The sequence below is a fragment of the Zonotrichia leucophrys genome, chromosome 7 (assembly GCF_028769735.1).
Source record: "Zonotrichia leucophrys gambelii isolate GWCS_2022_RI chromosome 7, RI_Zleu_2.0, whole genome shotgun sequence".
Classification (NCBI taxonomy): Eukaryota; Metazoa; Chordata; class Aves; order Passeriformes; family Passerellidae; genus Zonotrichia; species Zonotrichia leucophrys.
Window position 1 is genome coordinate 33,024,440 of NC_088177.1, and position 143,590 is coordinate 33,168,029.

The window sequence follows — 143,590 nt, forward strand, 5'->3', positions numbered from 1 at the left end:
GTTCTACATCTCTTTGTAGTTATTTTGCCATCATTAATTTTCCTCATAGTGAATACTCCGGGGCCTTTTGATGTGTGCTGGTAGCAGTGTTGATAATTTAGGGATGTTTCCATTCTTGCTGAGCAGCCCTTGCACAGAGTCAAGGCCTTCTGTGCTCCTCATCCCACCCCTCCAGTGAGGAGGCTGGGGGTACACAAGAAGGTGGGAGATGACACGGCTGGGACAGCTGATGCCAGCTGACCACAGGGACATCCCATCCCATATGGCATTGTACTCAGCACCTAGAGCTGAGGGAAGGAGGGCAGGGAGATGTCGAGAGTGATGGAATTTTTATTCTCAAGTCATCATTACATGTGATGAGCCTGGCTATCCTGGGAATGGCTGAACATGTCCCTCTCCATGGGAAGTGGTGTATGAATTCCTTGGTTTGGTGTCTTCGTGTGCAGGGCTTTTGCTTTGCCTGTTAAGCTGCCTTTACTTTGACCCTGGAGTTTCCTCACTTTTATTCTTCCAATTCTGTCCCCCACCCCACTATGGTGCTTAATTGCTGACAGGGGTTAAACCATGACAAATACCTGCACTTTTCTCCCTTCTTCTTTCTGTCTTTTTGTCTGTCTACCTATTAATACATTGACAGGATTAATGTAATGCTTGATTGACTGCTTGTTGACAATCAAGCCTCTCTGCCTTAACAACCAAACAGTCATTTAGGCAGCAAATTCTCTCATAAATAGGAGGTGTAATGGAGGAAGGCTCAATTTAGCCTCCCAAGATTTATCCTTATAAAAGAGAGGACAAAAATGCTGTTTCTGATTTCATCTTTGTGTTTTGGGGTTTTTTTTTTTAATCTAGAATATGCCTGCTAGCCATTTGTGATGTGCAGAATGTAGTAACTGATGCTCCCCACCTCTCCAACAGGCTTAGTGGTACTCCTCCTTTCCCAGTTAGGGAGATTGAATTTCTTCCCTGTTTTCACCACTCTCATCCTCTCGGCAGCCCAGTAAGCCGTGCAGCTGCAGCAGGGAGGGGGCGGGCGGTTCCCTCCTGCCGCTGCCGCTCCGCCGGAGGCTGCGGCCGCATCCGTGTGCGCCGTGTGCCACCGCGCGGTGCGGCTGCGGCACTGCCATCCTGGGCACTGCCACCTACAGTACTGCCAGTTACAGCACTGCCACCCACACACTGCCACCTCCAGCACTGCCACCGCGGCACTGCCACCTACAGTACTGCCAGTTACAGCACTGCCACCCACACACTGCCACCTACAGTACTGCCACCGCGGCACTGCCACCAGGGCACTGCCACCCGGGCACTGCCACCAGGGCACTGCCATCCCCAGCACTGTCACCTGCAGCACTGCCACCCGCACGCTGCGACCTACAGCACAGCCACCTACAGCACTGCCACCGCGGCACTGCCACCCGCGCACTGCCACCAGGGCACTGCCACCAGGGCACTACCATCCCTGGCACTGCCGCCCGCAGCACTGCCACCTGCAGCACTGCCACCCACAGCACAGCCACCCACAGCACAGCCACCTACTGCACTGCCACCTGTGCACTGCCATCGCTCACTGCCACCCAGGCACTGCCACCTGCACACTGCGAGCGCCCAGAGCCAGCCCCGCTACACACACAGCCCCCATCACTGCTGCCCCCCAGCCTGCCCTCGGCCCTGGGGATGGCTGCTGCTCCAAGGCTTCCCACAGACCATCCAAAGCTCCCACACAGAAATTAGTGAGTGGCCAAGGAAGAGGATGGTGGGATCTGCCTAGAGGATTAGTGCCTGTCCTGACTCCCAAAAGAAACGAAATGGGGATTCATTCTTTTTCTATAGATCTGTCTTCGCTTGCTTTGGGAAGTTGTATTGGTTTTAAAGCTTTCTTTACTATCAAGAATGCTTACTAATCAAGCATTCTTGACTATCAACTGATCAGCCCTTGTCAGGTCCACTGACAACATCAGGGATGTAGGGCACAGCTGTCTCCTGTACTCTGTCTTGGTTGGCTTGTGCTAAATTCTGAACAACTTTTGCTAGTGCTTCTTGCTATGTAAGTAATGGCAACATTAGTGAGGTTAGAGACTGTAGAAAACACATGTCTAATGGCATTCTAACATATTTTCTAAATTGCATTATATTTTCCAGTAGGTTCTGACAGGGAATAATCTGTCTCATTATCCTGATTTTCTGTAACAGCAAAGTTTGCAGGACTGCAAGTATCTCTACCATTCTTTCCTTCAGTTTGAATTTGTTTGACACAGTGGTAGTTTCAAAGACCTGAAATTCCCATACATTTTGCAAAAATAGGAAAAGATCAGAGAGACTCTAGTAGAGCTTTTACCCAGAATAAAGAGTGGAGCATAAACTGACCCTTGATTAGACATCAAAGTATGCACTTGAGAGAGCAGCTGGAAGACATAAGTCCATAGAATCACCGTCTCCTTTTGATATGTTACTTGAAAAATGACATGTTATTCTCCCCTATGCGTGCAGAGACAAAGCAACATAAAGTGAACATCACAAGTGGTTCTCACACTGCTGCAATTTCCTAACGAGTCATTTTATAAGGTCATGGCAATAGTCTGAAATTGTTAAAATGGCATCTGCGCTGCCTTTTGATCTAGAGGATTCCATTATCATTCATTTTTTACAGTTTATTGTAGCAAGAAAGCACAGACCCTGAAAATCTATAATCCAATATTTGCTTCTCAGGAATATTTATATCCTTATAAATATACAAAGAAAGAATTCTTCCAGATAAATAATTTGTACTATAAAATTATTTCATGTAAGGCCAAATACAGATATCCATGTTTCTAACGAAATACAGTCTGCTGAATGAGTTGTCACAATAAAGCAAACAAAACAATTTTAGAATAAAAATTCCTATTGCCTATAGATTGTAGGAAAATCCTTAAATCAATTCAGAAGAAAGTGTTCCAAAAAAGGGCATAGACAAAACCACACACCAGAAAGAGGTGACATATTACTAGAAGATGGAAAAGGAACCAACTGTATCAAATAATTCTGCACTGCTTTGATTACCCTTTTTTTTATATATTCATAGGTTTGAGCCCCATGGTACAACAGGAAACATGTGCCCATGCTATATGCAAGCCAAACTAAGTTACACCTTTACAGCCATACCTGTTCTCCTTGGCCCCTTTAAACTCTTCCTTCCTGCACTAATTGTCTTCATGAAGTTTTTCTTAGAGTCCCTGTTCTCTCTTCACTTTTTCCAAGTGATGAGAGGCTAAGGAGTCCATGACAAAAAGCAATTCAGTCAGCTCTATCTTAACTACTTTTCACTTTTAGCTTTATTTCATCTTCTCAATTTCATCTGCCTTTGACTCCTTGAAACAATTCAGTTTAGCTTGAAGATTTTTTTCTTATTATTAATACAATGGCTCATTAGATTAATCTCTGCTTAAAATTCATGTCCTTCTCTCTCACCTCTGAGAGACAACCACTGAAAAGCTGATGTGTATTTACTGGCTGCTGAAGGTCACTTTGTGAAAAACCTATTTCCTTCCCCAAAAGTCTACAGATTCAGGATGAATGGATGATAATCCATATCCTGCCCTCTTCCTTTATAGCTTGTTGTTTTAGATTTGAGGGTTTGGGGTTTTTTTCAATCAAAGGAGATTTAGAAATGCTTGCAGGAATTCAGTATTTATTATTCAAATTGTCTGTGCCACTGTCTTGACAAAGCAGCTGTGCTCTGAAAATGATGACATTTCTACCCCTCTGGGCTAGAAAAGGAAACTTCTGCCCAGGCTACACAGATCTCTAGTGACATTAGAAGAGATTTTCATGAAGTGGAAGGCAAACACCATTAAAAGCTGTAATTTTTGCTCTTAAGAAATTGTGCATATTTAACCAGATGTCTTTGAACTCATGCCACCTACGTAAAAAAAAAAACAAACAGCTTTTTTGAGAATTTGAGGATTATTTTACATGAGAATTTAATTTGTTTTAAAGGAAATGAATATGGATGAGGATATTTGAATAGGTTTGGTGTGTTTGTCAGTCACAACTGCCAAGCGGGGACTAATCTTGGTGATTAGTACGGGTAGTGATAAAAAATATGCTTGTACCCCATGTGCCTCCTGATTGGCAGTTTATTGCTCTTAGAGGACCAGATGTCAAAAGCCATATGCTAATACTCAGCACAGAACAATCCTCTGGTTTATGCTTCAAAATGCACCATCATCATATGTCAATATTCAGCAGAGAACAGTCCTGTGGTTCATGCTGGAAAAGGCTCCGCGGCTGTCGCTGCTGAGCAGGGAGCGAGCAGCAGCCCTGGAGGACAGGAGCCCTTTCAGGCAGAAGCAGCATTTGCTGCAGCAGTTGGCACAGGGGAAGCGGGGGCTGCGGGGGCTGCTCCAGGCTCTGCTGCCGACTCCTGGCAACCTATGGAGACCATCAGGGAAGGGGGACATGAAATATTTTACCTAAACTGCACTTCGTACTTATTTAAACCAGGAATTATTTTCTCTTTACACAGCATCTGGCATAGTGTGGTTCTGCCTCATTACTGGAGGTGCAGCAATGGAGTTACTAAATCAGAATTTAAAAGTGTTACATGAGAAGTGCATTAAAAAGAAAAAAACCCAAAACTTTGGATATCAATGACTTAAAATGTCTTGTGTTTATATAGGATTTGAGTTCATGATCTTCTTGAGCAGAGGAAGTTTATATTTTTACTGGAATGATGAGTTTTGAATACAGAATTAGCAATTAAACAAAAAAAACTCTATTAACAGGTTTCTTTAAAAATAGAAGTGCAAGCAAAAGGGAAGAAAAAGCATGGAGGGAGAAATACGCCCTTGAAGCATTTCACTGACATAAAAACAAAGCAGCTTCTGCCTGCAGTTAAACCTTGGAGCCCCAAAATTCAGTGATACAAAGTTTGATTAAAGGCAGGATTAGGGCAGATTTATTCTGGTACCATTTTCCATATGCCAAATATATTAACCATAACAATTCCAGGTAATGTTAGCCATAATGTCAAGGAAATAATTGCCAAAACCAATGCAAAAACAGCATTTTCTGTCCACCAATCAAACCACAGGGACAGCAATGGGCAGGTCTCTCTCAGGACAAACCAGGCTGTAGAAATGTAGAGAACCAACAAGATTTCCAGCCACTGCCAGCAATAAGCAAACCCACCACACCATTCTTAAAGGCAATGGTGTTATGCAACACACTGCTGCAATTTCCTTGGGATAATTCTGAAGTTTCAATTCCCTCTGATTTGATAGCTGCTGCAGAAAAAACTTCTATTTCAAAGATAGCTGAGGCCTTACAGCTGGTTAACCTCCTTTTACATCCTATTCTCTTGTACAGAGACTGAAATGAGCAGAGTTTTGTACCTGTGTAATTCCATCTCCAAATGCATCTACAGCCACAGCCTAAGTGGAAAGTATGTCTTTGAAACATCTCCATTTCAGGCTGTATTTTGATGCAAGATGAGAACTACAAAAACCTTACAAAAAGAAGAGCACTTGAGTTTTTTCTTTAAGGAGAATACTCAGGTTTCAGCGTGTAGGAGCCAGAATTTCAAACTCTTGTAAAGTTTGGTCGGTCTTGAAACGTACTCTGGAGTACATTTAAATTGGAGCAGATACTCAGCGATAGCCCTGAGTGCAGTTCCTGTATTACATCTGGCATGAGCTTCTCCTTAACTCTGGGCTTTGGAGAGCTCTGTCTCATTCTAAAGGAGAACTGTCAATATGCTCTGGGTGAAGGAGATATTAATCCAGTTCTTATACTATTCCACTCTATATTTTTCTCAAAGTAGAAATATTGTGAGGTCATATGCTTCTTCATAATGATAGTTTCATTTGCACTATTTAATGAAGTTCTTTTCATGAATTATGTAATCCCACACAAATTAAAGAGGGCTAATAGACCATTGTATCTCCCTTGTGTTCCTCTTGGAAGGTGTCATACACAGGGAGGACAGAACAGGAAGGAGCTCAGTGGGGGTAAATGAGCTTCTGGAGGCAAATGGTCCTGTGTACCTGTTGAAGACAGTATTTGAGACAAAGGTGTGTGTTCCACGCTCCACAGTATGTAGATTATGCTTATCTTACTGTTGTTCTCTCTTGGTTTTCAGCTTTGTCGGGAGAGGATCTTGGCAGAACATGCTGGAAAGCCCTGGGCTTCAGAGGATGCTGTTGGAGCAAGAGGTTCTGATCACTGTGACAGTGCTGTTGGGATTGTGATGGCTGAGGTAAAAAAAAAGAGACTTATAATGGCATCTTCAGAGAGTGCATGTACTCCTGCACAAGTAAGGTTTAAAAAGTTGTAGACTGTGTGGCCAGGGAATGATGCACAGATGGAGGTTTTTTACAGGGCTCTGAACCAGAGCTGGTTTGGAGCCCGCCAGCTGGGAAATGCAGGCAGAGTTGGTATGCAAACCCTGAGCCCCAAATTATTGATGTGCCCTGAAACACCTTAGTTTTAATGTATTTCTTGGGAGCTGGTTTAATATTTCACTAAAGGCTTTGACAAGGCGAAGCTTCAGTGAATTTCAGACTCATCTGCTGTCTTAGTCTGGTGAGCAGAATGTGCTTTAAGATGCTTCAATGATTTGTAAAAACTAGTCTTGGGCTCCCTGAATTTTCCCAGTGTTTTTCAGTCTGATAGTTTTATTAACTGCTTTTCTAGTACTGCATCATAAATCCATTAATTTATTTGGTTCAGGCTGTAATACTGGCTTGGTAAGTGGTGTTCTACAGTCCTGTCTTTTAAGAGTAGTAGCTTAAGAGTTTATTGAAGACTAACAAAACTACAGTAGTGTGTTTGTGGGAACCAACCTTCTATAAATGATGTAGGCTAAAAAAAAAGGGGTGTTTTAAAATAAGTAGGATCACTTGTAGTTTGTTTTTTGTTTTACAAAGAGGGAGAAAAATAATTTAGGATGAAACTTCATTATGGCTTTCCTGTCACATAAATGAGAAATGCTGAAGCCTTCTCCTATGTATTATTAGTCCCTTAACAAAATTATTTATGGTTAGGATGAGCTCTACATAGACACAGATATTTTTCTCATGTACTTTGATAAGGTGATTAAAATCAATGACTTAAAATGTCCAGAGCACTGCACCTCAAGAGAGCCCTGTCCCTGAAAGTGGCTTACAAAGTCACTTACAATCTTGCCGTGAATCATAATTGATTAGCTGTTTTAAACACCAAAATATTTATAAGAATCTAGCTGAAAATCATGAGCTGTCAAGATCTAAAGGGCTGAGGGACTTCTGAATTGTCTGCTATTAGATTGGATCAAACTTTTTTAAGAGGTAGGAATACAGGGAACCATAGCTACACACAGATAATTATCTCTAGGGATCTTAATTAATTTCTGCCTGCTAAAAATCACTTGACTTTGGACTTGACAAAGATTAAACTTCTCTTTCATTTGATACAACTCCATATATTCTGCAGCATTAGCACTAATAAAATAGACATATTTTATTTTTTCAGCATATACTCTAAGAGGTCATGTAATTTTCAAGTTTATGCTTAATCCAAACTTCATGATTCTGGGGAGAAAAATCTCTCAAGTTTGATTCACTAAGTCTTAACAAGTAATGCAGATGCTACAAGTCACAGTCTTGTAAACCCTTAATTTACAATTCTTTTGAAGCACACATTATATATCCGAGTCACCTTGCCAGTAAGTGCACTTGGTGGAGGGAGGATGCTGCTCTCAAGAGGGTTATTCAGACTCTGTTTGTTAAGCTGAATGACCCTGGTAGACTTAGAATGACCCTGGTATGGCTGAGACTTTCAACATTTATTTGAAACCCCATTCTTTATTCTGGTTCAACCCCCACTAAACCCAGAGCCCACTTGTTACTAGCTCATAACAAGGCTGAAAAGCTGATGTGTCACTGGGGAGGCCAAAGGATATGGCTTTTTCAGTGGAGCTGGGGAATCCCTCTCTCTGGAAGAGGCTCTGGGTAGGAGCCATCTCCAGGTGCTCCAGGTATGCCCTTGGCTGTGTTGGGCTGCCCAGGCCCCTGTGTGAAACACAAGCACTGTGCAGAAACAAATGACTCGGAGCAGGGAGGAAGCTCATGTTTGTTTTTTGCTTTCATAATCTGGTTTTTGATACTGAAAATAGCATTCTGATGTGTCCTGAGGGATGCCTACCCAGGGTAAAACTGAGAGTATGTCTGGATATTGCTAGACTTGCCTTCTGAATGTGTTGTTCTGACAAAAAGACTGGACAGGATGTGGTCTCACCATTTTCCTGACACCCTGGTGGATTTTCACCTGAGGGAAAATTTCCTCATCATGACATCATTCCTTGTGGGGTCTTTTGAAAAGCAGCTGTCATGTGGGCCTGTTTTGTGTCCTCTTTCTGTCTCAGGGGAGAAGCAGATGGAAGCTTTGGGCTTCTTCTCTTTTTAGACACAGTATGTTTAAGAACACAATGGCTTCTGTAACCAAGGGTGGCTCCTAGCCAGGCCAGAAGACAAAACATTTGTTTGCCCCATATGTGGCCCAAGTGCTAAGCTTTAAGGAACATCCCACAGCTCAAAGCATGGGTATATGAGAGTTTGTGCTCTGTAAGACAGGTGTGATGAGCTGTTCCAGCTTCTGCGTGTAAGAAGAAGGGGCTGCTGTAGGTGGCTCTTCAGTGCTTACTTTGCCAGGGACCCTTGGCAAACATGGCAGCATTTCAGCCCCTCTCTTCTTCTGTTTATTTAGATCCAAATGTGCCAGAAACCCAAACCCTTTCTTTTATCTTCTTTTGCTGAATTTATCATTTAACCCCATAGTCTGCATAGCCTAATTGTAATCACAAATTTTTAAAATTGGAGGAAAGAGGACACAGCTTATCAGCACATTCATTTTGATTTCCCAAGTATTACTGTAGACAATATTCTCACAATCATAACTCTTTGGAGGCTAAAGAAGTTAGAAGCATAGAAATATCACTAGAGCTCAACTGATTTACTTGTGCTAAAATAGCCCCATGCTCCTGCAAGGTGCTGTGAATCATTTCACTTGCAGCTTTAATTTAGAAGTGTAAGTACTTTTTTCATCTCTCAATCCCTGCAAAGCTGTTTCTAAGGCTATTCCTGCAACTTTTGGACAGTCCAAATTGCTCCCAGACTCAGAGCAGTCCTGAAATCCTTTACAGGTCCCCTTGACATCTGCTGTTCCCAAAACGGCTGGAGCGGCCATCTGTCAGTTTTAAGCCTACAAATGTCAAGTAGCCAAGATGAAAACAACCAGGAGAGGCCTGCAAACTCTTCCCAGCTGTGTCTGTTGACTGAGTGAAAAACAGCCTTTGCCTGTTTATATCTCATCTGTGGACTGTCACCATTGGTGTCCCTGGTCTCCCTGTTCTCCTGCCTCTTCTGCCTCCTGACTGTTCCAGGTCTGCTCACAGCAGAGCTGCCTGCTCCCAGGTTCTTCTCCCCTAGTAAGGGAACAAGGGATTACATTTCAATGTTTTCCGATGCCAGAGGCTTTCTCTACCTCCACTTAGGCTGTTTCATCCTGGCCGTGCTGGGAAGAGCTTGAACGTGAAGCACTCACACATTAGGTGGTGCTAAACTCCAATAAATGTGGGCAAAGTAATTTCTCCAGCTGTTCCCCGTCTCGCTGCCACTTGCCAAGGCTCTGCACTCATCCTCATGCTCTGAATGCTGCCCTGCACAGAAGTGATTGCCAGTTCAGAAGCTTGCCAGTTTGCTGTTAAACTTGCCATCAAATAATCTGAGATTAAAACTTTTCTGAGTATTTTTTTTCTTTCCAAAAAAATTATTCCAAATATTACCAATCTTAGAAGCCTGAATTTAATGTTTTGGAACTTTCCTGCTCCTAGCTTCATATCTGTGGCATTTGAGGAGCAACATAATATTGAATCTGCTGTTGGGTATCTGGTAGAGCTTGAGACATGCTGCAGAGTATCAAGAGAGAAGGACATCTGTGGTCTTCCCTCTACAGTGCTCAGCACAATTTTTTCATGCTCTGCACACACCTCCAGGCTGTATGAAAGCCCACGGGATGCAGCAAGTATTGGCATGGAGTACATGGAACTTGCAGACACCTATCAGAATTTGCTTGTAAAACATTTAAGATATGCAGAAAGGTTCCTTTGTGTTCTGTTGCATGGGAGAAGCTTTGCATTAGGAGATCAGGACCTTACAGGATAATTGTGGACAATATTAGGAATGAAAGCATGTAAAATAGCTGAAGAGTAATGAAACAACTGCCAAGTAATGAATAATCACGGGGAACTTAAACGAGACCCACAGTACAGCCTTTTGTTTCTTAAGGCAAGCTATGTCTCTTGGACTTCTTTTCCTCTCTGAGAACAAAAGGCAGAATCTATAAGCCAGTCAAAGAGACAACTGGAAATTACTTTGAAGTTGGTGATGAAAGAGAATTTTCCTTCCTGTTTGAATTGCAGATTCCTTCACACAAAACGTGGCAAGATCACTTCCACCTCAACAAATCCACCTGAAGAGTTTTCATTCTACCCTAGCACCCAGCCCTCCTGAGCACCACTCCACCAAATGAGCTCAACCAGCTGTAGTCTCTGCTGCAGACATTGCCTTTCAAAAGAGGAGCTGAATTTTGTTTCACCACCACAGCTCTCAGGAAGTTTGGCTGTGGCTATTTTTAAGTTGTTATATATTATAGGGCGGGGTACAGGGACGTTGTTTCTCAAACAGTCCTAAGATCTTTAACCTTTTGGTTTTTGCCTTTAGTTTGTGTTCATGGGTTGAGAAAGCTGCAAAAGTACCAAAATTATGACCAGTAAATTAAGAGTTAAGCTATATTAACATGCAAATTAGCACTTGATAGTTTCATATTGTCCAAATAGTTAATGAACTATTGGTTGGAAACTGGTTAGACAAAAACCCACATAATTCCTAAAGAAGAACAAGTCTGAGTGCTACAAATCATACCAGTCTTACTTTCACCTTTTAAACACATAACACAATGAAGATGGATCTCTTGACTTTCTAACTCAAACCTGAAGGACACCACCACTATTTCCTGGCTGATTCTGGCAGCCAGGGGATGTTTGCTCACCACTTGGCTCCTACTTTACAGACACTCAGTCTCTCCTGCAGTTTCAGAACTGCTCAAGAGCAGGGCACCAATGGGAGTAACTGGTTATGGTTATCCAGGGACTATTACATTTTAATCTTATGATGTTCTTATTCTTTACTGCCATTATGAGTTAGCAGCCATGGCAGAGGCATGGGTGGTCTTTATTGGCATGCAGTCATGCAATACAGGATTGTCCTTGACTTAAACATTAGAATAGCAACTTCTAGATAGATGAGCAATTGGCAAAGCATAATTTATGTAAGCTTTCTTAATGTAAAAATTATCCTGCTAACAGGGGATAGTCTGTAAACTAATCTTGCATCTTACTGCACACTCAGCCTTCAGTTGTTGAACTACAGCCTTTCAAACCACCAGGACCTGCTTTCTATCTGCAGAGGTTCATGCTGCACTGGTGGGTCCCAGGAGAGCTGCCTACATCCCACCTAGCAGCTCCCTGTAGGTCCTGTTGGGTCCTTCAGTTAATCTCCTTGTAAGAGGGGAAATGCAGAATGACAAAACTTGGTCCCTCATCTTACTGATGGCAAGATGTACCCAGGATGAAGAGCATTTCAGAGGTCCATGAGAAGACATCTCCACCTTCCCTCAGATTCTCCTAAACACATTTCAAAAGACTAGGTATGCCACAGACTTTAGTTGAAGCCTTTAATGTTCCTGCTACTGCCTCACTGCTCACAGAAACCCCACTCCTGCTATCCCAGTCATTTCTGAAGGTAGTTCACCCAACAGAAGTGCTTTCATACTGCAAGTGACCTTAAACACCTGGGTTCCTTCTGAGCTAAGGCAAAGCTGCAGGGAGATTTTTTCAAGTGAATGATGGGGAACAAAAGGTTAACCAGCTGACTGCAAAACCATTCCCTTTAACTGCAAGCAGGGAGGCATGCTGCATTTTTTATAGCTTGGGACAGCAAAGTGCACAGCATGGCATGGATGCAGAATAAATGTTTCATGAGTCTCTAAGAGACTCCTCCCTGAGAGGAAGGAGCTGGCACGGTGGTGGCAGCCTCGGGGCCTGCAGGAGCAAGCCATGAAATCTCTGGTAGCTGAGGCAGCTTTCTTACAGGATCTTCCCCCTTGCACTTCCACTGCATTTCTTTAAATAAAATTTGGGCCCTTTCATAGCAGAAGGGTGCTGTGCATCCAGCCCACGCTGCATTGGACACAGAGGCAGGCAGCACTGGAGATGAGTTTGATGCAGCTCTGTGAGCCTGCTGGCCCTGTACTTGTGAGCACATGAATAATTGAATGCTCTGTCAGACCATGCTCTTATTTTTAGTAGCATTGTTGCAAATACCCTTTGTGCTACAGGGATCTCTTTCTGCAGAAAGAATGTCATTTGCAATCTAATTTCAACATGGTTAGCAGAGTTTGCAAACACGATAATAGCCTTGGGAAAAATTGTTTCTGTGAGAGAAGAACCTTTGGTTTAGTCTGAGACTGTTATTATTCTATCTCTTATGGTATCTCTGTTCTATGGCAGAAAGATTGCAAGGAATTTGTTACAGCTTGTAGTGAAAACAGATGGTGCAACAAAGGAGTCAAAAAACAGGGATAAGAAAATAGATTATGTTATTAGATTAGATTATGTATATATTTTTATCTGAGACACTTTGGTCAGTTCTTTAAAAAATGTCAGGCATCAGCTTTCTGGTATCAAATACAGATGTCAGGTAGGTTTTTTCAGAGTAACTAAGTAAATTACTGCACATTCTTCTACAAAATCCCTTTGCTCCAGTTACCAGGGAACAATCTTTCCCCCCTGACTGTTGCAAGTCCCAAGGTACTTTCATAGTCCCACCACAAGAAAGTGTCAAAAAAAAAAATTTTCCCCTGGCAACGGCATAATGATCTTCACCACTCATAAACGAGGACACTCCACAAGCAAACTAAAAAATCATTCATTACTTCCCATGGTCAAGTAGGTATTCAGCCATCTCCAGTGTAACAGCAACCGAAGAAAACTGAACACCCCCTTTCCTTCTCCTCCCAGCTTTATGCTGAGCATGTGGCCATACAGGAGATCCCTGAGGCCAGCTGGTGTTCTCTGTCCCAGCAGTGTCTCTTCCCAGCTTCTTGTCCCCCTCCCCAGCCTCCTCAGTGGTGGGGTGGAGAGCAGAAAAGGCCTTGGCTCTGTGTAAGCACTGCTCAATAGTAGCAAGAGGTGTGGAAAGGTGTTTAGGAGGCATCTGGATCTGCAGCTGGGAGAACAGGTTCAGTGGTGTGGGGATTACAGTGATAGCTGGCTTCACGGTTGGAATTGATGATCTCTTCCAACCTTCATGATTCTACTGTTCTAGGAAAACATCCCTAAACTATCAACACTACTGGCAGCACAAATCAAAACCATAGCCCTATACCAGCCACTATGAAAAATATTAACTCCATCTCAGCCAAAACCAGCAGAGACACACTGAATAAACTAAAATAATAAACTATCCAAGTTGGGAGTGTGGAATAACAAGGGTTGTGACGCTCCCACTGCCTGGCACAGGGACCAGGCTGTGTCATTTATTCTGTACAGAACTTGAGCAGCACCTCAGTGTGCACATCTGGAGGCCAGGGGTGCCACTGCTACCTGTGTGAATATTTTGCTATTTGATCTGGCCACAGACAGCTCCAGTGAGCACTGAAACCCCGGCTTTGCCCTGGTCTCCGGGCATGGGGAGCTCCCTGTGCCAGGAGCCGGCTGCAAGCTGCTGTTACAGGATTCTCCACTTCGTGTCCTCACTCGCCTGCTTTTGGATCAACCAGGAAAAAAAGGGCTCTCGTTTCAGGAAGGACAGAGGCTGAAAAGCAAGAAGACCTGAGTTTACCCGCATTTTTTACGACAAGAATTAATCTGAAAAATTCAGTCCTCCCCAGGCTCTGACTGAGCACCTTGAGGTTGCAGCATCTTTCCTGATGCCTCTCGGGTTTGAATGGCTTCAGGATGGGACCCACACTGTGCAGACATTGTAACCCACATTCAGGGGCTTGTCTTGGCTCCTGCAAGTCCGTGGAGTACGTCAGACTGACCTGTAGGATCTGACACAGAGCTGAAAATCCCCGGGAATCCCCTCTGATCCAGACATGACTGCCTCATTGTGGATAAGCAAGTGTGAAGCTTTCACACCATGTCTGCTAATCGGGTACTGGACAGAAGGTGTTGGTCTCATTTTGAGTCCTGGTTCTCTAAAGCATCAGTCTGTGCTTCGTGCTGAAGGTAATTCTACCCTTGCATGTTCACTGATAACTAAACAATCCAACTGGGAAGCATCCCATAGACCTCTGAGTGTATTTCAGAATGGAGGAAAAACCTGACTGAGTTTTCACAGCTGTCTCTGTTAAGCTCTTATTACTACCTTTAAAGTTCAACCAGCTTGTTAATAAAATCTCATTCCCTGGATGTTCTCAAGGGAGAATAAGTTCTGTGCAGACCAGCTCATGTATTTCAATCACCTCACAGGACATGTGGAATTGCAGGGGAATCTCTTCATACTTCTTCTTTGCCCAATTCCTCAAACCTGAAATGGATCCCTTCATAATGGAAATTATTTTAGTAAATGTAATGAAAGAATTTATAACTAATTTTAAAACTTTAGTATGATAGCTATTGCTCAGCTTCAAGAAATGTCTTTGCAGCTTTTATGTTATGACAAGGAGTGCACAGAACAATGCACCTGCTCCAAAAGTTTTCACCAGCTTGGACAGAGGAGGATTGAACGTTGCTGAGCAGTCCATGCTTTTCCACAGTAATTCTTTCAGGAATCTTTCTCTACTTGGGAGTCTGGAGCCCTGAAAGTTTCAATTCTGTAGCTGGTAGAAGACAAAAACCTATTTTGAAACTGAAGTCTTTCATGAAGGAACAACATTGTATTTTATATTATCCTCCTTTTACCAAGTTCTCCTATTTTAAGGTCAAAACCTGGGGGTTTTATTTCAGATTTTTTTCTCCATACTAAAGCACAAATGTGAGACAATCCAGCCGTTCCAATGGGGATTTGTTCCAATGATAAAAACTATCTTGCCCTATTTCTTTTGTGAAACATTTCTAGCTTAAGTTTGCAGCAGGTTGTTCAAGTACTGCCAATCACTGCTAGGGTAAACTTCAGAGGGATAAAATCATCCTGTTAATGGTAAATATTCATGGCATCAATTCAGGAGTTGGACTTTCACCCAGTAATTCCACCAACAGTTTAGGGGCATAATAAGAGGATTACCTCCTTCAGTTGCCATTCCTCTTCCCCAAACTCAATGCTCAATGCTCTCTTAATTATTTTCTAGGGCTTCTGACTTTTGTCCAATGGGGAGCATTACCTTGACCAATTGTATCTGGCAATATTTTATGTTTATTTAAATCCAGCATAATTCTCTTTGCTACATAATTCTCAATTCCTTTCCTTTGTCCTGACAAATACCAGGACATGGGCCTTTAACCTGATCCTTTGCTTTGTGAATTGTTAGGATCCACCTTGAGGCTCTTGGGAAGTGGATGGAAGAGCTGAGTTTTTTTGCAAGATCAAGAACAAAACTGAAAAAACAGAAGCATTTATTTCTCCAAGATATAGAGCTAGAGCAACTGAAAGGTTTGGGCTGTCACTGATGTATTAGGTGTGAAATACCCACTATCTTTAACAAGGTGAATCTCTGACAGCAAAGCCTTTTATTCATGGCACCAGAGAGAACTGCATCCATGGGCCAATTTTCTGTGCAGCTGAAAATCACACTATATTTCTTTACAGAAAATGCACTTTCCTTGCAGGAACTGATTGTATTTGGGTGAGTTCTACCGAAGGAATTACTGCTATTTTAAAAATAACTGTTATTGGTTTTAGTTTGATGTGGAATACAATAAAAACTAGGCTAAATTATGCAGGGTTACTATAATTATTTTGAAAGCTCAGCATGGAAAAATTTGTAACAGCTCATGTGCTCACATCAGGGTTCATTTCAATTTTACCCTCATGAACAGTTGTTCATTCATTGCTGATTGCAACAATCTTTTAATCAAGAAAACAGTGTGGATATTTTACTCCAGCTGGTAACAGGGATTGGGGGAAATGGTGAGATTAATTTTACAAGCTGAATTTGAGAACCAAATTCTTCACAGTAGTAATACTTGCTAAATACAAAGAAGTGGCTTTAAAGCTTCTGTAAAAGGAAAGGCAGTGTCAAATTCAGCCTTTAAGCAGTGTGTTGCAAATGTTCTTGTTAGTTATTGAATGGCTTCAATGACCCAAGAAGCAGCAATGGGAAGGTCTGTGTCACAGTCAGACCACAGAGGGAGCTTTTCCCCACTGCTCTTCATGTGGCAGCAATGGGCAGCAGCTCTGGTTTGCTTCACCAGCAGCAAATTATAAATCACTAAATGAATGAGACAACACACAACAAAACAGCTGGAAGCCAGGATCTTCCCTTCCCTTCTCCTCAACACTGCAATTAGCTCATGCAGTGCTCATTTACTCTTCAGTGTCCAACCCCAGCATCCGACTGACTGCCTTAGAGCTGGTGTTACCTGACTGCAGAAAGGTGGGCAGACGCCTCTGTGCTTCCCAGAGAGGCAGATACAGGGAGGGGATAAAATAACAAGTCTTCTCTCTGTTCAAGTCCCATACTCCTTGTGTGTTATTCACCATCACAGCCCTCTGAAAAGCACCTTTCAATATTTTCCCATTGTTAATGTGAAAGAGGGAAGAGAGCCAGAGAAAGAGGAAAAGAGGGAAGAAAGACAGCCAGGGGGATCTCATAATCTCTTTAGATGTTGTTATTGTCAACTTTCGTGGATGTTTACCTCTGGAAAATGTTGAGGTTAAAAGTGCTAGAGGTATCCAGTGAAAGCAGGACAATTCTTGATGAAACCTGGTTTAAAAGTTCCCACACAAACACACTTTCTCAACAGAAAATGGTATTTCTGGAGGAAAGAACCCAAACTTTTCTCACCACTTTGATCAGCTCCAGGATGACAACAAATTCTTCAGATTATGATTATAGTCTGGTGGAGTCCTACATCATAATTTTTAAGTAGGGCCCACCCAGACATTGCACAAGGAACAGCACCTGCATTGCAGAGTTCCTTTGAAGAAGGAGACATTTGGGCATCACTTTCACCAAAACTGTTCTGCTCCAGGACTCAGTTGCCTGCTCTTACTGTGCTGGCTTGTGTCTGCTCTGTCTCTGCTGTTGAACTGTTTGGATCCATTCTTCCCAACAGGACACTGCTCTGAGAGCAGGATGCTAATCAGACTTCTCAGATGGCCCATCTGAGGAGACAACAGCAAAGGAGACTTTACCCCACAGACCTCACAACTGTTCTCAATGACCAGCTTTGGAAACATGTGAAGGAGATGCCCAAGAGATAAGAATTTACTCTCAATTCAGGCTTGAGCAAATAAGCAGATATGGAACCAGACAAATATCTGGTTTGCTGTCAGGAGATATGACTAAGTAGTCTATGGGACACACTGCTTTTATCAGTGATCTTGTATTCTCATAAGCAGAGGAAAAACTGCATCAAAGATGTACTTTTTAACAGTAAAGTCCCACTGCAAAGTTATATACAAGTTAGGAGCTTTCTGTCAGTGTAAAAGGATAAGGCCCAGGCTCTTCAGCCTTCTCAGGCACAGCTGGAGTGAGACCAGATATCAAAGGTGCAACTGATGGGCTTCACTCCCCCTGCCCTGGTTAATGCTTGGTGGCCTCACTGGGGATCTTGCTCACCTGAAGAATTCAGGTTGGGGCTAGTCATCATAACTACAACAAAAAGCAAATGACAAATCCCTGGTTAGGTGTGTTATTAGTATCTGTTTTCACAGATTGCTCTCCAGACTGATTTATTTGGTTTAGGGGGCTGTTTTTCCTACTGGCTCTTCTGGAATGCTAATAGGGACTGGGAAACTTGAACCTATTCCTATTCAGATATTTCTCACTCATTTATGTATTAAAATTATTCCATAATGAGAAAATGTTTGGATTTTTCATACAGAATCAAGCAGCTTTGATATGCCATACTTTACCCCAGCCATATCTTCTACATAGAGTGAGTAAAGATTGACCTCTGTCATGGTGATATTTTCCTTATCTTTTTAGCAGCATGAAAACTGGCAAGTAAATCTTCTATAGAAGCTCCCAGCACAAAAGTGAAAATGAAATATTTAATCCCCATGGAAACAGCTTATCATGGAGGGAGGATTTCCCCAAAAATCAGATTGTCAGCTTCCAAGAACACATCCTAAAAATGGTGATTTCACATCAAAGCTGAAAAGGCAAGTGGGAGGAGAGAGATTTGGAGGAGGAGGGGGAACCTGACTGCTGGTGTTCAGCAGGCCTGTGCAGTCTCATCCTCCAGGACCTAACTCCTCTGATTTAGTGTACATTTGAGCACTTCCTTAGATTTTAAGCACTATGGGTAGAAGTGGCATTGTTAGGTATTTAATCTGAAAGTAAAGAGGATTGTCTTTCTTCCTTTCAAATCTAAATCTCTTGTTAGCTTAATTTCTTAAGAGGGAAACACAATCAGATGGGTTCCCCCCCCCCCACCAGTGCAATTGAGAGTCAGGCTTCTTTTCTGTCCTTACTCCCTAAGAAAAGTTATAAAGGAATGCTTACTTTTATTTGCAGCTTTTTTCTGATCACTTAAGTGCATGTGATATGTCAGTCCCTTAAATCCCTTTATTCTGTGTCTGAGTCTGCACTCATCCAAGTATTTTGTTTTCAGTCTGCTGTGTCACTTCCCATTTTCCTCAGAGGTTCTCCTTTTAACTACAGCATTTTAAAACTCAGTAACCACATAATATCACACAACCACAACATCTTCTCTTAAATTTTATATTTTCTACTCTAGTTCTAGGCAATAATCAATGCACTTGATTGCTCATGCCATCTACCAGTGGTGGAAGAAAGGAAAATCTGTCATGAATGCCCACTTTTCACAATCCATGGTTGAACTAGGTCCTTCTGCCTTTGTCTCCTGGAATTTATTTTCTTTCTGCAAGTCACTGAATTGTCCTCATATACTTTTATGATGATTCCTTAAGTGTCTCAAGTCATGGCACTTGGACTCCTCCTGTCTGCTTTAGAAACAGTGCTCAGGCACTCAAGTCATTTAACTGTTCATGATCTTTGCACAGCTGAAGGAGAACAGATTGTTCCCAGCTAGTAGCCCACTTCAGAGCCTTATATTCCTAATCTCATTGATGTGGATCTTGGCTGATGTCTGAGTAAAAACTGACATTACTTGACAGCTGGTTTTGAAATGAACTGGCAGTTTCTATTTTCTAAAGGTATGCAGTTGATATGGAATACTGGAAATTTTGGTGACACATTTGTAACAGAGAAGAAGCCAAGGATGGAATTAGCATGCAATCTGAATTACTGCAGGATGATGGAACATCTCTTTAGATCAAATTAACCTCTTGTCAGTGCAAACCACCCCCATGTGTTCAAACTGTTTGGGTTATTCCTTTGGAACCTGGACCGTTGCAGAATTCAAAAGATTATATTGTCAGATATAAAGACCTGTGCAAGCAACAGCATCGTTTGGACAAAGGGACTTTGGAGTGACAATATACTGAGGGTGAGGTGGAGCCTCAGCACTGCAAGCAGCTTTGCATGTGCCCACCCAACCATATCCAAGCAGAGGCTCTTCAAGCATTGGAGGCCTTCATCATCCACTGAAAGCCTGAGATCAGCTTTGCCTCTTGCAAAGAGATACCTGTGGAAATGTCTGGCCTTCCAAAAACACCACCCAGTCCTGGTGAGTGAGGGGATGGGGGTGTGAAGTCCTTCTTCACCCAGATCATTAATTTATTTCTGAAAATAAATAGTTAATTTTTATTAAAACTTGGCAGCAAGCAGAAGTCTGAAGAGCAGCACAATCCCAGCAGCATCCCCATGAGGTGTCCATGTGGGGCATGGGTGCTGGGCAAGCAGTGTCACTTCAGGCAGAAATCCTTATTCTGCCTTTGAAGCTGTTCCAAACTCAACTCCCCTTGAGGAAGCACTGAAAAAGAGTGGACTTGTACCAACCATTATGGCAATTTTAGTGACTTTCCATTCCAACACAGTCCTTCTTTGTGTAAGGACTTGAGTAAGGAGTTTCAGTTTGTTTGCGACCTGACCTAACGCCTGCCACATTCACTGAGCTGCATGGTTGTCTCCTCAAATTTGCTTTGCTTGAAGGTTTTCCATCAATTGCCTGTAAAACAGTGGAGCAAAGAGCACTGTTTTCCCATTTCCCAGTGAGGCTTGTTTTACTGATGTTCATAAAGCACATGGTAGTTTCTGCTTGGGGATTTCAAAGATTTGCACTTCTGCCTAGTCTAAGTAGCCTGAGCAAAGTTTTGAACCAGATGAATATCTCAATCTTGTGCTAGTAACTCCTATCTAATTTTATTAAATCCTTTCCAGACCCAGATCAATATCTGAAATGCACTCTGTCCTGTAATTAATCTGATGAGCCATGCTACCCTTGTTTATAAATCCCTTCAAATTTTTTCTTTAGAGATTTTTATTTTAAAATTACACTGGCTTAGCAGAAGCATGGTCATGATCTCTGTTTCTCAGTAGCTTTCTCGTGCCCTTATTAAATCTCCTGTACTGAGTGCATTCAGTAATTCAGTGATCCTTAGAGACCCTGCACAGGGGCACATTTGGCAGTCTGATGGCTCATTGTGAAAGGAATCAATCAGAACAACCTGACAGATTTGTGGATTTGTTCCTTGGACACATTAATACGTGATGAAGTGTGTGGAACTACATGAGTTAGAGCAGTGTCAGTACTCCTGGCTCCTGCCTCATGTAGCCATGTGTCCTCACCAAGGCTTGGTCTGCTTCAGCTCTCGAGGACAGGGTCCATCTCTTTGCAAGGATGGTTTCCAGACACCCGGCTCTTTCAGAGTGAAGGGCTATTCAACAATCAGTGATAAACCACTAATCAGTGATTAGTGCTGCTAATTGATTAGGGCATGAGACCACCAGCCTTTAGCTTCATTGCCCTCCAGAAAATTATCTTAGTTTATTAATAGTATAGATGACAGTAGGACTTAGAAGTAAGCTTAGGAATAGAAGGAAAGAACGGAGCAATATCCTGACCCAATTCTGTTGCCATTGACCAACAGTCACATAGCTCACGTACACAAGAGTGCAGGAAAATAACACACCACTATTGTGTGCAGGCTCAAACCCACAGCTGCTGGTCTGCTGTGGCAGTAACCTCCAGTCTGAGCAGGAGGTTGGACTGCAGACCTCCACAAGTCCTTCCCAACAAGCCTTTCCAGGAGTCTGTGACCCTGCCCAGGAGTCCTGTCCTCTTGTACAGCACACAAATGTTCACACTCTAGTGAGAAAGAGAGGGTCTAAGGATGGGGAGAAGCTGTTGGATATACACATAGGGAATCATTACAGATCTGGAAACAATATTATGGTGTTGGTTTCTTTTCCTTCATTGATCTTTAGTATTCTTCTTTGGAAGGGACTCAGCTAATTGAAGACATCAAGGAAGTGCTGAGGAGGCTTATGGCAATGAGGGCATCAAGCAGGGCAAGGCTGAGACAAAGCACTGAGATACTCAGTGGAGAGCAAAGCTACAAATACTTCCAGGTCCCTAGAGCTTTCTATGGAAGTCTGAAGTTTTCCCCATTTAAAGAGTGGGACACACAAAGATTTTTTGCCTCAGATTTAAGATTTCTCCATGACACACAAAGAATATTGCACAGCTCAAAATGCAGTATGTGCAATCAGTGAGAAAGTGTCAGCTCTTGGACATTGCTGCTGTCCCTAAAGGAGTTCAAAGGCTCTGTGAGGAGATCCATGCCAACCCTTTTTATTATTTGAAGCTTATGTCCTCATAGAATTGTTTAGATTGAAAAATAGCTTTAAGATCATTCAGTCAAACCATTAACCCAGGACTACCAAGGCCACCACTAAACCATGTCCCCAGGTGCCACATCTACACATCTTTTAAATGCCTCCAGGGACAGTGATTCAACCACTTCCTTGGGCAGCCTGTTCCAATGCTTAACAATCCCTCCAGTGAAGAAATTTTTCCTAATATCCAATCTAAACTCTCCCTGTTGCAATTTGAGGCCATTTCCTCTGTCCTGTCACTTGTTACCTGGGAGGGGAGAAGAGAGAAATGGGCCTTTTTGTCCCTTCTGAAGAGAATTATGGCATTTAGCAACACTTCAGCTAATGATTCAAGTTTGGCACAGGTCTAGAATGTTCTTGTGCCCAATTAATGTATCTTGTAGCTGATATATATGCTAGTTTGGATTCAGAGCCCATTTAAGAACATCTTCCTTATCTCTGAGGGAATTTGCATGCCTCACTGTTCCCCTTGCACAATGAGGAAAGCCTGACCCTCCAGCTTGTGAAAATCACCCCACAGCTTGTGAAAATTACCCCACTTTTGCATCAAATTTTTTGCCTGGGTGTAGTGACCCAGCCCTGATTGGGAGAGATAACTTGACCAGCCAGAACCGAGCTGGGCTGACAGGAAATGGGCAAGCTCAGTTCTGCAAGGAGCTGCTCAGCTGGGCTGCTGCTGCTGCTGCGTGGGATGTGAGGATAAGGAATCCTTCCAGGATGAGATCTGGGACACAGATCTGTGTGTGGGCTTCCCCACCAGGGTCACATAAGACCCCTGCTCCTGCAACAGAATTTGAGAGGAGTGCTCAGCATAGTTTGAATATCCCAGCGTGGGGTGGGGGTAAGGGAGCAGCTGGGGGGCTCTTCCTCTCACCCTTCATCCTCATGGGAATTAAACATGAGAGCTAAGTGCTCCTTTTCTGAAGCTATTATTGGCAACCAATGCAAAATGTCCCTTTTCATGACAAGTAAATGACCTGCTAAGTACAAGCTATAAAAATTCAGGTCATGTTTTCTGTTTCATTAATATGCTGCCTGACAAAGCCTTTGCCTGCTGGGGCTCTCTGCTGGGGAATGGGAGTTAGAAAACCCTTAAGGATTTCTCACTGTCATTATGAGACAGAAAGGCAAACAGGCTTCTGAAGGAAAGAGGGCTCCCAAAAGACAAGGCTTTGTGTCCTGATCTCGCGAACAACCACAGGAGGAGGCAAGTAATGCCATTTATGCACACAGTCCCAGTAGTGTGGGGTTCGAATGCTTTTATGTTTCACTAATAGCTGGGCCTGACTGTCCCAGAAGTCAATAAGAAGGTTCTTTTGATTGCAACAGGCAGTGGACCAAAAATGCTATTTAGACACAGAAATGTTTGTTAAGTTGGCAAGGAGGGGGAGAAGAACAATACTAATCAGAAAGAGAATTCAAGGGAGAGTCTATCTGAAATGTTTTTCCACAAAAATCATAGAAGGGTTTACATGGGAAGAGCTCTCTAAGATCATCAAGTCCAGTCATTAACCCAACACTGCCAAGGCCACCACTAAACCATGTTCCTAAGTGCCACCTCTAAACCTCTGTTAAACACTTCCAGGGCTGATGACTCCATCACTTCGTGGGCAGTCTGACCAAGGCCTGACCACCCTAACAGTGAATAATTTTTTTCTAACAAACATCCAATCTTAACCTTCCTCAGTACATTGAGGGCATTTTCTCCCATCCTGTCCCTGGCTGCCTGGGAGAACAGACTGACCCTCCCCTGGATACAAGCTCTCTTCAGGGAGTTATACAGAGCAATAAGGTCACCCCTGAGCCTCCTTTTCTTCAGGCTAAACACCCTCAGCTCCCTCAAATGCTTCTCATAGGATTTGTGCTTCAGACCTTTCACCAGCTCCCACAGTGATTGTAGTCTTTGGGCCAGTAGCATCAAGATTTTATTTAATGTGGTTGTTCTTTCCACATAAAAATGTCTTTCAGAAATCAGAGAACTGCCTCCCTTGCAGGAGACATCCAAGGTGGATTCAGAGTGTGCATCACTTCTAGCTGTAACTACAGGGATTTCCCATAAAGGATGTAGTGAGGCTGGACCTTCATTCACATGCTTGGCTCAAGCTGGATTAATCTAAAGTTGGGTTCTGGATTTAAACCTTTTTCCAATGTAAGGAGTTTGAGCTTGAAGGACTTTGAAGACTATTAGGTTTTGCTCTTGGCAATATTGAGCAGGATGTGTCCTGCCTTCCTGAGTATGTTCTCTGGGCTTGCAGGGTGGTAACTGATGTGCCTAGGGCTGAGGTTTGGCTTTCCACCTCCAGGTCAATTCCCATCTTCTCACCTGTCTGCTCCCTCAACTACAAGCTGATAAAGTGAGTTTCATGTGAAGAGCATGGAGGCTGAGATACAGCAGGGAGATCCAAAATGTAACCTGAATGCCATTCAAAGGGTTATAAACATATAATTTATAAATAAAAATCACTGTCGTTCAGAGAGCTGTAAATATTTCCTTGAGCCACCAGGTATTTCCAGATTTGGCATACAAATGTCCTGATGAATTACTTCTTGCCAAAGGTAGGTTTTAGTGCCCTTTGTGTGGTTCAATACCATGTATTTTTTTCTCTGCTGTGCTCTTGCCCAGAATGCCAATGTTTTAGAGCAGCACTATCAGCCTCATTCCAGGGATACTCAGCCTGCAATGAATGCATTGATTCATAGCTTATTTTCAAAGCCAGCAGGAATTGCTATGCTGATCTGCTCTGACCTCGAGCATTCAGTGGGCACAGGAGTATTTATAGCTCTGTTTACAGCACTCTGCTCTGTATACAAGAGAGCAGGGACAAGAGCAGGTTCCCTGTCCCAGTGTAGGTTTGACAGCCACTACAAGTTCAACTGCTTTATTAAGGTATTGCCCTCAGTAACCGGCAGGGCAGATTAGAGAGAGCAATTCCAGAGCACGTGGGCAGGGAGTCACCCACACACAGCACTTGTGCATACAGTTATGGTCTGCCTGCAGCACAAGCAGAAATAAGCTCCAGGTGCAAGGACAGAGATCTGGGAAATCCTGGGCTTGTCTTTCTCAGTCTCCTTGCTAAGCCTGTCTTGTGTCTTCTCTTGGGGGATCCCCTGTCCTATGTTTTAACCATAGGGAAGCAGCCCAAAAGATGCATAAGATCACTGGATGACTGAAATGAGCTTAGGAATAAAAAATAACTTGTAGGGAGGTTCTAGAGAGCAGCAAGACAGAGCCACGACCAATTGCAGATGTTTCAGCTCTCCGAGTACAACATGTCTCAGACACTTATATGTGTGTTCCCTGCTTTGTACTTGGAGTCACGGGCCAGGACACAGTGTGTTCCAGAGCACACCATGCTGCTGCGTTTCAGATGTGGTGATGAACAGACCTGCCCCAAGCTCAAGCAGTCCCAGAAGGTAAACGCACTTCTATGTGTGTAACTGAGACCATTAAAGTGGAAACTGCTGAAAGTTACCTCACTTTCCACTTGCCATGCCCTGTCTTCATGCCTTGCAGCAAACAGCCAGTCTGCATGACCATTTGTCTTTCCCCTGAGCTTAACTCTGTTCCTGAGCTCCTGATGTGTGGTGAATGTCCAGCCAGAAACCTGAGCAACAACCAAATCTATTCATTAGACAGATTAGCTAGTTTTTCTTCCTGTTCAAGGTCAGATTTCTGCAGGTTAATGCCCTGGAACTGCCAGTGCAACATAGGACACCCGTATCACTTTTCTCCCAGTAAAATGGAATTAGAACATTATTTTCATAGCTCAATTTTGCTAGAGTTATGATTGACATGTGTCCAGTCAAATTCTCCTGAGAGCCTGCCTTTTTCACCAAACTGTATTTGTGAGTGAACACATAATTGTCCAACATTGTACAACCCTCGGATGAAATCCCCAAGAGGAAAAGTAATTGCTTTTTTACATGCACAAAAGTAAAATCAGCTGGAGCTAATGCTCTGATAGTTAAGAGAAGCAGTTATTAATATCTCTGCATGGAGGCAGCACAGCCACCAAGGCCTTGCTACTGTGAATCTCACAGTCTTGCTCTTGGGCAAAGTATATGCAGTCATCTCTAATCTGTTCCATCTCTCCCCAAGCAGCTCACCCAGCACCGCGAACAAATTGCCTGCAAATGTCGTCATCGGGCTTCATCTGGCACTATCTCTTCTTCTGTCTGGGTCACTGATTTCCTCATCTCCTCTGCCTTGAAACTCACATCTCACATTAATTTGTGGCTCTCTGGTACTGAAGCAGCTGCACTGTGCCTTTGCTGCTCAACACCAGCAGCTTTCAGCCTCTGAAGTGTCCTTCAGTGCTGCTCACATGAAGACCTCCTGAATGTGTCTCAAGTGGCCTCCCTGCCTGCCACATAACAACATGTGGTCTGCCAGCTTTTGTTTCATCACAAGAGAGCTTAGAGCTCTTCTGCTTTCGGAAATTGGGTAAGATTCAGTCTCCTTCCTACAATGACTCAGTGTGCTGCAGAAATTACTCCTGCCTTGTATGAGCAGCCACTGTGGATCTCTCAGAGCTGTGCCAGTCTCTGCTAGCCACCAGCTGCCTTCTGGAGAGCAGAGCAAAGACCTGGGGCTGCTCCACGCTCTGGTCTTATGATTGCTAAATATAGGCCATTGATAAATAACACAAATGCATGAAGGGCACAAAATCAACAGTTGTTGCAGGTGCTAATGCAGCCTTCTCCTCTGTTCTTTCACCCGTGTCACTGACGCCTTTCAACATCACCCTTTGCATTTTGAGTAGGTATTGTAGCTTTGCACAGCTATTTCCAAGGACCTAATCTGGCCAGCAGAAACTTTCCTTGTGTTTTATTAGGAGTAATAAAAGTCTCACCTTTCCTCAACACTTGTAAACTGAGTGCCTCTGACACGGAAGTAAGTACAAGATGTGAAGCCCTTACTCCTAAATTAATGGTGATCTTAATGGGAATGATTCTATTCAAAGGAAGTGTCAGATAAAATAAGTCTATTTCCTTAGGGAAGTGTGTTCTTTTATAAAGCTCTGCCAATCCTTGCTTTTTTGGAAACCAAATTGGCAGTCTCTTTGTTTCACAGCCAAATTCCTGATCCTAGGCCTGGAGTATGTCTGGAAAAACATTTCTAGAGAATCCCCTGTTATAAATAACCTAGAGGAGGGAAGTATCCTTTGTATCCTTCCTAGAACAAAGAGCAGCAGGCTGTAAAAGGGCATGGAGAAAGGGCTGATCTCTTGTAGTAGAGAAAAAAAATCTTGATCTTGAGGCTGATGTTTGCAGCATGTGCTCAGGATGAGTCACATGAAAGGCAAATTGAGATAAGAGCAAAGACTCCTGAAAGAAAACGGCCGATTTTAATCTCTGTATCCCAGTTTACATGGTCTTTGCTGTAGAAATAAAAGCTCTGCACCCCCCTGTAATGTCTCCTTAAAAGATGCAGCACCCCTGCAGCACCCTTGCACCAGCTCCCCTGAGCTTCCTACCTGTGCCCTCACTGTATATTCCCTAAGCCTCTCAGGAGGTTTGTTCTTTGTGACCCATTTATAGAGGGTGCTCATGGTCAGCCTGTCCCAGCCCTCCTGCAGCTGTCACAGCCACTCCATGTCCCATCTCCAGCCATGCTGACTCTGAGGAAGTCACATGAGAAATTCTATCAGTTGATGTAGTTTATGTAGTTGCATGGGAATATCACTAGATGTCCTCTACTGCTAAGCAGCTTCACCATGGTCTGTGCCAAGCACCAGGGAAATCTGGTGAAATCAATCTCAGTTGTTATGGCTTCATTGTTCCTGGTCCATAGAAGCAGAGCAATATTGTTCATCCATAGCCTGAAGGTCTGATCTGCTTTCTCTGACCAACTGGACCCACAGTGGCAGCAAAGCTACTGCATTGTCTTCATGCAGGTTTGGAGTCAACTGGCAGTGTAGGAACACTTCAACGTTTTCCTTTGCAGCTCATTTGAGATTGTGCCATCTGACAGAGCTCAGGCTGTGGTCTCTGTGCTCTTCTCCAAACTCAACACCAAGGGTCAAGCCCACAGGGCTCTGCTCTGATCCAATCTGGTGCAGGATGGTGCTTTTCCCCGCAAGGTGCAGGCAGGTACAGTTCCCTGCTCCAGTACAACCTGCCTGTCCTCCAGACAGTGATGCCAGCAGCACCTTGGGTTAGTTCTTGGGAGGGCCACTGCATCCCCTCAAACCCCATCTCCATCCCCTGACTTCCATGAAGTGACCTCTTATCCCTGGCTATATGGCACCAGCAGGAACTTGTACTGACAAAAATCTTATGCATTGCACTGTTCCTGAAAGGAAAACTTTTTTCCTTTTTTTCTTTTTATTTTTTCTTTTTTTTTTATTTATTTTGTGCAAATAGTCTCTGTCTTGCTGTGGTGCTGTGCAAAGCCTTATGTTTGCAACCTCCTGCTGCAGAGCCTGGGCAAGGGAAGTGTCCCCAGCAGCCCAAAAGGCAGCTGCCAACAAAACAAGCTAAGAGGCTCATGCTGCCCTAACCCACTCAGCTTTAATATGGGATAATTCAGCCACATTCATCTAGACCTAATAGTGAAATACTATGCTTACATACATAATGCATCCTCTGATTTAGCGAGAGCTCGCCTGAAGTATAATCTGACTTGAGGAGTTCAGAGGTTGCATGGTCACTTTAATCTAGTCACTGAAGCTGAAACAGACTGGAAATGTCATGTGCTGAAATCTGTATGGGGGAAACGTTGGCTGAAATTTTAAGGCACTCTTTTCTTTTAGCTTTCTATTTCGTTCCAAGGTTTGAAGTGTCACCCATCCTGCACTCACATCCCCCCAGGGAGGGCTGGTAAAGGGGAGGCTCTTGATGCCACTGCCTCTGCTGTCAAACTGAACATGATGCTTTGTTTGAGGGCTCCTTGGGGTGACTCAGCAGGATACAAAAATGCACTTTAAAAGGAGTTGTATTTTATAAGCGCTCAACCACAGCAGCAATTCCCCTTTAGCAATGTTGTTAACTAATACGCACTACAAGAAATTAAATGCTGCTCCAGATACTGGATGGAATTGAAAGATGACTTTTTGCTTTCCTCCATCCATAATTTTAGTATTTCTTATGATAGGAAGGCTACTGAGAGCTGAGCAACAACCTGACATACAGATACCTGACATACAGGAGCCAGGCCACAGGCTTTTCCTGTCAGGTGTTACTGACTTTAGTATGAAATGCATCAGAGATTTTCAGATTTAGGTGTCTGAATATTTGGCTTGGTTGGCAAATGCAGCTATCTCCACAGAAGTAAAAATGTGCAGCTCTGAAGGGTGATTTGTTTAAGATGCCCAAATAGAAAGCTGGATGCTCTGATTTAAAGATCTAAACCTGAAGTCTTTGGCAGTCCCAGGACTGCTGTGTCCCCAGCATTTAGTGACAGCATTTCCACACTTCTGAGGGTGTATAAATGGCCTGCTGTGTGCAGCTTTGCCAGTTCTGCCCACCCTGGTGGCAAGATGTGCTGATAGCAAAAACCAGATTCCTCGTAGCCAGTCACCTCCATCACTGCTCTGGGATGATGAGGAGACTGTTTTGTCCTAGAGGGAAAATTTGTAACTAACAGAGAAGCTGTTTCACATCAAATTCAGGTGTAAACATGTGACTCCTTTTGACGAATGCAAATCTTACAAACCCAGCTGTCAATTCATGTGAACAAAACAAATCTGTCCCATGGTTTGGCTCAGAAACCTGTGGGGTTCTCCTGATCTGCTCCCTCTCACCTCTTCCGTGCTGCTGGACCTATGCAGGTTTTGAGGCAGATACTCACATATCTTGTTTGTAAAATGGCAGTACACTTCTCTCTGCTTCTTACAGGTGTGGAAAGAGAGCAAGGAGGCTGTCTTGTTCTGTGCATGCCACAGTGCTGTGCCAGACTCCTTGGGTAGATCTTTCTGGGGACTACTGGAGTGTACAGAATGCTAATTTAGCACAGGAGGAGAGCTGGGATTGTTCACTTGGGTTTAAGAAACATTTTGAGTTCCTGTACCTCTGCTTTGCGCACCACCAGGGAGGTAAGCCCTGACCTAGCATGGTTAATCTGCAGGTGACTAAATGTACCCTCTGAGATGCTGTGGGCACTCAGTCTGTACCTGAGCACCACCCAGGGTTGTGCCCAAGGTGCTCCTGTGGTAGGACACATCCTTCCTGCCATGGATTGTTCTCACACAGCCATCCCTAGCATCCTCTGTGAGGGCAGCATGTGTCACTAAGTGTGTGTAGGAGCGGGAGCAGAGCTTTTGCTGGTGTCAGGTGCAAGGTCTGAGGTGGCAAGGGAGCCCACAGGTGGCATGGGAAGTGCTGCTTTGGTTCTGCCTCCCAGTGTCAGTCAAGGGCACAAATGAGAGGTAAGAAAAGTAACCACTGCCTATGTGTCCCCCGAGTGCTATATAGGATGAGCTCTGGTGTATTAAACACGAATTCTCTTATTGGGATTAAAGTCGATGAAGCTTCTTCGTATTAAGTATGAATATATCAACAGATATATTTATATGGGGGAGAGGGAGAAGGGGAGTTGTGTGCGCACAGTAGCTGGTTCTCAAAGGCTCGGTGTGTGCCGTGTTCATGCGGCTGAACGGCGCTTGTGGCAGTCCGTGCCCTCCGGCTGCTGCCCCGTCCGTCAGACAGAACCGGCTCTTTACTCTCCCCCTCCTCCTCCTTCGCTGGCGGCTGCACAAACCCGGCGGCCGGAGGGTCGGTCCGCTCCCCTTCAGCCACAGCCCCGTGGGGCCCGGGTGCCGGGCGGGGAGAGCGGCCCGAGCGGTTTAAGGTGCCGCCGCCGCTGCCGCCCCGCTCCGCTCCACCTTAACGCGCGGCGGCGGCGGACGGGCCCATTGCCGCGCCGGGGGTCGGCGGGCGCGGGCCCGGGCCCCCGGGAGCCGCGCCGCCGCCGCGCCCGCCGGACAGCGACCCCCACGCGCGGCCCGAGCGGCCATCGCGGCCGAGCCGCAGGTGACGGCGGGTCCCCGCTCCGCCGCGAATCCCCCTCGGCGGCGCCCGGCCCGGCCCCCGGCGGCGGGGCCGGGCTATTTATAGCAGCCGCCGCGGCGATATAAGGGATGGCGGGCGCGGGCTGCGCGGCCGCGGCCGCCTGGGCCAGAGCGCTGCCGGGCCGCCTTAGGGCGGGCGCTGAGGGCGCGGCCCCGCAGCCCGGGTGAGCGGGCGGGGAGTGGGCTCGGAGCGGCGCCGCTCCGTTCTGTGAGCGGGGCGGGGGGACACGGCCAAACAAACAATAACCCGGGTGCGTTCTGCCCGTCCTCCGCGGGACAGCGCCGCGCACTTTCGGCGCTCCACGCGTGACAAGCCCGCGGGAGGGGCGGGACCGCCGTGACACCCGGCGGTAACCGCGGCGGGGCTTCCCCCTCTGCCTCTTTCCTCTCCCCACAGCGATTCCTGCTGAAATGCGGCGCCCCATGCTGGCATGAGCCCCGCCGTCGGGAGCAGCGCGCCCCGGGCACCGCCGCTTTCCCTGGCCGCAGCTCGGTGTCGGGAGCAAAGCGCTGTCGCCGACTGTCACCGCGGAGCCGCCGCTGGCGGCAGCGCCGGACGCCGGGCGAGGGACGGACGGTACGGACGGTACGGGGGAGCTCCGTGCGGCGGGCGGGCTGCGGGGGGCTCGGAGTCCGTGCCCCCTGAGAGCCGGGGAAAGGGAATGTATGGTGCTATGATTGGAGCGCCGTGCGGTCCGTGCCTGCTCCAGGGCGAGCGCTGGGGAGAGGGCTCGCTCTGAGTTACGCGGTGTAATGGAAGATCTTTGTAAGTAAGCTTGTGTTAGGGGTTGTTCCCGCCGCCACAGATTCAGAGTCACGATATTTTTTTTACTTTCCTACCCCGGGTGTGTATGGATGTGATCTGGGTATGCCGAGGATTCTTATCTTGCATTAAAATTGCTCTTGGATCACTGAGTACTTTGAATAACCTTCCATAACTTTTAGATTGATAGAGATGCTATCTTCAATTACAGAGAAAGGAGGAGGTACGGGTTTGGATTTGGTTAGTTTTGGTTTTTTGGTTTGGTTTTTTTTTCCTGGTTTTACTTTACTTTTACTTTGCTTTTATACTTTCTGCTGTAAGAAAACAAACTGAACCACAGATAGGACAAGGATTTTTAGGACCTTGTGATTGGGATTGCTGAGGATTAGAAAGAAAACTTGTAGGTTTTTTGTTTGTTTATTTACTTTAATCAATGGCTCAAGAGCCCTAGAAACAACGTATGAAGAAGCTCTGCTTCCTAGACAGAGAGAAACTTAAGCTAAAGCCACGCTGGCTGCAAGCTGAGGAGCAAGTTAAGTGTTAGACCTTGAGTGGATCACTCTCAAGCATCCTGCGCTCCTCTGCTCCAGTGACTCTCCTTGTCGTGCAACAAATTGGGACTTCACACCAGCAGGTCCGAGTGCAGACAGGGCTTTTCTTGGAAGAGCAAAGCTCACAGGAGAGCCTTGACCCCGGCGTCAGGCTTTCTCCCAGCACAGGGAGCTGCAGCCCTTCAGCACTGTCAGCTGGCACTGATCTCCAGTAATGCCACGGAAATACAAAAATCTAAGCCACCAAGTTCTCAGGTAGCTTAAATCATCTAAATTCAGATTTTGTCAGCAGGCTTAAAAGGATGCTATTGGCTGGAAATGTTCATGTACATCTTACCTGGAAACTGTTGTTCATACAAGAGTTGATATTAAGAAATGTGAATCAACTTTATAGTTGGATCAGCTATAGATGTGCTTTCTAAGGTTTCACTCTGAAATAACCTGGTTAGCTCAGGCTCTTTTTTGCATAAGAGAGATGCATTTCAAATGCCTAAAACTGTTACTTTTCTTTATGAAAGGTACTTGTATCTTGCTCTGAATCTGTTAAAATGGATTTGCAAAAACGGGGTCTGTTAATTTAAGAAAGGCTAGGAGAAAGATAAGAGAAAGAACAAGGGGTGTGGCAAGGAAATTGCGCGAAGTAACAGCTTTAAAGAAAAACTCTCTGTAGTAGAGCCTCAGACTGCCTAAGAGAGGTAAGATTTCTTTCTGGATATTTGAGCTGAAAATACCAAGCTGACAGTATCTCCTTAAAAATAATAACGTATGTAGAAAATAGATATGAATAGCTTCATATTGTAGTTCTGCATCAATTTGTCTTTCTTTGGTTTTGCTCCTCCATTCCAGGAGATATCCAATATGATAAGAGTGTATACCCAGATTGCAGAGGGCCAAACACGCCACTAACACCACTCCTGCACCAGAGCAGCTGGGTCAGAGCTGGCCCAGCACCTCTTTTCAGAAATTATCTGAGAGGCAGTTCTATTTATTGAAGTTTTTGGTGGGTATTTTCACAAGCTCCAAATTTTTTGCAGAGAATTCTAAGAATTGCAGAAACTAAACTTGCCTTCTTTGGGGGGAACTTCTTGGTATGTGTTGCTTTGGATGTTCTTTTCTTAACCTGGGACTGAGGCTAACACTAGGGAGGAATAGCATTGTATCAGAAGGTGATTAGAGAAGACTTTCTTCCTTCTCACTACCCTTTTTTTTTTGGGGACCTGGTGGAAAAATGGCATTTGGGGAATGAGAGGAGGAGGATGAGTCCTTCACTGAGCTGGTGTTGTAATTGACAAAGGCAATGTAAGGCAGGTGGATATAGAAAAAATAAGTGTGATGATTCATTATTGTTGTCATTGTGCTGGGTTTCTTACGCTCCTCTTTAACTGCAGCGTCCTGTACCCAAGTCCTCTCTGGCCCATTAGCTGCTCCATGTGCTCCTAGTGGTGTTTCTGGGCTGACAACATTTGAGCAGATGCTCCACTCCCTTCTCTTAATTCTAGAAGACTCCTTGAGGAAAACTGTTAAGCTTTAATCAATTCTGCCCTTTCATTTTTATCTTCCTTCCTTGGGTGTGAAGTCCTTTTGGTAGCTGGATTCAAGCCAAGATCTTCTACCCAAGCTGCCAAGCCTGGCATCCCTACTGGCTCCAGGTGAGTCAGTTCATTAGGATGAATCAGTATGCCCTGTAAAAGTTTTAGGCTCCAGACTTCAGCTTGGCCACTCTTAATAATCTGGTTTTGCCTGGTTTATTTGTTTGTCACTGCTTCAGCTAAGCTGTCACTTCTGATGGCTCCTTGCTTCAGACTTGCTCAGCCTTTGGAGCCATGCAGGGCCTTCAGCCAGTGTCCCTACACTTTGTGGAGCTGCTTTTGCCTCAGCATTGTAACTCCTCCATGACCACTCATCCCTTTACCTCTCTTATGTGCACAGTTAGGGGGGATTGCACCTCAGCATAGAAATGGGCAGCTCTCAATGCAGGGAGTTCTTCGGGACTCTGGAGGTGGAGAATATTAACATGAACCCACAGGAATGAAGAGGGGTCTGTTTTTGCATGGTGGAGGTGTTTGCATAAGCTTTTACTGTCATAAATAAGTCGATTGGGATTCAGGGGACACATTCAATGTGAAAAATAGGTATTAGTTTTCCAGCTTCCAAGGTAGGGCTGAGGAAGAGAATGGTGTTGAAAGATATGGAAATGTGCCTTGAAAGTAACCTTGCAAAGATGGATGACATTATTTTTGTTGTATGAAGCACCCAAATTTAACGAGGTATAAAGCAGAAGGCTTGGGAGGATTTGGTCCAAGTGAAAACAGAATGAGTGTGGGACTGGCAGATGGGAGGAACATGAGCCCACTCCTTGGTGGAGCTGTTGCTTCTTTCTCCTGTTGTTGCTTACAGGGGTGCTTGAAAGAAGATGCTTACTGGGGAGGGAAGAATAGCCTTCCTGTTCTACTTGAATGTCACTGGCTGTATTTTGCTCTGCGGGGAAACAAAGTTCCAGTGCTCCAGTGGGTCACATCCTGAGTGTCTGTATCCAAAGTAAATCTAGAGCAACACTGTCCACTTCAAAAATATCTGCAATAAGCCAAGACTAGCTCTTTCTGAACAGAGAGGATAAATGAGCAGCTGTAACTTCAGATGCTGAATTTTTTGGCATACTTGTTTTTTTAGAGATTTATGGCTCTTTTATTCTCTGTTTGAGAATGTAGTGGAGCAATTGCTGATCTGTGTATGTGTGAGAAAATGTCAGTGGAGGAGTAATATATATGGAAATCTTGCATAGAGATAGAACAGGCAGCCAGTTTGCCATTCATTAGGAAATGAAATAATTGTACAAAAATATGTCTCCTGAAATAACAATTGAGGGAAGGGGTAGAGACAGGGTTGGGGGAGGTTAACAATATTTTTGAGTAATTTTCTCTACTTAGAGTACTCGTTACTGACCTCTCCTGCAATTTTACTGCTTCAGACACTGCTTTTCCAGTGAGTGGTGCTTTGTGCTGCACAGGCACAAAGGTTCCACCTGAGACACCAGCCCAATTCCTGGAGCTAGGTGAAGGGATGGGAAACTGCCCCCAAGTACTTTCTCTGTCACAACTTGGCCAAAGGTAGGTAGGCTAAGCTCAGCAACTCTTACAGGTACCAATGAACCTGCCTTTCACTAAGTCCAGTTTTCTTTCTAAAATGGGGAAGTAGAAGTTATTTCTTTGTGGGTGTGTTGGGAGCATAAATATAGCTGAGATACTTAGATGCCTTCTGAAGTATCTGAGACTGTCTTGGATGGGATTCCCCTTCCCCTTCCTGCTACTTCTCTTCTGGCCAGAACTGACCAGCAGAAATGTTCAGTGCTTGTACAATTTACATATTAATTTTTGGCTATATTTGTTAACCTTGGAATTTGTTTGACATTGATGGGCTCAAGAGTAAAATCTTTAAATAATTTCTTGTACTTTCTTCTACTGTAGAGCAGCTTAAAAAGTTCCTGGCACTCTTTCACCTTTTCCCAAATAACACAGTGCCTACCTTGCCTTCTCTTTGAGAAAGTCTGCCTCTGCAAAGAATGTTGTACCAAATATATTACTTTATGCAAGGTGGTAAAAATGGTTTATTCTTTCTTCATCCCAGCTCTTGACTGCATCTGCCTAGTCCTTGGTCTAGAGATAAATGTCACTGAGGACTGCCTGGGGACTATTTTGCATCTGAATGGTGACTTGTAATGATTCAGGTAATGGGCCAGACCACTGTTTTTTGTAATGACTGGTGCTAGTCCACTGAGGTCCAAACAGCTGCTCCAAGTTTCTATCATCTCCAGTGAAAACAAGTACAACAGCATCAGCTTGCAGCCAGTTTACAGTAAACCTGCTCCCTGGGCTGTGGGTTAACCTCCTTAAATATCCCTGTGGTCAGGTCTGTTACTCTTGTATGTGAAAATAAGTCTTGGTGTGCTTTCTGATTTACTGAAGTGTAAATAAACCAAGAAGGTCTTTCAGGCTCTCTCATCAGCATATATTAGTAACGCTCATCAGCTCTTGACTGGAACTTTGATGGCATAATTACTCTGAAAGGGTAACATATTCAAAACTACCTGTGTGACTTTGGGAGTTAGATTCCTCAGAGTCTTAGTCATTATTTTAAAAAGCAATTAGCTTTTTAAGCTACACACACTCCTGGAAGTTTTAAGCAAAGGCTTCTGTTTATCTTGTCTTTAAAATGACAGTTTCTAGGATGAGAGTGGTGGCTCTTCCACTCCACTTATTTCAGATATTAAATAAGAGTGTTGGAGAGACAATTAGAAAAATACTGTGGTAAATAAATTCTCATGGGTAATCTTACTAGAGAGGTCCAAGAGGTAAAAGTGTACTTTTCAGTCACCTGACAGCAGGATGGATATGGGCATGCATTTTCAGCTATGCCTTTAGGACAGCTGAGAGGATGAATGATGTCTCAGCTGTTGTTGTAGACAGAGCAAAGCATGTATTTCTCTAGCCAGGATTTGGTGCACTTAACTCAAACAGCTTGTGACTAGAGCAGTTCAAGCACTGGGGCAAACATGGTTATCAGCAGAAGCAGATAAACTAAGAAAACAGTCTTGCATACTCTAATGTTTGTGTAGGTAAGATTTTAATTTGCTATCAGTCCTAGGGTTCTTTATGAGCAGTGATGGATTAGTCTTGATACTTGTGCAAGTTTTAAAGCATTCCTGTAACACTTGTAATGCAAAATCTATTTATTTTGTAGCATACCTGTGAGATAGGGACCTGCTATTTATCTCATTTGTACAGCTAGGGAACTGAAGTATTCAGTAAAGCTAAACACAGCATGAGGGATTGATCACTCAAGAAAGTCTGCAGCAGGACAGGCAGGAGGGTGCTCAGTCTTGATTCTCATGAAAATCAACAAGCTCTGGTCCATGCTTTTCCCATCTGATTCTTCCTTGGTGCTTCTGATGCAGCTTGTGGCATTTGCTTGACTAGGCAATGTGTGTTTGGCTTTTCTAAGGAAGAAAGCTCAAGCCTGGCGATGGAGGGGGGTGGTGTGTGTCTGGGGAAGGTGAGGAGTGGGGAGCATCCCCCAGCTAGAGATGCCTCCACCACCACTTCTTCAGTGAGTGGCTTCCCCAAGACGGGCACAGGCTGCTTCTCAGCTACTGAACTGTGTTCCTCTCTGGCAAATCCCTGCTCTTCCTGTACCCAGAGCAGCTCTGCTCCTCTTAATAAAGTTGATATGAGTGGCTGGGTTGATGATGGAGCTTCCTGCCCAGCTGCACATCTGCTGCCACAGTGCTGAGTCCCTGTGCTGCCTGGGTTCCCTGATGGAGCAGAGTTTCCACTGCTCCATCTCAGCCATGTGAGGGTCACCAGTGCTTGGAGTTTGGTGGAGGAACTTGTCCAAAGCTGGCAGGAGGAATTTTTTGTTATGGTTGCATGATGAACAGTAACAATGTGAGTTTTATTGCTCAGAATGTATCCACATTTATAGGATGCTATATTTAAAAAGGAGAAAAAATGAGTCATGGGGAGCTATGCTAATGCTAAGTATTTATGTCTACCTCTTGTGAGGCTGAAGGCAGTGGGAGTTGAGCGACATTCTTGTGAAGTGTCTAGAGGATTTATGGATCAAACTAAAGCCTGCTGAAGTCAGCTGTAAGTCATGCAGTGCCTTGCCTGGGGCCCATGTCATGTACTGTGTGTGGGTTACAGTGAAATATTCCTCTTGGGAAACCCGGGAGCACTCCGTGCTGCCGGCTTCCCTGGGCTCGGGCAGGAGCTTGACTTGCTCCCAGTGGTTATTACTCTGCCACTGGGAAGTCACTCCTGGCCCACTGCCAGGGCAGGAATGTTGCTGTGCCTCCCAGGCCATGCCTGCAGCACCATAGGTATGGATACCTGTGCCCTGAGTGGGAGCAGGCAGAGCCTGGCATGTCTCAGCTTCTCCTGCACTCCCAAGGAGATGTAGTGTCAGGGTCTGCTGTGGTACAAGCTGCTGGAGCTTTCCTTTCAGAGCTGGCTAGGGTCACAGGGATGCCAGGGTTCGGATGCTTTCACTTATGGCATGCCTTGACACTAATTCAGTTGGCTTCCACTTAATCATGAAGTGCAAATGTTGGAGTTTGTTTTATTTAAAAGTTCTTTAATGAAATTGCGATGAGATTGAGAGCGCCAGTGGGTTCAGCTTTCCAGGCATCTGCTTGCCAGCATGCCTCAGCTCCTGTCACAGCTATGGGAAGGACTGGGAGCAGGATTTCAGTGGTGGGTGAGCCAGCAATGGAGTATGGAGAGGGACTCTGTGAACAAACCCTGACAGTGCCATGTGTCCAAAAAATGCAGATTTGGCAACAGCAAGAGGCTCTGCAGATCCTCTGTGTAATCCACTTATTGGAAGGAGAAGGTTTTGAAGTGAGCAAAAAATAATTATTAAAGTGAAATCTTCAGCTTTATTGGACTTTTAAATTTTGTTTTCTTGTGATTTTTTTTGTTTTCTTTCATACTTTCATATCAGTATGAAAGTGAATGTGTTTAATCTTCCTTGGATATAGTTTTGAGTGGTGCACTATTGCAACCTCTTTTGTTTTCCAGTGCAAGGCATGCTCTGGTTTATGGAAACAAATACTTGTTCATCTTGCAATTATAAGAGGGGTTGAAAGGCTTTTGAATAGGGATCTGCTCTTTGCACTGCTGGAAGCTCTAAGCCTCATGGTGAGCAACAGATGATAGGCAATAGCTGGAACAAACACCCACCCATTTCAGAATAAAAGGATGTTAATGGACATCAGTGTAGTGGGAATCACAGCCACTTTTTTCTTGAACTGGCCTTCCCACTTAAAGAGCAACTAAAACACCACTGTAGCATGCCTTCAGGTACCTGGTGACTTCAAGAAAGCATTTAAAGGATTTTTTTCCTGTAAACTTGTGATCTTGTGATACAAGTTCTTTACCAGTTGGCTGTTGAAACACTCACTCTGAAGGGGTACGAAATGACAAAAGTAACAGGATGCAGATGGAATTTAATCTCTTGGTCACATTGAGACACTATTATCGGGTCTGTCATCTGTCCTTAGCATACCCAGATAGCTCTTGAGTGGTCTGCATAGACAGCTGGCAGTTTAGTAGAGATTGTGATCTTCAGAAAATATGTAGCTGATGTCTTGTGTAATACTTGCTATGGAAGTATTGGTGTCACCAGCCTAAGTGCAGCACTTGCTGGGTGGGGAACACATGTCTATAAAGCAGGACTCTTTGGAAGATGTTATTCAATACCCAAGCACTCAATCCCAGAAAGAGACCTACGGGCATCCACAGAGCTTGTGCTGCAGGGTGATGAACTGGGAGCAGGGAGATCACTGAAGGAATCCCTTTGGCTCAGCAGTGCTTGCTGCTGACTGCAGTTGCAGACTGAGGCTGGTTTGTGGCTGCTGGTGTTTCGTAGGGACAAGAATCCCTAACTAACCTTGGAGCAGGAGGAGACATGCCCCAGTGCTCTGGAAAAACCCTCAGCTGTTGCGAACTGTTTTTGTGCAGCAGTGCAAGGTCAAACACTGCTGTTGTAGCTCTCAGAATAGTGCATGATCTCGTTGTTAAGGTACCTCCCTGCATCTGACACAGCTGCCCTTGGACAACAAGGCAGGTATTGCCTGAGCCCACTGTGTGCACTTCACCTGAAGAGACCTTGGTGGTAGCTAAGGAAGGATCATAGCTTGGAATTCGAGCATCCAGAGGCTGTGATCAGCTGGAGGACAAGGTGGACTTGAATAAGTATTTGCAGCAGTACGTCTCTAAGAAAATATTCTGTAGCTCAAGGGCAGAGTGCTTTGAGAGAGACTTGTGTTTCTTCCACATGCTGTGGATGCTTTCAGATCTAATCTGCAAACAGGGACTATGTCAGGCATGAGGAACTGTGCAGACCATTTGCTTTTCTTGAGCTCTGGGCAGGCCCAAAGAGATACTGAATGCTCTGTTGAGATGCTCTGCTGGGCATTGCTTCTTCTGTGCATCCTGCAAAACAGCTCCAGGAAGCACAAGGATGCTGACAAGCTGCTGCATCACCCTAGTCCTGTGAGCAGCAAGGGTTTTGTTACATGAGATTTACTTGTAGAGTATTAAGTCTGTTTTCAAAAGTTTTCCTTGGACCAAATGCCTGTGGAGCATGAAAAGGCTTTCATGCTAATCGGCCAAGTTAGCTAAGAGAATATGTAATTCCTTATTCTTTTTGCAATGTAGCAAGCCTGTTTAATTAGGCAACTGGGATTTGAATTATTAAATAACAGAACAGTTTCAACCTACTTTTCTGTTGGTAAAGATCTCCAGCAACCCTGTTTTTATTCCATGGATTTTTGAATTATGAGTTCCAGAAACTCTTTGAACCTCAGGAGGATGACTTACTGGATCCAGGAGGGCAGAGAAACAGGACTCTTATTTTAAGGTCTCCTGAGCACAGCAAGTTACTCTCTGTTGTTTACATACCAGCCTCACGAGAATATGGAAATAAATGCTAGGCTGTCGAAGCAAAGCAGAAAAATTGTGTTTTCGGGCATATCCTGTGTTGAAGCATCTGTTTGGTTTTGTGCAGCATAAGAATAAATCCTTCTACTGCACAAAACTCTGGGAGCACCTCTCTCTCTCTCTCTGATTTAGGGTAAAAGAGAATAGAGCAAAGTCACAGGAGCCGCAGTTCACGTAGGCTTGAGAAGACTCATGAAGATGAACTGGCATAGCTGGGAGGTGAGAAGGGACAAAGAGGAGCTGTCTCAGCCAGAGCAGTGAAGAGCTGAACTTAGGCAGTGATTGGAGGCCTGCCACCTTCAAGGCAGTGACAAAAAGGCTGAGGAAACGCCTGCTGGGGTCCATGGTTGGGGCAGACATGCCAGCAGCCCTGGGCAGGGTGTTCTCATGGGCAGCAGGAGGCAAAGGACTTGCTGACAAAGCCACTTGGACCCAAAAAACTCCTGAAATATCTCCCAGCCTCAGGCTCTCCAAGCCCTCCTGACCCCAGGCTAATGTATTCTGGCTCCTGTTTGGGACTGGTGCACTTCAAAAGCCTTGTTGAGTGGATGGGTGGGTGGAACTGGTGACCCAAAATACCATTTCCCCTTCCTAAGGCTGGGCGTATACCAAACTTGTGTCTCTGTGTGGTAAAAGAATATGAACCAAAAGTGCTGAGAGATGCAGTGGTTAAATTGAAACATGCTGTGGCAGGATGAAAGTAATCTTGTCCCTTACAAGGCCTTAATGCTTTGGGGCTTTATTTATTTTATTTTTTTCAAGTGGCTGCCATCCATGCTGTCTCTATCTGTGATTTTAATAGAGATATTTTTATATGCAGACGTGTGTCAAGATTAAATCACCTTGTGTTATATTATCACTCGCTAGGTCGATATAAAAAACCAATATCTATAGCTGTGTTTTATTTAAAATTTGAAGTCTGAATTGTCATTGAAGGTGCTGAAGTATAAGAGGATAACTCTGTGTTAGGGTCTGTGTCCCTTGCAGTGCAAAGAAGGAAGGGTCAAATCCAAATTTTTTGCTGTTTCTGTGAGTCTGGTATATAAAATATGATGCAAATCAGAGATTTATATGGATGGCCAAGACTAAGACTAATCCATAATCTCTTTGCTTGGTGTTTAAAAATAATGGCACTGTACATGCATAGCAATGGCATATAAGATCTACCCTAAGGCTAGAGCAACATAATGCTGCATCCCACTGGTTTTCAGAGGAGACCATGGTGTCTTGACTTGGTTACAACTTTGCAGCAGTACTTCAGAGCTGTGTGGTGGATGGAAATTTTAAATGGGTCTTATGGCAGAATCTAAACATTTCTTTGGAATTTCTCAGCCAAGGTCTTCAGGACATTGAACACGTTTCCTTGCTCAGATTCTTCTGTTTCAAACAGGAGAAGGAGAGCTGAGTACTTGAACCAAAGCAATGATTTGGAAGAGCTAATGAAGGACCAGGGATTCTTGTTTCAAGGTAGCTCTTGATTTACCTTACCTAGACACAGAAACTTTGTCTAGTTGCTTTGCTTTATTTGGTTCATGCGTGGCCTTAGCTGTGAAGTGACCCTTCCCACTGCTCAGGTAAAGCAAAGTTCTGTACACTGCTAGGAGCTCTGTGCCACTCAGCTACAGCTGCAGTGTCCAGTGGCAGTGTAGTACCACTCACAGTGAGGGAAAGGTGAGTGTGGTCCAGCCCCAGAAAATGACAGGCAGTGTGGTGATACCAGTGTTTAACTGATGCTTTATCCCCTTGTCCCATCCAAGATCCTTACTGGCCCTGTTGCAAAGACTCAGAGGTGTGTTCACTGCCTGTATTGCTCTGTAGCCCAGCACATCTCATTCCTCTGGGACAACATCCCCTCAGGGAATCTGACTGTGCAATTTCTGCAAATCTGTCAGTGTCAGCCTGATAATAAGACAGAAGGAGGCATCATGTTGGGCGTGGGGCACTGAATACCTTGAAAGCTGACTGCTGCAATGAGTGTAACCAAGTGTGGTATGCTTCTCCCATGTGAAAACAGTTTATAGGGCAAAAGCAGATGTTATTGTTTGGTGCGTGTGAAAGATGCTTTGTGGCAGAAGTGGGTGTGCCTCTCTTTTCCTTTAACTGGCAAGAGAATCTGCTGTTCCTTTCTTCTTTTCTTTTTTTCCTCTGTGCAATGGTAATTGAGTTTTGAGGGGGTTTATCTTTCCCTGAAGTTGTGGGTGAATTTCTGATGTGATTGCACAGTGTAGTGATGGCTGGAGCCCTGCTGTTGCCTTGTTCATCAGAGCTGCTTCATGAGAATGCAGAACACTTTTGAGGTATGATTTCCCATCACATGCTAATCCAGTGAAGTGCTGTAGATTCACTTGCTGGTGCTGTTTAAATCCATAATGCAGCACCACCTGCCAAACCACGGGGCATAATGGAAGTGTTAATGAATGTACATATATACCCTCCCACATGGCTGCAGGTTGAATGACTTATAAGTCAAGGCAGAGAATTTAGGCTGAGTGTAGAAGGAACCAGAATTAGGGTATCCTGATGCAGATCTCTGCTGAAACTGGGGGGTGATGGGTGGCCACAGGGGGTGTAAAATTGGGTCAGCTGACTTACAGGGTGCTTTCAAAGATGTGTTGATTTTCAGCTGCTGCCCTATGGATTCATCCAGTCACACCACCTGAGATGTAACTTGGGTATTCAACAACAAAGTGCAGGTACTGAGAGCACCAGCTGGGGCCCTGGTACCTCTCTTCTGAGGGGTATTCTCATGGGATGCTTCTCTCCAGTGCTGGCAGGGTGAAGACACTTGATAGGAGAGTGGACTTGAGTCATGCAAGGGTGAACTCTGTTCCTCAGGGGTGGTTTGGTGAGTTGCCCCCTGGTTTGAGTGTCAAGGTGTCCGTTTGCCACCAGGATGGTTTGTCCAGGCTGGCACAGAGCAGAAGGAGAATAGCAGTGAAAGAGCTAAACAGGGACAGCCAAGGGGTTTGCCAAAGAGAAGGGCTAGGAAGAGGCAGCAGGGCTGACCTGGCACATGGCTGGGATGCTGGCAGTACGTGCACCTGTCCTCAGGCAGGTTCAGTGGAATGCTGTGGCTTTGCAAAACCCTGCATCACCATGTGTGAGGCAAAGGAGGGGCCTGTGCATCCACCCCTCATCCCACTCCTCATCCCTGTAACCCAGCCCTGAGTTCTGCCCACCCTCCTCTTTGAGACAAGCAGCTGGATTTGCCAAGTATGGAGTCACCTCCCCAGCAGGCTGTTCGTAAATAAGAGGCTTATGCTCTTGGCAGGCACTGTAACGAGCCTGGAAAAAATTACTGTTATGGGTCCTGGCCCAGTGATGAGATCTTGGAGTCTTCCAAGTGACAGAGTAATGACATGGACCTGGGAAATGCCTGGAATAGCCTTCCACACAGTTCTGGGATTTAGCGTCATTAGATTCTAAGTAAAATAGGCCATGTGCCTATTTGGGTAAATTTGGGAGGCAGCTGTTCCTTCCTCTTAAGTCCATGCTAGTGAAGCTCTACTATATCTCCAGCATTACAGACCAGCATACTCTCTGTTATTCTGTGCTTGTGAGTATTAGATGTGTTGTGGGAAGCCAGAGGTACTGTCCTTGATCAAAGACCCTGGGAAAATTTATAGAGAGCCTTTCAAGCCTGCCCTGTGTCTTGGGGTGTAGAACTATTGAAGAAATATCAGTGCTGCCCCATAGCTCACAGATAATTTCTGGGAACCTTGTGATGCAAAGTGAACAGGCAGTGTGTCTTTTTTCCATATGTTATGTGCAATAGTCTTTTTCCCTAGGAAGGACATAGACATGAGTCAAGTTTTGGAACAGACTTGTAGGCAGAGGACAGATTTTGTAAAAAGCCTGGAGATCCCTGCTCCTCACCTTCCTTCATCTGTCTCTTGGACTAGGTAGGATTCACCCATCCCCTAGTGGAAATGCTATTACCAGGGAACTTCACAGCCTTCATCTCTTTGCAGCTGTCTAAGAGATGCAAAGTGTGTTTGCCAGGAGGGAAGGGAGTCTTTAAAAAGCCATTTACATCCTGAAAGACATCCGGTAGCAACACTGGAGATGTAAAAGCATTAAATACTGAATTGAGCCTGACTGGAAGACAAATGTGGAGCCAAATGCATTGATTGATTTGCAGAAGGGTGACTGGAATGAGGTGGCCCTGTGGCCTTTCTATCCATTAATCATCTCCAAAGCATCCATAGGTGCCATGAAGTCTGTGCCTTGGAGCAGCCATGTGTGGACAGCATGGTGCCCATGAGGCTGCAGGGCAGTGGCCCCTCAAGGAGCTGGGCAGAGGGGTGGATGCACCCCTTGTTTTGGCAGGGGCTTTGGGACTGATGTGGGAAAGGCAGGGTGGAGCAGTGAGGAGGTCCATGCTGGGCAGCCCTGGTGCTGCTTAGGATCCCCTCACAGCTCCATGATGCAGCACAGGAATTTGTTGCCTGGACCACTTCCACCTGCCCAAAGTGATGCTGGTTGAGGCCAGGAGGGCTGTGCCATGCACATCTGGCTATGCCATGCACAGCTGGTTGCATTGCCATCATCTGGGCCACATGCAGGCTGCAGAACATCTGGGCTGCAAACAGGACATTGCTAAAGCACTGGGCTATTGCTTCAGAAACCTCACTGAGCAGCAAAACCACCCAGGGCAGTGAATTTGGGGTCTTTTCTATTGGTGTGTCAGCAGGCTGGGATGTTTAGGAGGGAAGCTGCCCATTTCCAGGGATTGTGCGAGCAGGAAGGGCAGCTATTGGAATTCGAAGCCGCTTCCTCCACTAAATTTGTTCTTGCTGTGTTATCTCTGCCTGGGCAGGGCAGGGGAACATCTTGGCAATCTGCTTTTTTGCTACAGTATGTTTAGGTCAGCTTCAGTGGTTCCATGATAACATAGGAGAGGCCTTCCTGGCCTCACTAGCAAAGAATTTGCAATAGTAATGCAGGAATCTGTCATCCCCTGATGTCTCCTGAGGGTTTTGGAAATAAATGAGTAAGGAAAGAGATGGTGGATTTAAGCACACAAGTAATGGAGGTAAGAGTAGCTGAGCCAAGCCCCAGTTACTGAGTAGGATGCTCTCATTTCATACCTTGGCAAAAGGCTAGGATCAGCCTCCAGTGGACACCTCTGAACTGGCAGCAATACAGTTTTATTTGAGGTCTTAGAGATAAAGGAATGGATCTTGTGTAGCTGCTTTCTGGTCGCATAACTGGATTCTCCTACAGAACTGGTAGTGGCAGAGCTGTAACTACCAGTGATCCAAATCTGACTGAAGTATTGCTTTTAATAATAATAATTTAAAAAAAAAAAGAGAAATCTGGCATCTGCACCTGACTGTTGGTTTGTCAGTGACAGAACTCTTCTTACATATTTTGAAAAGGGCACTACGTCACTGAGGGAAACAGGCTGAAGATTAATGGAGTTGTTGTGGGAGGTGGAGGAGGAGTTGGGAGAGGGAAGCAGAGTTGGTTTTGGATGACATTTGTCAGTGTGATTGACTCATGCTGTGCTGCACTTTACATAGAGATTGGGACACTGACAAGCACGTGCTTCCCAGTAAAAGCAAGTGAGTCCCTGAATCCAGGCTGGGCAGGGAAAGCTGCTCAGTTCTGCAGCAAGGGCTCCTCCTGACATCACTTAGGGATTCGCAGGGGGGAAGGTGGGGGGCTGCCTACTACCTAAGCCACTTCCAGTGACGTGGCTTTTTATTATTATTATTTGTTCAGGCTATAATTCTGCGTTTCCTGAAATAACTACCAAGGCAGCTCCTGTCTTTAGCTGCCTTTTGTGTGAATCTCAAGTGCTTCATTACTCCCCCGGTGCGTTTTCTTTCTCTTACAGTAAATCTGAGCAGCATCTGTGTGCTGGGGGAGGTGATGCAATTTTGGGTTGAAAGGGAGAAAAGGTCTGGCTGGCACAGGAAGCCAGTGAGCAGTTCAGGGAACATAACACTTGGGGTACAGCATCTTTTTGCACAGGAGGAGAATTGATGAGGCCACTTCCAGGACCCACAGTTACCTCCCCCCACATTCAAAGCCCAGCCAATTGCAGCTCTTCATTGCTTGGTAAAGGATTTTATTTTTAAACGACAGTTGGTTCAAGGCTTTCTTTTTTTTTTTTTTTTTCTCCCTTTTAGTAGCAATCTGATATTGCTTTGATCACTACTCCAAAAGGAAATGCCTGTAATTTCCTGTGCAGGTCTTACCAGGTGCTGGGCTCCATCAGAGCCGGAAGCTGATGGGAGTTGGGAACACCTGTTAGAATCTGCCTTCTTAGAAAACCTCAGAGACTTGAAATTTCATTTGTGTTTTGAAAAACCTAATGCCAGAGCTACAAAAGTCATCAGACTCTGGCTTCCCACATGACAGATCTGTTCCATGCTGACTTCCCACAGAAGACTGGAACACAGTCCAGCTTTTGTTCAGTGTGTCCTTTCAGAGGCATTGACTGGGAAGGAAATCTGACAGACTGGAGAAAACTTGGCTAGGAGTTACTCATCTTTATTTAATAGTAATTGGCAGGTTTCTTTCATACACCTACGAGTCCTTGGGCTCTTGATGGTTTGGGACATGGTCATGCCTACTTGAGGGAGAAATTCCTGAAGTTCATTCAGTCCTGATCAGCATGACTCAGGGGAAGTAGCAGCCTCCTAAAAGGGCATGTCCTGTCTTTCAAGGATTCTTAGTAGTTCCCAGCCCAAGGGATTGCCTGCAACACATCAGGCTGAACTATTTTGGTACCTGGCTGGCGTCTCTGGGTGTGTCGTGGTGGTTGTGTGGCTGCAGCCAGCAGTCTGCAGGAGGAACAGAGAGGGAAGTGTTCAGATTTTGCAGAGTTTCAGCCCTGCAGGCACTGCGTGGAGCTGCTAATGCTTACAAAGTGGCTGGGTAAAAGGGTGTAATCGAGTGAGCTGTGGGCAGAGGAAGAGTTCTTAATTGCAACCGTAGGAGGAGTTGGCAGCCTCGGTGGCTGATAGTCTTCCTCAGGTGAGATTGGCCTCCTCAGGTATGCAGAGCTCTGTCAGGCCATGGGTGAGGAGCCATGGCCCAAAACAAGCTGATGATAGAAAAATTTCCTTGGCCATGGGCTGATGGAATCATCAGCATCCGTGCCCATGCACTAGTGTGTGCTAAATCATGGTCTGCTGCTGAAGTAGACATCAGCTCCCTAAAGTTGTCTGCTTTGGGGAGCTGCAGCAGAGGAGGAGGGAGCTTGGTAGTTCCCAAACAGGCCCTGCTGTAGCTTTTCTTGGAGGTTTCATAACAGAATTAAGCAATTTATGTTGCATGTTGCCATGGAGACTGTAAATCACTGTCATGCTGGCCTTCTCAGTGAGCGAGCTGGTGTCTTTAATTGCACTAACCTGCCCTACAAATCCAGGGCTTGGTTCTGAGCTTGGTGACCTTCTGTAAAGGCCTCACCCTGGGAGCTCAGCCTTCAGGACAGGAGAGCAGAAACCAGGGAAAGGGGTGCCAGCATCAAATATCAACTATCTGGGGTCCATTTTATTCTTTATTATTCTCTTATGTGGCCACAATTCTGCTCAGAAGCTGTGCTTGGACCCACTTGCATTCAGGGCAAGTTTTGTAATGAGGGAGGTGGGGATTAGATACACTACCTACATTTTGTGGGCCAGTCATACAAACTAAAATGAATTTGGTGTTTTTATGTTACTTGGCTGCTCCAAGGGGATAGCTCAGCCCTTCGACTCCACCTCCATGTCCAGACAGGTAAATGGGATTTTATACAGTTTATTCTGCCTCCTAAAAGAAAATACTTTTTGCTGAGGAGGCTCAGTTTCAGTGACACCCTTGGACCAATGTTTCTTTTTTCTTCCCATCCACCTACCCCAGAAGCAGCCACACTTCTGACTGTCTCAGCATTACTGGCTTGTGCTGTCAGGCCACCAGTCTTGCCAGTGTGTGTGAAGATGGTTGTATGAATGGCTGTAAAAATCAGCCTCCTTGCAGTGACTAAACCAGAGCCCTGACGGCATTTACCAGCGTAGGGTATGGATCCCTCTCTTGGCTCCCTCAAAATAAACAACTATATAAATTGTAAGATGATTATCAGCAGACCTTATTAGTGTATTACCACATGCTGCTTTGTATTCAGACAATAGATAAAAACATTAGTGCTTCACTTTTCTCAGTCAGATCTACAGCAAACATGCTTATTCTTGCTCCCATCTGAGGAGGACTGTGTCAGTACTCTTGCCAAAAACACATGAAAATTAGCCCAAGTCTTTTGCACTTGCCTGTAGCTCTGTGCACCTTTGGGAGTGTTTAGTCTTTTCCAGGAAATGATATATATTGTTTTAAAGGTTTGAATCATGAGCTGGTTAAGTTCATAATCTTGTCAAGGCATGAGTTGTCTTCGTGCTTTGGTTATCAGGGCAGATGGAGGGGCAGAGGGATAGAAGTGCCTGAGTTTCTGAAGGTTTTCTTTATGTGCATGCATGGCTGGAGCACGGGACCTGCCATCTCAGTAGAAAGAGGAGTGTTTCCATGAGCAGCAGAAACAATCCTGCAGAAACATGAAAACTTGCTGCCTTTTGGCACTCTGAAGTTTTCATCTCTTGTTCTAGCATCACCTAAAATACAGGGAATTGTGCTCAACAGACCAGCCTACGGTTCTTGAGGTTTTTTTTTTTTCCCAGTTGTTTTTTTTTTCAGTTCAGTTCTTGCTGTTTTCCCCAGGCTATGTAAGAGTCAGTCTGGTGGTTCAGACACACAGCATGACCAAACTTCTGGAAACAACGGGAAGCAAATGCCCCGATTCAGCCGATAAGCATGCTGGGCAGAGACACAGTTTGTACAATGGGCTAAACATTATCCTAGCACTTTGGGGAGCATTTCATGCAAGATAAGCTTGAGGCTTCTTAGGAGTGGGTTAAAGGGCTGGCACAAAATGTCAGTAAAAATGTAATGCTTGTTGCCAAGCAGCAGCTTGTGGTTTTGTGAGGAGGTCAAAAATCGTGCACAAACGGAGTATGTTTTTCACATCCACAGACTGTCCCCTGCCATGTCAGTAACAATCAGTCTTTCATTCTGCCTGGCTGGAGCTGCTCTGCTGTGTAAAGAAGGATGGGGTGAAATTTTGGCCATGGGCAAAGCAAAAAATTGTCATTAACACTGTTGGAAGGAGAGGCAGAGCTTTAGCCAGGGTCTGTGTCTCAAAAAGCCTGTGAGGATCATCTGACCCCAGAAGGATTACACAAAAATAAAACTTGGTATTTCAAGCAAAAATAAGACATTTAGTTGAAATTCATTGGTTTTTCAGTAGCCCAGCCTGCTGTGTATTGATGTGTGGTCTCAGAAATATGAGAAAGTGGCTTACTCAAAAATAAGGCTAAGAAACTTCCTTGGGGTTGTTGTGAGGAAATGCAGTGAGACTGTTTGAAACCTCAGCTGGTTTGGTCTTCTCCCCATCCAGCAGATGTTGCTTGCAGTGGAAATTCTTGCTATTCTCAATAATTTCCTCCAAAGGTGGTTTAGAAACAAGCAAACTTGATCATGCTTCTTGCTCTGAAAATGTGTCTGGTCTCGATTTGGACAAGAGGCCTTTGCTGTTCTTGGACTCAGAAGCCTCGTCCTCTGTTTCCTTATGGGCTTTTCTTTTTAGAGGTGGTATGGGGTCTCCAGTGTACTGAAAGAACACTTTTGATGACCAGATCAAAAATGCTTTTAAGATTCAATATTTTGGGTTAAACTGAAGTAATGATTATGGAGAAAGGGACTAGAGAAATCAGAAACTAGATTAGAGGATTATGTTTTTGTGTTTTCACAAGACCACAGTCAGCTTCTGTGGCACAGAGCACATCAGACTTGCTTGGTGGTATCTGAGAATGAAAAAGTTGTCTTTTTAATGAAAAAGAAATCCCTGGGGTTATTGGGATAGCCTCCAAAAGCTTGTGTTGCTTGGTGGGGATACAGGTTGGGAGCCAACAGTTTATGGAGGTACCCTCAGAGCAGTCTTGGTCCCACCTCAGTGCTGACCCCAGCCAGTGCCTGCAGCCCAAAGGACACCAGCAAAACCAGAATGTCTGGGAACAGGTGCCTGCAGAAAGTGTCACCACAGCTGCTGCTGCACTGAACAGTATTTTCAAGAAAACCAATACCAGGAAAATCAACTGCCTTGTCTTCAGCCTTATCATTATGATGGATATTTTTTTTCTCTTTAAGTGTGTGAAAGACCTCCCAGAAAATGCAACGGTCATTCAGATCTGGGAGATGGCCACCTGTTTCCTCTGAGATCTGAGTCAGTATCACTGCTGCCCAAGGGTGGGTGGAGGGCACTTACATGCACAGAACCTCCTGTTTGCCTTCTCCTTAAATGAGCAGTTTCTGCTGCTGAGTGTTGAAATGGGTCAGTCAGCAACGGCTGCCTCTTCTCCCTTCTCCACAAACCTGTGCTGTTGCCCAGTTTTGGCCAGGGAATTTTTTTTCATTTTTCTTTCAGGAGGTAGCTCTGAGGTGAGGGAAGCAGTGTGACCATGCTGCTGGGAAGCTGCTCTCTAGGCTGTGTCACAGCCACAGGCACCAGCCTTCCTGCCACAGCAGGGTTGAGGGTTTGAAAAAAAGGCAAAACAAAAACCACCTGTTATTCCTGGCCTGCTGCCTTCTTGGTTTTATTTCTCAAACTTGAAAGTGAGAGAGAAGAAAGCAGCTAAGTGCATTTTTGTCTGCTGGCAGAGCCAGGCTTGGACCTTTACCTCCAGTTTCACCCATCACCAGCAGCTCTGCCTGCAGATCTGGCCCTAGGATGTAACACACCATTTAATGGTTGCTATACCTTGGGTTACGCAGTGAGGAATAGCACAACTCTGACTTATCAATGGGATTTGGTCACTGGCAACAGGAAACTGTTAGGAGCTTGATAAGTGCACTGAGCCAGGGTGATTTTGTCATTGCTGTAGGAAAGGCACCAGCCCCTGTAGGAAAGGCATTCAGTAGCATAGGCGTTGCATGTGCATTTGGTGACAATTAGCAATGCTTGCAGACAAACAAGGCACAGTGGGGGAGATGTCCGCACTTGTAAGCGCTGGGTGTGAGTTGCAGTAGAGCTGTTGGGAAGGGTTGATGCTGCTGCTCCTGTCCAAAAGGATTTTGGATGTCAGAGCTGCCTCATTCTCACTTCTTAGGCAGCAGGTGAAAGCTGCCTAGTGCATATTGCCCTCTTGTTGTTGCTGAGTGATTGGAGATGATCTCTCTCTCCAGCAGGTGCAGCACACTGGCAGCATGGCTACAAGCGCCGTTCCCAGCGAAAACCTGCCCACGTACAAGCTGGTGGTTGTTGGAGATGGTGGTGTGGGCAAGAGTGCTCTCACTATTCAGTTTTTCCAGAAGATTTTTGTGCCAGACTACGACCCAACTATTGAAGACTCCTACCTGAAGCACACAGAAATAGATGGGCAATGGGCAATTCTTGATGGTAAGCAAGCCACTCTCATGATCCCCTTTCCCTTCTAGCTGAGCACAATTGCAAATAGACCTCAGTGTCTCCCACAGTGTGTTGTGTCTCTGTCCCTCCTGCTCTGCTGGGGCTGGCAGGATCTGGAGCTGCAGTGCATGGTCTGCAGCTGGTCTCCAGCAAAGTTTCTGCTTCCAGTTGCTTTGGTTCCAGTTCTGCACAGAAGTGTTTCTTGCAGGCCTGTGAAAACCTACAGATCCTCATTGACATTTGGAGTAGGCTTCTGCAGCCCTGCCAGGTGGCTGTTGCTAATGATACTTCATTGAGGCTGAACTTATGCCCTGGGAAATAACTGTGAGTGGGTAACTGAGTGAGTGGTTATAACCAGAAAGAATATTTAATCAAAACTGTTGTCCACTGACAGTGAAGAATTTTTACAACTCTTAAACTCAGTCATTCAGGATGATGTTTTCATGTTTAATTACCTGTCCCATTTCAATATGGCTAGGGTAGCAGCCTGGAGATCTGTTGTAACCAAGTTTTCAGCTCTTTGAAGAAAACTGCCTCTTTTTTTTAAACAAAACAATAACAGTGAAACACACAGGGGAAAAAAAAACCCCACCAAAAAAATGCAAAAAAACCAAGCCAAAAAAAAAGCCCCAAAAAAATCCCCAAACCAACCACCTTGATTAGCAGGTGAGGAGAAAGACCTGTATTGCCTAAAGCTGCAGCTTTTTCATTTATGCTTCATGAAGCAGACTAACTACAGCTACAAAGGGAGTCTTTGCTCTTAAATGTTACAAGTTTTGTTTTCCTTTGTAGAGTAATTAGGTAGGACATAAAATCTAACAAGTATTTTCTGCCTTAATTACCCAAGTTTATGTATGTTGGTCTGGAAACCTGAGATCTTAGTTGCACTCTTTAGGATTTATCAGATATAATTTAGTCAGTACAAATGGCCACAAAGTCCTTAAAAGAACAGCTTTTATTCATATTAAAAAAACAAAACCTGCAAACAACAAAACCAGTTAATCTTGCCAACATTTGTTCATTTGAATATGTTAACAGTTGATATGAGGCAGTATTTGTGAAATTGGTGCTGAAATGTCTCTTCTTGTCATCTGCCTTAGAGATATCTGCTCCCAGTTAATCATCTCATAATGTAGACATCTACCTTTATTATTAAAATGTCAGTCCTGTATAAAAGAAAAATCCAGTCCTGCTGTAAATTTAATTCATTATTTTGAGTCCAGAATCCAGTCCTCTAAAATGTGTGACCTTTATCTTCACTGGTATGCCCCATGTTGTGATATATATATATCAGCTGCTGTACCTGTTGATGTTAGCTGAAACAGCCTTGGTTTTGCAAATTATTGAAAAGGCATCTTTTACTGAATACTTGGAATTGTTGTTTATACAAAACAAACAAACAGAACTTCAACAAAAAACCTAACTGAACCTGATCTGAGTGGGAGTGATGAAAGAAACTGTTTTCCAAGGAGCAGAAACTTAACCCTTTGTTTTAATGAAAAAGCATTTCTTTTGCTCAGATGGGCTTAATGGCTGTACTTGGGCTGAACAGAATTCAGCTGTGACCTTGAATGGCATTTTGGGAATCCCTGACTTCCAGGGCTTGTGTGCCCACAGATGCTTCACAGCCAGAGAAGTGAAACTGCAGCTGCTTCTCTTTCCTACCACTTGAGATTTTGAACAATCACAATTTTGGAAGAAAGACAATATTCTTGTCTGAAAAAGGATGTGACCCTTCTCCATCTGCCCAAAAGAAACAGGGCACCAGGACTGACTAACACTTGTGTCATTTGCCTCAGCTCTCTGTCACAGGCTTTGGATCTGGGCCATTCTCCGAGGTCACCATATCCTGGGACAGCTGCTCTGCTGTGGCTGCATGAATCACTTATGGGATAAAATTAGGGACAAACATGATAGGTAGGGTCAGGATGCATCATGATAAATCCTAGACTTTCCAGTTGTTCTTTATGACCAAAGCCTTTACAAGCTGAGGTTTCATGCAGTGCTTGGTGGGCAGAAGCAGCTGCCCACCTCCAAAATAGGAACTAGTTTTGGAACATGAACAACCAAATAAGGATATAGCATGAGGGGCTCTATAAATTTTGAAATTGTCAGAAACAGTTATTATTTAAAAAAAAAAAAAGACTTACATAGACATCCAACAACTTTAAAAAAAAAGGGAAACAGCCCACCCTTTTCCAGGCTGTTGCCTGAGCAGTTCTGTACAAAGCATCTCAAGCATTTTGTAACTGCACCAGCATTATGTTGTAAAAAAACCCTTCTGCTAGCCAGCTTGCATAAAGCATTTGGCTTCCCTCCATGAAGACCTTCACCCACATTTATTCAAGAGCACTAACTGCCTGCATGATGAAATGTTTGACTTGCATTTTTTTCTTTAGCTGAAATCTCTCTGTGAAAGTAGACTGAAATGGAATAGGGTTCTGTTTTAAATCTTGGAGCAAAAGCTACATTCAAAATCTTCCTTTACCTGTTTGTTCTTTGGCTTGGGCATGTCTCTGTTTTTCTCACCAGGAGTTGTCTGTGATAGTTCCCTGCCTCCCAGAAGATTGTGGGGCCTGTGTTTGTTGTGTGTGTTCCACACTATACAAACCCACTTTGTTGTTGACCTTATGCCAGCTTTAGAAGACCATCAATGCAGTGTTTGGAAGTGTTGTAGAGTGGAAGAGGGCACTTAACCTGAATCAAAGATGCGCAGGCAATTTGTGGCTAGCCCATTTTTTGGTTGCTGCCACTCTAATGAGGCTTTAGGACCAACCTCCAATTTTCTCTGCATATGTCATCTTGGTTTATTCCCTGCTGGTAGTGCTGAAATCAGCACAGTGCTGTGTTCAGTGAAATGCACAGAGGTGCTGTAGAGACATGAGGTCAGAATTAAGTGGGGGCCAGGGTTAATGTGCTTTGATTAGCTCTTGCTCCAGTTGCATTGCTGTGATTAATTTTGCACACTCCTTTCTGTGTGCAGGCTAATTTAGCAAGTAGCAGAGGATTTCTTTTGGTGTGGCTGCCAAATGCCAGTCTGGAATTATTAATCTGGGCATGAAGCCAAAAGTGGAATACCTTGATATGGCAAAAAGTTCCCTATGGTTCAGAATTCCTTATGGCTCATACATCACACAGAGATAAAAAGGTGGCAAGCAAAGGGAGATGAAGACATGACCACAGGCACATGGTTTGGTCTTGTTGGGAATTAGGCTGAACTCTTAGCTGTCAGTAGGGCTGTGCCAATTGGTACAAGCCAAACACGGAATTGTGTTGGTGAAAGGAAGCTGTGGTCTCCCTTCTCTCCCTTTCCTTTCCCTGGTATGATTTTGATGAAACTCTCACAGCCTAGAAGTTGTCTCTCTGCTCCTGAGGTTGTTTCCCTTCCAGTTCTCTTCCCAAGACCTCCTCCCAGTCCTGGGGTGCCCTTGTGCTGGGTTGGACCTGCACAGCCTGGTGTGCACCCGTGTGCACTCACACCAGGCTCCATTCCTCCCCCCACACTCTGTCTGCCCTTCCCACCTGTCTATCCCTTGCATCCCTTTTTGTGGAGGGTTTTTGCTGCTGGTCATCCCTGGGCACACAGGAAGTTTTCTGTTGGAAGTCCCTGCTTTTCTTCTGGGAAACTTGAGATCAACTCAGCCACGAGGCCAGAGGGAGGTCAAAGGTCACTTCAGATTTGCAGGCAGAAGGGTTGGTTTGTGGCTTGCTTTCTTTTTTTTTTTTTTTTTGTTAATTTAGAGTAGCATCACTGAGAGCATTAAAATTCAAGTTAAATTTGTACTTCCATTATTTTATTTGTGTATCCAGTATTTGCCCTCCTTTAATTGCTGGGATTTTGCAACAATGAAAGAGGGGGTTTTGTCTTGGGTTGGATTTTTTTCCTGCCAGGAAAATTTTGATGTTGCAACATGGAAAACACAAAGCTTTGAATACTTGCCCTTTGTTAGAGAAAGGGCTCCTTTAAGGGCTTGCATCTTTTTTCTGTTTATTGATGTGGAAGCCTGTCTTCTTTTTGCTTAAAGAAAGGGCAAGAATTCAAGTACTTGGGTTTTCCATGTTATAACATCTGTGTATTTAGTTAGGGCACAGAAGAAGGGCTCATAAAAGCCCCAGTGTTTTCCTATCATGTGTTTTTTGCTGAGGAAAGCTGTCATGCCAGGGGCAGCACGGCTGTGTCTGAGAAGGAGCAGAAGCATCAGAGTGACAGAGTGAAACATCTGCCTTGCTTTGCACATGGCAAGGGCACCTCATACCTCTTCAAGGTGACTTGGGGTGTGGGGACACAGAATAGGAGCTGTGACCCCAGTACCCCATCTGTGCAGTGCCCAGAATGCCAGTTCCTCAGCTGAAGGCAGTGCCCTCTCCCATGGTGCTGCTGATGGAAGACAGAGACCATGGAGGTGGCTTTGCTCAGCCTGAGGCTTGTTAGTTTGACTTGGCAATTCAGGTTCAGTTTTCCCATGGTCTTATGTACCAAGCTGCAGGGCAGTGAAACCCAAAGGCTGAAGGACAGAAAATGGGTTCACGTGCCTGTCAGTTCATCTTTATCCCCTCTAGATGCCATGGACAGTGGAGAAGTCTCTTGAGGTGACCTATACACCCAGCTGCCTGGCAAAGTAAAGATGTAGGAGGACATTTTGCCTAGATATGAAAAGAGAAGAGCTCACTTGCACAACCAGATCTGAGCTCCTCGAAGGCTGGGAATGCTGTGTTTGATCTGAATCCAGCCTAGGCTCCAGAAAAAGCAATGCTGTTGCTGGCTTAGAGTTCACAGTGTGTCTCTGCCCTTGGTTTAGGTTCACCAAGTGCCTTTGTCTCTGGATGGCCACTTGGAGCACTGTCAGTTGCAGAGACATTGCCACATGTACACCTTGAAGCACCAAGGGCTTCTATTTTGGACCACAAATTCCTGTATATTCCTGGGCTCCTGTGCCTGCTCAGAAGTGCTCTCTAGGCAGCTGCACTCTTGCATAACCCATCAGGATTCACAGAAAAATGGTATGGAGAGCTCTAAAGGGGCAGGATTCAATTAGCAGGGAGTTCATCACAGCAGCTGGGGGTCACATCCACTGGAAACTCGAAAAGGCCATCTCTTCACTCAGCAACCTCTTACCTGCAGAGCAGGAGACCTCCCTGCTGGGCTCTCACAGCCTAATTGCTCTTAGTTTAGTCTCCAGCTGGTCTCATGATAGCTCTAAATGGCTTTGCCCTCTTTGGATGTCTGGTCCTACATCATACATCATCCTTGGCTTCTCTCTCCTTCAACTTACCCAAATGCTTTCATAATTGCTCCTCCTTGCTTCTTCGGTCAAATTTGTGAGAAATTCACAAAGTTTTCTGTTGGAAGTCCCTGACTATGTACAGCCTATGAGTCTGATTTCAGTTCCTGGAAGAATGAGGTAGGAGAAACCCACTGTGCTTTGGTCCTTGTTTCCATGCTGGCATTTATGTGCTGCCAGTGGGGCAACTGGTGGTTTAAAGTGTACCAGCTCACAGTTCTCTACTCATGGTTCTTTCTGTCTTCTGCCATCCTGTCTGTAGAAATAGCAATTTTAAAAGAAGGTGAATGCTGGCTAATATGCTAAATCTTCTCATCCCTTTGGGAAGAAAATCACCTTCTGAGCTACCCCTTCCCAAGTTTCTCCTTGCTCCTTCCCATTTCTATAGGTAGGAGTTGTCTTGAAGCTTTTATGCCACAAGACACCACAAGCAAAGCCACTTACATCTGGCCCTTTTTTGGTGCTGATGTTTTTCAGGATGGGGTCCTTCCCTACAAAGGATCCAGACCCCTCTCCTCTGTTGTTTACAATTCACAAAGCACAGAAGTGTTAGGCTGGGGGTTTGCCTTAATGAAGAGTACATTTAAAGTTAAGACAAGGACTTTGTGTGGCCATCTACACAATGCTTAACTTTGTATTAATAATCTTAACCTTCACTGCTGTGTGTCTTTTACTTACACTTTCAAATTGCCATTTTAAGTGCTGCCTGGACTTGCTCACCTTTTTATCAATGCTGTAAGTGAATTCCCTTTGAATAGCAGCTGCTGACACAGCAGCTCTGCCTGTGTTTAGTGTGATGGCCAAGATCCAGGCAAGGTAGGAGAGCCCCATGCACTGGGGTATCCCCACAGCCCCCACCAGGGCTTGCCCCCTCTCCCAGGGGTGCAGAGCTTTGGAGGGGCAGCAGCTGGGGATGGGTTGATGGGTGCAAAGGCACAGCTGGATGCTTCTTATGTGTTTCATGAGAAGTTGGCAAATGTGCCAGAGCAAGGGGAAGTCCCTAAGCAAGTTACCATGCAGGATACAGCACATCCATCTCCACCTTCCTGCCCACAGCTTGTGCTGGGGCACCTGCCCTGTCTCAGGGGGAGGGAGGGCAGGAGGGCTCAGCTCTCAGCAGGGATCTCTCCCACTCTCCCACAAGTTGGGTTTGTGTGCTGGCTGTCAGCTCTCAGCCCTGCCCTGACACCGTGTCTAGCTGCTGCAGGAGTCAGATGAGGGCAGCCCAGCCTCTCTGTACAAGTTGGGCAGGTAGGAGAGATTAATTTCCTCTTCTGTCCCAGTTCCCTGGCCTTATTCCATGGTACCAGTTCTGCCCAGGGCATAGAAATTTACCAGCACATGCAGTCTCTTTGGGTTTTCTGTTTCCTTTTTTTTTCTTTTTTTTTTTGTACAGTCCGTAAGAATAGCTGAAATGCCTTTGAGCTGAGACTCTTGTTTCCTAGATTTAGAGGGGAGGAGCAGGATAAAAGGCTATGAAGAGACTCAGGTGACTTTCCAACAATCTTGGCAAATAAGCTTAAATCTCAGGGTCTTTGCAAGAGCCTGGAAGCTCTTTTTACCTTAAGAGTTCATGAAAACAGACTTTCAACACCAGTTAAGGCAGGAGAACAAATGAGGCTGAAGGCTTTAAAGGGCCTGCCAGCACCAAGGAAGGTCTCCAGGTCTTCCAGTGTAGCTGGCTCTCTTCCAGACATGCAGTGGAGGTGTGTGGCTGGCTCCTGAGGTGTGCTGTGACATGCAGCATGTCCACCTGTGCTGATGCAGCAAAGTGGTCTTTATCATGGTCCCATCTGGAAACTGGGGCAGCCTGAGCACTTCCCCTGCAGGGAACACCTTGCTGGGTCTGTGGAGTGGTTCAGACCAGACAAACCTGTATCAAGCCCTGCTGCTCTGTCAGCAGTATGCTCCTGCCACTGTCTCCATCCACGGCTACCCTGGGCTTTCCCCATCACTTGTGGGCAGCAGATGTTTACACCATGGCTGTACAGCAGAGGCAAAACAGTTTTCCCACCCAGCCCAGTTGACTGGGATGTGAAAATTCTCCCAGTCAGCATGAAGGTCCCCTGTTTGCCTCTGGGGTGCAATGATGCATTAGGACTGGTACTTCTGAGCAGCCAATGCACTCTGAGTGCACCCCATGTTGGTACTGGCGTAGCCTAAACTGGTGAACTCCTCTGGTACCCTCCTCCTGGCTGTGCACAAAGCTGGGGCTCAGGAGCTAGCACTGATGTGTGTATGTGGTGTTTACCCAGAAGGCTGGGGTTGCTTGTTCCACAAGTGATGGGACCCCCTGCAAGACAGATCCATGGAGAACCAGTGAGTTATGATTCCATTAAGTTTAATCTAGTGGGGAACAGCATCTGAGTGGCTGTCACAACTGAGGTGTTTTAGGGGATTTGAGCATGGATTTATTCACAGAAATGTGATCACTGTATTGGATGTGCTAGGTACTTAAAGCTTTTCCATCTGTTTAAGCTACCTCCTTAGTATCAGCACACCATTTGAGACTAAATATTTAAGGGGAGTTCTCCAAGGCTCACTCTGAAGGACAAAATGGTCTAGAAACAATATCCAGGTGTTGAGAAAAGGAAAATGCTTGTAGCCTTTACTTTGGGTTGTCTCCCAGCTCTGCTTCACCATGCATTTAGTAGGTTATCCCTGACATTTAAACTGGCTTTTAGCTAACCTTCCAGTCTTGGGTTTTCTTTTCTGGGAAAGGGAAAAGTTGGAAGGGCTGTGAAATACTTTGAGCTGTATCTTGCCAGAGGAGCAACTCTCCAAATTCAGTGATCTGTATTTGGTACTGGAAAAGGAAAATGAAATCCACGGTGTCCTCTTCCCCTGCTCCCAACTTAGGCATACAAGGATGAGTGAGGTCTGGGACAGAAGCCCCCTTGTCAATCCAACTTGATTTCATCACATCTTTGCAGTCTTTGAGGAAGCCCAGCAGAGGCAGAAAGGCCACAGGACACATAGTGGTGCCAGCAGCTACAGGTCCCCCACAATAATTAAAAACCTTTGTCTGTTCTGTCCTAGTTCTGGATACTGCAGGCCAGGAGGAGTTCAGTGCAATGCGGGAGCAGTACATGAGGACTGGAGATGGTTTCCTCATCGTCTACTCGGTGACAGACAAGGCCAGCTTCGAGCACGTGGACCGGTTCCACCAGCTGATCCTCAGAGTCAAGGACAGGTGGGTGCCATGGGGCTCCCCACCATCCTGGGGGATGGCTGCAACCTGACCCCAGCTTCTGCCTTCTGCATGTCCCGAGACAAATCCTTAGGTGGCATTTGTGGGCCTCAGTGTGGTGAATAAGAAGTGGTTTACTTCTGATAAGCATGAAGGGCTTTCAGTGTGGAAAGGGTCAGTGGTGCTACAATGGAGTGAAAAGATGTCTGGAAGGGAGAAACTTCTGCCAGAGCAGTGTGAGAAAGAGAGATCAGACACCTTTGAAGGTGACCAGCTCAGCTCTGAAGAGGGGGAAGGATGCTCTGGGTACAGTGCAGGCACTTTGGGATCACCAGCAGGGAGCCAGCAAGCATTTCAGCCCTAATTATTTTGTGTGTCTTGGTACCATCTTCCTGTCCCTGGCTTGTGCCAAACACACCTTCAAAGGCCCTGCATTATTTGAGGTGTGAGCAAGTGTCTTGAAGGGGAAAAAGTTTGTGCTGGAAGGAACTGTATTTCGTACCAGAGATGTAATGTAGTTAATGCACTGTGCTCTGCAGTGAACAATTACACAGAATAAAACATCTGTCTGTGCCTGGGGAGAGGTCACCTCTCTCCTCCTTGCATGTGCAGGGGAGAAGGTAGCACTGGGAATTTAATCATGGTAAATAAATGTGTCCTGGCTCAGTGAGGGGAAGCTGCTGCTTTATCTACAAGATAACTCCCTCTTCCCATCCTGGTTTGAGAGGCAATGGATCCATTCTCACTGGGTGGGGTGTGAATTAAGCCCTTATATGTCTGCAGCTTTGAATCACTTAGTTCTTCCGTTCATAATGACTTTTAATTATGGAAGTCATCAAGAAAAGTCACCAGAGGGTTTGGGCCTCGTTGCTGGCTTCCTTTCACAGCTCTGAATAACTTCCCCACAGGAAGGGTGGACTCCTATCATGTGAGGTTCACAGCTGACAGCTCTTCCAGTAAAGCATCCAAAGTGTAACCCACAAGAGTGAAAAGTAAAGGAGAAACCACCCTTTGATTTCATTGAAACGAAGAAGAATGTCAGTCCCTCAGTCAGCCTCCCAAATCACAGCAGCCTCAGCACTGCTGGCTTAGCCTGAGGCAAAGTAAATCTGTTTCTAAAAGCTGAAGGAGACAGGACAGAATTTCCTGTAACCTGCCCCAATCTGATGCTGATTTTATCTAATTTAACTTGGTGAAAATAAGATGTGGTGTTCACTGTTTGCTCTGGACTGAAACTTTTGCCCTCCACACGCGCTGTGCAGTGCTGCAGCAGCGTGTGAGAGGCAGGAAGTGAAACGGGCTGGCGAGGTTGTTTGTGCTCCCTGCTCAGCGCCACTCCGAGCGTGAGGAGCGTATTAATGCTTCACCAAAACCTGAGCTGGGGCAGAAAATCACAGCAGTGGGAGCAACATGAGTAAAAAACCTCCTGCTAAACCCACAGGGAGCTGGGAGCAGAGCGTCACCCTGGTTTTCAGTCTGGCAAGCGGTTTTGGCAACTTATAATCCAAAAGAATTGCAGGCTGCTGTGTTAGCAGGGCTGTTCAAAGCCTTCCTCCCATTTTCTTTCCGCAACTTTCATTATAGCAAAATTTCCAACTGTAGCAGCTTTGTCCAACTAGCAGTTGTGCAGCTTACAATAGGGAACAAAGTCCCCATAGAGTTTTATGCCTGATGTAAACAAGGAAAATGATATACCATCCAAAAGTAATCCCTTTCTAATCAATGTGCCGCAAGCCAAAAAGCAATCAAATAATCCAGACAAGCAAATATTTTGCTCCAGAAGGATCAGAGTCAAGATATATCAATGCTCAGGTATTAACATTAAATCACAGTCACATTATCAGAATGAATAACTCTAAGACTCATTTAAAATGCAGAGTGCAGTACGGTATTTTTCCAGCCAGAGCAATGGGGCAACATGCCAGAGGGAAGATGGAGCTCTTATCATCTCGATGAAAAATGACCCAGAAACGCTGTTTAAAAATCCAGAGTTACCAGGGAAGTGTTTTATACAGAAATGAGTATGGCCAGCTGCTCCTTACCCCAGTAAAATCAGCTCTGTTACAGCAGAGAATACTGGGATCATTTAGGAGGACTTAAATATAGGACAACAATACTGCAGTAAGTGTCAGTGGTCAGAAGGGACCTCCTCTCTCCCAGCAGTGGCCAAGAGGCCCTGCAGCAGCTGATTGCTCTGCTTCATGAAGCCAGAGGACAGAGTGTGGCACTGCCAACACCTCCCATGGCTCCCAGCCTTGGTTCTGTTTATCACTGGAACAGTGGAGCTTTCTTCAGGGGGAGAGGGGGGAGAGCCTTGCACAGGACATGCTGTGGATAAATGGATCTCTTCTCAGGTGGTGGCTGAAGGCAGGCACGTGGTAGTTAAGGAAATATTGAGTATTATTACAGAGAGAGATGGGTTTGGGTTTTTTTTCTGGGATTAGAAACAGGAGATGGTAGGTAATAGCACTGGAAGCTTAACAAATCTCTTTGGTTCCTTCCAGCCTCCTTCCAGCTCCCACTGCCAAGCCCAGTTTGTCTTGGGGTAACAGCTGATGGGCATCTCTGCTCCCCCTCATTTGCTCCCCCATTTGATGCCCCTATAAGCACCAGCTCCCAGAGTCCATCTTTCTTCCCCCACAGTTGCTCTCAGTAGATGACCAGGAATGAAATTACTCCAATTCTTCCATCATCCCTCAGTATCTTGCCAAGATATGCAGTTACTGAGATGCCTTAACTAATACAAAAGAGTCCCAGTCTCCTGTCCAAGATCTGTCTTTATGTCTCAGTTGATTTTCTGGCTAATTCTCTAGATCTTTCTTCACCTAGTTGGATCTTCAGGCTTAGTTATCATCAGGCATTGCAGAAATTGTGACAATAAGTTCCTGAAGTCCCTACAAATAACAAGGAATGTGTGCATGCATGCAACTTGTCAAGTAAATTTTTTACAATGTGAGCATATGTATAGCACAGCCTGGGGGTTTTCTTTTTATTTCTTTACACATATGTGGTATGTCTGTAGCTGAATATGTTAGGTTATGTCAGCATCAAAAAGTGAAATTTATGCTCATAATTTTTGTTGTAGTGTGGTAATAATTGGGTGGTGGTTTTGATTTTTTCCAGGGAGTCTTTTCCAATGATTTTGGTGGCAAACAAAGTTGATCTAATGCACTTACGGAAAATTACAAGAGAACAGGGGAGAGAAATGGCAACAAAACATAACGTAAGTTTGCAGGATTATTTAATGGCTTATTGAAAGTCCTATTACAGGCATTCAGAATCGAAAGCTGTGCTCATTAGGGGCTGCATTAAAGCTTACAATGAAACATTTGTAAATACATCTTTGACTACTACAAAGTAGCAGTTCTGCAGTTTCCTTCCAGTAGGGCCAGTTCATCACTGAAACCAGAACCTCTGCTGTGCACCAGGCTCTAGGAGAGCTGTGGCCATCACTGAGACTTCTGGACAAGGTGTCTGAAAGTGCTGAGAAGTGTTCAGGATGAGAGAAGAAAGTTCACTTCCCTGGAGTGAAAAGGCAGAGTCAGGCATTAGAAGGTATATCCAGGTGCCTGAGCTTGTTAAAGATAATGAAGTTAACAGGGTTGTTAAGCCTATATAAATCTGGCCCACCATCTCAGCTCTGCATTATTCATGCTGTTAGTTTAGCCTGAGAAATTGGTCTTATATGGGTGCAGATCACATGCTGCTCCACTAATCACCTCGAAATGCCAGCAGCCCTGAACACCCAGAGGGAGACAGCAACTCCCTTAGGAGGTGGAACTGAAGGAAAGGGTAAAGGCAAACAAGCCTGAGACCTCTTGGCAGCTTGCTGTGCCTGAAGGACAAGTGTGTGGTGGTTTCTAAGCAAACCTCGATGGGAGTTTGGCAGGGCAGGTTCACTCCCCCTCCCCATGGAATCTGGTTTCTGTCAGAGCCAGGACACCTAAACTGCAGCCCAGCATGTTGTATCCATCTCTATACACACGCCTTGGAAAAGGCCATGCATGAAAATACCTTATCAGAGGCAGTTTTATAAATCTGCCAGTGTGCTGGACAAGCACTCTAGGAGGCCCCATCTGGCTGTCAGACTTTGAAGGGGAAGATCATTTTACACTGAAGGGGAATTGTAGTCATGAAATATTCATGCAGTAGTCCAATAAAATGTGGCAAGCAAGAATTTTTGGCAAGTGCTGGTCTTTCAACAACCTTCGGCTATTTTCATGTCGGTGAGCACAGCTCAGGGGGAGAGAACATCTGACAACATAAAGTCTGGGATTATTCTCCCCCAAACCCAGACCTCAATAGCAGCTGTTTAGCCTGGTGCTTATTCCAGACCTTTTGTAAGCAGTTGCTGACCTTGCTGCAAGCGTGAGGGTGTTGATAGCAGTGTCATGGCAACATTTTGTTTACCTGTATTTCTGTGGTATTAGCAGCCCGTTTCTCCAGCCTTCAGGCTTTTCATTTTGAAACTGGTATTATCACTGATCTCTTTCATGATACACTTCTCTCCTCTAGATTCCTTATATAGAAACCAGTGCCAAGGACCCACCTCTGAACGTGGACAAGGCCTTCCATGATCTCGTGAGGGTTATAAGGTAAGCTGCAAACTCCTCCCTTCCTTGCTGCCCATGGATGGGATGTGCAGGAGTCATGGCTCAGAGAGTCAGGAGCCAGGTTTTCTTGGGGGTGGGATATTTCTGGTGTTTATTAACTTCCTTGTCCTGTATCTGCTTAGGTCTGTTACTAGCACTTAGCTACCCATGCAGGACATCAGTACCATGCCCAGTAAGAAGTAGCTGAAATGAAAATTTTTTGTTCAATGAACAGTGCAAAGCCTACTATAATGATCAGCTCTAAAAGGCTGGCATTGAAAGCTCTGGACCAGTAATTTGGGTTTTCATAGTTTTGTCCTCTCAGGGTCTTGGCTTGCTAGAAGTTAAAAAGGACCAGCAAAAAATTCTACAAAATTCTAATGCTGTAGGCGACTTCTAACATTTTCTGCTCACTAAATGGAAAAAATTAAGCTATTTTGTATGAGAAACTGCATGACCTAATGGCTAAGCCCCAGGTTTCCTCAGACTGCAGAGGTTTGTTCCCAGTTCTGGCATGAGCTGCCTTTGCTCGTTTTGGCAAACGCGCTCTCCGGGCGAACCCTTGCTCCTGCTGCCAGCAGGGAGGGACTGCCTTCCCAGAGCCCGGCTCCCCTGCAGGAAAAGAGCTGCACACACATCCCAGCATCTCGCTGATAACCTCAGTTCTCTCTGAGAAGATTTGTTTTTCTGGCACTAGTTGTCTGCCAGATTTTCTGGGCCCTCATTCTTCATGTTTTGGGAGGGCGCTGAGCTGAAATCGTGCTCCTCCCTGCCGCGCAGTCAAAGTGCCTCGCCCGGCAATTAAACCACAAGGCATTTATTCACAGCATATCTGTACTTGTGAATATCCTAGCAGAGCCTCAAGCCAGCCTCCATCAAAACCAGATGGTACTGCCCACTCTTCCCACATGTCTCAAAAGCAGAGGGCAGAAAGTCTTTGGAGAATTGAGTTGGAAGTGTCCCAAGCTCTTTCCCAACTGTTCTCTAACTCGGTATTAGTTGGCTGGATATTACTTTTGTGTTGCAGCAAGCTCTTACCACCATCTACTCTGCTCTGCAGGAAAGGAAAACAGCCAAAATAAGATGGAAAGGCTTTGTTTGCTTTCTCCACGTAACACAGCTCCAAGCAGGCTGAAAGGAGTATTGTAATGAGGCATTACTAATTTCAAGCCCTGAAAATGCACTCCATAACCTCAAAAATAAGTGGTACACCTCAGTTTCCTGAGTAGCTAATGTCAGTCCTTGCCAGCCTGTGATGTCAAGGGCACCAGCAATGTTCACAAGAGCTGGAACTCAGGTTAAGTCAGAGAGCAGGAAGATGCTGTGTGATCTGGCTGGACATTGGCCACAAAGCAGCTTTGCTTGGTTTTTGGACGTTACAAATTGTCCACAGTCATGGGTAGCATCACCCATCAAGTATTGTTTTTCTGGTTTTCAAGTAAGCTTTTTCAAATAAAATGTAAATTTCAGCTCCCTGATAACTGTCATTGACGGAGTGCTTTGCAAATGAAGGGCTTCCTCAGAGCCCTTGTGAGCTCTCGGGGTGAGGATGCTTGTTCAGGGTTGCACTGTTGGTGCGCCTTGCACTTGGCTGATTCCCAGTTTATTTAGCTTCATGCAAGAAGCTGTTTTCTGGAAGTAATCCAGAAAGGAGTGGGGTGATTGAGTCCACTCAAGAGATGTTTTAAATTTCCTGATACCCCTTTTATGCTGCAGCCATGCACACACAGGAACTGTCACAGCAGAAGCCTTGAGCAGGCCCAGGGTGTGGTTTCTGGATCTCTAAAACAGATCCAGAAGAGTATGAACAGCTTGCAGTCACTTAGGGTTTATCCAGATTTAAAGAATTTTCTGAATTGCGTCTTTGTAGTTTTGAGCTTTAAAGTTTTATGGTTTTCATACCTGCAGCCTTCATATTCACTGAGAAGAAGTCTTAATAGTCAGGGCTGAGTTTTTCACGTGGTTGCAAGAATTTGGAAGCTGAGGCTGTAAGAGAAACATCAGCTAAAGTCACAGTGATTTATACCCCAGTAATGTCTCATCCTGGTCTGGATTACTTGCTTTAATGCCTGGTATATTACATGACAAAGAGGCTGCTTTTGAACTGTTCAGACTCTCAGGTTTGAATCTGTGGAAGCTGCTGGTGTCTGTATGTTTTATCTTGCACTGAAATCTACATCTACAGGCTGCCTGTCAGGTGTTTGAGTTACAGAGCCTTCGTTGGATTTGCACTGCTGGGCTGGCAGAGTAGCTGCTGCAGCTGGGTGCAGCTGCAAACAGGCATTTGGGCAGTGCCTCACCTTCCTGGACAGGGAGAAGCCCTGAACAGAATGCTTCAGAGGCTGCTCACAGCTCCAGGGCACGCTGCAGGGGGGCTCTCAGCTGTGTGTTCCTGGTGGCTGTGACTTCAGACAGCCAGAGACATCTGTCTGGGGTCAGCTCATTCTCTGTGCACCAGTGCTCTTCACAACATCAGAGGAAGCCAGAGCCCCTTCAGCAGCAAACGCAGTTCTTGGTTTATTATGTTTTAGCTCCCCTCCATCACCAAGCCTGCATCAGTGCAGCTGGCTAAGGGCAATGCCAGCTGAAAGGCAGAAGAGTGTATTTCTCAGTGCTCTCTGTATCTCTCATCTGCTTCCCTACGGAGTGTCAGCAGTGTAATGGATGACATTACATCACTTGGAGCATCCCTGTTTCCCAGAGCAGCCCCCATGGCAGGGGAGGAGGCAGCAGTTCACCATGGGCAGCTGGAGGCATAGTGCCCTGGCAGGACATGCATCCCTGCCATTATCCTTAATGGCTTCTTTCCTCCTTCCTGAAGAATACAGGCCAGGCCCAGCAGTGTGGCATGAAAAGCCATGCAGTGCTGGAAGGGTATAGGAGGCATGTATGCAAATATGCACATGCACACCAAGATGCTGCTCTACAGGCTGCCCAGGGCTCTGAATCCAGCCCAGCCGTATGTCTCACCTGCCTGCTTTCTTCTCTGTCTCCCAAAACAGGCAACAGATCCCAGAGAAAAGCCAGAAGAAGAAGAAAAAGACCAAATGGCGAGGGGACAGAGCTACGGGCTCCCACAAACTCCAGTGTGTGATTTTGTGACAGGACACCCTGGGAGTGCCTTGGATGCCTCCCTCCTCCCCTCCTGGCCCCCCAGCAGCCCGGGTGAGGAGCTGCAGCCCGATGCTGATGCCCTCAGGGCCCCGTGGGCTCCCTGTGGCAGCTCAGACCCGGAGCGGGCGCTCAGAGGGGCCGGACCCTGGAGAGGGGCTGCACGCCAGGGCCAGCGTGGGAGCTGTGCCAATGGGAGGCAGCAGGGATCAGCAGGACCTCAACTCTCAAACATCCCCAGCACCTTCCAGGGGCCTCCATGATGTTTATAAAAACAAAACAAAAAAAACAAGGCAGAAGTTAAAAAAAAGTGTTGGTTTTATCTGCAAACATTTCTCTTTGTGACCCATTTCTGAACAGCATTGAATAGCCCCCCTGTTTGGTACAGTTGTCTGTGTATGTGGGGGAAGGGAAAGGGTTTTTCTTTCTCTTAATTTTTTTTTCTCCTCTTCTTCCTTTTTGTTGTTTGCTCAGCAAGTGTTGGGTTGCAAAGAAACAACGGCCAGGCTTAGATTTTTTGCACTGGACTCTCTTGGGCAGCAGTGCCAAAACACAGCTTCATATGAAAGTGCATAGATTTGGAGGAAGAAAATTAATTCCAGCTGCTCTGGGTGCTCCAGACATTGTGTCAGACTCTGGAGGGTTGCCAGCTCACAGACCATAAACTCCAGTTTAGGAAAGGAGGTTTGGGCTTGGATTATACATTTTTTTTCTTACCCTTTGTCAAGAGGTTTTGTTTCTGTTTTGTAACTTTGGACATGTCAAACTTAAGGCATTTTGTTAACCTGAAAGTATTTAAATTAAAGTAATTTACAAATGGAAGGGTATTTCATTTTTGGGGGAGGGGGGTGGAGGGGAAGGGAGAAAGGAAGTAAAATCTGAACTGAATTTGTTATTTGGGTGTTGAATTTCTCCCTCATAAATGCATGTAAAGTGGTGTGATCTAAATCACTCTATTATTCCGTAACCTTTCCCTGCAAAGCCACTCGTGGGTAGATTAATTGTTTTGCTTTTCCCAGGCTCATCTCGCACACACAGGAAACAAAATGTGTTTATGGAGTTTGGCTCAATGTTTCTTCTTCTCCCTCCTTCGCCAAGTTGGTGACTTGAAAGGAAAAGGTGTTTTTAAAATGATTCAAGTGGGATGGGTCTCTTCATAAGCTGACTCTATCTAAAATGTCTCCCTGAAAACAGCAAGGACTAAATATGCCTTATGAAAAGACAAGGCAAAAACCCTGCAAGCATTCAGACTGCCATCTGTAGCACCAGAAATATGGCTGTGCACATCCTGGAGGGGCCACGTGTTCTTTCACACCTTTCCGGGCAGTAAGAGCTGCAGTAGCAAATTTGTCTTTAATGGTATGTCATGTGCTGGATTGAATCCATTCACGTGGTCACCAAATCTGTTTAAAAGTAGCAACTTGCTTTTCATCAGCTTGAATCCTATTCAAATATGCTTTGTGGGCATGATTTAAAATATTGGCAGAGTATGAATGCCCGAGATTTATGTGTCTGAGCACAGAAAATCCTGGTATTGGATATTGAAGACACCCATCCAAGATGATGATCATCACAAACTTAGTTGTCCGTACTTGTCTATTTGCCACCAGATTTCATTTGTCCAGTCTTCGTCACAGCCAGAAGATGGCAAAGGCCTGTGGCTGGCTCAGCAAGCTGCTTGGGGTAATGCTGACTCTGCTGCCTCTGTCCCCTTTGGTGTGGTGACAGATGCTGGGGATGGGTTAAGCAGAGGGATATTGGAAAGAAGTGTCTCTCACAGACTCTTAGGTTGGATGTGGGCCATACACTTCAGTAACGTGCTGTGTCAGCTGAGATGTGGCTCCCGACCATGGCAGCATTTCTCCCAGTGCTGGCTGAACAGAACTGCAGCAACTGAAGCCATCCACTTCAAATTCTGGTCCTTGAGACTTGCCTCTGCCTTCTGGAAGAAGATCTCCCTGTAGGCATTTCATTTGTTCTGCTTTGAAAACCTCCAGTAAATCAGAAATTGTCTGATGATCTTTGCAACCACCCCATTTCACCATCACCCCTGTAACCACTTCCCCACCAGAATCCCTGTCTAGCCTGATTGCTGGCTTAATAGTTTTAATTATACACTACTAATGCTATGGGATCCCACACAGAAGAAGATTATGGCAATTTCAGGGAACTCTTTTAATACCCCCTAGAGCCCTTGCACTTAAAAATAACTTGATTTCTGCTGAAACACCCCATCCTTATTATTTTTATCTAAACCCTTGGGAATGCTTGCCTGAAAACAGCATGTGTGTCTCTTGAGTCACATCTGCTGTGTACTCAGCACTGCATGTGAGAAATTATCTGCTTTTTCTAAAGCTTCTTAATTGTTTCTTCAATTCCTTTAGCAACCAACAGCTATTGCAGAATAATGGAGAGGAGGAGGAGGGGAAAGGAGCAGATTAACAACAGAAAATGTAGTAGTGGCCAGTGGGGAAAGCATGGCTGTTTTCTTGTACATTCATCAGCTTGTTTGTAGCAAGGAGTGTTTTCCAGCAGGGATTGTATCTCTGACAATTCTAGGGTGCTGAAAATAGCAAGGTATACAAAGCCTTCTGCCACCTAACCCCCCCTGTCATATTCAGGGCTGTTGGGAAATAGAGAGCACAGCACCTACAGACCTGGTAGGGAGACACCAGTTGGTGACACAACAACTGTGCTGTGGGTGGCTTCTATTTTCCTATGGAGCATCCAGTGGATAGGGACATTTTTGTTGTGGTCAGGGGCAGTCTGGAGGTAGATCCTGTAAGGGCACACATGGGACTCATTGCCAAAGAGCTGATGGTCCAAGTGACCTAGCATCATCTGATGTTAGACCTGACCTTGCTTTCAACACACAGTTTCAAACAAAATAAAAAGAGAAGTAAAACCTTACAGATTTTTTGGTATTTAATAGCTGAATAACCTCCTTTTTCTATTTTAGACATTGAATAATATTTGTAGAACAACAAACCATTAATTAAGTTTTGGCTTTGCAAAGGTGTCATCACCTCCCTGACCTGGGATCCCATAGCATCTGTACCACTGCCATCAGGTAAATCATGTTGCTGTTTCCTCTCTCAGGTCCTGCCTATAAAGCAGCCACTGGCTCTGTTTTCTTACCAACTTCTGAGGTGCAGGACATTTATTGCACCAAGCCAAGTCACCTGTTTGTCTGTTGACCCCATGTCTCTCAAAAGGGGGTTGGTAAAGAAGAAAAGGAGAAGTACCTGGTTGAAATAGGTACATATTCCTTTGGCATGGGCAGAGTTTAATTGTCCCTCTCTGCCTGCCAACTCTAAATGGCAGAAAAGCCTGATAACAGCCAAACCAAACACCACCACCCCAAAGCTGAGGAGGCCTGCAGGTGGTGGCCACCTACGAACCTGCTGTCTTGGCTGCCTCAGCCAAGGCCAGGGCTGTCACTGGCAAGGCTGCTCTGTGAGATAGCCTGGGTACATATAAATAAACAATGTTCAGATGATGGTGCTCAGCAGCAAAACACTGGAGATGGTGAACAAGAGAAGCAAGTATTTACAAGGGGCTGAAATTGCTTGGTTTGGATCAGATGTTTCAGTTTAACAAGAGGCTATTGCCATTTGTTGCTCGGTTCCTTAATCTGCAATAATTAATTTTGGCTGGCTCTTTTAACCTACAGCTGTACTAGAATTTGCAAATTAGGACAGGCTGAGGGATTTTGACATACATGGTGTGTCTCATCTGGAGAGGAAATGAGCATTATTGGGCACAGAGAGGACAGCATTGTAATGCTGGGTCAGATTTTTTTGTTTAAGCTTGTTACCATCCTCAGGCCAAAATGGACTGCCCAGAGGCTTGTTCAGCTCCAGTGATTTCAAGGGATGCTCCTTAAATGCTGCTGAAGTGCTTGAGAAGAAGGTGATTCCCCTCAAAGCTCTGCTAAGAGTAGAATATAATGGGGAACACAGAAAATACTTTGAGACACAATTCATGGTCTACTCCAGATGTCAGAGTTCAGATATTTGTTAATGAGGAAGAGAAGGCTTGAGAGAAGTTTGGCATTAGTTGTCATAGCCAAGGCCTGTGACAACTGCCACATCAACCTGTGTACCTTGGAATGGACAGAAGAGCTGTCTGGAAATCTGCTTTCTGTGAGCTGGGGTCAGTGGCCAGCCTACTCTATCTGCTGCAGGCTGGGCAGGAAGGAGGAGCTTCAGTGCATTTATTAAGGACTGAATTACAGTGCACAGAATCACAGTGAAAAGGAGAGGAAGGATGCTGTGGCATGGGAAGTGTTGCTGTTCTTGGTCACTGCTCCCTGTGCTGGGAGGTCTCCAGCAGTCACACAGGCTCAATTGAGTGTTCTGCATTTATGTATTTAATGCCATCTGAAGGTGCCTGGGCTATCCAGGGCATTTACCTGTGAGTTTCAGCTGTAACACAAGACCTATGGGAAATCTGGGCCCTTCTGGAGCAGCAGCCACCAGCCAGGCAAGGATTCACCTGAGCACCTCAAATGGCTCCACACGTGTACCTTGGGCAGCCAGAAGGTGCTTTGAGTCAGTGGATATTTCAGGAGTCTGTGGACACCCTAGTACTTCTCCTGCAAAATGATGTTACCTGTGTTTTAGGTGATGATGCATCTGGACAAAGTCTGAAGTAGAAGTCATCAATTTTTTGAAATGTATGAATTGCATTTTGCTGCCTAGGCAATCTCATGAGTATCAGTTGCACAATTAGGCTGTAAATAATTCAATATTTGGCTATCAGAGATTCCATCAATATTATGCAGGCCTTTTGCTTCCTTTTCTCTTGCATGCAAGGGAAAGAAATATTTCATAGATGATCTCACAGATGGTTTCTGGGATGATACAGGACTTGCTTGCAGCAGGAGACCAGGGAGAGAGATGCCTGCATGTGCTGGATCCCATGATGGGGAGGCAGGAGGAGTTACAGCACAGAGGTAGGCTCTGGTCTGAGGGGGTTTCCCACCACTGTGGTAAATCACTGCTGCTTCTCTCCAGCTCCAAGAAGTCACTTATGAGTGGCCAGCAGGTCAGGCAGGTCAAGACTTCCTGAGGCAGAGGAACATGTAGGCACTGTGTCCCTGCTGTGCCAAAGGGAGGGACCAGGGAAGGAAGGCTCACACCCAGCAGTGGGACCTGCCAGGTGGGTGAGTGCAGGGGTTACTGCTGATGACAGGAAGGGGATGTTCAGCAGTGCTGAGTGTGGAGAGACAGCCAAAATCCCCTAATCCTGGCAGTTCTGGGACAGCTTTTTAATTCTTTTGAATTCGGGGATCCCTTTGCCAAATCCTGGGGGATCAGCAACATCATGCCAAGCCAAACACAGCAGTCTGGCTTGCCACAAACATTACTGCTCCTCTGGTTTCCATCCCTCCTGCCAGGTCTCTCTCATGCAGACCAGGAGATGTACAGCATTGTCTGAGAGCTCACACTGGATATTTGGTCAGATCCAGGAGCCCAAGAGAGGGACTCAGGCAACATCCTGGATTTGGTCAATAAGAGAGCAGGAGTAAGAGGTGAAGGAAGGAGCTTTGTGAAACAGGACCCTGTTCTGTAAAGCCAAATCCTCTGCAAATCTGGGCAAGAGACATTGTACAGCTTGTGATTAAGACAATCTCTGCTGAGAAGTCAGCCCAGCTGAACGAGTCACGAGCTGCTCCTGGGCTGCCCCACACAGAGGTGGTTATCATGTGGCTGCTGTGACAGCAGCTCCTCTCACTGCACAAGTCAGGCCCAGCCAGCCCAGACCCACGCAGATACTGGGCATGCCTCTCTGCAGCTCAATAGCCCATGTCCCCACAAAGCAGGGAGCTCTTTTCTGCCAGCTCCATAATAAGAGCTGTGTTTCGAACAACAGTCCCTGGGATGGAGCCGACAGCAAGCAGGAAATTCAAAGTTAAGGCTGATGCTCCGGGCTTTGCTCACACAATTGTTGAGGTCGAACAAAGCACAATGATGTGAGCTGGGGACAGGGTGCTACTCACCCTCCCCTGGGAGCTTCCTGCCTTGCCTCGTCTCATCCCAGTCTCCAAACTTTCATAAAAGCTTGTGCTGGTTTCTGGCATGGAGTTTCCCACAGAGCTGGTCACAAAGATTTGTTCCCATGGTTTCCTTGCTTGGCTTGGTGAAGTCTCTTTGTCTCCCCCAGCACCCTTTGGGCAGCAGGGTAGGAGTGGTGCTGGGGGTGCCTGGGCAGCCTTTGGCAGAAGGTGCTTTGTGGGGAAGAGGAGGTTCTGCAGGAGACAGGGAAAGCAAAGCAGTCACATCATCAACATAAAACACTTAGAGGCAAAGGTGGCACTCAGCTAGGTTTTTGTTGGTTTTACTTTAGCACATAAAAATTGTTCTGGGAAAATTAATGTGACACCTGCTACGATAAAAGAATAGAGAATAGAGAAGTAGAACTAATGAAAGAAGTAGAGAACTAATGATTTTTCACTTCAGGATCTTAAAGCATTCAAGAAACAATCCAACCTCTTGCAGTCAGGACTCTTAGAAGCAGCAGATCCCTTTCCATAGGCTGAGGAAACAAGAGCAGAGATACCTGAAATGTAGACAAAGAACAAGGGCTAGTGAGATGCCCAAACTTCAAATACTGCTGGGACTTGTGACCAGTTTGCTTCAAGCTGTGAAACTATAATTAACATGGACTTAGCTGAAGATAAATATTAAGTGCAAAAAGAAGAGGTCTAAGGCCAGCTATCTCAAGAGCTTCAGCCCCTGATAAAATCTGTAAAGACCTAATAGATATAGGTTGCTTCCATAAGTGGCATTTTCTCAGTATTTTCAAATTATTTTTCCCCCTAAGCAATCTATTTCCTTCCTAATTTAGGATTCATCTTATCACATCATAGAGATAAACTAAGAATGGAAAAGGTCACAAGTTCTACTTTATTTAGGGAAAAAAATACCTTTTGTAAAATGCCTTTGGACTTATTTTTATGACTGCTTTTGTTTTTCTTAGAGAACAAAAGTTTGACTCCTGCTTGTCCCATGGAGCCCTCAATACCAGTGACTGGATCAGGGACGGGCTGCCTGAGGAAATCAAACCTGTGAGCACCACGTGGAAGCTATGTGAGCCCACAGAGAAGTTGCTGGTTTAGGTTTCCAAGGGTTGGAGGCTAGTGCTTAATTTTAAAATGACAGGTCCTGTGGTAATGTTGTCCTAAGACAACAACAAAGAAATGGCACTATCTAATGCCAGTGACTGTTCCTCCCAGCAACCAGAGGGCCACCAGACCTGGCCATGTAAATAATGGCACTGATGTCTGTGTGGAAAAAACTACCTCTGCTTCTTGAGACAGGAGGTAGCACCAGCCTGACCAATGCTCCAGGCTGCTGCCTATTTGTTTATGTTTTATTGCCAACTAATGCCAAACTGCAGGCTTAGTCAGGTCTACCAATACTCCCAGTTTGATTTCCTCTTACTGTGACTAGTATGGGACTTGTAGCACTGAAAAATCCCTGGAAAGTCAGTCTGGGCACAGCACAACATTTTGTGGCTGCCCAGCTGTCTGCAACAGCCTTTTACCACAAGCTCTGAAAAGGTGGGACAGAGCTGCTGCTGCTCCCTGGAGAGAGGTAAGTGCCTTGAATTTGATTGTGTGGGCCTGGGCCTGTGTCTGCTGCATGCCTCTATCATTAAGGGGATCTTAGCATCTCTTTGGGGCCATTTGGCTTTACAAGAAATGAATTATCTGCATTGACCAGCTGAGGGCAGGAACAATTTGTCTATGTTTTCAGGTGGTATCGGAATTAAGTGGTTTATATATAGACTAAACCTCAGGAGAGCATCTGTGATGAGAGATGACCTTACCTTCCAGGTGGACTGGCCTTGTCTCAGCCCAAGCTCTGTCAGTCACCTGCCCTTGCAAAAATGTTCATTAGCAAACACACACACATGGGTGGCATCTGGCATGAGCAGGGAAGTCAATGCAGCCCAGGACCCCTTCATGGGTGTGCAGTGCAGGTGCTGGCACAGGAGTGCTCAGCACCACTGGGAATGCACTGGGATCTTTAGTAAGGGCACATTAAGCTTTTCCAGATCAGTCCTGCCTCCCTCTCTTACCTATTGGTGCAGAAAATAACCCAAAGAGCAACTAAACAGCAGACAAAGAAAGCTTCCCTAACATCTTAGTCTTTGTGTCCCTTGTCAGTGAGGCCTGGGAGTAAAACTGTCCCAGACACAATGGTTAAAAAATGCTGAAAGGAGAGAGTGTAACAGAGAAACTACAGTGTGCACTTGTGCTGGTGGCGGATGTTTTTTATTACTGTTATTGGCTATTCAAACACTTACCCAAAAAAAGAAAAGGAGAAGTGGAGACAGCAGCCTCAAATCAAACAGATTTCAAACACTTCACAAACTTTTTCAAAATATAATAATCTTCCAAGTGCTCTTTAGCCTGTTAGTTAGATTTAAATAATCATGACCTAGTACTTACTAAATAACTGTAATCTTTTGAGAGTTCACATTTATAGTCCAGATCCCTGCAAAACAAAGGGCAGAAAGAAATCCCATTTGGATGTGAATATTTAATGCGGCATTTGGAAAGCTGCTGCACTGACACTAATTTGAGCAGATAATCAAATAAGTATTAAAACAAACAATTATGCAGACATATAATTAGAACAGGAAAAGGTTCTAAGTTAAGCCAATAGAAAATGGTTTATAAAGCCCATTTGATCACAGCCTTTCAAACAGAACTGGAACAAAACACCAAGGCTGTTACTTTATATCATTTGGGATTACAGATCAGTGGAGGTACCAGCAGTATCTGGAATGTAAATACAGGATGGATGCTGGGTCTGTTCCTCAGGGACACATTTCAGAGCCTGCAAATGTTAACTGGAGCCTTTCTGTTATGTCAAACAGGCTTTGGGTCAGGATCCATCACCCTCTGATGAGGGAGCCCCACAATTCCTTTATTTGGCAGCTTGCAGGAGAAGCAGAAGTAAAACATATTGCAAAAGCCAAGCTCCAAGAGGAGTTCTGTTCAATTATGTCTTAACATTAAACTGTAGCTAATGTGCTTTTACCAGATGTCCTGATGAAATACTATTACAAGCTGGTGCATTGCATTAATTAAAGTGAAATTTCATAATGAATTCTTTTTTCAAGGCAGCAGGGATGAATTGATGACCTACATAACCTCCCTTTGCTCTAAAATAGCTTTCCAAACTAATGAAATGAATCCCCCTGGTTGTGGCAGGGGAGCGGAGCAAGCTGTGCTTTGCATCCCAGCTACACACTGCGACAGGAAAAAATCTGGGCACTCTCCACAGAGATTATGGCTTGCCTTTCATTGTGTCTAGCAACAAGAGGGAACTTTCAGAGGCAGGAGGACTCTCCATTAAGGCACCTTGCATAACGGGAGGCTTTTGAAAGCTCCATTAAAATTCTTGGACAGTGCCCTCACAGAGAAGCTGGGGGATAAGCTGGCTGACCCTCTACCTTATAAACTGGCACAAATGCACAGACAGTTAAATGCACATTTGTTCAAGTTTAAGAGGCTTAGGGTATGTCATTAAAATATAATGCACAAGGGACAACAAACATGCCCACAGCTGGCAGGCTCAGACCCGTCTCTGCAGCGAGTGTGTCGGGAGAGGAGCGCGAGGATCAGCATCACACAGCCCGTGTGTGGGGAGGAGGGGGGGCCTCTGTTCCCTGGCATATGTTTTTAAAAGAGAAAATATGCCTGTGAATTCTGATTATGCCTGTGTTAGTACATTTTGATCCATGGTGGTTTGAGATTAAAAGCGATTTATGGTGTTGCTAAGTCTCAGCAGTCTACATTTCACTGAGCCATTGCAGTGCAATCAAAACAGTGCCTCTACCAGTGCTGGATTGTGCCAGTGAGTCCTAATTGCCTGAAAGATAATGGTGTCATTAAAGTCTCTTGCCTCTGTGAGCCTTGTACTCCTCGACAGAAAAGATGCTTTTATTGTTGGTTTCAAAGGAGCCCTCAGTCACTGCTAAAGCACATTGTCCATTCAGAGGTACTGGGAGGCTCCATTCTGTAGCTCCTTTATTTCTCAGCTTCTCCCTTCATAAGCAGTGGGCAGGCAAGAGCAATGGAGAGAAATGCAGAAAAAATATTGACTTTTCAACAAGCAACACAAAATATAAATCAGATATGATTCAGTTAGACATCATAAGGGAAATAAGTGTCTAAGACTGGTTTAGGCTTCTAGCAACAGAAATGGAGAATGCTTATGTATTAGGAGGCACACTCCACAAAAAATGCCAACTTCACCAATAATTTTCAAGTCAGTAATCATTTTGACAGAAAAGCTGTGACCAGCTTCTTTATTCATACAAAAGGCATGTGGCCTCACAATTACACCTTAACTCATGGCCATTCTTCTTTCTGGACAATTTCAATTAAGAAATGACCTCTCCATAAAACATTTAATTCTGCTACAAGATTTATTACTGTCTTCATCTGGCAACATCTTCCTGAAAACCAGGCAGACACTTATGCAGGTAAATTTATCACTTGTCTATTTATGGGTGTGAGTTTTCTTAAACAGAAGAGGGTTTTGCTATTATTATTTGCCTGTACTCTGAATCTTGTTATTTCTTGTGCTTCAAGAATCACCTTTCTGTTTGCTTTGCTCCCGCACTCAGGGAGCCTGTCTTCACTGGGCCAGCAATACCAGACCACACACATATGACAGTGACATGCAGAGGCGCCTATAGCAAGAGTTTTCTGTATTTGTGCCATCCAAAACTGAACAGAGATGTATTTAATCTCTAAGACCACAGCAGTGTCAGGACATGTCGTATCTGCTGAGTACAGCAAGAAGCTTGGTTTGCACAGGGGCTATAGCCCACCCAACCTGCTATCCTCATAAAATCTTTACAGTTAAATATACACTCAGCTACCCTTAAGAGACTTAGGGAAGGCCATTATAACATAATCCAGAGTGCTCACCAGTGCATGCATTACACAAAAACTGCTTGGCATTGCTGCTGCAGGGTACTTTCAAGCAGAGAAGAGCCTCCACAAATCAGCACTCAGATAATTTTCCTTTCATACTTCCCTTCTCCTGGTCAGCTTTTCTCTTAGCTGTTGCTTTTACTCCTCCAGCTGTTACCTTTCCATCTTCTATCCATGTTATCCATCATGGTGAGTATAAGAGCCTTTCTTCATTGCATCACATTTCTGGAGTACTTTGGAGTATTCTGTTGTAGTTTTGCCAGATTCTCCATTTGTTTAAGAGTTACTGGCATTTAATGTTTCTTCCTTGCTGAAGCCTTTTGAATGTTGTATCCAAACTGGAATTCTGCTCAGGGCTGTGCCTGTGAGGTGGCACCAGAGCAGGGGCTTCTTCTGAAGGCAGGAGGGGTCTCAGTCAGCTGGATGAGTTAGAGGGGCCTTTCACATGGAGGGCAGGCAGTAATTACACAGAAGAATTTAACGCTTCTTGCCTGAAATGTAAGTGGCAGAGGGAGATTGTTTAAACCCCAAAACCATATTTGGAGACTCCTCCTCTTCATACAATGCAGCAGCCTGGAAAGGGCCAAAGTAGTCGTTGATAACCACACCAGAAAGCCCAGGGCAGCTCTCCCCAGCCTCTCAAATTCATTTGTGCACACCAGGCCCTGCCAGGGACTTGCTCTGATGCCCAAACCCTGCAAAATGTGAGCTCAGATCTTAATCTAGTGTATTGAAAATAGACAGAGTTTTACTTGTTTTTACAAAGAACCAGAGCACGAACGGCAGTAAACCCATGAGCCTTTTGGCTTAATCCCATTTCAGACACAAAAAAGAAACTCCTGCCTGACAGCCACAGCCTCTCTGGGAAAAGTCAGCTCTTCCTATGTTTCCCTAACTATATTTACTCTGCCATGTGCTGTCATCCTCCAATCCTCCTTGAGTGTCACTTGAAGAAAAAAAATCTGTAGTGAATTATAATGACAATACATTGAAGATGGCTTACAGCAGAGAATGGCACTTCATAGCAGCGACTGTGACAAATCTGGGTTGGGAGAGAACATTGTGCATGTCCCAGAGATTAGAGCTTTTAAAATAAAAACCTCATTCTTGTTCCCTGGGGCTTTTTAATGAATTGCCACATGCAACAATGCCTTAAATGAAGCATTGGTGATTATCCATCTGACTGTGGCTCAGTGACTACAAAATAAAAGAACAGGCAGCACCCTGAAAACTCTAAACCTACTTGAAGAGGTCTACTGATGCTAAGGATAGTCCCATTTAAAAGGCAAAGAAGTAGAGGTCACCAAAGGAGCAAATACCTTTAGAGAGGTGGGATGTCTTACTGTGGTTAACATTTGTCAGCAGGATGAAACTCCCACATCTGAGCCATGGACCAGTTGCAGCACACACAGAATGAGGGTAATAAGTGCCAGTCAGATCCCAGGATGATTCAGACACCTCACTATATGAAAACCATGTTTTACCCTTCTGGCAAGAGCTAGAACAAGGTCAGGAACAGCAGTCCTGCCTGGTGTGACCCAGAGGGTCAGCCTTTATTCCTAACATATGTAACAAAGTAAATTTAAAAGTGGTCCTTGTTGGAACACAAGGGTACAGTCTAGTGAAGGTTACAGGTCTTATATCTAGGACAAAGGATGTCCTGTCCCATCCAGATATCTGCTTAAACACATCAACACTATGGCTTTTCCCTCTTGGACAGAAATGCTGGTCACAGCATTTAACTCTGTGTTTGGCTTAGGGGTGCAAGGGAAGAGTCTAAACTACCACGGCTCCCTCTGCAGTTGCTGGGTGAGATGAGCTCCTCTCTCCCTTGTAACGCAGGCTCTGCTGCAGATCATGCTGCAGGAAAGTCTGCCACTCTCCAGGGAATGTACAGGGGCTCTGGAGACCATAATCCAAAATGCCTCAGCTTGGGCTGTGCAAATACACACCACAGCACCAGGTAGCAGTGGAGACCTCCAGCTCCCTTGTCCATCTTTAACCACTTTTCCAATGCCTGTGCGCTGGCCCTCTGGGGCTCTCCCAGTGCTCCACAGCCTGTAGAGCCCTAGCCACTCCTTTGGGTCCAGAAGCATGTTTCAAAGCATCCCAAACTAGATTGCTCTCAATAGCCTCTGCACATGCAGAAGGAGGCTGATGCATCCCAATGCGCTGGGCTTGCTGCTCATGGAACACAGCGTCCCTCTGCCTTTCCCAGGATGTCCGGATGCCCAGCAGCCTGCCTGGCACATTCCCAGATACCCACTAGCTCACTGCCTGTGCCACTGAGGAGCTGGCAGGTCCCCACACTTCCCCGACGTTCGCCCAGCATTCATTTTCTGTTGCTGCTGGGCTTGGCAGCTTCCAGGGTAAATCTGGGTCAACATCTTTCCATAGGATTTCTGTTCCCTTCCTGCCATGGCTGGCAGAAGAGGATGTGCCAGGACATTACTGAAGAGCCATTGACTGATGAGGAAGGACAGGCAGGGAATGAGGGTTTTTTGGTTTAACTATGTCAAAGCTGTGCACAAACACAGACCCACAGGCATTGCAAGCAAACGTCAGTAAAAATCAGAGGCTGATGTACAAAAATCTCTTGTTGTCTCCAAAAATTGCGCAGATTCATTTAAATCCAGTGGGAAATTCAGTGTTTGCTTTTTTACTGTGATTAATAGCTATTCAGGTTTTCAAAATTTTAAGCCTTTATTCCTAACATATGTAACAAAGTAAATTTAAAACCTTAGACCCCTTCAATTCTGAATGCTGGGAAACCCACAGGAAAAAACAGTCTCAGCCCTATTTCTGTAAATGTGCAGGAGGATCAGTATGAGTAAAAGCTCTTGTTAGTTCTCTCATGCTTTGCTCTTAGTAATTGGTTGATATTTTAGGAATGGAATAATCTGTGGAAGTTGCTTTCTGTAGCATGTGCTGCTAACCCTTTTTTTTTTTTCTGTCAGAAAATCCTTTTGAAATTAGACCCAACTCCTGGAATCAACCCAGACACTGCTTTTCAAGCCAGAAGCATATGTATAAGCATCATCAATCATGCCACTGACTCTTATCACTACTCTATATTCACTTTCTACCTGGTTTGAATTCCTAATTGGCCCTGCTGAGCAACTTAGAGCCCTGAAGAAAGTGGTGGAAGGGAGGTGGGAGAGAATGTTACTTTCCAGCTGGGATTGGGAGGGTTTTCTGCAAATTACACTGATAAAGTCTGTTTCCTGGAGAAAATAGACAAGAAGCAGTTGGCAACAGGGTGAGTAAGAGTTGGATGCAATGGGGTATGATGTACAAAAGTGTGTACAACTGGCTCAATTATCATCTGAGCAGTTGGCCTGGCAGCTGCTTAAATCATGTGTTTCAGGCTCGTGTACTGCAACGCAAGCACACGAGGAGTCACTTGGACAGGAATGGGGTAGATAATTCAGGAGACAAGGCTGGTTTTCTGATTTAATACAGAAGTTCTGGAAAAGGCAGGTGATTTCCTGTGCCACCTGGAGCAGGATTTCTCTTTCTCTGCTTAGGAAACCACTGATGTTCTCCCCACCCTCCAGCTGTCATTTACAGAAATCTCTTTCTCACAGAAGGTGGTCCCAAGCTGCCTGAAACAGCAAATTGGGTGGGATCACCCTCAGGGACTGGTGACCCAGGACATGCTGATGGGTCTGGGCTGTGCCAGGGAATGGGCTGCCTCCTCAGGCAGGGATGGGGGTCTCAGGTACAGCTAACCCAAACAGGGACTGGAGCTACCTCTCCATCTCAGGTGCAGAGTAAGCACCAAGAGTTTGCACACAGAGCATTTATTGCATCGCTTTGCCCCCCCTGCTGCCCCCCACCCTCTTCCCATTAAGCAGTCACACATGCTGCTGAAAGCCAGGGCAGCTGTATTCATCTATCAAAGCCTGTCAGCTTGAGAGCATAGGCTCTTCCCATTAATTAAGCAAATGTAATGTGATTAGCTAAGGCTGTAAATGTTTCTAGGCCCATTTAGGAAGCTACAAAACACCGAGCATCACCGTCTCTTGTTTTCATGTGCTTGTGCTATGTGGGATGCTCCTCTGGGGCTAAGACTTTAGCTTTTAAATTTTTGTGTGTGAGAAAAAATAGGGAGATGTAATAGAAAGCACAAAAAATGGGTCATGTAGTTCTAAAATTGCTGTTTGAATCTGAAGAAGAAATTAGTTTCTGCACTTTTAAAAGACTTTTGCCTACAATTTTTTTTTAATGGATGCAACAATAACTGCTGGAAGCTGAATTTTTGGTAAGAATCTATATACCTCATTTAAGTTTTCTACTTGCTTTGATGAAAAATAGATATTACTTAGCAGCTAAGTATCTAAACTGGGGTGCTTTAGGCTGTCAACCTGAAAGTAAACTGAACAGTCAGTGGGAAGTTGCACATAGAATAAGAAAATTCTTGCAGGAAATTTGAGAGTTAGGAATTAGAGCTACTTAAGGATTTAAAGCTGAAGTGGGATGCCTAAATCTAATACTGTGATGCTGAATGCAGCCCTTGCCAGACTTTCAGTGTGTACGAACTCCAAAGGTTTAAAGCTCTCCAGATGTTTACAGTCATTTTGATCTCTGGGTCTCAAAAGTGCTCCCACCCCATCCAGGCTGAGCTGTTCAGGAATGTCATGTGAATCTGAAGCTCTTTGGGATCCAGAAATTTAGCATTTCTTTCCCCGGTTCCTTGCACAGCTCAGCCTGGTAGGCTTGCACTAAGAGTACCTCAGACAAAGGGGAGCAGCTCAGACCACCTTGAGCTCCTGCAAGCGCTTCCTGGAGGCTGCATCCACACATGGGCCACAGCAAGGGAAGCCCAGTGCCTGATGTTTCACCATCTGTGGGTTCTGTGCCAGCTCTTGAGATCAAAGTCTTGGCACATTGCATACTTTCACGTGGATGTTAAAAAGCCCTCAGGACTCAAATCATGGGAGTCATTTCCTGAAGCTGAGTTCATTTAAATGAACCATTCCATCAGACACTGACATCCTCTCTACAATCTCTTAGATTGATCCAAATTCCCAACTTTGTTTCCAGAAATCTGGGGCTTTTCCTGCATGGGTGAAGAAGAAGCCACCATCATGGCCGGCAAGGCAAGAACAGGGATGAATGCCTGGTAAGTTCTTTCCCAGCAAGGCAAAAAGCTTTAGGGAGACTGGGATAAGAAGGTGCTCCCTACAATCTTTATCTCGCTGCTCTCACAAACATCCTGAGGGACAAAGGGAGGAAAATGCTCCTTGAAATCACTTTAAAGCTTTCCCTGAAATGGGGCAGCACAGCAAAGAGCTGCTGTTGTCACCAGTCAGGGCCAACCGAGAGCACATGGAGGAGTTTCATCAGTGGCACCTCACAGTCTGGGGCTTTCTGAGGGATTGCTCCTTTGACTGCTCCAGCCTCTTCCCAGGGAGCATTTCTTAGTGCTGAGGTAGAAACGGAAAGGGGAGGAGGGCGATTGCTCCAATTATCCTCTCATCTAGATGAATGTGTGATTAGATGTGAGATTTGCCCTTGTGGGGGGTCTGTGGCGCTTGAGACCAAGACTGGGCACAAGCCCAGTCCCTGGCAAGAGCTGTTTGTGCAGCTGGGGCCACAGACACACCTGGGCCCTTCTCTTACAACACACAGCTGCAGTTGCTAGAAAGGCAGCAGCAGTGCTACATTTTGTGTGGTTTCCTAATGCTGGGATCAGCAAGAAGCAGGATTCAGAGGAGATTCAAAGACCTCTCATCAAGACAGTGCCTTGCTCCAGGCTTACAGGAGTTTTTGAGTGGAGAAATTTCCCATCTCTCCTGGATCAAAAGTAGAGAAAAGGACTATCAGGCCTATATGGCCAAGGAGCACTTAGAGAATAGGATACAGTGCTGGAGTTTCATGTTTTGGGTCTTCACCTGACTTTTAGCATAACTGAGAGTAAACAGATCTGTTGAAATTGCCAGCATCTCCTGGCAATTGCTGCAGATGTTTTAAACCCACCTAAGGGGCATAGGTTATCCTTTTAATGCTGTTAGACCCAGGCCATCAAAGGTGATTCTAGTGAGTGTAAGACACCATAACATCTCTGAATTAGTAGCTTTCAAAGAAAAACAAGTTATCAGTGTGATTTCTGGGGGTGTGTTAGCACTGGAAGCAACATGGGGAAACCTAAGTGGCATTTGGACGAGGTACCCCTGGGTCTCCAGGCCTGGTAAAAACCATGGGAACCTAATAAATGGGATGTTGTGAAACTCTACTAGGTGTCACTCTCCTTCTTCAGGCAAGATCCCCTGGAGTGTTACAATGCCCTTAAAAATCAGTGGTGCTTAGATGGCTGAATGCTTTCAGAAATCTGGCCTCCACCTTTCTCAGAAATGGGAAATCTTCCCTATGATTTATGCTATTGAGGTGTAGCCTCTGACAATAATAGTAGAAACCTAAATATTTTACTCAGAGGACTCAAAGAGCCTTTTTCATACCTCAGTTTGAGGCTGGCATTCAGTTAATGTTGATGTAATGTCTTTTTTAAAAAGACTGTAATTAAATTTACTGACACAGTCACCAAAGAGCCATTTATAAATTGTATATATAGCTGCAATTCAGCATCTGTTGTGACTATTTCATTGGGTTAGGACTAACATCACAAGCTAATAATACTAGAAACAGGGATATGGATAATTCACAAAGGACACTGTACTCAGTATATAGCTAACAGTGATTAAGTAGTCTCTGCTCTCAGAAGAAAGATAAGGGCCAAAAAGAATAGGTCCCTCGATAATATCAGGTAATTCTTTTATATGGTCCTCCATGACACAGGCATAAATCACAATAAAACCCATCTGCAGATCTAAGAGGTGAAACCATAAATCCTGCTTTATAAATGAAACCTGCACATCTGATAGTGTACATTGCTCCAGATTTACAGCAGCTGTAAATGATGTACAAAGGTTCACAAACCCATTTGCACCCTCTGGCTGGGGAGAAGGGAGGTGAGATTTTACTGGGGAGGAGAATGTACTGGAAGATGCAATGAGAGGGATCATATGGATGTGTGTGTCTCTGTGCGTGTGCAAGTGAGAAATGTGTCTTTTACACAGACTTGCCATATCTTGGTTTTACATTTGAGACTCCCTCCTCTGTCCCCGGTTTCTGTAAATTCATGGTGCTGTGTTATGCCTTCCCATTCCCTGCAGGTCTGACAGGGTAAATGCAGGTGATGGGGCCAAAGGCTCAGTATTTACTGCTCACTGGGACAAACTGGGCTCAAATAAAACCTTTCATGCTGCCCAGCAGGCTGTGCCTTTTTTCAGGCTGCAGCTTTGCCTGAAGCAGGTGAAACCCAAGTGATCATTTAAGCAAGTGCAGGGTGATGATGATCCAGCACCTTTCCTGGGTCATGGCCCATCTTCTGGACAAAGCTGGCCTGCTTGTCCAGCTGCTCCTTCTCCTCTGGGCACTGCAGGGTGCATCTCCCCTGGGAGCTCCACCTTCCTCTGACCACAGAGCTGCCTCTCATCGGCAGCACTGGGCACCCCCGGGGCCGCTCCCCACTGCACCCACAACACGAAACATCTCTGGGGCTGCTCCAGGATGGCAGGTTTGGGATTTTGGCTTGCCCAGCTCCTTGTGCTGCTGTAGCTCTCCCATGACTGCATTTCACAGGGCACAGTGTATTTGTCTTTTCTGTTGGCAGCACAAGACATTGTTTGCCTGGCGCTCTTCTGTGGTTTGACAATGCTGAGCACGGGGTAGAGGCTGACTGGGCACATTTTCTCACCTGTGAAATGTTATTATTTGGATCCTCTCTTTTTCACACCGATGCCTCTGCAGGGCTAACAAGGGATAAAGTATCTGTGCCTGCATTTCCCTCACACTCTGCTCCAGCTCAGCCAGTTAAACCAAGGCATGATCCAAAATGTGTGACTGATTCTTTCATTGTCATTGTTGGGACTGGGACCTTGGAAATGCCCTGGGTTTCCTACAACATTTGCATTTCACATTCATTAGGATGTTTTCCCAATGGCACTCTCAGAGTTTGGCTTCATACAGCCAAAGAAAGGTGGCCTTCCTCACACAGGCATTTGTCACAAAAGTCATCTCTAACCTTCATTTTTAGCACTTTACTCTGAAGTTCCAGTACACTTTGCAGCCAAGGTTAGTGCAATCCAGCAGTGCTATCTTCTCTCCCTGTTTTGGTATTACTGCCATCCCAAATTTACATGTCTAAATAATTGAGCCCAGCAGTGTTGCTTCTTTCCGAGCAGTTGGAGCTCCCAGGTGTGAGCTCTTTGTGTTTCCAAGTTTCATCTATGTAAAGTTCAGCACCTCCTGAACAATCAAATACGTTCCTGTGTTTTCCTGTGAAATGCCTCAGGGAATGAATGTAACCAAAATGTCAGTCTGAGGAAAAAGTGTTTCCCAAAGAGTGAACAGAGCATGTAGAAATATGGACTTTGTTTCTCTAGGGGCACCTGCCAGACATCAGACAATGCATATAAAGCTGTTTGCTACCTGTCAGCTCCCCAGAAATCCTTCTTTTGAAGCTAGTAAAGACTGCTTTATTTTATTACAGATTTCTTTTTTATAATTATTTCAGTCATACATAAATATAACATTCTAGCTTTTTAACATAGCTTCCTAAGACAACTGTATCCATGTAGTTCCTCTGTCTGCCTGTGATAATCTGAATTTCTTGTCCATATAAACACATTAGGCAGACAAATGGAGGCTTCTAAGAGAAGTTTCTATAAGCTCAATGTAGAAATCTGTGGCTGGAGGGAAGATAAAGTTATTAATGTCTCAATTGAGGGAAAATTGAGGGCCATCCCTCTGCTTGCTGATGGCTGATTGCCAGCTAGCCCTGTGTAGCTTCAGCTCAGCCAAATCCCATAATGCCTTTTGACATGGCAAGAGGAAAAATACATGATGGAGGGCAAGGAGGCAGCTGGGAAGTTGGCTTAGAAGTTGTATCATGGAGTGAAAGAAAAAAACAAATGAGAAAAGGAAGAGAAAAACATGGAGAAAATATCATAGAGAGGTGTGAGGAGCAGGATGTGCTCTTTGGGATGCTCCAGGGAGCAGCAACAAAGAGATGGAATATTGCAGAGGGCAGTGCAGGAGCATGAAACACAAACTCTCAGTGGGTTTGCTTCTTGTAGAAGACTCATTTCAGTGGTGATGGACCTGTGTTTCCATTGCCTCATCAGCCTCTACCTGGCCTCAAAGCCCAAAAGCAAGCAATTGTGCCAGCTGCTTTCAGGCAAACTCTCTCTGAAACCCTGTCCATGGCTCCTGGAAGGAATTCCTGAGTGCTACCAGGGCTCCTCAGACCCCTCTCCCCTGCTGTGGGCACATGCTTGATATCTGAAAAAGGTTGTGAGAATGGTGATAGGGTTTTCTTCATTCAGAAGGTTTATAATATATTTGTCACCTTTTCATACTGCCTTATCTCACTTCATTGTTGCTGTAGTGTCCATGACTTGGCCCTTTGTCCAAGTCAGCTGAAAGCTATTGAAATTGTCAAGCAATTCAGAACCAATTACTGATACACACAAAGCTGCTTTCCCACTGCTGTCTTCATCAGTTTTGCTGACATTTGCAGCTAATGGGGACAGAACAACAGAGGGTCTAAATCAGTTGTCTTCCATATTTCCAGAGTTTAAAATACAGGAGGGCTATTAACTGCCCCTTTGTGCCACTTTAATGATTATTTTATTTTATTTCACTTAATTTTGTTCTATTTTATTAGCAAGCACTCCAAATGGCTCACTCTAGGCCAGCAGCTGTGGTCAGGGTTTACCTTGCTGCCTGAGCTCTTGCCAATTGGCCCCTGCAAGGCAAAGCTTTGCCCCAGTCTTGCTTGCTGGAGTCTCTGTGAAAGGTCCCAGTCTTGGGAATGACCTTAATACTTTCAGGCCAGTATTTGATAGACTGGTTTTGCACAAGGTTCCCCAGCTGGCACACAGGAGCAGCAGGGCTGCTACAAATGCTGAGGTGAATGCTTGAGGGGCAGCGAGGGCAGTGGGGTGGCCCTGATGAGTTAAGTCTCAGTGGTATTTCTAGTAGATGTTTGTCGTGGTTCCTGGGGGGTAAAGGAGGCAGGAGAAGTGCCTTTAGTGTGTTTTACAAAACGTGAGGAGCAAGAAGGGCCCTCCCCAGCTGACAGAGCTGGCACAGGGCAGGTCCTGGTTGCGTGCCTGGGAGCGGCGCTGCTCCGGTCACTGCCAGGACTGTTTGTGTGAGCTGAGGGGAGCTCCAGGCAAAGCTCTTTTGTTTAGGTGCTGGCTCAAGGTTCTGCTTGGGTCAGAGCTGAAGAAAGAGCTTTAACCCCTCCAGCAGGCCACCAGCTACAGCCAAGAGGAATCACCAGTGCTCTTCTGGGCTATAAGGGGGGCTCTGTGGCCCTGAGGGAGCTGTTAATTCCCAGGGGTGCTCATCTGAACTGCTCTTGCCGGAAATCCAGAGGATGTGCTGTGCTTCAAGGGCCTCTTACTATTGAAACTTGAAGAGCAATGCTTCTTGTTTGTCAGTGCAGCAGGGATAACTCAGCTTGGCACCTCTGTGGACTTCTTCACATGAACATTAAGCACAGGGTTTAGGACTTCCTCACCTCCCAATCTCTCCTTCCATCCACACACAGTTTGCTGGAGGGAGCAGCCGCTCATCTCCCCCAGACAGCAAAGGACAGTTGGAAGTGAGTTCTGTTACAGTTTCAGATATTAACAGATCTTTAAAGGGCACGTTTAATGCTGCTAACCCACTTCAAAGAGAAGCTGTACCTTCTAATGATCCTCCTCCCTAACATCTGAAAGCTTTCCTAAATTCCTACTTCCCCTGAAAATTTGTTCACAGCCTTATGGACGTGTTGAGCATCTTAACCCTCCTGGATTTTCAGGGTCTCCCATCTCAAGAACTCAGCTGCCTGATTTCAACAGCCTGACCTGTTGCCTTGTCTCTGTGCCCTGCTTCGATGGATCTGCTCAGCTTGTCCCTGCCTGTTTGGATACTGTGGTTCTTCCTAATGTTAGGAGCTGGCCAGAATGGGAGCACAGGACCTGACAGCTGTGGGCACTGTGGCCGTGAAGGAACAAACAAAGGCTTTTCTGTTTTGGGGGCTGTCAGTCTCCAGGCAGGGAAAGGATCACTTGCTGTTCCCTTCCCCTCCTGTTCCCTAAATGAATACAATACTCCATTTTAAACGTGCAAAACTTACCTTCCCCCACTTCAGCTGAGCATCTGGGAGCTCAAAACGGACTCCACTAGTAAATAAAAAAGAAGCAGCTTGATGAGTTTTATAGCAGTAAAAGGGGGTTAATCACTAAAACGGCTTCTTCTGCTGCCATGGTTCAGATATATGTGTTTGGCACAACAAGCAGCAGGCATTAGAGGCTCGTTCTGCAGCAGAGGAGCAGAGCTGCTCAGCCCATCAGCCCTCCGGGCACAGCCTGTGAACATGCTGGAGACTTCCTGCTGGCTTCAGTGGAGCTGAGATTGTGCTGCAAATAAATATATCTGCTTCCAAAGGGTACAAGAGACAGATCAAACGTGAGAGAGCTTTTCTTGTATCTAGTATGATCTTTTCCCTCTATTTCCTCCATGGATTTCCACAGCATTAAAGCTTCACTAAAAAGAAAGTGATTTAAAAATTGCATTTACCTAGAGCCTCGGACCATATGCAGCCATATTGCCACATAAAATTCATGTGTATTATCAGTTCCTATTGGAAAAAAGCTATCTGGTCTTCAGTTGTGGCATCTATAGCACCTGGCACAGCTATATCCACTCTGACTATCTGTGCAAGCCCTGGATCAAAAGCACCAGCAACTGGTAGCCAGTACCAGCTGACTGTTTGCAGCCCAGAGCCAAAGATAATTCAGGATAATTTTGTTAGTCTGGATGCAGGACTTGGAATATGTTAAATGAGTGGCTGTAGTCTGTATTTGTTCACACAGCAGCTTGAGCAGGGAATGTGAAGCCAAGGAGGGAAATGGGTATCACCTTCCAGGCAGGAGGGAAAAATGCATAAAGGCTCAGTGGAATCATTGGAGTCTAGAGTTTGGCTAAAACTTATGGGGGAACCTTTGAAATAAAGGTTTACCTAAATAAATAAAGCTTTACCTAATGACAACAACAGGTTGGACATAAAAAACCTGAGGGTTTTTTATGTCCAACCTGTTGTTGGCATTATGTAAAGCTGTTGGTAAGTTATTGGTAACCAAATTTTGGAAGTATTGCATTCCATTAGCACACTGCCACAAACTCTTCAAAAGCAGTTTTATGGGGTAGAGAGAAAAATGCAAGACAGATTTCCATTTCCTGAGTGAAAACTACAACAACTCCTCCAGAACAAATACTTGCATAGATGGTTAAAGGATTTGATTTCATGTGCAGCAGTGGCACTCATTCCTGCACAGCAGACTCACTGTTCATGTGCCTCATAAACACAGCAGAAACTCATCACATTTTGGTGCTTATTGGCTTTGCTACTGACTTTTTGCTGTTATGTTATTTATCATTTTTTCTGGCAAACTCTCACCTAAAATCCATTAAGATGCAAGAAATCATTCATCTGTGACTCTCATTTCTTGTCAGTTCACCAGGAGACAGCCACCACAGCCCCCTTCCTGCAGCATGCTGCTCACTTGGGAGGCTTTCCAACTAACCCTGGGGATCTCACCAAACCTGCACAGGTGGCTGTCAGACAGCCACACCACCCTCCCCTTCTTCACAGAAAGCAGTAAATGAAATCTCCACTTATTGACTGTAGCAGACAAGCCATTTCAGGTGCATGTGGAAGAGAAAAGCCATGTGGTGGGTTTTCACTTCAGCAAAAAGCTCTCACACCAGCTGCATCCCTCAGCTCTGCTCCCAAGCCCTGCACAAGCCTTCCCTCATCCCCTCCTCTCACAGTGCCAGTGCTGAGCAGGGAGATGCTGTGTGTATCTGCTCTCAGAGCAGCTCTCCAGGCTGGTGGGAGCTGACAGATGGTTGCTCTGAGATATTTCCAAAAGAGGGAAAAAACAGGAGCCTCTCAACCCACTGCAAGTCCCTTGTTCTGGCTGCATTGGTAAGGCAACGTGCTTAAATGAAGTAAGGGGAAGGCTTTGGTTAAAGTAGGTCTCAAATCAGAGTCCTCAAGGCAAATTTTTGTGTAATCAAAGTTTCTATTATCTTCCCCAATTGCTCAGCTGTTGCCCAATTTACAAGGGGAGCAGACCCAAGCAAATGATAATCAGAAACATCTTGGGAACTTTTCCAGGAATCATTGTTTCTTTTTTTGCCATGGCATTCAGATTTCTTATTTCTTCATTTGCCATTTGGTGGAGAGGAGTAAGCATGTCCCAGCAACTGGCACTGGAGTGGGAAGGCCTCGTGTCTGTGCTTGAATTCCTCAGTGTTTCTTGCAGAAGGCTGCTGGCACTGTTGGGTGCCCAGGGGGTCTCTCAGAGCTGCTCTCACTCAGGGCTGGTGCTGCTCCTTCATGGTGAGGCACCCTTACCCTGCCCACACTGCTGCTGCTTCCCTCTTCTCTGTGCTGTGGCTTTTCCACATACCCAAGGCTTCCCTAGTTTGTCTCTTTCCCTGGCCTCAGGTTAACCCCTGCACTGCCAGGATCCCTAGATTGCTGATGAAGGAGGAGCTTTAAAGATTCCATGTCCCCCCTGAGTGCTTTGCCTGCAGTCTCAACTAATTTGAAGTGGATATGGAGCTATTACAGCACAGAAAAAAGGTTGTGAGTGGGGAAGGGGACTTGAAGGACAAAATATCAAAACACTGTGCCTTTGTAGCCCTGAGAAATACAGAGATGTCACAACTCTTTGGGAACAGTATTATGCCACTGACAAAAGCTATTTGAGCTTCTCTTTCTTATTTTTTAATGATATTAAATAGCATTCACTCTCTCTCCTCGGGGCACATTCTGGATAATTCGTATCTCACTGTAAACCAGAAGCATTTCCACTAATCTCAGCAAAGACTGACTCAGTGGAAAGTAGGATTTTTAACCAGATAATTAGGGCATGAAAAATAGGGTGGTCGTCAGGCTTAAAAATTTTTCTCCAATATTTTTGCAATAATCTCTCTGCAAAGGTGAACATGCAACAACGGAACCTGCTTTAATAATTAACTCAACCCTCCCCTGTGTAAAAACTATGCTGATATCTAAATTAAACAACCAAAAGTCACTCTTGGAGTGGCTACTTTGTTACACTGATATTTGTGATGATAAAAGCATGGTCAATTTCAACACCTTGCAGTGCTCCTCACTGGCAGAGATTTGATGGTGCCTTTTATAATGACAATACAAAATACCAGACTGCTCAGTTTTTAGCCATGTTACCATTTGAAAACAGGCTTATGTAATAACTCTGTCACCCACATCCTTCTTCTCCCAGTCCTATCACTGTCAGCTGTATCACCCAAATTTAAAACAACTGATAGGGGAGGAAAATAGAATCTGAAATGTTGTGCAGTGCCCACATAATTCATTAAATAAGAGGAGAAGACAAATGCTACTAAGGACCTCAGCTTGCTGTGCAGGGTGAAGGGAAGGCTGGGATGGAGATTCCCCTTCCTAGATCTAGGAGGGTCCATGATGGAACTCTGCCTGCACATGAACCCTCAGGAACAACATGTCTGTGGTTTCATTTCAGCTCAGGCTTTGATGTCTCTGTGCATGGCTTTCTTCCCACCCCATTTAACATTTTAGTTGAGAAGATATCCTCCTAATGTGGGCTATAGTCTCTATTATTTCCACAGATCACTGATGGGAGCATGAACAAGTGAATTCATCTGGGTTTCTGTTCCTCTGCTTTCCTCCCCTGTCAGCAGTAACAACTCCTTCCTCCTTTTCCTACCCCAGAGAAGCATAAACACCATGAACATTGTGAGCAACCCTCATTTACCACCTCTGTTCACTCCAATCCCAAATGTATTTCTATGCTTACAAAAGAAATACTCCAAACACTCTTTCATTGCAGGTCGCCTCCTACAAGATAAAGTGTCTGAACAAGTGTGAGCATCCTTGCACAGACCATGTTGTCCAAGCAGGTCCTTGCATTTGCTATGGACCTTTGGGGCCCTGTCCTTTACAGAGCAAGTGCATTTCACATGATGCTCACACACCAGCATTTCACACTTCCTCCCCCACTCCCACGTTAGTTAGCTCAGGTTGGTAATTCACCATTGCTTGGACATCTGGCACTACAGTAAAGCAGGATCTCGCTCACTGAGGCTGCAAGGCAAGCACATCTGTGTTTCCCTACAGCTTTGTCACCTCATCATGTTTCACAGCACAAAGTTCATTGTTGCCCCCATGACAAGGCTCTTCTGCTACTGAGGGAATGGTTTCCCATCAGGAATGCTCTGGCAGCAAAGCCTGTCCAAGTGCTTTGTCTGAGTTCAAGCTCCCACCTACAGGTGCTTCATCCCATTCAGGTGTGCTAACTTAACTTTTTCCTGTAGTTATGCCCTCAAACTTTTTTAAAGTGGATTTCTTCTGGGAAACTGTAATGTAGCATGTCACAGAGATTCAACTACTCTTGCCAAGCAAGTAAGAGTTCCTCTTACACTACGCTATAAAATACTAATAATTACCACCACCACCAAAAAAAAAAAAAAAAAAAACCCTACCAAAAAAAAAAAAAAAAAAAAAAAAAAAAAAAAAAGCAATTTGGTATCATTTTGTATGTTTTGGATGGACAAAAGGCTGATCAAACTTTAAACTTCTATTAAATTAGGGTTTACTGCTATGTTGCTACTAAATTAGGGTTATTCCCATGCTTCCTACTCTACAATAAAGTATATTTATTTCCAGACCAGAATGTGCGCACAGGAACTTACTCTGCCAAGCACAGAATGAATCAGAGAGATATGAGAGGATCTAAGGACTCAGCTCAACTTTTCCCACTGTGCCCATTCACAGCTGCATTCAGTGGCACTAAGTCACAAGACAGATGTCCAGCAGCACTTCTACATCTGCCCCTGCCCCAGGATTCTGTGGTCAATGCCCCCAAACAAGACACATCCTTCACAGAAGTACAAGAAAGTCAGTGCAGGAATGAGGACACAGGTAAAGCAGTTCTGTATCTGAACTGTGATTTGTTGAGACGTCATCTCTTTTGTTGGAAATGAAATTGTTATCTCAGCAATAACTGCTCTATCATGCTGTATTTTTATATCAAAAAATTAACAAAAACTAAAACCTTGAAATTATATAAGAAAAACAAAGCTAGAAAAATTTTAAACTTCCACCATTACCAGTCTCTCTTGGGATCTAGCTGATTTTATTTCCGTATCTTCCCCAACCATGTTATGTATTATTTCAGTCAATTTGATGTTGAGCAGTGTGGTTTCCTACCCTTTAGGAGCAGGCTCTTACATTTGCTTTATAATTGTCAGTTGCTGCTCTGTGTTTTTCCTGCTTTTCATATTATCTGCTGCTCATGCTTTGGATTTCTTTCCTTCTCTTTGTTCCCAAATGCTGCAAGTACAAAGCAGGTATCTGTAAACTTACAGCCATTCCTTCATTTACAGGGCAGGCACCAACACATCTCTGAGATCTGTCTGCAAGCATCCGAGGAAAAATCAATTCCAGACATACTGTATCAATTTCAGCTCCATGTAGGAACTGGCAGCGTTTAAATCTCTTAGCTTTTTACATCTTGAATCAACTCTGCCTTTCTCTTGCGTAGATACAAAGGCAGAATAATCTTCCTAACTTTGAGGGAGTTTGATTCAAGGGTACATCTGTCTAAAGAAATTACATATTTGTTTCTCCCAATTCATACATTTTCTGAGGAAGGGGGAAGATGCAATCACTTGATTTTGATACTTCTAGTGACCATCAGCTAATTTTACCTTAGTCCCACATTCTCTGAAGGAATCACAATGGAATAAAAGCTTAATCTTGTTCTCATTCAAGTCAATAAAAAATTCCCATTGGTTCAAATTAGAGCATGAGTGATCCTGAAATATGAGTCAGAATTGCACAACCCAATTTTCATTGGGCTAGGCCTAAAGAATCTCCTTTAAACCACATTCTCACTCCAGTTCCTCATGTGCAAAAGTACTGGTTTACCAAGTGAGGCCCCAAACCCTGACTCACTGAATTCCCACTGCAGTACTCTAAATATTACCTAGGGATTTAGAGATTTGTTCTTTCACCTTCTAGCACCATCACTTTTTTTCCTTCCCTAAGTCTTCTCCTCTGCAAGCCCCTACACTTTGCCCTGTGCCTTTATAGAAACAGCAAAAGCAATAAACTTTTGTTTCCCTCTACAAACATTATGTAGCTGCTTAATTATTAAAATGTCTGTGTTGTTTCACTGGAGGGAAAAAGTCAAGCTCTGTGTGTTTTAATTGTTTGTTTTCTTCTCAGTTTCCTTGGCATAGGTTTATTTTTTTTATAAAAGCTTAAGCAAACATTTCTTCAGGCTCAGCATTCAAAAAGTTCCTGGTGAATTAAACCAGTTGAGACTCACCAACCTGAATCTTTCCATGCAGACATGATGAGGGAGGTGATTTCATTTTATGGTAAGATGTCTGCAGGACATCTATGAATCTCTGGAAGTGAAGGAATACAGTTGGCCTTTTAAACCCCAAGAGTTACAGTCGAAGACATTCTTGAATCTGTAGCTGAGCTACAGGCAGTGCATTGCAGAGGGGGTTTTCTAGTCAAGATGTAGCTGATGCTGTAACAAACTGTGCTTCACGAGATCTTTGTGGCTGCCAGGCCCTCACATGGGGCATCCAGCACAGCAGCAGCTGTGCAGAGAGGGTTGCCACAGCACTCCTCACAGCAGTGACACAGGACATGGCTCCTGTCTGGAGAAACAGCCTCCTGCCAAAGAGCTCAGGCTCTACCTCTTGCCCCACATCACTCCTGCCCATGCTGGGAGCTGCAGGCAGGAGAGAGCTCTCACTTCCCTCTCTTTATGAAAATTGTCATCACTAAGGTTTAAGATCCCTTTCTCTTTGCCTTTTCAAGGCCCCTCAGGCTCAGCTCCAGCAGATGGGCAGCACAAACGTGGTGATTCCAGCATAGCAGAAGCCAGCATATGCAGGGGATTTGAGTGTGCTTCATGGATCCAGTCCAAATGTCAGCCAGCCTGGGAGGGGTTCCAGCCACAAATGAGTTCAGGACAAATGGCCAAAGTCTTTTTTCAGCCTGGAGAAAGTTGGCTTTGTGAAACATGCCCAGTGAAACCTGCACATATGGTAGATTTAGCTGCAGAGGACTTCATGTGCATAATCCGCCTTCCCGCACTTCTGTCGCTGACAGCTGGGAGGTCACTATAATTATCCTGAATTTGGATGCTGAGCAGCACTCAGCACTTGTCTGTTTAGGGGAAGAGAGAAAATCTGTTTGCAAACGGCTTGTAGCTTAATGCCTTCAAAGTGTGCCTGCCCCTTCTCCTTTCTAAGGACTGCACTGGGAGATCAAGCAGAGGATTAATGGAGTGGGTACTCATCCACTCGAGGTTTTGTAAAGCTGAGTCACAAAACCCCATTAGTTGTTGGGATGTCCAGGCAGGATTAATTTGGGATTGGAAATAGGCTGGTAAAGAAATGCTGGGTGTGTTTCTCCTCCTCCTCCTCCTCTGTCAGTGCTGTGAGAAGATTTCGTGCGTGTGGGATGTGGTGTGATCAAGTGGCTAGTCCATGAGGGAGTGGAATAAGACATGTTACTCTCTAAGCTGCAAGGAAAAACAGAAGGGAGGTCATTTTGTTCTCTCTTTGCAATGTTTACCTGCTATTTTATCAGAACTGTAGAATCCTTCTCTATTAAAAAATTATCTGTACTCTTATCTTAGACTCTTGATGAAGCTGGAAAATTTTTAATCAGAGAGAGATACACTTAAGGGGTTATACAGTTTCTCAATTTTTTTCATGGCAGCTAAGTCCTGTTCTGTTATTTATCAAGTAATACCCAAAAGGTACTTAAAGAAGCCCAGAAGGATCCGAATTTAAGGCCAAGAAGACAGCAGAATTGTCCTGAGCCTCCATTCTAGAGACAGAGCACATCATCCTATATGCACTACTCAGGTTTTAGCAATGCAAATTTTTCAGGATCAAGAATCTTTTGGGATGGTGGCAATCAGAGTGGGACGTTCACAGGGTGTACTTCCAAGTACGTTCATCAAAACCACATTTTTGTGTCAGTCCTTCCCTTGGAGGGCAGTAGGCTGCAGGACCTAAGGGGATGGACACTACAGGTCAGAGGCACCGTGGTGTTCCACAAGCAACTCCCAAGGTGGCAATTTGTACAAGGACCTCCTGTACCTGGGACTTTCTCCAAATAACAATTAGACTTTCCAGGAAAGCATACACAAAAGCATGATGTCATGACTTCTGTGAGAGAACACGGCACTGTCTGCTTCAGAAACTGGCCCTAAAATGTAGAGTGCCTTCAAACAGAGAGAACTGGGGCTTCATGCCTGTGTTTAACTCTGCTCCCATGCATAGTTACTCACTGTCCTTCAAATGGATAACATTACCTGCTCTCAGCTATGCAGGTGTACTGTGCAAGCAAGGAACCATAACACAGAGCAGCAAGATGGCATCAGAAGGAAGGGTTTTTCATTTTTTACTTATTTATGACCCATATAGCTAATTTAAGTGATTTGTATAATTCTGTTTAGACAGAATGTGTTGATGTTTTGCTCTCTTAAACCCAGAGGGCATTTTTAGGATATCTAATATGCTATTCCAATGCTTTCAATACTAGTTCTTCAATGAACTTTCTGATCACAGAATCATTGAATGGTTTGGGTTGAGAGAGACCTTAAAGATCATCTCTTTCCAACCCTTCCACCTTCTACTAGACCAGGCTGCTCAGAGCCCACATCCAACCTGGCCTTGAGTACTTCTAGGGATGGGGCATCCACAGCTTCTCTGGGCAACATGTTCCAGTGCCTCACCACCCTCACAGTGAAGAATTTCTTCCTCATATCTGATCTAAACCTGTGCATTCATCTGTCAAACAGAGGTATTTCCCATAAAATCTAAAGGGGTACAAAACTGGAAAGAACAGATCTGTAGTGAGCTATTGTTTGTACTTGAGAGGAGAGGAGACTTTCTGGGTTAGCACAAAGCTTTAGAAAACAGAGGCCTGAAACACAGCTCTCTGCTCTGATATCTTCCTGCAACATCCCCTGGAGGAAAGTATCATTTATGAAGCATTGAGCTTGCAAGTTAAATGAGCCATGTTGTGTGATCTGTGTATTCAAGAATGGGCTCACTTCTTACATGATATGTGAGATGCCTCAGGCTGCTCTTAGAGAAGCGAGTGACACTCCTGGACCAAGATGATTCAGTGTTTCTGCTTTCCAGGTCCTGCTATTGTGCAGATATTAAAAGATGGAAGAGGCACAGCATACATTGTTTGTTGTGCACTGCAGTGAATCTCTTCCCAGTCACGCAGCCAAGTTTGAAGCTAAATTCAAATGAAAACAATTCATTTCAATGTAGATAAATTAAAGTTTGCAAAAGATATTTCCCAGAGAGTGCAACTGAGACAGATGATTTCCTCATCATCTTTGGAAGGAGAAGGTCACTTGGGAAGAGGTGAGTGAAAATTAGTCAAGAGTGCCTGTCCAACAGCCATTCACAAGGAACTGGATCAGATTCAGCTTTGAAGGATGAAAAATAGCAAGAGATGGGCATTCTGTCAGCTGCCCTTTCTCCCTTCCTGCCATCAGGGGATTCTTTGGTACCAAGCTTAAGCCTTTCTCCTAAGAAAAATTACCAGATAGAAAACTCTGCATACTCCTCCAAATACTTTAATTCTTTCAGTGCATAAGGTGCTGCCACTGGGGGTGTCAATATGAAACCACCCCTGGAGAACTGACAGGGCGAAGCCCATGCTGCTTTCTGCCAGCTTGTGATCCACTCCACTCTCTCATCACATGCACCATCAATGCCCATGCCAAAGCACACAAATGCCTCTCACTCACTAGCTGGGAAGTGCAGGGACATCTTTTCCTGTTGTCTGGACCATAAAGCACAGAGAAATGTGCCAAGGATTACCTGACCTGCTGGTGCTTTTTCCAGCAGTGCCATGTGAAACCCTCCAAGAGGTGGAAGGTAAGAACAACCTCTGGCAACTGCTGCCTGTTTTTGGAACAGTGGTGCCCAGGGCTGGCTGGCAGCTGATGGAAATGGGCATGAGTGGTACAGGGCCCAGCAGAAGGTGCTGCAGGGAAGGGGCATGGGTAAAATGCCAGGGGTCAGCTGGAAGAGGGAGGTGGCCATGTGTGCATTAAGGGTGAGTAAAATGGGAGAACTCAATAAATCATTGTTAAGGCATTTCCCCTTGAACAGACATTCCTCAAGCAGACGAAATGGAGGTGGAATTTGGGATGAGCTTTGAAACCATTCTTATCCATAATAATGCAACAATAACCAATAATCCAATTACTTGTGCTTCCCCCCATGGTGATCTTACTTGGCACACTGACTTTTTGGAGCCTTGTGTCCAACATTATCTAAACAGTGTTTAGGGCTCTGAACACATTTGGTTGTTGCACAAAGTCCCCAGCTACTTTAAGCTAGTATTGATTCAAAACCAGCATAAGGAAGGATTGTAAGACAGTCTGTTTCTCAAAAGAAAAGATCTCTTGGACAAGTCTAAGCAGATCACTCTTCTGCTTAGAAAAAGAGAGTAAGCCCCAGGTTAAACCACTGAAGAGCACATGCAGCCCTAGTGACCTCCTGGGAAAGATTGTGAATTGAGACTCAGCTGTGTGTTGTTTATCCAAAAGTGATTATGTCAACAAAAGTGCACTTATTTTTTTTCTCCACTGCTTTTCTGAAAATCTCTTATAATATTTACCTTGGTTTGAGATAGCATTTGATAGCATCTGCAGCTGAACAACCTTGATTGGCACCTCTGATTACAACTAGATGGTGGGAAACCTGAAATTTAGCTTTATTTGCTTTAGAGTACTTATTCTTTTTATGTTTGATCCAAAGCCCACTGGAGTCCAAATGAAAGTTTCCATTTCTTTAGGTTTTAGTTCAGTATCTTTGCCAAAAGTCATTTAGTCACAGACTGACTACTAGCATATGGAATCAAAACTAATCTTAGAAGGAGATGTTAAACAGTGTTTGTGGACAGCAGGGGCTCAGCACAGACTTTGATGCTGGAGAAAGAGGCTCTCTAGGTCACTCCCGAGGTACTTTGGCAGGATAAAGAGGGGTACCACGAGCGCTCAAAGGTTGTGTTGTCCATCTGGCACAATCTGGCCAGACAGATTGATTCTTCAATGACCTCAATGCAGCAAACTTCCCCCTAACAAACCCTGATTCTGTTATTTCTTGTCTGGACCTCGAGTTACTTGGGAATGCAGATTGTTAGAGCTTAAACATGTAGTCTCTGAAAAACAAACCTGCAGGCAGGTTTTGTTACAGCCATTTAAATGGATTAACTCTAATACAGACAAACTTGGTTACTCTATTTATTTCCCCCTGCCCTGTTTTCATGCATATTATCTTACTTCCTGCAATCCCAATGGCATAGAAATCAAGCATCTCCTCATTAAAATTCAGAGCTAATAATTTTGGCATCCTCTGTGCAATAAGCAGCTTTATTTCAGATTGCACATAGCCTACATTTTCTACCATAGACAGCTTTACAGAGTAAAGCAAGATATAATGGCCAAATAAAAGATGAAGGAGCAAGCTGAACCTTTCAGGCACAGAGCTTTTTGGCTAGAAGGTCTGCCAGGACTACATTGTCCTTGTGGTCATTATCAGAACAGGGTTTTTAGGTTTAGAGTTTTTATTAGACTTTTCCCAACACTAACAACAGTATACACACAATTGAGATCTTGATTTTTGTGTAAAATGGCTAACTAGTACTGTTCACATCTTTAGAAATGGTCCCTTATGTTTGTAAATTTGCAGGTTAGAAAGGAAACAAGAGTCAGGTGGCCTGGATCATGAGATGAATCAATTAACCTGGGGTACATTTAAGGGGGAGAGAGAAGTTGCTAGTCAATGAAGTCTGTTTTGGGAGAAGGGGTGTTTCTGTTTGGTCTTCATATTGGGTTTTTTTTTCCTCCCTATGTTTCTGGTTGTTCTGCAAATGAAGCTTTTCACACTGCTCCTGACTTACTGCATTACTGAGGATAGGCTTGGACAACAAACAGGTTTGTTAATTTTTTTTCATTTTTAAATTTATTTTGGTCTGCCCTATGGTTTCTGTCTGTGTGTGCGTTTCCATGTAAATTTTTCATTCCAGTTCTTCTTTAGCATAGAGCAAAAACAAGTACCTGAATGGTCTCCAAGAGTACTCAGGAAGAGTCTTCCTGTCCTGTAACTGGGTGGAATGTTGACATCTGTGTGCAGAAAATCATGGTATTGGAGGGATCTGTAAGCTTTAGTCAGCTCTTGCTGGTTAAAGTGCTGTTTTGTGAGTTATCCTAAACTTAAATCTGTTAACTTTGAGTGAGTAAATCACGTGACAGAAATAGATACATTTATTACAATTCTTTCCTGGTTTTGAGCTGTGGACACCATGACTCCTCACCTGGTTCTTAGATGTTGTCCCTCATCTGTGAAGTTGCTCTCTGTAAACCACTTTGGCTATCTATAGCACTTGATATGGCTGTTCCTGACTTTGTTTTTAGCACTAAATTATCTATGACAAGCTCTCCAGTGAGTAGTTATCATATTATGTGTTAAGTTTTCCTTTGTTTTTATGTGGACTGCTTCTTCAAATAGTTTCCAGCTTTTTGATTGACTCTCCAGTTTGTTGGGTCCCATGTGATTCTCCAGATGCAGTTGTGCAATCAGTCACTGTTATCAGCTCCAGATTAGCAGGGAGATTGGTTTGCATTCATCACAAGTATTCTCGGCATTTACCAACTTCTGTTTCAGAATGTGGATTATTGGTTATCCCTGTGTCTTCCCTTGTGACATACAAATGTAAACTTCAGTGCTAATAGCCTCTTGCAGGTGTGGCCTAACAAACACAGGTCCCAGCCCTGCATATTCTTTGTCATAGAGTTTCATACTTGTTTATCTGCACATAGCATTTTATCCTTACCATAGTCCACTTTCTCAGTCCTTTGTTTATATCTTAAGGTGAAGAATACCTTCAGTTGGGGAAAAACAATGCTTTCTACTTTGGGTTTTATTAATAAATTGTTAGGAGGCTTGAAGAGGCTGTAACACTAATGACACAAACAACAGACTCTCTGAAACAAAACTGGTTTCTGCAAACCAATGCACATCCCCTTTTGTAGGATGCTGGATGGGTTGAAGTTTGTCTCTGGGTTTTCATGGTTATTTCTCCTTTCGCAGAGTTATTTGTGGGATGTGAAAAAATCCAGAAAGGTTGTTGTTTTATACTATGAATATGCTTTATCACTTTAAATGATACGGAACCTGTGGTCCTTCACTTTTCAATACTGAGATCTGGATGATTTTAGTTTTGGGCAACTCTTGGAAGACACATAAAAACTTGTTGTGGTGGGACTGTGGGTGGCAATTACATCAGCTGTGTAGATCTTCAGTGCTTATTTTAAAAGGTACTCACATCATCTTTCTTTAGAGCTTACTTTCACAGATTGGGATGCTCATGCTGCAAGCCAGCTATAGGAAATTGTGTGTAGCCTACACTTCATTAGCCATCACCAGCAATACATAATTGGAGTGGCAGTAGAGGTACAAATGAACTTGATATTATGGTATCTGGATTTCACTTTAGCAACTATCCTGAAAAAGCTATTGACCCAGAAAGCTAGTATTTGATTAGGTTTGTTTACACGGTTTATGAACATCTCTATCTCTTTCAAAACAAATTTACTGCTTAAACAGGAACGAGTCTCTCTGGGTGATACTGCTTTCTTTAGACCTTTTATCTGAGAGAGGATCTCTTCAAAACTTAATTCATTTGCAAGCACACATGAGCTGATCCAGTCATATGCAAAGCTGCAATATGTGCAGTCTCAGAGATCTGTGCAGTCTCAAGTACAGCTCAAAAATTTCTTAAAGTACTGGAAGATCCTTAAGTGACTGATGCAATAGAAACATGGACTGTTCAGTGGCCGAACACGTTTTCCCAAGAAGAGAGTGTGGGATCAGACCCTTCCCTCCTACACACTGCCATATCACAGTGCTAAAGCAGACAGATTTCACCTGGTTTGCAGGGTGGCTGGTTATGGAGAACAGCTTTGGTTTACTGTAGCTGCTCTCTGCTTCACACACTCTGTGCAAGACATGATCAGCTCCCACTCAGAAGCTGTTATTTTTCTCCTGTTACACATGCTGTCCAAGAAAAAAGCTGTGTGCTACAGCTATATGTGATTCCATCTTCTCATGATGACCTTTTCTGAAGTATTTTGAAGTAAGACCTCTGATTGAGGAAAAAAACCTAGGTGCCACTTTGAGAATGGGTAAGAAAACTGTAGGCAGGTATCTTTGAATTAGAAACTCGACAGATTGGGCTTGAGTCTCCAGCTCCCCACCAAAGCACTGGGCAATCAGTCAGGTAACACAGAGAAAATGCTGGATTTCCAGTGCCAAAGAAAATTATTTCTGCATTAACAGACTGTGTCTTTTGTTACTGCTTATCAGCATGAGTCTCCTTTTCCTAGACAGTAAAAATGTGGATCTGAGCTTTGGTAATAACACTGAATAAGACAACTCTTAAACAGATTGAATTAATAGGAATCCAGTGTTCCAGATAGATCTCACTTTAACGTTCATCTTGCATTTTCTCATAATTTAATTCTGTTATTTCTAGTGACAGCTCTTCCCTAGAACTGGGATGTCTTTTCAACTGATTTGAGGCAGAGTGGAATCTCTTGTCTTTTACTACAGTAGAATGTACTGTTTTTCAGACTAACTGGTATTCTGTTTGTAGCTTCCACAGCTTTTAATTAGACAGAAAAAATTACCCTTATCTGCAGTGATAAGGACCTTCCTGGAAAGTCACAGCATTTGTGAAGCAATCCAACCATGGAGTAGTGCTCAGTGACCACCTAGGTTGATTGACTCAGTGAAACAGCCCCAATTTCTGCTTGCTTTCAAATATCATTACCTTTACAGTAACTTCAAATATTCCCAAGGTTAGACAGTATGATTCAATCTGTTAAATATTACACCATTGCCTCAAAGAATTGGCATCCTCTCCTTTCCAAGACATGCTTCTTCCAACTCTGAAGGGAAATGGTGCTAATTAGCTGTATTATGAAGATATGACATCTTAATTCACTATAGTACCTTCCTTTTAGGAGAGCTAGCTAAATGCAGGACCAGAGCTCTTTAAAATAACTGTATTAGTTATAGACAGAGAACAATTGTCCTGGTTAACAGCTTGGCTCATGTGCACTGCCCAGAAATCCCAGGCTAGACAATGAACTTGTGTTTGTCAGTTTTCATTTGATTTCATCAAAGGACATCACAATGGTATCTGTAATACAACTAGTGCAATGTGGTATAGGGTCTGTGCACAATGTGGATACACCTGAAGCACTTTTAAATAGCAGTAGACTGCTTGCAGAGCCATGGGCTTCAGCATGAATTGATTTGACCAGACTCTGCAAGTAGTTTTGCTTCTTGCTGCAGGTATCCAGATTTTCCACTAGCACCTGTGTTCACCTGGATATCACAGAATCAGCAAGGTTGGAACAGATCTTCAAGATCATCCAGTCTAACCATCAATGTGGCACCACCACAGTCACCCCTAAACAAGGTGGATGTGTGTCTATTACCCTCAGCAGAGACTGCAAAGCACATTCAGATCAAGGATTTTTTCATGATTACACTCAAAGGAGTCCTGCTTGAAGGAAGGATTTTCTATTTTACTTCACAGGGTGCTTACTCTATCAACTTCTGGTGCATCCAGATAGAGGTGAGGGAGCTTGTACAATCAGTCCTCAGATCTGAAAATGCAGTAGCAAAGAGATAAAAAGCTGCGTATTTTCCCTTTTCCGTGTCTGCTGCCACAGAGAGACTGTCTGAGGTTCAGGCAGGTCTGGATCAGCAGATCAATACTTCAAAGACTCTGGAAAGAAAAGTTAGTCCCAGAGCTGTGAAGCCATCCAAATGACTTGCAGCCTCTTTATGGCTTCCAAAACTAGTTTTTCATCCCTGATCAGTTCCAAGCTGTGATACATTAGGGAAGAAAAGATCTTCCCTGTTCTTTAAAGACTCTGCTTTACTGTGATCTATATACCTGCCAATACCAACAACAAAATTAGTCATCTTTTTAATCCTCCTTAAATAGACATATATAAAAATACTGGGGTTTGAAGGTTTGATTTGAGACCAGAAATAGAATTCACTCTTCCCATGTGTTTCTGAATGTTTATCCTTTATTATGCTTGTCTACATCACCCATCTTGAGAGGAAACACAAGGTATTTATCTTTAATAACATGCACACATCCCAGGAATAAGAAAAATAGTTGTGAATAGTCATCTTTTTCAACAGAGGAGGTCTAACAAGGAGATGGGAACTTTTTTCCCTACTATTTCTTCTACATGGCTTTGATTCTCAGCATAAGAATGCTATGTCAGCCAAACCTTGTCTGTAAACCCAATAGAAAGTGCAGATTAGAAAGCACATTTTCCTAACTGTGCCAAAAGCAAAATCCTGGCATGCAAGTAAAATTTGCAGCTGTGTTCCCCATCAGCTGGTGAATGTGAGTGTTCCATGGGTGGAACACATGGGACTATGAGGCACAGTGGGAATGGGACATACAAGGATATATTATCAATATTGGCTGCTACCTTTCCAGCAACACAAACTGGAACAGATCTGAAAAGCTGCACCTTCATGCTTTTGCTCAATGCTGTGTACACTTCAATCCCACTGTCACTGTGCTATTTGCTGCAATTTGGAGATGGGCAACTTGCTCAGAATGACAGCTGGAAAGCCCATCTTGTCACAAGCTCTTCTTCCCCTTCAGTGCGGTAAGATGACTGTTCAAGTATGAACAGGCTCAGCCTTTTGGCACCTGTCAAGAACATTAAAGGTCACTTAAAATAGCAATTTTCAATGCATTTTCTGCTGAGTTGGAAGTGTAGGCAGGTGTCTTTGCAGGTTCCAGCACAGGCCATTGTAAGTCACCTTAGTACAGGTGCTTTCTAGGCATATGTTTTGCTTTGGAGCATTGTACTCCTTCTGCATGTTCATTACTGGAGCACTGCACTCAGCAATACTGAAAAGTGGGCCAGGGAGCTGCTTTTAAAAGAAGGCTCACAAGTCATACCCTTCCTTCACAGGAAGATCTCCCCCAGATCAGCCAGCACATCTCACTCCAGGATCTTTTTGCCCTCTAACATTTCCTCTGTTCTTCATCAGGCTTCTCTGTCCTCGTGTCCTGTAAAACCCCCTAATGTCCACACTCCAGTTCCCTGGTTTTCATGATTGCATCCATAGGTGACTGGCAGATTATCTGTGTCCTGCAGACTTTGAAAGCTCTCTCCTGCAACACCTCTTTCATCTGACACCTGGGACATGCAATGATGCATAAATTTGTGCCAAAATTATAAGGTTCCTACTACCCTCTGTTAAAGCTTGTCTCTAGGGGATGGATTATAGAAAAACTTGCATAAAAGGGCAGATAAATCAGATAAACAGACTCTATAAAAGATGATGTTGAGGGGAGACATGTTTACTACTTGGGCTGATGGACACTCACTGACCACATTTATATTTCCACTTTGGAAATCACATGAGCAAAATAGACTGCAAGAGCATATAAATTTTTAAGCAAAATGAATGATTTTCAGTTCTGTATTTAAATGTCAGCCTTTTCCTAATGTAGCAACAGGGCTTCATACATATGGATTGCAAGTTAGAGAGGCAGATGATGGTAGGTCCCTCTATCTTATGGTAAAATATGCGAGAGAGCTCGCTCACATTCCTGAATGAGTTAAGGCAGAGCGTGTCCTACAGCACCACCTAGCAGGCTAATTTAGGAGTGGTCCATATCCCTGGATCCATGACTACAACGATGTGGATGGGTGCACATCGGTTCTTGTGCCAGTGTGGTGATTAGTAAAGCTGGGGCGTCTGTTTTCCCCAGTCGTATTAATTATAAATCTCTTAAGAGAAACCATAGTAAGAATGCAATGCCAGATTTTTGAGATTTAGTGTAAGAAATCCTTGTTTTCTAGATTTCCTCCACGTGGTGCAAAAGCACCTCTCAAAGTCAGATTTCACAAACCCACCCAACCTTCTCTCTGTATTCACCAGCAGGATAAGGAAGTCTCAGTGTGATGAGGGATTTTAAAAGCCCGAGAGTCTGTGTATTTGTTAGTGTGAGTCTGTTCTCCATCATGACCTATATACACAGTTTTTTTGTGCACCTGCATGAAGTGTGAATACCAATGCCAACTTAGAAATTGTAAGTTTTGGCAGATGATGAAGCTCCATGCTGAGGCTGTAGAACAAAGACCGTAACAGCTCTCTGCTGACATAGAGAGGGAGATGAAAGTTTTTGGGGTTTGTGGAGGTTTTTTGTGATTTTTTTTGTTTGTTTTTGTTTGTTTGTTTTTGGGGTTCTTTTGATCAGGTTTGGGGTTTTTTTGGTGATTTTTTTTTTTCTGTCTGCCTCATACCTTTTTAGAGCCTTGGCACTTCTCAGAGTTTTCAGTGCCCCCCATTCTGCTTGATGACCTAACAGAAAACAGTCTGTTACTGTTTTCTGCTAACAGTGAGATAAACATGGTACATAAGAGGGTCTGATGGGTGACACAGCTGGCAAAAAGTGGCTCAGAGGGGAACAGGTGAAAAAGGTGGGATCTTTTCTCTGACTTCTCCCTTTGGGTGGCAGCAAACTATTCATCTGCCTTGCCATACTGCATAAAGCCATAACCTAAGGGTAGAACTGTGCCCTGTCATGAAGAAGTGTGTTTTCTTAGTTACCTGTTTATTGGAAGTTAAAACCAAGGTTGTTTTTACCAGCTTCTGTTCACAACAGGCTATGCCTACCCTGGCCTGTTTAGTACTAGCATTTCTAAAAATCAGATCATCTAGTGGGAAAAACATAGGATAAATTTCTTCATTATGGTACCTTCATGAAAGTCCTAAAAATCTCTGTGAATTTGAATTAGAACTCCTAAGTAGTCAGTTTTCTTTCAGCAGTCAGATCTTTCATGTGTCATGCTACAATGTCTGGGAATGAAACCTTTACTGGTAAGAAATGCTTCACTCAGGGGCTGCTGCAAAGAAAGCAAGATCTGTCAAAATTAATCACAAGTAGAAAGTAAGAACAGCTTGCTTTTATTTCTATTCTGTTGCCTCTCACCCAGCACAACTTCCATTTGGATAGTGAAAAGTTATTACCTTGACTGCCTGGTGTGGAGGAACACTTCAAAACAATCATCCCGCATGAGTGCAAGCTCCCTATACATGAGACAAACACACTCTTTTACTATCCCCTACCCAAATAAAACCCTAACCTGGCCAGAAGCTATTCTGTATTCTGGCTTTGCAAGGACGGCACATCCCAGGGGCAAGGCTGGACTTTGCAGAGCTCAGCCCTCGGGTACCAGCGCTTCCAAAGGGCGCTGCCCTGCCACACACCTCCTCTTATTTCACATCTTTCCAGAGCTTTCAGAGGGCCTAGCCTGTAAATCAAATCCACACGGGCTTATTGAGAAACCACACTGGCCATCTGCTTTGAGCAAACAATAACTGTAAAGCAAATTAAACAAAAAAAATCCCTGCCTATGTTATTTTACCATTAGGAATGACAGCTAAAACAAATCCTACACGACGGATGCCAGCTCTGCCACTTGCTGCCTTAGCGACAAGCACTCGTGCCCTGGAGTGGAGAGAGCTGTATTAATAATACAGATGTAAAGTATTTCGCAGGAAGAACGCTGGGAGTACAGCACAGAATTAAGTCATAAGGCGGGCAGAGAGCGGCAGTCCCGCCTCATGCTGCGGCTGCCCTTGGAGGGGTAGGGGGGGTGCCTCTTTCTCTTCGCCTGCAGGGGCAGCGGGTCGGACCCTCCCCTCGGTGCGTTCGCCCGAGGCCAGGTTCAGAGGGTCGGACCCTCCCCTCGGTGCGCTCGCCCCCGGCCAGCCCCGGGCTGTCACTGCAGTCACACCCCGCCGATGTGAGGGGAGCCGAGCCCCGCCCGCCATGGCGTCTCCGCCCGCCCCTTCCGCCCGCAGCCCCGCCTCGGCCCGGGACCCGCGGTAGGTGCTGGGCGGCCGCGGGGCGGGGGGAGCCGGGCGGTTCCCGCAGCGGGGCCCCGGGGCTGTGCATTTGGATCACTCTCCTCTTCTGTGTTTTTAATTTCGTGACAGCCGGAGCCCTGGAGGCGGCTCTGGCCCGCGCCCCGTTTTCTGATTGATCGTGCTTTAAGCTGGGCTTTCCCCTCGACTACGGGCGATTTTAAAGCGATAAATTCAGTAATACACACGTGTTATGGCCAAACCCGCCCAGATATCCCCCATCTGAACTTTAACTGATCCAGATCTCTGAGTTCAGTGAGAATTAAGTGCCTGTGACACCGCAGAGATAGAAAGTATTTCAGCATGTGGGGGAGGCCGCTGTTTAAGCGTGGCTTCATGGTTACTAAACGATTAAATTAGCAGGATATAGGCCATATAAATTGCCTTGCAGTTTCCGGTTGCTTTCCTCGTACAAAAATTGCACAACGTGTATGAATAAAATAAAGATGCCGTGCACGGTTAGGATTGCAGTGGGATGCAGCAGGAGCTGAGCATCTGCACTGACCCCTGAGGAAGGTTTGAAAGCATAAATGCTAAAATGTATTGTGAGCAGTTTTCCTTTTATTTTCCTGACTATTGACTATTATGTGGCATTTCCTGCTTACTTTTGCATTCGATGTGCACAATCGCATTTGATCATGCAAGGGAGGAGTTTTCATCAGGCAGTGCAAGAAAGGACAGTTTTCGCTGTGGTCTGTCCTTCCCCACATGGGTGTGGATGTAAGCTGAACAGGGACTTTTCTCCTTGAAGCATTTCTAATCTTAAAACTATGTTAGCCAGCTCCAGTGGGAGGGCATTCTCTGACAGGAGAAACCTGTGAAGTCCCTTCCTCAGCTTCACATGAGGATCAAGTGATAGGCTCCCTACAGTCATCCCCTTGGAAGTGCTTCCCCTGCACTGTAAATGACATGACCTTTCCAATCAGATGTAACTACCAGATTTGGTGAGGTCATAAACTTCAAAATGGTCGTTTGATATTAAGTATTACCATTTTCTGGTTTTTAGTTCTATTATCAAGGAGATTTTCTCCTGAAATCTGGTTTCATCCAAGGTCTTGGCTCTTTAGCATGTTTTTCTTAAGTAATATTGTCAAAAAACTCACCACCTCTGTCTTCAGCAGAATATAACAACACCACTAGTTATTGCACTAAGAAATACATATTAAATTACTGTATGATTACATACATCATTGTTTTTATTAAGCACTCAGTGTGTGTTTAGTGCAGCATAAATATTAAACAAGATTATTCTCCCCCTGGTGGGTTTGCAGTCTGAAAGATCTTCATAGGAAGAAGTAGTAATAACATATCATTAAAACACCACCTTTAAATTAATCTCTTTTTGTTTCCCTGTGGTTAACACTCATTTGCTGTTGATCATGGCTGGTGTATCCTGGCATGTCCTGTGGTGCTGTTTGATGATGTTACAGACCCCAGTTTTCTGCTCTGCCCCTCTGTGAGAAGTTCTTGTTCAGCCCATGTGGAAGGAGAGCGTGTGTCCCTGCTTCAGCTGCTGCCACACAGAGCCCAGCAGCATGGCTGGGACCCACCTTTGATGGCACTGCACACTCAGACTTTGGTTGTTGAATCAAAGCTCAATTCCCTTCTGCCACCTCGGCTTCCTGTGAGGACAGCTGGAAACACTCATGTCTTTAACAGCTGCAGCAAGATTCTGTGAAGCTCGTATGTGAAAGCCCTGAGAGAAGAGACACTGCAAATGGAAAGAGTGATGCCCACTTTTCACTGATTTCTGCTGGATTTAGGTGCCTAATTCACTTTTATACCTTCCCAGTAGCATCGTTCTAGGTGGGAATTTTGTACCCAATAGAATTTTTTTAAAGAGGAAATTGGAGCTTTCCTGGGCAGAGCATATAATAGAGCTTGGACCATAAAAAGAACTGATGCTTCCCAAGGGAAGCATGACTCTTGAACTGAATGAGTTGGCAGGTTTGAAAGTTTTAAAGTTATTTGCTTATTTAAAGAGTCATAACACAGTCGTAGGCCCTGAAATAATTTATCTTCAGTTTCTGCTCCAGATTGAACATAGTATTTGTCAGAGAAAATATTTCAGAGTCAAATTTTTAAAAGTAGCTGCTTTAAAGCATGCTGTTTTCTGAAGATACCTTTTTGCTGAGTAAGCTAGAACCACTGCCTGGAAGCTTAAAACTGAAAGAAAAGAAAAAAATCCACAATGTATAAAAAACACATACTGTTTCTTGTTGGTTTTTGGTTGGTTGTTTTTTTGTTGTTGTTGTTTGGTTGTTTTTTTTTTTTACTGAGCTTGACTATCCATAAGAACAAACTCCTAAAGGAAAATTCTGTCTCCTGAAATTTTTCAAATCAAAATGTGATCCTGTTTGGAAAGTTGTTGTCAAACTCAGCTTATTGAATTTAGTATTCAGGTTACTGATTAAAATTTTTGCAGCTGTACTGTAGAGGAGGTTGGCACAGACTGATCTAATTATTGGCTCTTTCTGACCTCAGTACCTGTAGACTGTATAGTGGAAGGCAGGACAGGGATTGTGCTAGCAAGGACTAGACAAGTATGCTGGGTAAATACAGGGTGTGTATTGATTGCTGGGGGAGGAGGAAGTGTGGTGGCTTTAGTGTTGCCTTTATTGTGGTAAATTGATTTACTGGAGGAAAGGGAGAAGTTAATTCTTCATATCAATCATCCTGTGTTGCAAGGCCCAAAAATTATTGCATATCTCTTCCTCTGTAAAATTGTTTTGCATTTTGTTAATGTAAAAAATGGTTTCTTTGGTTATTGTGATCTGCTTCTTCTCATGTTTTCTGCTTTGGTTGTTTGGGGTTTTTTAGTGCTGGAGAGATGACAAATCTATCTGTGCACACTTTAATTCTGGTTTTGTGTTACGAACAGGTTAGGATTTGACTATGGCAGTGCGGCTCCTGTGGAAGGCATCAGTGTGGTTCAAGAAGCACAAGATCGCTGTGTTGGCCGTTTCTTGCACGGGACTGCTTGGCACTAACCTTTCCTATCACGTGTTTCCTGAGCAGACATTCAGACTGCTGCACGAGTGCTGGTCCGAGGGGCAGCCAGCTGAGCTCTCGGAGAAGCTCTGTGCTGTGTTTCAGGATGTCCTTCAAGATACTGCTGTGAAGTCCACTGGCTCCTACAGAGCCTTTGCAGCCTCTAGCTTCCACCCTGTGAGCGCTGGAATTCCCTGGCTGCCCCAAGGCTGTTTGGTGGGCATCCCGCCTAACTTTGATAGCACAGCTGAGGATAAAAAAGGAATAGTCAACCATGTTGTTGTAATAAATGGCAAGGAGGTAGACTGGGAGAGCAGAGAAGGTGTGGCTTTGAAGGAAGCTCTCACATTTTCCCTTAAAGCTCAGAAGTTTGCTATTGCCAGAGAAGTTGTGTACTTGCAGAGTGGCAGCCCTTTAGCAAGTGCAGTTGTGGCTCCGACTTGCTTGGCTGGGACTGTTGTCTGTGGGAGTGCTCTAAAGCTGCTGCTGGGGTTATCCCGCGGCCCTGTGATCCTCCGGGGCCTGTGTAACCTTGTCACTGCCATGGGAGGACTGCTCTGCTACTATGTCTCTTCTGATGCCATCACCCATCACCTGGACTGCAGGGCCGACTCCAAGGCAGCCCGGCTTTCCAAGGACTATGCCAGCGGTGGCCTTGAATTTTATGATAAAATCTTGTACCGCAACAGGATTTTTCGTGGTCTGATGGGCAAAGAAGGGATGAAAATGTATGCCCCAAGTGGTAACCTTTTCCCAAGGCACTGGTTCAGATTAAAGTATACCCCGTACACTTACCGGAGAACTTTGATTCTTAATATTTTAAGAGAGCTCCAGGCATCTGATGGGAGTGCATGAATTTTAAACTTGTGAATTATGTATTTTGGAACACCGCTGTGCTGCTTTTTTATTTTTTTCCCTCTGTATCTTCATTAGAATTTCGGGGTTTATTTTTGCATATAGTTCAGAAAGAGTTATTGCACGTTTCTTGAATAAAGAATTCTCTCTTAAAATATTAAAGACTTGCTTCCAAAGTGCTCGGTTCTGTGTGCATCTCAAATCACAAGACTGCTGAGAAGGGAAACTTTTCAAACACTGATCTGGAAGTTCTGCTGTGCTGCTTTGCCTTCCTGCCCTTTACAGTCTGGCAAATTGCGAGCTGCAAGTCCAGCAGAGGTTTTGGAATCATTGTAATTTAAACTCGGGTGTTTGCTCTTTCTCCTGTGGAACAACACAGATATTTAAAGAAATGGGCAGTCTGTATCATGTGGTGACATAAATATCAAGACAGAGTGTTTCTGTTCTGTGTAAGTTCTTGTGCTGTGTATATTCTTATGCTGCAATCACTATTCTTCAGTAGGAGACATTAGTTATGGTGCAATTCCTACCAGTGCAGTTTATTACCAGCACCTGCATCATTTGCTGAAATCTAGTTCTGCTCTGTCTAGTACATGGTGACTGTGAATGCTCCCCAGGAGTGGTAGTATGTAACAGGACAGTCCTGGGTTGTTTTCTTACAAGTGGGATAAGCATGTTGAGAAAAGGTTTTTCGGCTTGCTTTGGTATAGTTTTTTTGTTTGATTTAAAAATATGTGTGTCACCTGTTTTATCAGTGAAGGCAAGGTATGAGACATGAGTCTGGCATTTGGTGCAGAAACTGGTGAGGTCTGGGATGCAGAGTTGCCAAAGGAGATTACTCTCCTGTATCCAAAGGAGATTATTCTCCTGGCTCAACAAGGTTTTGTCTGGCAGGCCAAGCTTTGCCCAGGATTACTAATCTCCTGGAGAAGTGTTTAGTGCATGGGCAGTAAGCCTTTCCACTATAGTCTCACCTTGATTTTCAAGGTGATAGTTTTCAACTTTGTGGTTCCTTCTTTCCTATGTTTCTGTTGCTGTTCCAGTAGCTCTCCCTGGTGATGTCAGAATAGTTCTCATCTCTATCTCTGTTGTCATTCTCACCAGCAGCTTCTATTATTTTGTGTCTTCTCAGTCAGAGATGTGCTGAATGTCCTTTCTGCCCTGGCTTTGTCTTTCTTCATCTTCTTCAATAAGAACTGTCACACCTGTGTTTGCTCAAAGCATTACTGAGTTCTGTTTCCCTTTTGAATCACATGGTGACATAAAATTGATATTCTGGCTGCTGAAGCACTGCTGTTGCCTTCCATTGCTGAAGCCATGTCTGAGAGGTGTCTGTTTTTGCTGAAGTAATCTGTGCCATGAGCTTCTGAAACATCACCTATTGCTTGCACTTGTCCTCAGCAGGTCATGAGATGTCTCTCTGGTGTTTTTCTGCTGTAAGGCATAAAGCTATTGTTTTTGTGTCCTTTGTGAAAGAGTGATAAAATTTCCTGATCTGTGGAATAAGAAGAGACTTCACTTTAAGGTAGGGGTCTTTAAATCTTTGAGCTAATTTTTTTTTTAACTTGTCTTCCAGATAAATCCAATATAAGACATCACAGAAGTTTGTTGATAGAGTGACATAGTGACTCAAGACTGGAATATAATTCCTGGTTTATACAGTCTGTGAGTTTATATCATCCTCCTGTTACTCCTTCAGACAAATCTAAACTGTGAAATATTCTCAGAGAGAATTTAACCCATTTAGTTTATGTGGTTGAAAGAGCTGCTGCTACATAAAGGAGTGCAGAGAGGAAATCAAGGCCTTCTTGGAGATTTACAAGTAACAGTTTAAACAAAATGAAATTAAAGTAACCTACTCGTCTTTTATCACTCCTTACTGTTGCTTTTCATCACGATGCCTGCAGCTAGTGTGGTTATTTGACATTGTTGGGTGTAAAGCCCCAGTGATGCTAATGGGTTTTGCAGCTGTGCACTTCACTTGACTCCTGCAGTGGCTCCATGTATCTCTAAATGTTGTGTCCCATTTACCCTTCTCTGAACTGGCTGTGGCACGTTGGTGTTGGTAAGGAAGGGCTGGCTAGCACCAAGGTGCATGACCCTTCTTTCCAAAGATTCTTGCCAAGGGCTTACACACCTCCCTCTCTGTGCAGCTGAGCGCAGTGTCATAGTGTCAATACAGGGAAAACAAGAACTGCAATCACAACTGCTTAGTAAGGTTTCCCTGAGCTTTGGGAATGTACAGGTTGTCCTGGAAAAGATTTGTGTGTGTGTTGCCAGGTAATTGCTGTGTGCAAGATCACCCATGCTATTGGCAAGTAAGAATAGCACAACTCAAATACATGGCCATGACAGTACTCATGAAAAGTCTTTTATTATACTGCAGATGTTTTCCTGTAGGTAGAACTATCATTGAAATCAAACATGAACTCCACATACCAGTAATAAAAATGGTCTGGTTTTGAGAGTTCACTAGAAGCAAGCATCCTAGAATTAAAGGTGGAAATGTTCCATAAGAATGGTCTGATGTAGAAAAGCAATTCATTCAATGGCCCAGAAAAGGCCAAACAAATCAGTTTTCAGTAAATCATGTCAGTGAATCGCCTCTCCCAGCTCTGAAGCTGAAAATCTGAGGAATTTGAAGAACTTGTTTTAGTATTAACTGGCTTGTCTTTTGCTGCTCAGACAAGGCACACTTTGTACAAATTTTTATGTAGAAAAGCAACAAAAATGTTAAGCTAAAAGGAATTGCTAAGAGATGTAGATAAAAGAAGTCTAAGTGTAGAAACTGTAAAAGCAGGGATGCCAGTGGAATAATGAGCTCTCATAAAAATGGATAATATCTACAGATATGAACCTCTCTGTCTGGTAGAGTGATTAAAGGATGAAGAGGTATAAGTAGCAAATGGCCAAAATGAGTTGCTAGTTTAAATTTAGATAAAATCTAGTTTAAAGAGGGATTTGCTTGACTGGTTTACTTGTGTTATTATCCTGAATGTTCTGTGTAACTGAAAAGAAAATGATCCTTGTAACTTCTTTTTTATATAAATGCAATTCTTGCTGCTTCATAAAGCTTTAGTGGGTGATGCTGCAAGAGATGAGGGTCACCAAGGTGCTTTGCCTAGAATTCCCTCTGAAGTGTAAGAAATGTACTCCAGGACCTGACTCGCATATTTCTTTATCCTAAAAATTGCAGTTTCTTGTTGTGGCGATATCTTCAGCTTGTTTAATGGTTAAACATAAAGTTGTCTGAAAAGAGCAGTATTGAGAGCTAGACAGTTTTCTTGAAGACAAACAAGCTGTGGAAGGCATCTGATTACAGCAATTCCTGAATCAGCTGCTATGGGTATCTGGCTTCTCTAGCAGTTTACAGAAGCAGGAGCTTCAGAGAGAGGGAAATCTCCACCCAGGTGGCACTGAGTAAAGCATGTGGACTTGCCCAGTGGGCTGCAGTTGAAGGGTAGTGGTCCTTTAGAAAACAGCCTTTTTTATTACAGTAGAGCACTGCTATCTCCCCATTTCACATTCAAGTGGTTTCCATCATTTGACAGATAAGATGGTGAGAGAGCTGACTGCAGAGCTGTGGAGCTTCTTGCCCTGCAGGGAAAGCTGCTGGTGTTGGGAGAGGTGATGCTGGGAAGAGCCTACTACTGTTCTGCCCTTGGCTGTAGCAGTTGTGAAACAACCACAGTGACAAAGTGTGGCTTGCATGGGTGGGGTGTGAATTTGAATGTATGAATCAAATCATCATGACTGAAACACAAGTGGCTTTCACCAGAGGAGCAAATGCAGAGGATCCATCAAGGAGTGAGTAACTGCTGTGTGCAGCATGTGGGCCATATCCTGTAACTGCTATCTGCTCCTGTTCACTAAAAGCTCCATGTAGCAAGTGTGATTACATTCATTTAAAAATCAGTACCTTCAGACAATCTGCTATCCATGCATCCAGTCCCTCCTTGATTTCACTCATTTCAGCTGGAAGTCTATATTATTCTGCCTTTCTAGCAGAACAATGCTGATGTAGGAAGACATACTTAAGATCTTGGAATAAAGAGGACACCTTCAGGAAGAGAGAAATTTGGTTGTTGTCAAAACCAGACTTAAGAACAGAAAAAACTGTTATTATTCTCCAGGAATTGGTATGTTAGACAAATTAAACTGAAGGCACTGAAAAATGGCTTATGGATGTTTTGCTGGGCATCTTTTTCACTGACAATATATTGGTTTGTTAAGTTGAAGTGAGTATATTTGGGCTGCTCAAATTGCCAAATCCATAAAGTGGAGAAAATTACTAAAATTTGGCCAGAAATCCATCTGGTTTTCCCATCTGGAAAAGTACAAGCCAAACTCTTAAGTTTTGTAGCCAGAAATGAACATTGAAATATCTCTGCAGTTGGAAACATTTACTCTCCTCAGTAAGACCAAGTTTGCCAAAATCTATCCAGGTCTTCAATTTTGAGAGAAAGGGTGTTCTTAAAAACTCAGCTTTGTGTCCAAAAACGCACTTTGATAAACACAGCCAACCCAGGTGTACATTTTTTTGACTCCTACCTTAGTTTTTCTGTAGGAAAAACGTACTGCCAGAAGAATTTGTGGTGCTCTCTGCTTGTTTTGAAAATATATTTGTCCCCCAAATCATCCTTACTGGAGAACTTTCTCCTGTTTAATTTTTTTTTTCCTCCCATGGTTGAACTTCCATCATCTGGAAAGTTGATCCCTTTTCCAGTTCTGACCTGGTTTCTCAGAATCACTTTCTGCTTTGGTTTGCAGGAGCATTACCTTGTTAATGTAGTCAAGGTGTTAACTGCTTCTTTCAGTATAAATGAGTAACAGCTGAAGCTGTGTCCTCCTTTGTGTATAATAAAATTACTTCTGTAGAAGTCTTGCAAGAGCAGGTCTCATTAGGATGACTAAGAGAATTTAGAAAACACAAGACATTGTGAGCCTGATCCCAGGTTCACAGTTCCAGCAGTTCTTGCAGAGTGAACATGAAGAAAGGAAATGCAGTATCCAAACAACTTTTATCCAGTAACTGTTTAGTGGTTTAGTGCAGACCTGCTGACCTCTGGAAGCTTTGTTTCTATCATATGCTGGAAGTTTTCCAGTGGGAATGTTGTTGTTTCTTCATTCCCTGTTTCATTTCCCCTTGCTCTGTTACTCTAATTGCCTCTTCTGCCTGCTGACTCATCTTACAAGCTGCTTTAGCTTGCTCAAGCAAGATTTGTGAACTTTTAAGTGCTCACTTGCTGCTTGCACTTTCATTTGCCCCTCCTACCTTTTCCTACAGTACTTACCTGCCAAAGACCACAGCAGCTTCCATTCTCCTGTGTTTTGCTACATTTAGTCTACATGTTTTTTTGAGGGAAAAATGCTTTTGACTAAATGAAAAATAGGCATTGTAGTTAAAACCTTTCCTATTTTGTCATAAGAAAATAATTTGATGTTACTTTTGAAATTTCCACTTAGCATTACTCTTTAAAAGATGAATTTCTTATTTGCTGTCTATGACACCCAGTTCCCTTTTGATCTTGATTTACCTCTGTCACTTTTAAGCTGTTATTCCCTTGAAGCCCTTAGAAACTTTGTTTCCTGTTCCTGAAAATGGCAGGGTATTTCATATACTGCTGGCTAGGTGAGGTATTGTGAGTTGAGAAGTTATAACTTATGTAGTGCTGTTAGCTGCTTGTACTTAGCTCAGGCACATCCATGTGCTGGTCTTGAGAATTGTGGGTTCTTAATCACACCACTGTAGCTATTAACAGATACAATTTATGAGGAAGTAAAGATAAAACTATAACCTGCATTAGCATTTTAAAGCTACATTGATTCTTAAATTAATTACTGCACAATGAAATACTTGATCAGTTTCTCAGGGAAGATTTAAAATTGAGATCAAGCCATGTTGTAAATAACAAGCCTGTTTTTAAAAAAAAAAAAAAATTTTCCCCATTTTTTTATTCTTCATTTTCTGACTAGACTGGAGGCAGCTATATAAATATTTCAGACAACAGAGCAGGGTAAGAATTACTCTGTAGAAAGTTTTCCTTGTAAGATCTTTTCTCATTTGGGATGAGTTTCACTGCCTCAGTGACCATGTTTTAAAAGCATGTTATATAATTCTCTGTAGATACCCATAGATAGATGTATTTATGGTTTTTGGAAACTTCATGTAATTTAGGCATAAATCTTGAAGTGTGTTTTATAGTTCCTCATTAATAATAGTTGAGAATTATGCTCAGCTAAGGCAGCACACATAAATTCTTAATGTTCAGACATTCATTATATGCCTGTGATGGTTAGAAGTTGCCATAGGAAAATAAAAGCCAGTGATCCCAAAGATTATTATTTTTATATATTCTTTTAAGCAATTTGGAAAATTGTGTTCATCCACTAACAGTTATTTCCCTTTGATTTCCACATTCTTCATCTTAACCTAAAGATATCATACTGAGTATTGAAAAAGTCAAGTCAGCAACCAGACAAACTTTTTATTGAAGTTTTCATTAAGCGTGGTAGCACCTTATAAACGGAAATGCTGAATCCATCATTTTATGGAAGTTACGAATTCAGTAGTTTTTTTGCAATTGCAATTTAGAGATGCTAATCATGTTTGCCTATATCTCATATGAAGACAGCTGTGGCACAGTTGCAGGTGGCTGGATGAAAACTTGGCATGTGTATGATGGCTTTACACCTGTGAAGCAGGTGAAAAGGCAAAAGTTTTTCTTACTTTTCTGGCCAGAACATAACTTAGGTATTAGAAATCAAATTCATACTTTAGCAATTGCAAATTGAACTTTAAAACCATTTCTTTCAATTTTAATTTACTTTCCAGTAGCAGAACTGGATATATAGAGGCATGGAAATGATATGAGAGCTGAATGAGAAGAAGAGTAATTGGGATTTTCTACGTATTAGGAATTTCTTTCAGTTAGTATTAAAGGAAAAAAATCTCTGCTGAGACCTCACAATAGATGAATCAAAAAGGTACATTTTCTTCTAGAGTCACGTGGTGAGTAGATCTTTTTTTCTGCTTATGCAGAAAAAAATGCAGTAGCCAAGCATGATGCCATTTTCTGAACAAGCAGTTCAACTGGCATACACATTTATTATTTCCTTGATCCAGATTAAAAATTTGCTTGCACTGGAGAAGTGTTATGTGGAAATACTAAAGAGAAGTTTACATATAGCACAAATTTCCCAAATTTTAGCATGGTTGTCTCTGAAGTTTGTTTTATTCTGAGGCTGGAAAAAGATTTGATGCAGCTTTGAACTCTGCAAAAATGTATGTGTGCATGTTCTGTGATCAGATATGTCCAAATTTTTTCTCCTTTTACTGAACATTGTCATGTTGGACTTCACAATATGTTGTCTGGTCTGAAATAATTGTTCCTTAGCTGTTTTTTATAGGTGTTTTGGTGCATGTTGGCTTCAGCCTAAACTATGAAAGCTTCTGGAAAAGAACAGACCTACTATGCACTAGTTTTATTTCATGGTGTTGCCCTGGTTTTAATCTTAAAGATTTTCTACTGAATTTTGCTTTGAATAGTACACAGAGAGCCAATATTGATGGCCAAATCCAACAGAGGTGCTTTCCTCAAACCAGCAGGAGGCATGGCAGATGTTGGGATACAAACTGGAGGCCGTGGAAGGTGCATGACCCAGCACGAGCTCTGCTCACCTGGCAGGCGCTGCAAGTGACCCGGTCATGCTGCTGCCAACCAGGGCAGGAATGTTCCTGCTCAGCCCCTGGGTCACTGCTGCTGCATCTGGGGAGGGGATCAGACTGCTCTGTGCTCAGAGCCACCCAAAGCTTCACCCATTACCCCTGGGATCTGGGATGTCCTTTTGTCACATGGACATATCAATGTCACATGGCTGCAGGAGGTGACATTGTGCCCCCTGTGTTGCGCCATGTGTTAGCGTGCATGTTGAGAATATAGATCTGTGCTAAATCGTCTCTTCAGGCTTATGATTTGTAGATTTAAACTATAATCTCCTGGAGATTATATGGAAGAGGGAGTTGCAGGCACGAATGGATGAAGGGGATCCCAGTGTCATGCTGCAGGAGGAAATGTAGGAATTGTGGCTTTGGAGGAGAAATAGACAGAGGGAATATTATGGTGGGTTAAACAGAATGGGGACTGGGATACTTGTGTCATGCAATCCAAGGAATATTTCCATCATATTCATTGTAGCTAATGTGGAAAGTGTTTAACTCCTTAGGAAATAAGGGACTGAAACCAAGTAATCCCACAAGGTGGCTGACCTCACCACAAAGCACTAATCGGGTTTTCCTTGGACAGGTTATTTTCAGCAGTGTGGAACAGTGTCCCCTCTGCCTCCTTCTCAAGTCTTATTTTACTTGGGTTTTCTTTTTATGTTGGCTTTCTAGAAAAGAAAAAAAAGAAAAAAGAATCAAACCAACATTTTCATTGCTACTAAATAGGTTATGGAAAGCAGAAAGACTGCTAAATTTTTTCATTATGATCAAAAAAGCTCTTTTCTATAGACTTTGGCACAGAAATATTATCACCTCGTGTCTTTTACAATTTTTCTTCTTTACAGTACCTTCTAATACCTTGTAATTTCCTTTGGATTAGTTTCTATCCAGGCTATCAAAAAGCACACAATATAAATTTCTTATTGCATGAACAGGTTCCATGAAAAGCAATGTGTAAAATACAGATCATGTTGTAGCTGTTTTATTTTCTTGGTGTTTAATGTGTGCATCTATCACACCATCATAAACTCATTGCACATTTTGTAACTCAGCTGTTAAAGGTTTTCCACCCTGGAGCTCATGGATGGGTTCATGGGCTGTCAGCTATGAAACAGTGATTCCCTAGCTTAAAAATTACTGCTCAATGTCCCTATAAATAATTCAAGGAAAATCACAAATTCAGAAGTTTTCCCCTGCCCTGTTTCTGATGAGAATATTGTGGACCAAAGAGCAGTGGTGTGCCAGGCAGAGAACATCCAGGGGAAGCCTGTGTGTGTCAGATGTGAATTTTGTGTTCCTCGTGGCAGGCAGGCAGTCACACGTGCACTGGCAGCAAATCAGTGATAAGCATATGTGCTTGAGTCACTCCTGCCCAGTGGGGATAACACTTGACATTCTCTCTGAAAGAGAACTTTTTTCAGGAATTCAGCAAAGCACAAAGACTTTGAGGACATGACTGCTTTTCCTGGAATTAACAGGCTGAATGGAGTTGCAGGCTAATATTCTTTGGTTCACCTAGTGTTACATCTGCCATGTGTAATCCTGGGATTTTAAGTGCCAAGGCCATGCTGATAGGAAAACTAGTATCTAGCTCGAGGGCTTGATTAATGAGAGTCAAACCAAGGGGAAGGGAGACTGGCCCAAGGTTGCTGTCATCTATTAATAAGACAAAAATGAAGTGTCTGCACTGTGGCAACTCTGAATTATTTAGTTACCACAGATGGACAGGATGCCATTTGAGTCAAGAGGGTTTGGCCAGACAGTGGCTTTGCTTAAAGCCTGGTGTAAGGCATATGCAGCAGGTGTCTTGTCTTGCCAACTGAGCCATTTTCTTTTTCTTGTGGCGCCCTGGCCCTTTAGCAGCCCTCATGTTGGTCCCTCAGAAGGAACTGAGTGACTCTTCTCTAAGAGGCAAGGCTTTTATTTGTGCCAAGTTTGCCACTCAAAAAAATTAGGGTAATGCCAAGGTGCCTTCAATGTTCTGTCCCTAAAAATTTCTGTTTGGCCAAAAATAAAAAAAAATTATCAGCCCAGCATTGCTTTTACTCTGCGGTATCTGTTGACCAAGTAAATGGTACCATAGGCTTGATGTGTAGATTATTTTCAGGCAACTCTCAGTTTGTCCCTACCAAGACAGCAGGGGAGCAGGTGCCACATCCTGGCCATGGCTCCTACCTGGATTTTCAGAGTGCTGTGTGTGCCAGCCCAGCATGGGCTGGGGAGAGTGGCAGGCACCATTCCAGTCCCCCTGAGCTCAAAGCAGAATGGGTTTTGTGCACCATCAGCCTAAAGATCCTGTATTTGGTCTGGTTTGTTTGGTGACTGGTGTTAACAAAAATTAATATCATAGGGAAAAGCATTTTGTCCAGTTAAGTATTCACCATCACCAACTTTCCAAGTATCTCATGTAATTTCACTTCTGTGTGAGGATGAGGATATCTTCTATTTGTCTGATGTCTGTCCAGCTTATTTAATCTTTCTTGTATAACAGAGGACCACTAACATGATATAATTTTCTAGACAGACAGAATCCACTTTCTTTGTGCAAATATGTTATTTGGAGTCAACAAGAAATAAAATGGTTGCACTGGAAAAGAGTTGCTAGCTAGAGAGCTCAGAGACAGAAGGATTTTGCTGCAGAACAGTAGGAGAGCTTGAGACTGTTTAAAACTATAATCTTTTAATGTGCTAAATCTCAGTTCCCTGAACTCACAGTCTTTTTATATTATGGTGAGCTTGTCATAACTTGCAGATGTAGGCTGGTAAATAATCTTATATTTAGCAAATAGGAAAAGAAAATTAAACTTTCCCTGAAAATTTTTTCTACTTAAACTTATTGGAAAAATGCAAGATGACATGAACTGTAAAGTACCAAGACAGCAAATTTAGATCAGCTTTTTCCTGGGCATGAATATTCAAGGACACTGAAGCCTTTCTGCTTCAATTCTGAAAAAGATGCAGACAAAGTAAATACTAGGTTTGTACTGATTTCTTTTCTTTGCACATCAGGTACCAAGGCTTTTGCCAGTTTTTATTTTGGCCTGCCTAATTACGAGGTTTGCTTGCCAAGGCTGTAGAGAAACATCATTTGTTGGCAAGATGGACTAGATGACATAATGCTCATGGTTGTTCCTTGCTGCAGCTTCTTTACTTCTGCTAAACATTGCAGCACTTTTGTTGTTATTGCCCTCTGAAGTTAAAGCTACTTGCTTATAATAAAATGAAGTACAATGTAGTTGAAAGGTATGAGCATTTATCAAAGCTCTATTCACAGGGCTTGGGTGTCTGTGGGTCACATTTTCAAAGGTGCCTAAAAACATAAAAAACATGTAGAGAAACATGAAGTGACTGAGAGGCTAAGTGATGGCTTGCTCTTTGAACCCAATCTCCTGGTTATGAATGTTTCTCTACTGAGCAAAAGGATTTGGAAGAACAAATTTCCACCTATTTTACCACGTGAGAAAAATCTATTAATCTCTCTCCCCTCTCCAGGAGTGCTATAAATGCACCAAACCATGAAGTTAAGTGTTGTTATACGTTGTAATGATAAATTGTTCATGTTACTGTTCTTCTTTTAAAAGCAGGAACTATATAAGGCACTTCTTCAGGAAATTGGCTCTCTCCTCATTAAACTAATCTTTTGCCCCAGAACATGGAGTATTCCACACATTCACAATTGCTAAAACATGCTCTCACCATTAAGTTGTTAATGAAGGTACCTAAGTAAGAGATACCATTACAGTCATTACCTACTGACAAGATATAAAATTATTCTGACACCTCATCTTTTAGGCTGAATTCTGTTCTCATTTGGTGTTTCATTATCAAGACAGGAATTAAAATAATGCAGACAGGGTTTAGCAAATTTGTTTCTGATCTTGAAGCCATATGGTCCCGTTTCATGATGGTAACTGCTGTGACCTTCATCTGTAAGCAGAAGAGTGGCAGTAAATAAAGATGTTAAATAATTCCTATGATTATTGTTCTAAACAACATGACACAGGTGAATGGAAAATTGCCTAAACTAGAACTGGATAGTCACGATTTACTTTGGCCGTCCCTGGACCACAGGATCCTATCCTAATCCCTCTCTGTCTCTCCATCACTTGGGATTTAGATCTGGCCAGAACCTGTGCTGCTATTATCTTTTCCTTCTTGACACACCAGTGTTTTGTTTTAAAAGTAGCTATGACTTACATCTTTCTATGTTCAAAAATTACAGAGTCATAAATATCTGACTGCTCTGTCTGATCAGAGATCACAACAGACTTTTAGGTAGCTGGCAGAGTAGACAGAGACTCTGTTCTGTGAATTTGCTTTCTGTTTGTTTGTTTATTTTGAGGACAACATGTAGTAATGTGCATTATATTTAAGTAATGTGTGCATGTGTTTGATATGTTTGTTTTCTTTTGCTTCAGCCGCAGTGATCAGCAAATGCAAGTGCAAAGCTGAGTACAGGTAAATTGTAATGCTGGTAAATGTTTTGCCAGAGCCTCATTACTGGGAGGAAGCAATAATGCCAGCTTGCAGCTAGAAGCATTTTTAAAGTAGCATTTCATTCTGGCAGAAGGGAGCGTGATCTGCTGCAGGAGAGTAACATCTGTGCACACGCTGCAGGGTGCACCTGCCCCAGCATTTCTGTTTGGCCTGGAGCATGATTTTGAAATGTCTCTCCTAACTCTGCTGGGTGTTACTTACTCTCCATCACCGTGGCTGGTTATCCAGTGTCACCCAGAGCCCCTGTGTTCCTACACACCCCACAGCAGGCCAACAGCCTGAGCTGTAAAAGCCTCACCCCAGAGGGCTGCAGCACAGGCACCACGTTATTTCACACGGTGCATTTGAAAAAAGCCAGCTCCCTGTTGGTGGCATTACCATAGCAGCAGTAATAACAGTAATAATGACAGTAATGGTGGTGTCTCACAATAAGAAGGGCCATCCTGTAATATGTGTGTGACCTTTCTAAGAGGGAGGGAGCCCTGATCCTTATGGACACAAGCCAGCCTGTGCCTCCAGGAGCTGGGAATCACTGGCCGCATTTTACCTCACGGTATGCACATCTTGTCTATAATTTATAAGAAGAAATACTTTCCCTGAAACTTAGGAAGTACAGGCTGTCCACAGAGTTTTGCACCACAAAATGCTAAGGCTGTCCTGTTTGGCCACTGATGACAAAGGTGAATTTTGATCATGGTGATGGTGTGTTTATATTTGAAAATTAAAGGAAAGGAGACAAAAGTAGCACCTGCATGCCTGGGGTTAAGTCTTGGAGAATATTTGCATGGCTGGAGAATTATTTAGTTTTGTATTTACAGTCCTAAATGCAAGAGAAGCATTTGACCAGAAATTGAGGACTAATTGCCAGCAAATATAAACTGGTCAATCTCAAACAAATAGACAAGAAAATATGAGATTGAGTATGTTCAGGCATTAAAGGAAGAAAAGGGCAGAAAGACCAAAACCAACATAAAGAATGACAGTCAATGGAATAAGGGCATATAACCAATACATATGCATTGACTTCATAGTTTAAACTTTTGAGTCACTTTTCCTTGGTTTCCTGTGTTTCTTTTATCTCCATGTTGATGCCAGAAATACTGTGCTAGCACAGAGATCCACTGTGTGCAAGAGTTTGCATGTATGAAGCTGAAATTACAAGTACTTTGGGGCTAACACCAAGTCTGTTTATTAGCCTAGAGAGAAACAAGCTCCATGAATACCATTTATTCATTTGTAATGAATAAATAACACAAAGGAAATTGATTTGGAAATAACTATTCAAAGGAAGAAAGAGCTAATATTTCAGTGCAACATTTGCATGAAGAATTATTGGCAAGGTGTTATTCAAACATACATCAAGGTACTGAATAAGGAAAATATTTATCCATAATAAGTATTTGATAAAAATATTGCCCAGCTTTGCAATGAATAATTCAGTCTGCATTAGTAAGATGTGCATGACTCTGCACGTTATTCATATCTTTATAAATGCTATGGTAAATTGCTACAGGTTAATAGGTACTTACATCTTTTTCTGTGTAGAATGCTATTAGGTCCAATTTCTCAAAGGAGTTGAGCCACCCAGAAGTTTAAATATGATAATGAGTTGCAGATACTAAATCTGTGTGTAAATCAGGCCATGGCAATGTTAGTCACAGCGAGGCTGTTTGGGACCTGCATGGAGGAACAATGCAGCAGCCCAAACCAGGGATATATTCTGTAGGGCTCTGTGTGTGTTCGTTTCACCCTAAACATCCTTTTCATATCAATACAAAAGGCATGCTTAAAATGGATACAATTTAGTGTTTAAAAGCTGATTAGAATCTGAACAGATTGCTGATGGGAAATACCCAAGGATGGATAAGACTGGTTATTGGACACTGTGATGAAAGATGAAACCCTTGTGAAAAACAAGACACAGTAATCTAGAAAGCTCACTCAAAAAGATCTCCCCACCATGTTTCTTCTTCTCTTTCATTATAATTGACATTTAGGAGTCAAGCAATGTAAATAGCTGTGAATCTGGCATCCTGTTGTTATGCCCTGGACAGGCAGCAAACAAACCCATGTTCCAAGCCACAGAGATGTATATGAGGTATGTGTAAGAGATAAAAAAAGAAAAATATATTGTGGAACAGTAATAACATTTCCTTTAGATTTTTAAAAGCTTGTCATTCTAAAGCAAACTGCAATTGCTTGATTCCAAAAACTGTGTGCTTTTTGAGAGGATTTAAAGTTAAGCTGGTTCGATTATTCACCCTCTGACTTCAAAGAGCTCTCTAGATTGTATCAGCCCATATGTCTGGTTAAAAGTTTGCATCTGTTGTAAAGCAGTTTTGATAACACAGCAGTCATACTGCCATAATGAAGATATATTAATAATAGAACATTAGGAAAGCGTTGTATCTATTTATATCTCTCTGCTTATCTTTATGCACATCCCAACGGACCATTATTTCTGTACATTGAACTATCCAGTGACCTTAGAGTGGGGATGTACACATTGTGCTAGTGAAACATGAGTTATTTTATCAGGAAGCCAGGCCTTGAAGTTCACTGCAAGAAAGCAGAGAAATACAGTGCAGGCCACCAAAAGCACAGGAACACAATGTCAGCAGGGCCTTGAAGGCACAGGACATTGCCAGAAGCCTAAAGTACACATCACAATTAGTAAATTACTTTTCTCAAGAGAAATGAAATCTTGAGAGCTGGCTGAAACCAGTTTTAGGGACTAAGTGGGACATGTGTTGAGTTGTGTAACAGCCTATTGCAGCTGGCTGGCAGCACAGGTGGAGGCTCCTGTAGATGGAACAAAAGATTGCAATGGAACCAACTAGTCACACAGGAATCTTATTTCAGAATTGGGTATGCAAATTGATCACTCTGATATCCTCTATGGATGCATATGTAAAAGTATTTCATCATTGTATTTGCTCTTGTGATGTATTGCTTTTGTTGAGCCTTTGGTTTAAATTGGATGCAGAAAGCGAAACCCTTTGGTTTTTTTTGGAAAACAAACGTCTAACTGCTGTATTGCTTAAAACACCTTTGCTTTATACAAAGCTTGCAGACCTTCATCATCCCCGATGATGCCATTCCATATGTCCAATTCTAGCATAATTGGCATTGTAAATCACTGGAAAAGACTGCAAGAAGCAGATATGTTCAGACATAAAATATGGGTTTACAGCCTATATGGTCTTTGTAGGAACAAAATTCTTGTAACTGATTTTTAAGCTAAAGAAAATTCATGTGCCTTTTCTACCTGCTTTTATTTTGTGCTGACATAGGCTGATATAGCAAATAAATAAATAATGTCAGCACAAAGCTGTTCTAGAATCATGTAGGTTTTATAGCATGGTCACACCTGAACAGCTTGATGATGTTGAGTATGTAAATTAAAGATGTTCTTGCTGCATAAAAAGATGCTGCACGTTGTAAGTGACAAAGCTGAAACACTGACTTACAAATTAGCTGTGCCATCCGGTGAGCTTGTTAAGCAGCATCCCCTCAGGAGACAGCAGTAAATGTGAATGATCAGCCATGAATCCACTTAGTGGATATCCTGTAAGGATTCATTTGGAGCCCACATTTTTTATCTGCAGACAGTTCTGAAAAACAGTATCTGTGAAATGATTCTTTAGTGCAGACATTTGGTACAGGGCTGGTGTTACAACTCCAGCACCACCTTTTTCTCAAAGTAATAATAAAGGATTTGACTAGGAAATAATGTGAGCAGGATTCTGATCCACCAGAAGTTGGCAGTGCATGTCAGCCGTGGGTACCGGCAGCCAGCCTCCCTTGGGATCACACAGGACTCTGCGTTAAGGCAAATCTGCTTTCCCCCTCCCTTGAGACAGAAGTTCCAACCTGCAGAAACAGCACAACTTCACACTTCAGCTCTTATTGACACCTCATTGCCAGAGGCATTACTCTTTCATTTTGAGACCTTTTCCTTACCGCTTTTCCAGATTTGACCTGCTTTTTCTTTTCTTTTTAAGAACTAGTGTTACATGCTATTCTAAATGAGACACTTAAACTCTCTCTGAGAGATCCCTTCTCAGAGCTCTTCTTTGGGGTTTTTTCCCTGTGTTACCCCTGATGTTATCTACACAAGTAGTCTGTGTTTTTAGGAAGTCATTGATCTCTTCTGTATCAAATCTTAGCATGTTCATTAAGGACCTGTTTCAAACAGGCAAAATCCTCTCCGCTTTTCCTTTCTATCCTTGGTATCTGGCCTCTGGCTAATGTGTTCATGCTGCCTCCCTCAGCAGCCTTCATTCTGGAAAGCTTTGCTTGCTAAGTACCTGACTTCCTCCAAAGACCCCTCTAGGAGAAAATGAGGAGCTGTTGGCAAGCTGAGGAATAAATAGCTGCAGCCTCCATGCTGGGACAGGGCAGAGTGCCTTCAGACCAACTCCAGGGTAGCTCACGCTGGGATGTGAGCAGGCTCTGACACGAGGTTATGTAGTCCAAGTCACAGTTCTGCAGGGTGTTTTAGTCACCTCAGCTCTAACAGGCTGTGTGATGTAAAAGCAAAAATGCATTCATTTTGCTGAATGTCTGAGCAAGTGTATCTTAAATATATATTTTCCATTTATATTTTCTCTTGAGAGGCTATTCATGCAATAATAACCTGAATTGCTTTGTACTGAAAAGACCTACTTTAATGCCATTTCTCAGCTTCAGAAACTATGTTTAAATTTTATTCTAGCAGGATCTAATTCTTTATTTCACTCAAGCCAAACCCAAGATGTTCACACTACTAAAAACAAACAACAACAAAAAAATCCCCAGCCTGGCAGTTTCAGCAAAATTTTAACAGTATTAAATGATGCATTAGCCAAGGCCTCATTACTCTCACCAGATATACACAGCATGGTGTGTTAAAACTATTAGCAAAACTGACCTTCAGTTGTGAAATTAATAGATTTGAGGCACATTTGGCCAAACTTCTACACTTAGTTTGGCAGGGCATCCCCCCAGGCTACTCTGAGATATGCAGTACTGCTGGCACGTCACAGCTGATGGATTAGAGCTGTATTCTCCTCCTAAGGTGGGGTGTGAAGGTAGAAATCACAAGTGATGAGCCTTCAGGTGGGCTCAGAACACCTCTCTATGTGGACCTTATTCCAGGGTTAGTAGCAATATTTGGGGCCAGATGAGGTTACAGGGACCAGTCAGTCTGACCATCCATCAGAGAACTACACCCACTGCAGTTGGTAAATTTGCTTCATACAAATGATATTGCTGCACCTGGGCTGCTTTCAATTGAGCACTATATTTCCCTCTTTGTTTGTGCCTCAGCTTTGGCAAAATTACTAATATATAGTGACAAAAAGCTCTACAAAAAATACTGTGAGCCTTGGGTAAAATGCAAAGAAGTGTAATTACTGATGTGAACAACAAACCATTTCACTTGTGGTGGAAGTGTGATCCTAGCATTGACTTTTTCCATTAAACTTTGTGTATGATGCATTAACAGTGCTTCAGTGGGTGGATATAAAAATTTGTCACTTGTTAGAGCTGCCTCAGTGCCTGCCCTCCAACAGCCTCCAAACCTGTGCTGTGCTCTGCCAGGGGGCACTGCAGTGGTGTGAGAAACGATCACTGACACTTGAGAAACCCAACAGTGAGAGGGGACATGGCAGCACGTCCTGTGTGCAAGATTGCACCTGCCACAGCACCCTGAATGGCGCAGGCAAGGGAGTCAGGGGGTGGCAGAGTGGGCAGGAATTAAATGAGGAATCTATCCCCTGAGATGGGGAGCTGCCACTGCCAGTGTATCCTGGCACTGCATGTGGGGTACAAGCTGCTGTGCTTGGGGCTGGGTGAAGCCCTTTGTCTCATCCTCATATGAATGCACTGATCCAAGGCATGCGTGAAAAAAGAGCATTCCCACAGTTCCTATTTCTATGTAAGGATATTTTCTAAATCCCTAAATATAACTTGTGTGTTATCCACTTGGTCCACCTGCCAGCAAATTTGCTTGTGAAACACACTTGGTAAATGGTTGCTTCATGTGGCTTAGCCATCCTGCACAAAGTTTAATTTCCTCCTTTCCCCACATTCAGCGGTTCTTTACTTTCCCTAAAATATGTGTGAGGTGTCTCACTAGGATCCTCAGATCCACAAAAAAGGACAGCAAAAGGAGTCAACAGCACACTGGGCTCTCCATCTTCCAAAGGTGGAAATTTTTGGAAGGAACAAAGTGTAACAAGAGTCAGGCATGTGCTGTCAGATGCTGTGGTTAGAGGGCTGGTAAGAAGAGGTGGGGGAGTGCATCAGAATCTATGCAGCATTTGGATAAATCCAGAAATAATGGTCTTGTACCAGTCCAAAAAACTGGTAAAAGTTGCTCAAGTTCAAGAGATTACAGGCAAGAAGATATTTAGTAAAAGATAGAGTAGAATTGGGAGAGAAGCAGGGAGGATTGGGAGAGTGAGAGAGGATAATGAGAAGGAATAAGTTTTTGTAGTTATTGGCTTTTTATAATCCAACAACTCTGCCCCACACTGCTGCTCACTCACTGCCCCTGGTGGGATGGGGGAAGAGAATTGGAAGGGTGAGAAAACTCTTGGGTTGAGGAAAGTACAGTTAGATAACCAAAATAAGATAAAATTTTATCTTATTTGTGGTGAAAAGAAAATTATGAAAGAGGAAAAAAATAGAACCCCAGAAAGACAGGTGATGAATAAAACCCGAACTGCTCACCACCAACAGACCAGTGCTCAGCCTGTTCCTGAGCAGTGGCCCCTCAGCAACCTTCCCCAGCTCCGTATGCCGAGCGTGATGCCATATGGGATGGGACATCCCTGGGGTCACTTGGGGTCAGCTGTCCTGGCTCTGTCCCCTCCCAGCTCCTTGTGCACCTCCCAGCCATTTCTCTGGTGGGTGGTGCAGAAAAGGCCTTGACCGAGTATGAGCTGCTCAGCAATAATGGAAACACCGTGAATTATGAGCACTGCTTGCAGCACAAATCCAAACCACAGCCCCAGAGCAGCTACTGTGAGGAAACTGAGCCCTACCCCAGCCCAAGCCAGCACAGTGCAAGAGCAGTGCAGTATTTCTTGAATGTGCTAAATGGAAAAGTGGTAATCTGCTGAGATTTTGTATCATAGAGTCAGTTTATGTGTGCATGCATTTTCCAGTGCTTGATACCTGAAAGTGGTATCACTCATCCAGACTTTCCTGGGACTAGTTCTACCATAAAATGACAGGCACTCAACAATTGTGATTTGAAGACGAGTTAAATTTCTTTAGTATCAGCAGTGCATCCATCTACATGGCTTGGGGCAGTGTGATTCATCACATGCAAGGCAAGAATATTAACTAATCTTATAGGAATATAAATGTGTTGAAGAAATTCTGCCCCAAAAATTACTTCCTTGCTTTCAGTAATTCCTATTACTATTTCTTTTTCAGCAAACTTTCCAATACTGCAAACTGCAACACTTCCTGGCTTTGTTGCTGTTTCTTGTATGGAGCAAAAAAGGTCCACATAATGTTTGGGTTTCTCCCTACAAATGGTAAGAATAAGCTCCAACCCAGGGACTTTGAAAATGAAATGCTTCCTCCCTGGTATTCCTTAGCAAGCAAAATTTCTCCACCCAAAAATTGTCTGATGCTGTCCAAACACAGAAGTCAGCAGAAGTGGAAAAGAAACACAGGGATATTTTTGCTTTCTTCCCTAGTACAGGCAGATAAAGAACAATATTTGTCTGCACACATGAGATCGCTTAAACTTTTGTAATACCCTATCAAATTTGTATTCTTCCTACCTCCCCCACTGGCAATAACATGCCACCAAATGAGTTCTCTAAGTCACCCCTTGTGACGCTGCCTCTGTTGGTCTGACTCCCTGGAGTCACCTGTGTGGTCCTGCCTGCAGTTACCAGCAGCTTGGTGCAGGTGCTCAGCAGGGCCGTGGGAGAGGCTGCCCAGCCCTGCTGGTTCTCATGTCAGGCTGTGATGGGCTCTCTCCAGCCTGTTCTCTTGCCATGAAGCACCTCTCACAGGGCAGACCTGGAGCAGCCCTTGGACTTGCTGCTCCACCAGCACTCAGAAGACTGAAATCCCTGCCTGAATGGCAGAGGTGCAAATCTGCTGCTGCCCTGCCACATCCGCCCTTCTCTGTGGTCTGTGCCCCCCACATGCCTCCAGCTTTGCCAGGGGGAATTCTCATCCTTACAGCTGCTCCTCAGCCTGACCTCTCTGTTGGAAAGCTGCCAGCAAAATTAGAAATTAATTTCAGGTCTAGTGGTGGTTTTACGAGATGCTACTGCTTGTGTGCTGGGAACATGATTCAATTCCCAGAGTCACTGGGCACTGAACAGACTGTGCAGAGTAACAGTTTTCAATCAATACTGACCTGAGCTGGAGATGAACTCATCTGGAAAAGATGAAAGCTCTGCAAAGCTCCCATTTACAATTCCCTTTGACATGCTGATTCCCTACCACTGGCGGATCCCTTCCTTCCCAGGATCATTATGAAGCAAACTCTATTTCATTTAGGTCATGACCTTATGACTGATTTTTCAGAGAATTATGACCTACTTTGAGGCTGGGCTTCATGCTTGTTTTTAACTCTTCAGATGGAGTAAATAGTAAGTAAGTTAATTACCTGAGGACAAGCATTTATTTTTATTACTTTTAGTAATTTATTTTTCATATTTCTAATAGCTTCTCGGTATAACCAGTGCAATGTAAAAATATTTAGGGCCTTTCTTTGTAAATCTGTGGCTTTTACTCCTAACCTTGACTTTTACTCCTCACTGCAGAGTATTACATGAAATTCTACCAAAATGAAACCTCTGGCCTGAAACACTGTAGAGTCCGTAGCTTAGAATAAATAATGCTGCATCTTGCCACTGGCTAAACTGATCTAAGCTTAACCATGTCTACAGGAAGAAAAGAAAAACAAAAAAGGAGATTCCCCCTCACCATGCTCTTAATCCACCTTTCTCTATACTAATCTGAAGATGAGCTTGTGAATGGTCAATAAGGAGGCCAGGGCCCAGTTTGCTGAGCATGTGGCCTAGATCCTCAGCTGATGTATATAATTTATATTTTGAACCTCATCACACCAGCAGCAGATTATGTTCCTGAACAGTAAATATTGACTGCCATTAGGCCCTGTTGAGCTTCAACAAACCATTCTTTTCTATTCTAGTTCTTTTCCCAGATTAAGACCAGATAAGCAAATTAAAGCATGTCACAGCAGGACAGGCCAATATAGCAGGGTTTTGAAGCTGTGTTTTGATTTTTGCTGGAAAGGAAGTATATCACTGATGCTGTACCTTAACCAGGTCATATTGCAGTTTTCTCAAATTACATTTACCCCTTTCTTGAAACAATAGAGGTGCTGCTAATTGGGTTACAACACACAGCACATTTCTGAATAGTGTGGTACATAATAAGTAGACCTTTAGGAATGAGGGGTAACCACAGACCTGATAGAGACACAGCCCTGAAGACCTTAATTAGCTGAAACCATCTCCGACCTTCACTTGGCTTTGTCCAAGCAGAGCCTCCAAGACAGGCTGGAACACATTTATCCAGTAAACTTGTCACATGAGAAAGGCTCTGCAGCAGTGCCTGGTTGGGCCTGCCTGCACTGAGAGGTAAGAGGATCTCAGGTTGTTTACCAGAAGGTGTTGCACAACGCACAAGTTAAAACCAGGCTGGCAGGCTCTGTGGGAGCCACACTGCATAGCACTTCCCCAGCTGCCTGGGTCAAGGGCTTGCATAACATCAAGAAATGTGTATCTGTGATATTATTTGAAGAAGCTTCATAAAAAATATAATCTAGTGTAATTTTCCAGCTCAGCATGCAATTTTGAATTTCTAAGATATAAAGAGAAAAAAGGAGTAGCTCATTGTATTGGCATATATTATTTGGTTAATTTTAGATTTTGTGGCACTCTCAGAAAACCATTTCACACATTTAGGTAATTTCTTGATACAATTGCATATGAATAATAATGCCAGTAAACACAAACTTGCTTTATCCCTCTTTCCTGCAGTGCCAAGTAAGAATCTCTGATGAAGTCAGAGCAGTTACTCCAATGTGAAATGCACGAGTCTCACCCTCACACCACACAGAGCAATGCTGTCACTGTTTTGTTTTAAACACACTATTCTGTGCTAAGTCTTCAAATTTATGTTATTTGACTCAATAAATGTTTGATGGTCTCAGTGTAGCATCTAGTGGAGAAAGGGTAAATAACAGAAAAAATGCAAAGCAGAACTGTGCCATTAACCCTGGTGCACAGTGGGCATGAAAGTGTGCCCTGTTGGGGAGGAGGAATACTGGGAATGTTCCCTCAGATCATTCAGTGGAACACTTCGGGGTTTCTGCAAAGTGGCTGCAGTTAACTGGGTACAGTGCAAGGCTTCTAATCCAGGCAGAGCAGGATGGTATCACTGGCCTGAATTCAGCTCAGGAGAGTCTCTGTGTCTGAGCTACACAATTGCTATGAAGGCAAATTGTCCTTTAGAAACTTCCCTACTTAGTTTAAATTTGCTTTTGCTGCAGCAATGATGTTTCTGTCCTGGCTTAGTCAGTTTTGTGTTTTTTGAGTTCATGCTAATACTGTCTCCAATTAAACTACAGAGCCAGAGCTGCTCTTCCCCATATTTTGTCCTGACTTAGCCCTTGCACAACCCAAACAATATCAGTGTTGCTGCAGCAGCTGGTCACACTGGAAACACCACAGCCAGATCTGGCTCACAGGGGACTTGGCTCAGGACTGGTCCAGGACCCGTGGTGCAGCCAGACCTTGCAGGGCTCAGGGAAGTTGTGAATGCACAAGCAAAGCAGGAATTGTTCCCGCTGCCTTTGCATATTTAATCTGGGATTCAAGGGCTTAGCTTTCGAGACATACCAAATCTCAGCAGGTCCTGAAAAATGGGCTCCTCTGTGTAATTACTTAACAGCAGCAAAAAAAGCTTAGTGTAACATTTTTAATATAATTTTTTCTGAATGTCATTATTATATTCTGTTTATAAACAAATTAGAATAGCATATCCATGGTAAAAGAGAAGAAATCTTAATTTTCAATAACTGCGACCTTAACAGAGTAAAGAATAGAAGGCTTGTTTTATAATTATTTTCTTTAAACTTTATTGTGACTTTTTAAGTGCATAATGTCTTCAGTATTTCATGGGGAGGTGAACAAAGAAGCACAAATCCATACACCAGAGTCTGCCTCTAGGCACAGTTCATAGTGAAGAGTCCTCCACTGTTAGAGGGGGAAGAGACAGCTATGAAATTAATGATGGCTTTGTAGAGCCAGTTCCTCATGATATGGCATGGAAATGTGCTGCCTTGGGCAGGAATACAAAGTAGAGGGTATGTCCCTCATTAAAAGTACCTCTAGAGAAAACTGTGATTAATCCAAAATTATCTAAGATACAATTTCTTTGCAATTCATGAGGCCTTTGTATGTTGCCACATATGTGTAGCAAGCAATTACAGAAGAATCTGCATTAGCCTTGTGGCACTAACCAATAGGCAGCAGACTCAAGGGTTCCCCATTCTGTATCTGTCCTTACTAAATCTTGGGAGTAAGATAGATCAGATCTGCTACCTCCTCAATCCCCATTAGCGCATTGGAAGGAGTAAAGTAGGGGGGATTCCTGTTTTCCTACCTTGGTGCAAAGAGTAGAGCTGATAGTGCTGCCTGCAAGCAGTGGGACTGCCCAGCTGTCTTCCAAAATGCCTCCCAGGTAATCTCCTAAAGTATCTTTCAGCTCTGTGCTAATCTCAGTCCAGGCCCTCATTACTTGATGTTTTCCTGCCCCTCTGAACTGCTGAGGGTGCTGTCCCGTGATCCCATAACAAGTTCACTGCAATGAGGGTAACTATCCTGGTTTTTGAATACTTAAGAAATGGCAGCAGACATCACCAAAAAATCCCTCTCACTGCAGTCCAGTGATTGCTGAGCCTGGAGCTGGACAGAAAGAGCTACAGATTTTTACCTTTTGATGCAGAGAGGAATATAATCACACTTTCTACTGTCTTAAAAGTGACTTGGGAGTATCAGTACAACATTACTGGTAAAGGCAAGCATTCAAAAAAGAGTTTGTTTCTAAGATTGTGAAATAATATAGGTGAATTTTAATTTTCATTCTGTTGTTCTTTGGGTTTTTTTCTGACTTATTAAACTTCCACATTTCCAAGTCCCCGCAACTATTATGACTAAAAACATCATCATTATCACTCATCATCGATACCATGGCTGTTGATAACACTAGCACATGAAAGCTGAGATTCTTAGATAACAAGCAAATTTTATGAGCTGTGGGTAACATTACAGACCTGCTATAGATCAGATAAAAGCCACATTCAACGTGCAAATAAATGCTAGCCTTGGTGGTGGTGTCACCAGAGCCACAAAGCACTGAGAGATCCTGTCCTCTGTGTGTGGTCCCTTTGGGGTTGAGTAAGGAAGGTGCAGGTGGAGCAGTGGTGTAAGAGCAATATTGTGCTTTGCTGGTTTCAGTGTTGTCAGTCCATAGGGCTCCTAACTCACCCTTCACTGGCATCTCTCTTCTTCTATTCCTTGGTAATCCAGAAGCCACTTTTGTGTCTGTGAAAGCATCTTTCCAGGGTTCTATTCACCAAATGGCAAATAGTTTGAAAATTCCTGCTGGCTCTCTGGTCCTCTTGTCTTTGCTGAAAGTTTCAGATGTTGGCTGGTACACTCTGTCCATGCTATTGTTAGGATACAAATATTTTTATATAAAAATGAACACATACAACATTTTGCATTCTTGATCTGAAAGTATTTTTCTGCCTGATTAGAAAATGCAATGAGCTGAATTTTCTGTAAATGTTGATGCTTTCTTATTATAATTAGTCTGGCTAATTTCTACATGATCAGCCCAAGCTTTCTAAAATTTTTTCTGCTTATGACATGAACTTTGGAACCACTTCAGGAAGCCAGAAAGTGAACATTCTATGAATCAAAAGTGCAGAACAGGTTATACAGTTATTGGAAGAACTTAACCGGTCAAAAAATCTGTCTTGGCAAATTTTTTTGCAGGAGGCCAGAACATGGGTGTACCAGGAAGTATTTTGCACATATGTTTTGTTAGTTGAGTTGCTGCTGTGCCATCTTTGTCTTTTTCTTAGGACAGGCCAAATTTGGCAGTTTTCTGTACCGCACTCTAATTCAAGGTCAGAGCAAACCACAACAGTCAATAAATGCTCTTTTATTTTCTTCTTCAGAAATACTTGTAAAGAACACTTTGGAAACATGTCATGTTATATTGCAATGGAGAAAGACATTCTCAGGACTGGGGGTGCATTTCTGGCTGTGTTTTACCAGCAGGGGAAAAGCCCTGCACTGCTGCTGGCTGCAGGCAGACAATGCCGACCTCAAAACCACAACTGTGAAACTGTGGCACAGTGAGAGGTGACACACTGGGTCTCACATGGGTGAGGAGTTCTGTGCAAACTTTATAAAGAAGCCTGGGAAAGGCTGAAGTAACCAAGCACTACAGTATTTTTTTTAAATCCCCAGGAAAAAAACATGGGAAAGGATGACAGAGAGGCCATTTTCTCCTCTCTTCTTCTGTATGTACTGGTAATTTTCAAAAGGTTTCCTGATGCTGCACTGGAAACAGGGCTGAAATATGAAACTGCCCATCTGAAAGTGTGACCTTATTCCAGTGTTTGTCTTGTAGATCAAGGAAGCAAAACCAACTCAAGCAACTTCTTTACTGATGTACAGTGTGCACTGCTTATCTACACAAGTTGCTGTCACCTTAAGAGAATAAAGTGCTATGGCCTTCACTCAGGGACCTTAGCAACAGAAATGTAAACAGCATTGAGTACAAAACAGAGAAACCTGTGCACTTACATCATTGTTATTAGAACCAGTGCTAACTGACTTCCAGCTTTGAAAGAAAACTGTCTACTTTCTGGATAGTTACCTACAAGCCAGTCAAATAAAGGTCAACGTAAAGTTAGGGAAAAATAAAACAAAGCCTGTGGAGGTGAAACCTGTATGTGTCAGCTGCTCATTTCAAATATTACTTCAATTTTTTTTATCACTGTAGAAAGAAATCAATATTAGGATTGAACCAATTCCACACAAATGGAGCCCACTTATACTCCACTTTTTGCACGTATCTTTCTTTCCTCCCAAATACTCCAGAAATTTTCTGAAGAGTTCCAAATCCAGAAGGCTTTAATGGCAGTTGTCAGTGCTGGGTTGCTTAATGATGGGCTTAGAAAAAGGAAAAAAAAACTATTTTAAAACTTGCAACACAGCTCAAACCAAAGTTATAGGCTGTTGCAGAAATTACTGGGTGAGGTTCTTTGGGCTAAGTCAAAATGAAGGTCTAACTAAAGCATCATTTTTGGCTTTGTATCTATGCAACTGGTTTGCTAAATTAAGATCTTAAAATGTTGATTAAATCCCTTTTAAAGTTCTAAAAACGTTCATTAGATGTTCCATTGATTTAAATGTTTTACTGGGATTTCTCTGGTTCAGTCCCCACAGGATATGACAGGAAGCAGGAGGTTTGAGGTGGGGACATCTCTCTGCTGCAGCTGCAATGCAAGAAAGGCTGACCCAAGTCACACCAAAAGTCCAGGTAACCTGGTGCCCTGCAGTTCCCTACAGTGGAAGTGTAAGGAGAGAGCAGTTACAGCCTAATTTCTCCTCCTGTTTACCAGTTCAGTCTCTGAATATCTAAGGATGGAATTGGAGGCTCTCTCCATTTCTCTGCAAAGCAGCCTCTTTTTCTGTAAATTCATCTCGGAACTTCTTGCAGCCCTAAGTATTTTTGGCATCTAAAAGATCTCATGATGATGAATTATCCAAATTAAGCAGATGTTGTTTAAATAGTACTTCCTTTTGCTTTTTTTACACTTCCATTTGAAAAAATATTATTAGATTCATCGTTGTTCTCATAAGAAATGAATAATTGCTCCCTATTCACCTTTCCCATGTCAGACTTGATTTTTGATACCTGTATTACATCTGCCATTTCTCATCTATATTCTAAGTAGTTCCATAGTAATTAACCTGTCTTAGAAGGCATTCCGTCTTTCTGATCAATCTGGTCACTCTTTCCTGTTTTTTCATGTTTTTCCAATGCTTAAGATGCTACCACATGTCAAGATGCTATAAGCAGAATTTTGTCTTGTATTAAAGGAAAGAACACGATTCCTGAAGATTTATACAATAGCATTTTATTGTTGCTTTTTCATTCTCTTCTGTCCTTTTCAGTCCAAACTGCCTCTCTGAGCACCGAGATAACAATTTCAGAAAACTTATCCATAGTGACTTCAAAATATCTTTGCTGACTGATATGAACTAATTAGAGCCTACTATGTTGCACAAGTATTTTTTTGTTTTCATTTCATTGACTGATCGTTGCATTTTAGCTGGTATTTTATCACCTACTCAATCTTTATCATTATGGTTTTTTCTTTTGGCTACTTTGTGTCAGCAGTTTTGGTTTTGATTTTCCTGAAGAATTGTGAATCCCTAGAAAACACTGTCCAGTCCTGTTTCACTTACCACTTGTGAACATGTTGTAAAGCTCAGGTGCATTTGGTATCTCACTGGTTACTCCCTTTGTGATAATTTACCCATCTATCCTCCCTTTGAAGCAGTTACCAGTCACACAGAGAGCTTGCCTCCTGGGCTTTGTAAAACTGTTTGGGGAAATCTTCATATGTGATTGCTTCATCCAGGCTGCATGTTAAATGTTCTTCAATCACGTCCATAGCTCCTTCATGGGTTGGACTGGGAAGATACCCCGAACATGCTCTGTCTCCCCTGGTGCCACACATTTGGATTTCCTTTCTGTGGCAATTAGACTGAGAGTAAAAGCAAGCTGGGAGGAGGAGAGGAGGAAGGAGATAGCAGGAGCTGGTACAAACTTGGTCTTCTTCCAACAGGGAGTTGATTAAGGCTGAAGATCCAGAGTCCCAGTATTTATACAAAGTCTACATAAGCCAGCTCCTCTTTATCAATATTTGCTGACTTTGCTGACATTTTTAAAGCTCTACCAGGTTTGCAGTTTCCACTTCTTCTCATTACATGGTGATGAGCCATGTGTTAGACTGACTGGGTTGTCATTTCTGTTTTCTCTGAAGTCTTGTCTAAAAACTTCTATTCTTACAGAACTGGGTTCACTCCAAACCATAAATTACAAAGCACAGTTAATAGTTTGGCGATTTCAGATCCAAGCTCCCTTTGAACCCTGGGGTGAAAAATACATTGTCCTGGCAGTCAGGTACTGTACAGTTTACTGACTGGCTCCAAAACCACAGACACTCAGTTTTGCACTTATGTTTTTTCTGACCATGCCCCTAAAAAAGGTTTAGTTGTAACAATCACCTCAAAATCTGCCAAAAAGAACAGTGACAGAAAAAAGGTACTTAGTTTTCTCCTGTTTTCCCTGAATGCTTTTGTTTCATCTCTGTTGCCTGCTAGTTCCTCATATTCTCTGGCAGATCTGTTCTTGATGTGTTTGGGAAAAAAAATTATGCTTCAAAGTATTTTTTACCTGGTTTATTATGGTTTTGTTTTGCCAGTTTATGCTACTTGTCAGCATTTCTCCTTTTGGACAGAAGCAGAAAATAACAGTGTTCCACGAGTGAATGCACAAGTGGACTTCACAAAATCACTGGGCTGTTTGCAGTGGGTATCTAGAAATTCAACCTTGTGGTACTTTGATGTGCATTAAAGGCAAAGAAGTTTGTCAAAGAAGGCTGGCTGGAGAAAAAAAGGACTTGGTGGAACATAGTCCAGAAACTGTAAGTACTGATGTTTCCATTATCTTTTTGTTTCAGTGCATTTAAGAGCATTATCTATAACATATATTTATAAATAAATACAACCAGCCTCCAGACTGGATGATAGCTGCAACAAGCTTATTACCACAAATTACTATTTTGCAGTATTCTAACAATTAGTACTGTGGAGCCCTATGGCACCAGGTATTGCACAAACTTAAA

The 143,590-nt window shown here is 43.8% G+C and overlaps 2 protein-coding genes and 1 long non-coding RNA gene across 14 annotated transcripts; all 3 read left to right on the plus strand.

Annotated features, from left to right (window-relative positions):
• The first annotated feature begins 30,798 nt into the window (after positions 1-30,798).
• Positions 30,799-70,406, plus strand: MRAS (muscle RAS oncogene homolog). Of its 7 annotated transcripts, none has more exons than XM_064718153.1 (7): positions 30,799-30,921; positions 31,357-31,536; positions 51,992-52,205; positions 60,536-60,689; positions 63,810-63,909; positions 65,202-65,281; positions 68,281-70,406. In XM_064718153.1, exons 3-7 carry the CDS (start codon positions 52,013-52,015, stop codon positions 68,378-68,380), a joined length of 627 nt encoding a protein of 208 aa, XP_064574223.1. In that variant the 5' UTR covers positions 30,799-30,921; positions 31,357-31,536; positions 51,992-52,012; the 3' UTR covers positions 68,381-70,406. The 7 variants fall into 7 exon arrangements, with proteins under 7 accessions (XP_064574223.1, XP_064574229.1, XP_064574228.1 ...); XM_064718159.1 differs by having other exon boundaries at positions 30,814-30,921; positions 31,357-31,545; XM_064718158.1 differs by lacking the exon at positions 30,799-30,921 and adding an exon at positions 30,997-31,123 and having other exon boundaries at positions 31,357-31,545; positions 51,995-52,205.
• A 12,946-nt stretch (positions 70,407-83,352) lies between these two features.
• LOC135450412 (uncharacterized) lies at positions 83,353-96,610 on the plus strand. Of its 2 annotated transcripts, XR_010441068.1 has the most exons (4): positions 83,353-83,616; positions 84,399-84,477; positions 95,149-95,403; positions 95,868-96,610. It is a non-coding gene; the product is annotated as an uncharacterized LOC135450412 (long non-coding RNA). The 2 variants fall into 2 exon arrangements; XR_010441067.1 differs by lacking the exons at positions 95,149-95,403; positions 95,868-96,610 and adding an exon at positions 90,229-90,854.
• Positions 96,611-102,331: 5,721 nt separating this feature from the next.
• Positions 102,332-114,562, plus strand: TMEM177 (transmembrane protein 177). 5 transcript variants are annotated; one of them, XM_064718769.1, is made up of 3 exons: positions 102,332-102,484; positions 111,968-112,300; positions 113,419-114,562. In XM_064718769.1, the coding sequence occupies exon 3, from the start codon at positions 113,433-113,435 to the stop codon at positions 114,381-114,383; it is 951 nt and encodes a 316-aa protein (XP_064574839.1). In that variant the 5' UTR covers positions 102,332-102,484; positions 111,968-112,300; positions 113,419-113,432; the 3' UTR covers positions 114,384-114,562. The 5 variants fall into 5 exon arrangements, with proteins under 5 accessions (XP_064574839.1, XP_064574840.1, XP_064574837.1 ...); XM_064718770.1 differs by having other exon boundaries at positions 112,197-112,300; XM_064718768.1 differs by lacking the exon at positions 102,332-102,484 and adding an exon at positions 110,375-110,498.
• The last annotated feature ends 29,028 nt before the right edge of the window (positions 114,563-143,590 follow it).

Coding starts and splice junctions, on each gene's coding strand:
- MRAS (XM_064718153.1), top strand. CDS start 52,013: ATGGCTACAAGCGCCGTTCCCAGCGAAAACCTGCCCACGTACAAGCTG. Junction 52,206..60,535: donor GCAATGGGCAATTCTTGATG/GTAAGCAAGCCA, acceptor GTTCTGTCCTAG/TTCTGGATACTGCAGGCCAG. Junction 63,910..65,201: donor AAATGGCAACAAAACATAAC/GTAAGTTTGCAG, acceptor TCTCTCCTCTAG/ATTCCTTATATAGAAACCAG.
- TMEM177 (XM_064718769.1), top strand. CDS start 113,433: ATGGCAGTGCGGCTCCTGTGGAAGGCATCAGTGTGGTTCAAGAAGCAC.